The sequence below is a fragment of the Babylonia areolata genome, chromosome 29 (genome assembly GCF_041734735.1).
Source record: "Babylonia areolata isolate BAREFJ2019XMU chromosome 29, ASM4173473v1, whole genome shotgun sequence".
NCBI lineage: Eukaryota > Metazoa > Mollusca > Gastropoda > Neogastropoda > Buccinidae > Babylonia > Babylonia areolata.
Window position 1 is genome coordinate 10,058,516 of NC_134904.1, and position 127,500 is coordinate 10,186,015.

A 127,500-nucleotide genomic window follows, 5' to 3' on the forward strand; every position below is an offset into this window, starting at 1 on the left:
ATCATCACTGTCATCATCATCATCACCATCATCGTCATCACCATCATCACCATCGTTGTTGTCATCATCATCATCATCACCATCACCACGACCATCATCACCATTGTCGACACCATTATTGTCACCATCATCATCGCCATCCTCATCCTCATCTCCACCACCACCACCATCATCATTACCACCATCATCACCATCACCATTGTCATCACCATCACCATCACCATCATCATCACAATCGTCATCACCATCACCACCACCACCACCATCATCACCATCATCATCATCATAGTCATCACCATCACTATCATCATGACCATCATCATAAGAAGTTATTCAGGTAAGATAAACTATGGTACCGTGTGCAGCATGAACTTAGCACAAGTAAAAGAACCCACAAATCCAACTGGGTTGGCAAAATTCTGTAGAAACATCAACTTTTACAGGAAAACAAACACACTCGCAGGTGGAAAAAACAGGTGGGAGAGTAGCCCTGATTTCACACAGAGAAATCTGTTGTGAAAAAGAGCAATACAATACAATATGATACAATACAACACAACACAACACAATTCAATACAATACAATCTGAAAGACAGCAAGACATCATACTCACTCTGGAACTTCATCCATCTCCAAAGGACACCAAGCGTATATTTGGCAAACGTTTGTTCCCGGAGATATCTCTGAATCAGTGCAGTTACCCGTCATCACTCCTTCAAAAATAAAGAAATAGAAAAATCAGAATCATATCAAAGTAGCCAGGAAAAAAAATATATAAACGCACAAATAATTACATTAACAGCAATCATAAACTTACGACAACCAACCAAAAAAAAAAAAAAAAACCAGTAATAGAACCACCACAATAATAACAAACAAGATATCTAAGAAGATACAGATATATATTACACGTTGGTATTTACAACCCTTCATGTGCACCACACTGGCACATGCCTGTGCGTGCGCGCACACACACACACACACACAACAATACATTAATTTACATGCTTCAGATCCACCCCTTGAAAATCCTACAAAGATGCTATATAACTCGGTGCTCATTTCAACACAGTCAATTTTCATCATCACACCAAATGAAAACCAAATCACATAATGACACTGACTTCAAAGTGAACACTGCTGCTACAGGGCGAAAGGGGAGAAGCAAGGAGCTCACCGTTGCCTCCAGGTAAAAACTCCCCTGCACTGCAGTCAGCACTGGTGTTACACAGGGCACCGGTGACATTGGGGCTCTGAAACATTGACCCGTAACAACATGTTTCAACGACAGGCTGGACCATCATGCTCCACAAGAGATCCGAGCGATGTCACACACCCTCATTCACAAAACATGCGCACACACACACAAACACAAACACACACACACACACATACGCGCGCGTGCGTGCGGCATGTGTGTTTTGGTCATGTCTTCTTTCAGACTGAAGGTACACATACTGCAACTTGGCTGATGTCCCCATTTCTACCTAAATTTTGGCAAAGTTGTCAATGAATACTAAAATTACTAGTCAATAAACAGGTTCAGGTGTATACTACCAGTACCACATCACAACACACACACACACACACACACACTTATGCATGCGCACAAACACACACACACTCACACACATGCACATACACAAAAACGCACACACACACACACACACACACACTAACTCACTCGTTCCTTATCTCTCTCTTTTCTTCCTGAATTAAGTTAATGATGTAAGAATGTCACACTGCATGTTGTAATCGTGTCAGTATCATATGTAAATTTATTGCTATTTACGCTTGTATTATTTCTGTTGTTGTTGTTCTCGGTAGAATTTTTGTGTGTTTCTTGTAATTGTTTATTTCCATATTATCCTTTCCAGACACCCACTTCCCCCATTTCTTCCTTTTTTAATTTTTTAAAAATTAATTTTCTTCTCTTTTTTTTATGAGGGCAGGATGTGGAAAAGCTGTATAAGCTTATTCTTTTACCCTCAATAAAGATCATTTTGACTTGACTTGACTCACTCTCTCTCTCTCTCTCTCACACACACACACACACACACACACACCAAAAAAGAAAAAGAAAAAGGTGCACAGATCTTTAGGGGGAGGGGCGGATAAGGCCAAACAATGAATACATAAAAAAAAGAAGAAAAAAAAAAGAATACATATGTGTAAGTATACATGCAGAAAGACAACTGAACATGAATATAAATGTCAACAATGACATGTGAATGAACTACTTCTTTGTTCATGGGCTGCATCTTCTACGTTCACTTCTATGTGTACATGAGGGCTTTTACATGAATGACCATTTTTACCCTGCCATGTAGGCAGCCATACTCCATTTTCGGGGGTGTGCATGCTGGGTATGTTCTTGTTTCCACTGCCCACTGAACAATGACAGGGATTACAGGATCTTTAACATGCGCATTTGATCTTCTGCTTGCGTTTACACACGTAAGGGTTCAGGCACAAGCAGGTCTGCACATACCTTGACCTGGGAGATCGGAAAAATCTCCAGCCTTTACCCACCAGACGCCGTTACCTAGATTCAAACCCTGGACCCTCAGATTGAAAGTCCAATGCTTTAACTACTCAGCTATTGCGCCAGTCTGTGAATGAACAAAAACAGAGAACAAGCAAAATCAGTGAACAGAGTGATATGATACTCACTTCCCCACAGGCACCCTGTCTCTGTTCCGGAGTGACTACCACGTTGGTCATCACGAAAAAGGCGTTGTTTTCCTGGAAACAGCGTGCACAGCTTTGTATTGTGTTGTGTTGAGTTGTGTTGCATTTTGTTTTGTGTTGTGTTGTGTTGTATTGTGTTTGTGTTGTGTTGTTTTTGTGCTTGTTGTTGTTGTTGCATTGGGTTTGTCGCTGCACTGCATTGTGCTGGAATGGATTGGATGGCATGGCATGGCATTGCATTGTACTGAATGTATTATATTGTAATGTATTGTATTGTATTGCATTCTGTTGGGCTGCATTGTGTTGTATTGTTGCATTTTATTGTATTGTATAATAGTATTGCAGTGTAAAGATGTTAAGGGCCAAAACACTTGACTGAGGGGGGCTTCTTCTCTGAAGATCTTGTGCTGTCCAGCCCTCCCTAGAGTTTCTTATCACAGTGCAGTGTAGTGTATTCTAGTTTACTGTAGTGTGTTCCATTGTGCTGTGCTGTGCTGTGCTGTGCTGTGCTGTCTCAATACATGAAGATAGAAGCAGCCGCTCACCACACAGAAAAAGAAACAGAGTGGCAGCTGAGTGGTAATGCGTCCACACAGGAAGCAACAAATTCTGAAGGTGCTGAATCAAATCCCACAGAATTTTTTCACCCTCCACTAGTCCCTGAGTGGTGGTCAGGACGCTAGTCGTTTAGAGGAGGCCCTGTGAGCAGCATGCATGCACTTAGCACACATACAAGAACCTCGTGTGACAAAAGAGTTGTCCCTGGCAAAATTTTGCAGAAAAATCCACTTTGATAGTAAAACAAATGCAGGCAGAAAAAAAGATATAAAAAGGGTTGCGCTGCAATGTGGCAGAATGGTTAAGACGCTCATGTGCAAATACAAACTCTGTGAGGGTCTGAGTTCAAATCCTGCTCTCACCCTGCTCCCAAGTTTTGACTGGAAAATCTAACTGAGTGTCTAGTCATTTGGATAAGACGATAAACCGAGGTCCCGTGTGCAGCACGCACTTGGCACACTGAAAAAGAAACCACGGCAACAAGAGTGTTGTCCGCTGCCAAAATTCTGTCGAAGAAATCCACTCTGATAGGTACACAAATATATATCCATGCACTCAAAGCCTGACTAAGCACATTGGGTTATGCTGCTAGTCAGGCATCTGCCTAGCAGATGTGGTGTAGCGTATGTGGATTTGTCCAAACACAGTGACGCCTGCTCGAGAAACAAACTGGAAACTGTGGCGACATGCTCTTCATGGCGAGAGCAGCGTGAATCTCACACAGAGGAATCAGTTGTGACAAAAAGTAACAGAATACAATTCAATACAATACAATACAATACAGTACAGTACAATACAACGTAACAACGTACCAGAGGGGGCACCACATAGTCAGCCACGTCCCAAATGCGGCCATCAATCCCTGGAATGGCCGAGTCATTGGTGTAGACCGTGCCCTTCAGCTTGGTGGTCACTGCACTCTGCACCTCGTCAACTTCCTGGTAGCCTTTCTTCCACACAATGACATACCTTGGACACACATGGAAATCATGTGGTAATTCAGTAAACTATATCATCAACCTCCTGGTAGCCTTTCTCCCACACAATGACATACCTTGGACACACATGGACATCATGTGGTAATTCAGTAAACTATATCATCAACCTCCTGGTAGCCTTTCTTCCACACAATGACATACCTTGGACACACATGGAAATCATGTGGTAATTCAGTAAACTATATCATCAACCTCCTGGTAGCCTTTCTCCTACACGATGACATACCTTGGACACACATGGAAATCATGTGGTAATTCAGTAAACTATATCATCAACCTCCTGGTAGCCTTTCTCCTACACGATGACATACCTTGGACACACATGGAAATCGTGTGGTAATTCAGTAAACTATATCATCAACCTCCAGGTAGCCTTTCTTCCACACAATGACATACCTTAGACACACATGGAAATCATGTGGTAATTCAGTAAACTATATCATCAACCTCCTGGTAGCCTTTCTCCTACACGATGACATACCTTGGACACACATGGAAATCATGTGGTAATTCAGTAAACTATATCATCAACCTCCTGGTAGCCTTTCTCCTACACGATGACATACCTTGGACACACATGGAAATCATGTGGTAATTCAGTAAACTATATCATCAACCTCCTGGTAGCCTTTCTCCTACACGATGACATACCTTGGACACACATGGAAATCATGTGGTAATTCAGTAAACTATATCATCAACCTCCTGGTAGCCTTTCTCCCACACAATGACATACCTTGGACACACATGGAAATCATGTGGTAATTCAGTAAACTATATCATCAACCTCCTGGTAGCCTTTCTCCCACACAATGACATACCTTGGACACACATGGAAATCATGTGGTAATTCAGTAAACTATATCATCAACCACCTGGTAGCCTTTCTCCTACACGATGACATACCTTGGACACATATGGAAATCATGTGGTAATTCAGTAAACTATATCATCAACCTCCTGGTAGCCTTTCTCCTACATGATGACATACCTTGGACACATATGGAAATCATGTGGTAATTCAGTAAACTATATCATCAACCTCCTGGTAGCCTTTCTCCTACACGATGACATACCTTGGACACACATGGAAATCATGTGGTAATTCAGTAAACTATATCATCAACCTCCTGGTAGCCTTTCTCCCACACGATGACATACCTTGGACACACATGGAAATCATGTGGTAATTCAGTAAACTATATCATCAACCTCCTGGTAGCCTTTCTCCTACACGATGACATACCTTGGACACATGGAAATCATGTGGTAATTCAGTAAACTATATCATCAACTCCCTGATAGCTTCTCTTCCACATGACAACATACCTAGGACACACATGGAAATCATGTGGTAATTCAATAAACTAAATCATTAAACTTGTAGTAGCCTTTCTTATATTCAATGAAATGCCTAGGACAAATATATAAATAATGTGTTAATGCCTTAAACACAAACACACACTCTTGCACGTGCGTACACACACACACACACACACACACATGCGCGCGTGCGCGCTCACGCACACACACTCACCCGCATACGCACACGCACACACGCTGATCCACATAAAACAAACCAAAAAAAGACTTCAGGTGGTTTGTTTGGTTTTTTTGTTTTGTTTTGTTTTGTTTTTAAAAAGAATAAATAAACTGAACAAAAATAAAAAGCCATTTTAAGCAAATATGTTTTTAATTTCATTTACTGGCAAATCAAATGATAAAACTGTCTTTGTTTTTGGTTGTTTTTTGTTTTTGTTGTTGTGGAACTTTTTTGCTTGGTTGCTTTGTTTTGCTGCTTTTTTTTCAGAAGCAAGTAGCAAACCTTAAGAATGTCGAACAACTGTTGCTTGTAGTGCATACTAACCTCCCTCTAGGAGGACCAATATGACCAACAAGAGCATTTTAATGAGAGATTTTTTTTTTTTTAAACCAACACTCCATCCTACCCCAAGTGCAAATTCAATTTTAAAAGTTCAAATTCAAACCGAGACTTTAAAAGAATTTTTTTTCCTCTTCTTCATGAAAAAACAAAGACATCTGGGTTTGGATTTTTTCCCTCTCTCTCTCTCTCTCTCTCTCTCTCTCTCTTTCTCTCTTTCACTCATACACATAGATTAATAGACAGATATGCTTAATGACTAATAGCTCCTGAACAGACAATGCAATTTGATAAAACTCTTTCTTGACATTTTGGGGCAATCATGATAACTCTATCAGTAATAGTAATACAATACTGCAGTGATAATGTGATCATATATCAAAGGTCACTTTCTATCAATGATGTATCTGATCCAAATATTTGGTGCTAACAGGGGTTTTTTTAAGCAAAGCAAATCAACTGACTCAAAGACCACTATGAGGTATTAATCCAGCTGAACTGCTGGAATAATATGCTTTCATAATAGAATAAATATTATATTCTTACCAACAGGAGATACAGTTTCTGCCATGAGAGAATGTATATTGTTTCTGTTCTGAAAAATTTGTTCATTTACCCATGGCTATTTTGTGAAATATCCTATTTTTGTCAATAAACAAAATTAACAGTAATTTAACATAATTTAAGACAGAGGAGGAATCAATATAGAATCAAATTACACAAAAAACATTCTATTTTCTAAGAAGTTCTGAATACTTGTCAAACAAAACATTCACTTTATATACGTCTCTAGTGCATATTTATAGGTGTGTGTTATAGAAAAACACTTTGGTGTGTGTTATAGTATATGTATGTAGCAAAATGACTTCATTCAGATCAATTTTACATCAATTATATTTACAAAGTGTATACTGTTAGTATCACAGATCAGTGACTGAGAGAAATGGCTTCACTGCTGAGTATCATTCACGTATCACAAATGAAAGAACTGGGGACCCCAAAGCAAACAGTTATTCATTTCACACACAGCTACAGGTGTGTTTTCACATTTGAGATCATTTCTCAGATGTCCTGACCCACACTGCAGGTATCTGATTTTCTTGGGTCTGGTTGATGCCATGATGCATTTTGAAATTAACTAAGCAATGTATATTGATGATACTGCTTAGTCACTGAAGGCCAAAGTCAGAATAATATATGCCCAGTTATAATACTAATAATCATAATCATAATAATTATTATTATATCATTATTATTGTCATTATCATTATTATCATCATCAGCATTATCATTATCATCATATCTATTCTCATCAGTGAACAAACATGGAAAAATTGTTCAAAAAGTTTGGTGACCTTTCAGTACAAAGATACAGGTGCCTAGCATGGGCGCGCGCGTGCACACACACACACACACACACACACCGTTTAGACAAGTTGATCCAAAAGTTGATTCATGAGCATTATCATTATGCATTTTTACTGGAAATATACCCCACCCCCACCTCCACTGGGCACAACAATCCCAAATCATCTCGATTAGAATATTTCCATGGAAACAAAGTAAAAATAAAATGAAAGTAGGAAGTTGCAACTAAACAGCCATGTGTATTTCTCAGTGAAAACAATGTGTAATTTGAAACATTGATTCCATAAACCAACCATCTGTAAGTATGCGATCTACAATTAATTCACTGTAATGATCTTCAATCCAAAAAATCATACTCCCACAACACTTCGAACAAACTGACCAAAACGGAATTAACTTTGGCCTATCAGATCCGTTCAACGACACCTACCCAACGATGTATCCGATAATTGTCAGCTGTACCAGCCTATTCAAAACGCCAACTTTTTTGCTGCGAATATGCACAATTCTTGGAGTGTCATACTCGAAAAACATCGAGAAAGCAGATCTCACAACACGGGGAGGTGCCATTTTCACTGCGGCAGCACAGATCCTTGTCAGTAAGAAAGCCTCACGTGAGTGGTAGGTCATATGACATGCAAACGATCATATATGTCTATTTACCATCACCAAAGCGAAATGATTTACACACGTGATTTTTTTTTTTTTTAATTTTTTTCCCGTCCGGGTTGTACATCTCATGGTTGCAAGGCACACATATATAGGTTTCCTTTGTTCTGAGCGAGACGGTCAAATCCACATCAGTGAGTCTACAGAATCTTCACAATGATGAAGGCGGTAGTCAAGGGAAAAAAAGAAGGAAGAAGAGTCAAACCCTATTGAAATGATTTTTTTTTTTTTTCAAAAAAACGGGCGGGGAAAACGGTCATACACGTAAAAGCCCACTCGTGTACATACGAGATGTAGATGTTGCCCACGAACGAAAAAGAAGGGGAAAAAAACGAACTCCAAGCCTATTGAAACTAAAATCAAACGAACTCAAACCGTATTGAAACTACGGCTTAAAACAAACGAACAACTGAATCACAGTACACTAAACAAGGGGGGTGGGGGTATGGGGGGTCGTTTACTATTGAAAAGACACCACAAAATGCAGTTTCAGTTTGAAGACTAGGGTTCAAGGCCATCTTTCGAAGGCCATTTTACACGAGGTTTGTCTGGGGTTTTTTGTGTTTGTTTGTTGTTTTTGTTTTTCCGGGGGTGGGTGGAGGGTGGGAGGGGGAGGAAGGGGCATAGTCTGAACTGCACTCAAAACCAACGCATTATTGTTCAGCCGGCCTGTAGATATCAGTGTTGGGCAATGAGATTCCTCTTCGATTGGGTTGCGAGGGAGTGGGGAGGGGGGGTCAGCCCGATACTCCCCCGAGTCGATAATCCCCCGTGTCGATTCTCCCCCGGCTCGTAAATCCATCTCAAAAAGATCCAAAAACAAGCAAATACACATGTAGTTATACAGTTGTGACTGATAATATGTTTTCTGCTTGATGAAAGATGTGTTGTGGAATGATCAGTGTGTTATGTGTTCTCTTCTTACAACCGTCCGCCTTCAGAGTTGAGCAGCAGTGTGCGACGTGTGTTGGGGTCCGCTATTGTGTGGGCTCGCTACTGCCTTGCCGTTCTGCAGTTGTAGTTTCACGGGCCGTATTACACGGACTTAGACGCTCTCCGTCATCGTGATTCAGTGCATATACGGGGGAACGCTCTCTCTCTCTCTCTCTCTCTCTCTCTCTCTCTCAAACTTACTCATTTCTTGGGGTCTTCGTCATACCTTTTCTTTAGACATGTTTCCCTTTCGAGGGCTGGAGAAAGCAATTGTTTGCTTACTCTCATGCTATCGGAAATATAATTCCTTCCTTTCTTCATTCATTCATTTATTCCTTCATTCATTCATTCTCTCTCTCTCTCTCTCTCTCTCTCTCTCTCTCTCTCTCTCAGTCACTCTCTCATTACTTTATTCACATACATTATTGTTATGAATGCAGGTATCATGATTATGTACTCAGTGTAAATGCTTACTGTGCATTTGAGTGTATTTGAATGTCACGTATGTTTTTCTATAACCTTTTGTTATCTTGTGAACAATGATTGAATTTCTCTTTGCCCTGAGGGCTGGATGTAAAAAAGCATAATGCATGCTTATTCCACTTCCCTCAGTCATTAAAAAGATTCGTTCGTTCGTTCGTTTGTTCTCTCTCTCTCTCTCTCTCTCTCTCTCTCTCTCTCTCTCTCTCTCTCTGTGTGTGTGTGTGTGTGTGTGTGTGTGTGTGTGTGTGTGTGTGTGTCTGTCTGTCTCTCTCTCTCTCAGATTCTCTCTCCCCGTCTCTCTCTCTTTCTCTCTCCCCGTCTCTCTCTCTCTCTCTCTCTCTCTCTCTCTCTCTCATTTTTGGTCTGTCTGTCTCTCTCCCCTCCTCTGTCAGATTCTCTCTCTCTCTCTCTCTCTCTCTCTCTCTCTCTCTCTCTCGTTCGCTCGCTCGCTCGCTCTCACTCTCTCTCAGTCCCTCTCGTTTTCTATTGTTTTGTTTTACCCCTATCCGATTTTGTGTTTCATTGTTTTCACCATTATTGTTCTGATTTGTACCCCCATGTCATCTAGTACAGCCAATGACATTAGATATTTCAGTATTCATCTCTCTCTCTCTCTCTCTCTCTCTCTCTCTCTCTCTCTCTCTCTCTCTCTCTCTCTCTCTTATATTAGTGTGTGTGTTAGTGCGTGTGGGACAGGAACCGGCTGTTGGACAGCTGGGTGTTATTCTGTTATTAACGTTATTAGCTCGGACTTCGCCTCGAGTCGTGCTGTCCACCTTGATTTTCTTGTGATGCCTGTGTTGATGTCCATCTACCACTCTGAGTGTCTTCAATGCCGCTGAATCAGTGGACAAAAGATTTTTTTCCCTTCCTGAAAAAATAGATACCATCATTCAAACAATTTTCATTATTTCATCCGTTCAGTCTATCTCTCATCCACTCCTTTCGAGTCTCTCTTAATACAATATTCAACAGCCCATCTCCCTGTGTCTCTTTCTCTGTCTTTCTGCGTGTGTGTGTGTTTGTGTTCGATCGGTCCATCGTATTTATTAATTCCGTGCATACACACGCAGACACACACATACGCACACACATTCTCTCTCTCTCTCTCTCTCTCTCTCTCTGTCTGTCTGTCTGTCTCTCTCTTTCCAATGCACATGCACGAGCACACACACAGACAGATATGCACACACTCACTCAGTAACTCTCTCTTTTTCTCTATCTATCTATCTATCTTGTTCACGCACACACAAGCGTACACCCACCTACTCTCAAACACACACGAACTCATACACGAGGCTACAACCACACGCACACACAGACACACAGACACACACACACAGACACAGACACACACACAGACACACAGACACACACACACACACACACACACACACACACACACCTGGTTTTAGTGACTCCAAACATTAGCAACACCTGTGATCGATACGCAGCACTACACAGGTGCCAGACTGCTGGACATAAGGCCTGAAGCACCAAATGGCCAGCTGTTTGGGATGGGAAGCACGTGCTGCCTGTCGTCAGTGCATCTCTCCAGTCCTGCTTTCTCTATGTCTCTCCTCTCTCTGTCTCTCAGTCTCTCAGTATCTGTGTGTGTGTGTGTGCGTGCGTGCGCGCGCGTACGATGGTATGTGTGTATATGTGTGAGTGTGTGTGTACACGTGCGTGTGCGTAAGAGGTTTTTGACAGCGAGTGCATGTTTTTACCTCAGTAAAAATAAAAAATAAAAAATAAAATAAAAAAACACCACCACCACCACCAACAACAACAACAACTACAAAAACAACAACCAAATAACAAAAGGTCACAGAGCGATCTGTAAAAATCTAAATCTGCATCTGTCAAATTTGTATCAAAATGTCGGGAAACTGATAAGGGGAAGGGAGGGGTCTGAAGGGGGAGGGGGGGGGGAATGGGAGAGCAGGACAGGGTGGAGATAGGGAGGGAGAGTAGGAAATGGGGGGCACTAGGGGAAGGGAAACTAAGATAGGGGGAGATGGGGATTGGAGAGACGGGCGCAATAGCCGAGTGGTTAAAGCGTTGGACTGTCAATCTGAGGGTCCCGGGTTCGAATCACGGTGACGGCGCCTGGTGGGTAAAGGGTGGAGATTTTTCCGATCTCCCAGGTCAACATATGTGCAGACCTGCTAGTGCCTGAACCCCCTTCGTGTGTATACACAAGCAGAAGATCAAATACGCACGTTAAAGATCCTGTAATCCATGTCAGCGTTCGGTGTGTTATGGAAACAAGAACATACCCAGTATGCACACCCCCGAAAACGGAGTATGGCTGCCTACATGGCGGGATAAAAACGGTCATACACGTAAAAGCCCACTCGTGTGCATACGAGTGAACGCAGAAGAAGAAGAAGAAGAGGGGATTGGAGAGTAGGACGGGGGCAGGGGGGGAGATGGGGGGAGGGAGAGTGGGACAGGGGGAGATAGGGGTGGGGTGGGGGGGGTACGAAGAGTAGGAAAGGGGTGGATATGAGGAGTGGGGAGGGAGTGTGTGTGTGTGTTTAAGTCACTGATTATATATTCAATCCAGCTTCGCTCCTGTAGTGCCACTGAGTTATATATACGGAATTTGATATCTCTAATTAAAAAAACATGGGTTAAAAAAAACATGCACACATGAGCAAATAAACATAAATCTGTCCTATTCTCCCTCCCACTACCCCCCCCCCCCCCATCTTACTCTCCCTCCCACTATCCCCTCCTCCACCTTGTCTTACTCCCCCTCCCAGAACCCCCTCCCCCCACGTCTTACTCTCCCTCCCACTTGTCCTACTTTCACCCTTTACCTATTTGCCCTTACACTATGCTTCCCCCCATCCCTACTTCCACCCCCTTCTACTCTTCCTTACCTACCTGACATCTTACATCTGACCTAGCAGACACTGCTCACAGAAAAAAAAAAAAAAAAAGGGAAGAAAGACCACACATTTTCCTCTAAAGAACAGAGGAGTAGAGTTATAGGGTGCGATCCCCACACAGATCGCCCTAACTCAAAGCTAGTTTTTGCAGACGTTTTCCCGCTACAATGCCACCCATCCAAACTAAGATACCCATAATGTCCTGGTGTATCCACTTTAGCAAATTTTAGCGTATTTTATATTTCAATTTTTTTCATTTCCCGATATTTTACTGCCTTACCAGTGATACTAAAGCCCTATATTCATTTCATACAATGTTCTTGCATAATTTGATACAGCATGATTACCATATTTTCTTGGTTTTTCACTCTTTTACAAAAGTAAATCTTACATAATTATCTTACATAATTCTACTAACATAAGACGTTACATGACAAAAAGATAAGGTGTGATACATCACAAAAGTTACTCAGCTGCTCTTAACGTGTATACATTTTAGCAAAAAAAGCTTTACCATCGTGTCAAACTGCATGTGAAGTGGAGAAATCAAAGGATTATGTCGTTTGGGTAAAAAAGCCAATGGGTTTAGCTGGAAATTACTGCCCTTTGATTAACAGAGGGAACATCCACCTTCACTACCCTTTGTGCCAATATTCAACAATCGACTGAGTCATATCCGTCCCTCACCACCCCACCTTCCTGTCTTTCTCTGTCTTATTCATCATCAAGATCAAAATGTAATCTGCTCAGTCTTTAAGATAGCGTCTTATCATGCACGGAATTGAACATATCTAATCATCAGTGGCTTAAAAAGACGTACACACATAAATAAACAAATATAAATCTATCTCCATGCCTCCCTCACCCCTCTCTTGGGGGGGGGGTGTGTGTGTGCGCGCGCGCGCGCGCCGAGAGAGAGAGAGACGGAGGAATGGAGAGAGACATCTATGTATTTATTTGGTGCACACGGGTGCGCGCACGCGTGTGTGTGTGTGTGTATGTGTGTGTGCGTGTATGTGTTGAAGTCACTTATTATTCAATCCAGTGCATGACAGGATTTTATCCTTAAGACTGAACACATTACACTTTGATCATGATGAAGAATTAGACAGAGATATTAGGGTGGTGTGGAGAGGGACAGAATTAACTCAGTCAGTTGTCGAATATTGGCAGTAAGGGGAGTGAAGGTGGATGTTCCTTCTGTTAGGTAAAGGGCAGTAATTTCCGACCAAATCATTAGTTGTTTTTTTGTTTGTTTGTTTTTCCATAACGACATCATCCTTTGTTTCTCCTCTTTACATGCAGTTTAACACAATGCAAAAGCACTGTTTGCTAATCAGTATACACGCTGAGAGCAACTGAGTAACTTTACTGATGCATCACACCTTATTTTTTTGTCATGTAACTTCTCATCAAATTTTATAAATACGATAATTATGCAAGATTCCCCCCCCCCTTTTTTTTATGATAAAAGGGGAGAAAATCGGACAAAATATGGTAATCATGGCAAATAAAATTATGCAAGAACATTATATGAATTAAATATAGAGCTTTAATATCATTGATAAAGCAGTAAAGGTGGGGAAGTTAAAAGGAATCCAAGAAGAAAATATGCTAAAAGTGGATACACCAGGACATTATGGGTATTTTAGTTTGGTTGGGTGGCATTGTAGCAGGAAAATATTGGGCAAATTTAGTTCTGAGTTAGGGCGATCTCTGCGGGGATCACACCCTATAATTCTACTCCTCCATTCTTTGGAGGAAAATGTGTGGTCTTTCTTCCCTTTTTTTAAAATTTTATTTTTGTGTGTGTGTGTGTGTGTGGATAAATAGGTCAGATGGAAGGTAAACCATGGGAGGGAGCGTAGTACAAGGACAGGGAGGATATAAGGGTGGAAGAGAGTAGGACAGGGAGAACATAGGGGTGGGGGGATATAGGGGTGGGGGAGTAGAGGGTAGGGAGCATATAAGGGGTTGGGTGGGGGAGGACTTGGGGGGACATAGGGGGTGGGGAGGATATAAGGGTGGAGGCTGGGAGAGTAGGACAGGGAGGATATAGGGGTGGGGGAGTAGAGGGTAGGGAGCATATAAGGGTGGGGGAGAAGGACTTGGGGGGACATAGGGGTGGAGGAGAGTAAAACAGGGGTGGGGGGGGCCATTGAGGGAAAGTAGGACAGGGTCACACTCAATACTTCTACTTCCCATGCTTTATTGTTTTAAAGAAGTGTCTGCAGGTGATTAGGGTTACTGTGGGGGGTAGTGGAGGGGGAAGTCAGATTGGGGGAGTAGGAGCGTGTGTGAAGAGGATAGCAGGGGGGAAGATTGGGGGGGGGGGAGAGTAAGACAGGGGGGTATGAGGGGTGGGGGACAGAGAGGGAGAGGGAGGCATGGGAGGGGGGAGAGTGGTAGAGGGGAGACATGTGGAGGAGGAGGGAGAGTGGGGGAGGGAGAGTAAGACGGGTGGATGGGGGAATGGAGAGTGGGATGATGGGGGAAGGGGGGGAGTGTGAGACAGAGTTGAATATATCATTGGACTGATGTGGATTTTAGTGAAGAAATTGAAAGAGAGAACTAACGAGCTATGGACTACAATTCAAAACCAGGGGACTGGGCGGTGGCACGGGAAGGGGTATTATGATACTTGAACAGCATCACACAATTTTATTCTGTTCATGGACGTGACATTTTACTAAATTATGTCTGAGTAGATTGTTTCTCCTTTTGATCACGTGGAAAATAAATTTTGATACTTGACAATTTATCTGCTTGTTGTTTGATCGGAAAAATGTCCTTGGAGACATATTTAAACAGTCTTGAAGAAATTCATCCGCAAATCAATGTACATATAACAAACAGTAAATGATATTCAGGTTCAGTTCATCCTCGCAAAAAGGACACAGAAAGAGAGGGGGGAGGGAGAGAGAGAGATGGATGGATAAACAGGCAGACAGATGGTGATGCTGGCATAGAGTTTCCAATGAATACTGCAACTGTATATAATGTACACTGATTGTATTTCCATTTTATTGTGTTTAATTTACAATATTCCTGACACAGCGCTTTCAGATTAAAAGTATTCATAAATCACTTCAAACACCCAATAATCAAGCTTCTAGAGTGTACACATGTGTAGGCATTAGTCTATGATATAGTCCAACAGATATTCAACACACACACACACACACACACACACACACACACACACACACACACACACACACACACACACACACACACACACACACACACACACACACACACACACACACACACACACACATTCAAAGAAAAAAAAAGCATTGCCCTTGTCTTGATTTTCGAAAGAAATTGAAAGAAAACAGGCATTATAGCTTTGGATCTATTTCTGTAAAAAGATGTTGTTTTGAAGATAAGGTAATTTATTGGACAGAGTTAAACATTTCGTTGATTTCAGATAATTTTCTGTTATAGTAGACAACACAATCTCTGAATTTGATGTTTTGGCCACCGAAAATGAAGAACAGATAGGTAAAACTGTTATATTTGAGCGTTAGCTTTAGTTCGAGCAGCCATTTTGTTGACATTCGCGACGAAAAAGGAATGTTTGCACACAAGATGAAACCGATACGCATGTGAACACGGAGTGTTTCTGTTTCAGGGATCAAGTTTTGTTAGCGACTGCATCGCTGACATTCACGTAAGCTTTAAACCGATTTCAAAGGAGACGGCATATGTAATTTAAAACCAAAAATCACTTGTTTTGTTCCCAGTCACGGTATTTGTTCATGCCGAAGTGAACGGTAGGTCTAGTCTGTGACAAGCAGTGACAAGAATCGCATCTCTCTCTCTCTCTCTCTCTCTGCCTGTCTACAGGAATGGAGACAGTTACATATAACAACGAGCACATAAAATACACCACCAGTTTGTTCAAAAGAATAACCTGGTATCCTGCACATATCGGTGTTCCTTTGTTGTTATTTTTAATCGTTGAACAGACCAAAGCTAGACACTAGACAACAAATGAAATGTAGTCAAAGAACTAATATAAGAAAATTTACTTAATCCAGTGGTTTGAGGTGGAGGAGTTTAAATATGATGGGGGCAGGAATATCAAGGAAACAGAAAAGGTAATTTGGTAATCATAACAGCCTGACCTCGTGCACGCAATATATATTTTTGATGAGCAAGTTTTTATGGTAATTGAAGAGAAATCCAAGACTAGAAGCTAATATACACCCAATACAGTAGTATTGATTTTTTTTTATTACTATTTTCTAACGCCACTGAATAGCAAACTGTCAGGGTTACACATGGAGTGGGAAGGGGAGCATGGAAGTGTTCAGCAATAAAGTTGCCAAGTGACATTGACTCAATGTCACTCTCTCCTGATTTCTGTTACTTCTTCTATGTGCCATGAAGCGGAATTTTAATGGCATGTTGACAAAAAGTCCTTTAACTCCTTTTAAGGCCAAGTTGTTTAGGGCACGGGTCATGGACTATCCTATTTGGCTGTTTCTGGATTTATGCTTTACAGGAGTCAATGATAGTTATTGTCACAAAACAGATGAGGGGAGTACAGTAAAACAAAACAAACAAAAACAAATTGTACAGGTATTTTGAAATTTATTTACCTATCTTTTCAGGCAAGCAGATGTGGTACATGGAATGTTTGGATCTGTCTGAACGCAGTGAAGCTTTCTTGAGAAACTGAAAACTGAAACTGATCTCACATAGAATTATCTTCTTCTTCAACATTCATGGGCTGCAGCTCCCATGTTCACTTGTATGCACATGAGTGGGCTTTTACGTGCAAGCCATGTAGGCAGCCATATTCTGTTTTCGGGGGTACACAGCATTATCAGACATGCAGCTTTCACATGAGTTCCAGCAACTTGAGGAGTGATGCTGGCTGGGATTTTTTGTGCTGGTTTGGGTCAAAGCATGCTGCTTTACACTGGACAATGTCCTGCCTCTTTGTTTGCTGCAGGAGTTGTTCTTGTTTTGTGCTTAATGTGCAAATGATTTTGTATAAGGTGGGAAAGCTTGACAATCTGGTGTGCATAGATAAAAAGAAACATCTGCAGTGAATTTGTAATTGTGTAAACAGCTTCCAGCATTTAAAGTTCTGTCTCTAGAGCTTGTAAACTGATCCATGTTCTGTAAAAGTTGTGGAGTATTGCAACATTTAGAGGAATTTAGTTTATACTTTCAAACAGTTGATATTTCTTTGATACACCATGTTTTTTATTCTTTTTTTTTCCTCAAGAATTCCATTCCCAGCTGGGAGTCTGTGCTCATATATGAAGAATACTTTCTGCAGTATTATGATAATGGAATTCAGATTTTCACCACACTCCTTTAAAAAAGTTATATATATCATGTTTAGATTCAAGAAAGTAGATGTTTATTCAGATAATTGGAATACTTTTTTTTTCTTTTTTTTTCAGATGATTGCCATTCTCAGTCACACTCTCAGTCATGGCTCTCCCAACAATGCCAGGCTACTGGACCAGTAGGAAAGGACAGTATGAACAAGCAATTGTACGGCAACGCAACCACGAATCAGATTTTCGACAGAGGTGGACAGAGACATCAGACTATTTCCACAAAAACAATGTGGTGGCAGCAAAGCAAACAGAATGGGGCTCTGGAAAGGCCTATCAAAACAGATGGTAAATATTACAGAGCGTAGCATTCCCTAGTATTTGGCACACCAACATGTCTCCATCTGGGTAAATGCGTCTTCAAACAGAAAGCGGTCATTGTCAGGATCATAAATTGTTAGTTGTTCATAATGTGAGTGGTTTCTTTTCAGGTTCTTCTCTCTCTGTCTCAGTCATCTTTGAGTATCATGTGTCAAGAGCTAATCAAACACATGATCAGGATTGAATTTGGAATCCTGTCTCCTGTATATGGTTGCACTTTGATTATCTCTGTCTGTCTGTCTTCTCTCTCTCTGTCTGTCTGTCTCTCCTCTCTCTCTCTCTGCCTCTCCTCTCTCCTTCCTCTCTCTCTCTCTCTCTCTCTCTCACTCTCCTCCCTCTCTCTCTCTCTTACACACACACACACACACACACACACACACACACACACACACACACACACACACACACACACACATACATATATATGTATCTGGTGTCCAAGCTCAGTTTCATTGATCTAAATGTTTGATCTTGGTGTCAGTGGTTTTAGTAGTTCTCTTCATGCATATTCCATGGAACATTTGGTTATAGGAAAGGTTATGTTAAAATGTGCTATGTTAGAGGTTTTGTTTGGGATTCATAGAGCTTGACACTTATTTCCGCATGCCACCATTGCAACGTGTCTGCCACAAATAGGCACTCAGTAAGTCAGTGAATGAAAGATGTGATACACCATTTGATTGCAATATACAAGAATGCTTGATTTGGAATGGATGTTCTCAGTCATTTCAGACATGTGGGTATGGTGACACGTGAACTGAATGAGATACTGTTGGGCTTGTTGTACATTAACTCAACCATTGAAACAGCTTCTGTATCAGTGCCTTAAATGACAATTAACCTATTTTTTTATGTTTTGGAATATTTCACCTTTGTTTCATGTTTTGTTTAACATTGATGATAACAATTAACATTGACAACATAGGACTGTTGTGATTATTAGAATGATTGGCAGGTCAGTATTTTGGGTTGTTTTTTGTTGTTGTTGTTGTTGTTGTTTGTTTTTTGACAAATTGCAAAACGATGCATGCACATGCACGGACACACACGCAACACACACACAGTTTTTACACTCTGAATCATAATGTAATAGTATCTTACCCACGTGTTTTTCTTTTTACATAATAATTGATGTGTGCATGGGTGAAGGATGTGTCAGTAGTTTCTTTGATTTTTGCTGACGGGCATTTTATTTTATTTTAAGTGAGCCTAAAGAAAATTTTCTGTTTTTGGTTGAAGCAGATAATAAAGTATTTTGAATTGAATTGAATTGAATAAGATAAACGTTTTGTGTTTGTTTTGTTCAGTATCGACACATTCCACAAATCATGTGAAAGAGACTTGAAGGCAATGAACCTGAGGAGACGGCAAGAAAAACTGAAATCCCTATTGATGGATGAGTCCAGACAGTATGAGGTAACGTGTGTGTGTGTGTGTGTGTGTGAGTCTGACTTTGTGTGTGTGTGTGTGTGTGTGTGTTTGTGTGTTGTGTGCATGTGTTCTTTTGATATACATGTTCATATTATTGAGAGAGCTCTGTGAAATTGGTGATGAATAGAAAATGGAATCTATAATTGGGAGTGAATAAATATACCATCAAAAATAGCATTGTCACTTGTTTCTTTTTGGTGTACAGGACAATTTTGACTTATACCGTGCTTGAGACAGTTGGCACATTTCTTACAGAATATTTAGTTATACATAAATACCATGCCTCATTTCCTACAGATGGAGATAGATATTTAGCCAGACAAGAAGACCACACACACACACACAGCACGCACGCACACACGCACGTACGCAAACAACAACACATGCACACACACACACACACACATGCACACACACACACATATGCACATGCACACAAATGACACATGCACACACACACACACACACACACACACACACACACATGGTCTGTTGAAATAATTTCAAGGTACCACGGTTCTACAAAACGCTGTTATCATATGCATGTAAAATAGAACACATATCTCAGTTACATATCCATGTTCTGCTGTTCCATTTATATATTCATGCTTTTGACCAACCTGTGTCTTGAAACAATTGGTCAACAGGCCGAATTGAAAGGCATGTCCAGGATGAACTATGACCGCATCGAAGACATGAAGGATCGAGCTGAAGGTCTCCGAAGTGCCAGGGAAGAGAAACGGAAGCAGGTAAGACACAGCCATTCAGTTCACAGTATCACACATGCCCACTGTCCAGATTTGTCCATATTCATTCCAGAAAATCCTCTAAAAATGTCAACACTAAATGTGTGACTTTTCAAACAAAATTGCGCAGTTGATTTCCTCAGTCAGTCACAATGGGAGCTTAGACGTGCATGTGCCAATATTCTGTCAGAACCAGAAATTTTAGAAAAGCAGCAAAATGAATCTGTAAACCAACATGGCAATGAAGAGGAGTGTGTGTGATAAAGGTCTACACCGAAAAGACTGAGCAGTGATGAAGTGGATGTGTGCGGAAAACCACCAAAGGCAAAATCGATCTACAGCTGTGTGAGCTCAAAGCACCAAGAAAAAGTATTCCCATCTGTGTAATTGTGACGTAGCGTTAATGATCATTTTGGTTTGTTTCAGATTTTTAGAGGCTGTAGTATGGATAGTCAGAATGTGGTGTAGGCAGGTCTGCTTTTCTTCTTCTTCTTCTTCTGCGTTCACTCGTATGCACACAAGTGGGCTTTTTACGTGTATGACTGTTTTTACCCCGCCATGTAGGCAGCCATACTCCGTTTTCGGGGGTTAGGCAGGTCTGCAATATTCACAGTCTGATTTGATTCTTTCAGGTGTCCTCCCTAATACAGTGCATCAGTAGTCTTCCATTGTGAATTGTGGTGGTGGTAGTGGTGAAGATTGGACTGGCTCTTAGTGCTGCAGCCTTGGGGGCTAGTTGACCTGTAGGGACCTTCCCGACACTGACTGTCCTAAAGGCCTCCTGGCTGAGAGAGTGGGGATGTAACTTGGGCACAACATTCCACTCACCACAAATTCCAGCCCAGATAGTCAGGACAACAGCTGCCTCTGTTCTGATGGTCATAGTCCGACACAAGTGTCAACCCCCCCACCCCCCCCCCCCCCCACGCCCCCACCCCCCCCGAAAAAAAAAAAAAATCAGTAGTCTGGCATGAGATTGCCACCAGTTCAGGTACATTTTTTTTTTTTATAGAACTTTGTAACATTCTTTCTTCTAAATCATTTCCCAAAGTCACCTTACAGTTGTGACAGCAAGTCATTTATGCCATAATTCCTTCTGCTTTTACAAATGTTGTGACTGCATTTTTTAATCTTTGGCTGATTTTTTAACAGGTTGTCTTGCATTATGGCGTGGATTAGGGAATTCTTCAGACTAATCATTGTTTTCATTCTTTATAATGATTGTATTTCTTTCATGTTTCATTTTGTAATTCCTTTCCAGTTCATGCCTCCAACACCTTTCCTCACCGGTTCAAAGTTGGGATCTTTTTGTCTGTCACCAGGTTGCTGAAGAAAAATTGTATGAGCATTGGCAGAAAAACAACCCTGATATTAGACAGGTAAGGAAAGGAAGTGTGTGTGTGTGTGTGTGTGTGTGTGTGTGTGTGTGTGTGTGTGTGTGTGTGTGTGTGTGTGTGTTGAAAGCATAAGTGTATGTAGATAAATGAAGTTTGCATGTGCACATGTGTGTGTATGTGATTTAGCCCATGTCCATGCATACTTTTACTTTTCACAAACTTGTATAAATCTTTTCCAAGTATGCTGCTTTCCTGTACAATATTAGAAATGTAATAATGGTACATACAGGCTGGGATTGCAATGGATGAACCTGGGTGTAGCTGTGTATCAGAATGAGCAGCATGGGAGTAATGCGACTGAACCGGTGCAGATGATGGGGCAGCAAAAATAAATAAATAAATAAAGGGAGAGAGAGAGAGAAGGATAGAGAGTGAAGCAGACGGACAGACAGACAAATAGACAGTCAAACAGACAGAGACTGAGAGAATAACACACACACACACACACACACGCACGCACAGCACGCACGCACGCCACAGCACGCAAACAACAACACATGCACACACACACACACACATGCACGTGCATACAAACAACACATGCACACACACACACATGCACATCCACACAAAACAGAGGTGAGTATGGGATTCAAACTTGTGTGGTCAGATTCTTATGCTTTCTTGGTGGATATGTTACCACGAGCCACATAAAGAATAAAATAGAAAATAAAAATCACACACACACACACACACACATAACACACACACACACACACACACACACACACACACACACACACACACACACACACACACAGAGAGAGAGAGAGGAAACATAAAGATAGAGGCTGGAACAGAGGTAAAATGGAACTGATGTTGTGGGACAACTGTGTTGCAGGTCCAGTCGGAGCTGATGAAGGACCATGTGGTGGGCCACTGGTCACATCAGCAGGAAGAGGCCAGACTGGTGAGCGTGCCGACACTTTTCAGTTTCAGTTTCAGTTTCTCAAGGAGGCGTCTCTGCGTTCAGACCAATCCATATCTTCGCAAAACCACATCTGCTAGACAGATGCCTGACCAGCAGCATAACCCAACGCTCATAGTCAGGCCTCGAGTTCATGCACATATATTCATGTACCTATCAGAGTGGATTTCTTCTACATAATTTTGCCAGAGGACAGCACTCTCGTTGCCATGGGTTCTTTTCCAGTGCGCAAAGTGCATGCTGCACACTGGACCTCGGTTTATCATCTCATCTTCTGAATGACCAGACGCTCAGTTTGATTTTCCAGTCAAACTTCAGAGAAAGGGCGAGAGCGCGATTCGAACCCGGACCCTCGCGGACTCTGTATTGGCAGATGAGCGTCTTAACCATTCTGCCACCTTCCTCCCTTCACGACAGCACAGCGCCGTCTTTTCTTCTTTCTGGCCTCTGTTTCCTTCAGCTCATTGGCCGCAGTTTTATTTTCCTTCTTTTAAAAAAAAAAAAAAAATGTGTGTGTTGTGTGTGTTGTGTGTGTGTGTGTGTGTGTGTGTGTGTGTGTGTGTGCTTCACATGAATTTCTTCATTGGCCAAAAAAGAAAAAAAAGAGAGAGAGAGAGAATGTTAACAAATATATGTACAGTCTCTTCATATTTTTTAAAGATATTTGATATGTGGATATATTTATGTGGGGTTTTGTTTGCTTGTGTGTGTGTGTGTGTGTGTGTGTGTGTGTGTGTGGTCATTGTGGCAGCGAAGCATACATGGTTGCACTGAGGAGTTATTTCTTGATACAGGCAGCCCAGAGGTAACTGCAGTGTGGTTGATGGTGGTTCAGCATTGTGCAGTGCACTGCACAGCATTCTTGGCCAACACAGTGCAGTGCTGTGCCAACCAGCAGCGCCTTTCAGTGCAGTGCAGTTCAGTTGTAGGTTCGGAAAGGACTTCACATGGCGCGTACCTGCTCTCACTCATGTTTTTGCACATGCACATGCATGTGCGCACCCACCTCACCCCCCTCCACACACACACACACACACCACACACCACACACACACACAAACAAAACACACACTCACATATCACACACACACACACACACACACTCAAAACACACACACACACACATACACACACACATGTGCGCAACCTCCCCTCCCCCCAATCCCACCCCCACACACACCCACCACACCCACACACACATGTCCGCAACCCCCCCACCCCCTCTTCCCCACCACCCCTCTTCCCCCACACACACACCACACCACACACACACATGTGCGCAACCCCCCCCCCACACACACACACACACACACCACACCACACACATGTGCACAACCCCCCACACACACCCCCACCCACACACATACACACACACACACTAAAAACACATGTGCTCAACCCCACCCCCACTCCCCACCCCCCCACCCACGCACGCATGCACACACACACACACACACTAAAAACACATGTGCTCAACCCCCCCACCCCCACCCCCCCAGCCCCACCCCCACACACCACACGCTACACACCACACCACACACACATGTGCACACACCCCACCCCCCACACACACACTGTTACAACAATCATCATGACACTCTTATCACACACACCAACCTGTGTGTCCCCAGAGAGCGGAGGAGGAGTGCAGAGCGAGAGAGGAGCTGGAGAGACAGATGGAGGAGGAAAGGCTGGCAGCACTGGAGTCGGACCGACAGAAAGAAGAAGAAAAACTGAGGGAAGAGTTTGAGCTGAGAGACCACCTGAAGCGGCAGATGATGGAACTGAAGGCCAGAGAGACCGAGGTGAGCAGGACCACAGTCGTCATGGTCATGAGCAGGACCGCAGTCGTCAACATCATCATCATCATAACAATAATAATAATATTAAGAATAACAACAATGATAATAGTAACAACAACAACAGTAATAATAATGATAATGATGATAATACAGGCAGGGGAAAAAAAAGTGAAAAAAAAAAAGAGGAAGGCAATCTCAGTGTAGCAACGCGCTCTCCCTGGGGAGAGCAGCCCAGATTTCACACAGAGAAATCTGTTGTGACAAAAAAGAGTGATACAATACAATACAATACAATACAATACAATACAGTACAGTACAGTACAATACAGTACAATACAATACAATGATAATATTGGTAATAAATGATGATAATGTTGATGATGATAATAGTGATGATTAAATAATAATGATAATAATGATGATGATGATAACAATAATGACAACACTAACCATAATCATGATATCAGTTGTAGTAATAATATTGATAATGATGATGATAGTAATGATAATTATTATTATGATAATGAGAAGGGTATTTGTAAGTGAGTAGGTTACTACTGTTGTTTTTTTATGAAAGGAGTTGAAGGGTGGTGTTTACTATGGAGAAAGAAAAGGGTTCATTTATGAATATCCATTTTTACTATTTCAGGGATGTTTTTTTTTCGTGTGTGTGCTGGGTTGTGGAAACTGAAAAAGAATGCCAAAGTTTTCCATTTATTTTTTTTATTATTGTAAAAGTACAGACTAACTTAAATATTGTATTGTTGTCAAGTATTGAAGTTCTTCCCTCATCACATGTTACTTCATAAATTCTGTTGTCATGGGGTGAATGTAACGAGCGCTGACTGTTGATAAATTCATTTGTCATGGGATAAACTCCAACAAGTGTAGACTGTTTACAGTTTCTGTTGTCATGAGATGACGATGAGAAGTTCTGACTGTTCTTGGATATTGTTGCTAGAGATAACTGCAATAAGTTTTGTTGTCATGAGATAACTGCCATAAGTTTGTTGTCATGAGATAACTGCCATAAGTTTGTTGTCATGAGATAACTGCCATAAGTTTTGTTGTCATGAGATAACTGCCATAAGTTTGTTGTCATGAGATAACTGCCATAAGTTTTGTTGTCATGAGATAACTGCAGGAAGTTCTGACTGATCGTAAGTTCTGTTGTCATGAAATAACTGCCATAAGTTCTGTTGTCATAAGATAACTGCCATATGTTTTGTTGTCATAAGATAACTGCCATACGTTTTGTTGTCATAAGATAACTGCCATAAGTTTTGTTGTCATGAGATAACTGCCATAAGTTCATTGTAATGAGATAACTGCCATAAGTTTTGTTGTCATGGGATGAGATAACTGCCATAAGTTTGTTGTCATGAGATAACTGCAGGACGTTCTGACTGATCGTAAGTTCCGTTGTCATGAAATAACTACCATAAGTTCTGTTGTCATGAGATAACTGCCATGAGTTCTGTTGTCATAAGATAACTGCCATAAGTTTTGTTGTCATGAGATAACTGCCATAAGTTTTGTTGTCATGAGATAACTACCCTAGGTTTTGTTGTCATGAGATAGCTGTAAGAAATTCAGACTGATCTTTGGTTCTGTTGTCATGAGATATCTGTAAGAAATTCTGACTGATCTTTAGTTCTGTTGTCATGAGATAGCTGTTAGAAATTCTGACTGATCTTTGGTTCTGTTGTCATGAGATAGCTGTTAGAAATTCTGACTGATCTTTAGTTCTTTGCCTTGAGATAGCTGTGAGAAATTCTGACTGATCTTTGGTTCTGTTGTCATGAGATAGCTTGAGAAATTTTGACTGATCTTTGGTTCTGTTGTCATGAGATAGCTGTTAGAAATTCTGACTGATCTTTGGTTCTGTTGTCATGAGATATCTGTAAGAAATTCTGACTGATCTTTAGTTCTGTTGTCATGAGATAGCTGTTAGAAATTCTGACTGATCTTTGGTTCTGTTGTCATGAGATAGCTGTTAGAAATTCTGACTGATCTTTAGTTCTGTTGTCATGAGATAGCTGTGAGAAGTTTTGATTGATCTTTGGTTCTGTTGTCATGAGATAGCTGTTAGAAATTCTGACTGATCTTTAGTTTTGTTGTCATGAGATAGCTGTGAGAAATTCTGACTGATCTTTAGTTCTGTTGTCATGAGATAGCTGTGAGAAATTCTGACTGATCTTTGGTTCTGTTGTCATGAGATAGCTGTAAGAAATTCTGACTGATCTTTGGTTCTGTTGTCATGAGATAGCTTGAGAAATTTTGACTGATCTTTGGTTCTGTTGTCATGAGATAGCTGTTAGAAATTCTGACTGATCTTTAGTTCTGTTGTCATGAGATAGCTGTGAGAAATTCTGACTGATCTTTAGTTCTGTTGTCATGAGATAGCTGTGAGAAATTCTGACTGATCTTTGGTTCTGTTGTCATGAGATAGCTGTGAGAAATTCTGACTGATCTTTAGTTCTGTTGTCATGAGATAGCTGTGAGAAATTCGGACTGATCTTTAGTTCTGTTGTCATGAGACAAGTGTAAACAACACTTAGTGTCAAGTGCTGACAGTGACCTGACAGTGGGTGGCTGCTGTTGCATGCAGTCAGCTGCTGGGAGCCACCAGTGAGAGCCGGGTGCTGGTGGGGGGGGCCAGGAGAGGATGAGCCACTCCGGTGAGTGCAGCAGCCCACCCTTGCGGAGGTACTGCCCCTCCCATACCTCCCTAGAGAACGTCAGCAGACTTCCAGCTCCCCACTTTGCAAATCCAGACTGGTCTGCAGAACTCAGTCCTGCGTGTGTGGATGTCTGCACAGTCACGTCTTCCTTGAGACGGAGGGACGGCCGTTGTTATCACTCTTGTCTGTTTCCCCTGTGCACCAGGCCCAGGAGCTGAAGCGGCAGCACGACCTCCTGATGCGGGAGCAGTGGGAGATGGACAGGGTGGAGGCACAGCGCCGGCACAAGGAGGAGCAGCGCAAGAAGATGGCCTTGGGGTGAGTGGTGGGGGGGTGGTGGTGGGAGTGGGGTGGTTGGGGGCGTGTCCCTGCTGATGTGGGTGGGGAGATGGGTTGGGTGTGTGTGTGTGGGGGGGGGGGGTGAGGGGGGGGGTAGAGATGGGTAGGGTGTGTGTGGCGGGGGGCGGGGGGGGGGGGGGGGCAGGGGTGCAAGGGGGGGGGGGGGTAGAGATGGGTAGGGTGTGTGTGTGTGTGTGTGTGAGGGGGGGGGGGGCAGGGGTGCGCAGGGGAGGGGAGGGGGAGATGGGTAGGGTGTGTCTGTGGGCGAGGGGGGGGGGGGGTAGAGATGGGTGGTGTATGTGTGGGCAGGGGTGCTGGGGGGGGGGATAGAGATGGGGGGGGGGCAATAGAGATGGGTAGGGTGTGTGTGTGTGGGCAGGGGTGTGGGGGAAGGGTAGATGGGTAGGGTGTGTGAGTGGGGGGGGGGGTTTGGGGGGGTAGATGGGTAGGGTGTGTGTGTACATGTGAGGGTAGATGGGTGGGTTGTGTGTGTATGTGCTGCAGTACATCGGTATGGTGAGTGTGGGGGCGTCCCTGCTTGTGTGGGTGAGTAGAATGGGTAGACAAGACAAGACAAGACAAGACAAAATCTTTATAAAGTTTATTGGTAGGGAGTGTCGCCTGGGAATGCTGATGAAGAAAAAAAGAAGGAAGGGAGTGTGTGTATGTGTGAGGATAGATTGTTAGGGTGTGTGTGTACATGAGAGGTTAGATGAGTAGGTTGTGTGTGTATGTGTGTAGGTAGATGGGTAGGGTGGGTGTGTGTGTGAGCATATGGGAAGATAGTGTGTGTGTGTATAGGGATGGGAGTAGGGGATGTCAAATGGATAGGTTTTGTGTGTGTATATGTGTGGGTATATGAGTAGGTTGTGTGTGTATGTATGGGGATGGGGGTAGAGGATGTCAAATGGATAGGTTGTGTGTGTGGACATGTGTGGGTATATGAGTAGGTTGTGTGTGTATGTATGGGGATTGGGGTAGATGATATCAAATGGATAGGTTGTGTGTGTGTGGACATGTGTGGGTATATGAGTAGGTTGTGTGTGTATGTATGGGGATTGGGGTAGAGGATGTCAAATGGATAGGTTGTGTGTGTGGACATGTGTGGGTAGATGAGAAGGGTCTGTGTGGAAAGGATTGATGGAGGGGGTGGATAGATGTGTGGATGGTGTGTGTGGGGTTGGGAGGGGTAGAAGTTTTTCGGGGTGGGGGATAGATGGATAGGGTATGTGTGTGTGTGTGTGTGTGTGTGTGTTTGTGTATCAAAGACAAACAATTTAAAATTCTATTTGATTTTCTTTTTGCTCATAGATGCATGCAAACATAATCATGTGCACACATGTATGCACAAAAACTACACATACACATTCAGCTGTGTGTACGCACACACACACACACACACACACACACACACACACACACACACACACACACACACACACACACACACAAACACACACACACACACACACACAGACACAGACACACAGACAACCACACAGACACACACAGATACACACAGACAGCCACACACAGACAGATACAGACACACATACACACACACGCATGCACGCATGCACACACGCATGTATGCGCACACACACACACACACACACACACACACACACACACACACACACACACACACACACACACACACACACACACACACACACACACACACACACTCAGCAAATGTTGTACGACCACCAGAATGACCTGTGTCCTGTTCTAAACTCGTCATGATGTCTACAGACGAGCACTGCTGCGACAGCACAAGACACAGATGATGCACAAGTCCAAACTGATCCAGGAAGAACTTGTGAGTAAAACAATCAGTCAAGTTAGTCAAGATTCATAGTGCGTGTGTGTGTCTGTGTCTGTGTCTCTGTGTGTGTCTGTGTGTGTGTGTGTCTGTGTCTGTGTGTGCACTGGATTGAAAACCAGATGAATGTTGTGGCCTTGTTTGTTTGAGGAACTTTGTCTGTGTTCTGTTGTTATATTTTGATTTCTTCACTCATCCATCATCCAGTATGATAACTAGAATTGTGCAATCAACAACCATCTACCTGAAGATCTAGCCCCACCCACATGTAATATGCGGCTTCTGTTCAAACGTGTGTGTATGTGTGTGAGAGAGAGAGAGTGTTTGTGTGTATGTGTGTGTGTGTGTGTGTGTGTGCATGTGTGTGTGAGAGAGAGTGTGCATGTGTGTGTGTGTGTTTGTTTGTACTATCCCCCCCAATATTCCTTGTGACCCCAGTACACTTGGTAATAAAGACATATTCTGTTCTATATTCTATTATTTTGGCCTTTGATTTCATTTTGGTTTAATGTTTCACGTATACCGGTGGCAGACTGCCAAGGCCTATCCAGTGTGTTATGTTTTGTGCCAAGGTCAGGCATCCACTCTCTACATCATCCTTCTGTTTTGTTTTTCTCTTCGGCAGAGGTGGTATGACTTACTGGTATCAGTCTGCTCTCTTTGGTACCTTCTCGAAACTGAAACTGTGTGTGTGTTGGCCTGAATGTGAAGAGTGCCTCTGCCAGTGTCTGGGCAATGTGTGGTGTGAGAAGGCGTTGTGGATAAAGGTGTGTGCGTGAGTGTGCATGTGTGTGTTTGTGTGTTTGTTTGTGTGTGGTCTGTGTGTTTGTGTGTGTGTGTGTGCATGAGTGTATATGTGTTTGTGTGTGTGTGTGTGTGTGTGTGCTTGTGTGTGCATGAGTGTGTATGTGTTTTTGTGTGTATGTGTGTGTGTGTGTGTGTGTGTACAAATGTCTGTGTGCAGTACACATGTGGTTTTTGTTTTGGTTTGTTTGTTGTTGTTTTTTTGTTGTTGTTTTTTTTTGGGTTTTGTGTGTGTGTGTGTGTGTGTGTACTTAATGTGCATGTGCTTAGGGCCAAGTATAAGTTATAGTCTGAGTGCATTCTTGTTACGTGATTATTGTCTTGTTGTTTGTTTTTGTGCAGGAGCTGGACAGGCGTTTACTGGAAGACATGATAGAGAAGGAGCAGGAGGAGATTTCCCTGAACACCGCCCGTCGAGAGAAGGCCAAGGCAGACGCACAGTGGATGAAACAGGTACTGTCCAAACCGTGCTGAGTGTGTGCATGGAAAGATTTATTTGCTTTTGAGTGGGAAAATTCTTTATTATTCAAACGCCTTGTTTGAATGTTTCCAATTTTCTGGATTCACTTCTTTTTTTTTTAAATCTGGTCATTTTAACGGATGGTTGCATGAGAGTAATGATGTGCGTGTGTTTGTTTGTTTTTTAAGGAGAAAACTGCAAATATGTTTTTGAAAAAAAAACAACAACAGCCTTTTCTTGAAAAGAGAAAGAAAGGAGTCAAAAAAAAGAATGAAAAAGAAGACAGATATATCGAAAGCTGCTCTGGGTAATGCTGTAAAAATCTGTGCGGAGAAGTTTTTGTTGTTCTAGTGATCCTGTCTGTGTCGTGTGTTTTATGAAGGTAATGAAGTGTTGAAGATTGGGAAAATTATTTTCTTGACACGGCTATATTGAAAAAAAAAAAAGCAAAAAAAAAAAAAAAAAGCAACAACAGTAATTTGTTCCTGTGACAGGTGATCGAAGACCAGCTAAAACTAGAGAAGGCCAGAGAGGCAGAAATGGAGACGCTGTTCCAGTGAGTACTGGCTTATTTATTTTATTTTATTTTATTTTATTCTATTTTCCCCTCATGCTTGCTTGCAGGATAGATGTTATAGAAATATACCTCATTGTTAGTATGTGTGAGGCAGAGAAATTTACCTCATCATTATCATTATGTGTGTTGGGATGAAGCAAAAATATACCTCATCGTTACCATTATGTATATAGGGATGAAGAAGAGAAATCTACCTCATCGTTATCATAATGTGTGTAGGGATGAGGCAGAGAATATACCTCATCGTTATCATCATGTGTGAAGGGATGAGGCAGAGAAATATACCTTATCGTTGTCATTATGTATATAGTGATGAGGAAGAGAAATATACCTCATCATTATGTGTGTAGGGATGAGGCAGAGAAATATACCTTATCATTATGATCATGTGTGTAGGGATGAGGCAGAGAAATATACCTCATCGTTGTCATTATGTGTGTAGGGATGAGGCAGAGAATATACCTCATCATTATTATGTGTGTAGGGATGAGGCATAGAAGTATACCTCATCGTTATCATTATGTGTGTAGGGATAAGGCAGAGAAATATACCTCATCGTTATCATTATGGTTGTAGGGATGAGGCAGAGAATATACCTCATCGTTATCATTATGTGTTTAGGGATGAGGCAGAGAAATATACCTCATCGTTATCATTATGGTTGTAGGGATGAGGCAGAGAATATACCTCATCATTATGGTTGTAGGGATGAGGCAGAGAAATATACCTCATCGTTATCATTATGTGTGTAGGGATAAGGCAGAGAAATATACCTCATCGTTATCATTATGGTTGTAGGGATGAGGCAGAGAATATACCTCATCGTTATCATGTGTGTAGGGATGAGGCAGAGAAGTATACCTCATCGTTATCATTATGTGTTTAGGGATGAGGCAGAGAAATATACCTCATCGTTATCATTATGGTTGTAGGGATGAGGCAGAGAATATACCTCATCATTATGGTTGTAGGGATGAGGCAGAGAAATATACCTCATCGTTATCATTATGTGTTTAGGGATGAGGCAGCTCGCATGTGGCAGAAACGGGAAGGAGAGTGGGAGAGAGAACGACAGGCTCGTCAGCGACTCATGGATGAGGTGAGGTTGACTCCATGGCTGTATTCTACACAGATGAGCTGTCTGCTGTATATCAGAGCTGTATTGTGAGGTTGTATCAGAGCTGTATTGTACACAGATGAGCTGTCTGCTGTATATCAGAGCTGTATTGTGAGGTTGTATCAGAGCTGTATTCTAAACAGATGAGCTGTCTGCTGTATATCACAGCTGTATCATGACATTGACTCCATAGCTGTATTCTAAACAGATGAGCTGACTGCTGTATATCACAGCTGTATCGTGATATTGACTCTATGGCTGTATTCTAAACAGATGAGCTGTTTGCTGTGTATCAGAGCTGTATCATGACATTGACTCCATAGCTGTATTTTACACAGATGAGCTGTCTGCTGTATATGAAAGCTGTATCAGTATCAGTGGCGTAATCAAACCAGAGTTTGGAGTCAGACTGTGAAAGAAAGAACTACTCATGCAGAAACACACATGACACACAGTCAAGCACACATTGGTGTCAGATACAACAAGACAGAGCTAGTCATACAAAGGTTCACAAAAAACAGCACAACTCAAAACAACACAACACAACACATCACACAATACAACTTCTCTTCTTCTTCTCCGTTTGTGGGCTACAACTCACATGTTCACTCATATGTACACGAGTGGGCTTTTACATGTATGACCCTTTTTTTTTTACCCCGCCATGTAGGCAGCCATACTCAGTTTTCAGGGGTGTGCATGCAGGGTATGTTCTTGTTTCCATAACCCACCGAACGCTGACATGGATTACAGGATCTTTAACATGCGTGTTTGATCTTCTGCTTGCACATTCACATGAAGGGGGTTTAGGTACAAGCGGGTCTGCAATGTGTGTTGACCTGGGAGATGGGAAAAATCTCCACCATTTACTCACCTGAGAATCGAACCTGGGACCCTCAGATTGAAAGTCCAGTGCTTTAACCACTCGGCTATTGCACCTGTCTCACCGAGATTCAAACCTGGGACCCTCAGGTTGAAAGTCCAGTGCTTTAACCACTCGGCTATTGCACCTGTCTCACCGAGATTCAAACCTGGGACCCTCAGGTTGAAAGTCCAGCTCTTAACCACACGGCTATTGAGCCCACAACACAACACAACACAACACAATACAGCACAACTCAAAACACAACGCAGCACAACTCAAAACAGCACAGCACAACACAACACAACACCGCGCAATTCAAAACACAGCACAACTCAAAACACAACACAACACAACTCAGAACAACACAGCACAGCACAATACAACATAGCACAGCACACCAAACCAAACCACACCACACCACACAACTCAAAACAACACAGCACAGCACAACACAACTCAGAACAACACAGCACAGCACAGCACAGCACAGCACCACACAGCACAGTTTCGGTGCAGGTGTTGGAAGGACGGCAGGAGCAGATAGCAGACAAGCTGGAGGAGGTGAAGCGGAGGCAGCAGGAGTCGCTGGAGCGCCGGGAAGAACTGCTGAGGGAGCTGGAGGTCGCCAACCAGCTGACCCAGCGGGAACAGGAGAGGGCGCAGGAGGAGCAGGAGGCCTTCAAACAGGAGCTGAAGGAACAGGTGTGTGTGAGTGTGTGTGTGTGTGTGTGTGTGTGTGTGTGTGTGTGTGTGTGTGTTTCTCTTCTCTTCTCTTGTCACAACGGATTTCTCTGTGTGAAATTTGGGCTGCTCTCGCCAGGGAGAGCATGTCATTACACTGAGAGCACCACCCTTTTTTTTTTTTTTCATTTTTTCCTGTGTGCAGTTTTATTTGTTTTTCCTATCGAAGTGGATTTCTCTACAGAATTTTGCTAGGGACAACCGTTTTGTTGCCGTGGGATCTTTTACGTGCGCTAAGTGTATGCTGCACACGGGACCTCAGATTATAGTCTCATCCAAATGACTAGCGTCTAGACCACCACTCAAGGCCTAGTGGAGGGGGAGAAAATATTGGCGACTGTACCGTGATTCGAACCAGTGTGTTCAGATTCTCTCGCTTCCTAGGCGGACGTGTTACCTCTAGGCCATCTTCCACGTGTGTGTGTGTGTGTGTTTGTGTGTGTGTGTGTGTGTGTGTGTGTAAGAAACAGGTGTGTGTGAGTGTGTGTGTGTGTGTAAGGAACAGGTGTGTGTGTTTGTGTGTGTGTGTATAGTAAATATTTGGACTTCCTGATTATCAGAGAAATGTGTAGGTAAAGTTTCTGCTGTTAACTTACAGACAGAGGAATCACAGCACATTGAGAACAAGTATTTTAAATGCCTAATTGATGATGATGATGATATGGATACTTATATAGCATCGTTCCTAGGTCAGAGACCAAGGTCTAAGCGCTTTACAAACACGGAGTCATTTGCACAACAGGCTGCCTACCTGGGTAGAGCTGACTGACAGCTGCCATTTAGGCACTTGTCATTCGTTTCCTATGTCATTCAAATAGGTTTCAATCATGCACACAGATATTTATACAGACACGCAACATTTTACATGTATGACCGTTTTGTTTACTTACCCCTCCATGTAGGCAGCCATACTCTGTTTTTGGGGGTGTGCATGCTGGGTATATTCTTTTTTCCATAACCCACAGATTACAGGATCTTTAATGTGAGTATTTGATCTTCTGCGTGTGTATACACACGAAGGGGGTTCAGGCACTAACAGGTCTGCACATATGTTGACCTGGGAGATTGGAAAAATCTCCACCCTTTACCCACCAGCCCATTTACCAAGATTTGAACCTAGGACCCTCAGATTGAAAGTCCAGTGCTTTAACTATTTGGCTGTTGCACCTAATTATCATAAAAGATCTTTAGGTAAAGTTGAGAGAAATGTTTAGGTGAAGTTTTTGTTGTTAACTTACAGACAGAAGAATGTTAGCATATGGACTGCCTAATTATCAGAGAAATTTTTAGGTAAAGTTTCTGCTGCAAACTACCTAATCGTCAGAGGAATATGAATGTAAAGTTTCTGCTGTCAAGTAAAGTTTCTGCTGTCAAGTAAAGTTTCTGCTGTCAAGTAAAGTTTCAGCTGTTGGGTAAAGATTCTGCTGTTGGGTAAAGTATCTGTAGGTAAAATTTCTGCTGTTGGATAAAGTATCTGTAGGTAAAGTTTCTGCTGTTGGGTAAAGTATCTGTAGGTAAAGATTCTGCTGTAGGGTAAAGTATCTGTAGGTAAAATTTCTGCTGTTGGGTAAAGTATCTGTAGGTAAAATTTCTGCTGTTGGGTAAAGTATCTGTAGGTAAAATTTCTGCTGTTGGATAAAGTATCTGTAGGTAAAGTTTCTGCTGTTGGGTAAAGTATCTGTAGGTAAAATTTCTGCTGTTGGATAAAGTATCTGTAGGTAAAGTTTCTGCTGTTGGGTAAAGTATCTGTAGGTAAAATTTCTGCTGTTGGGTAAAGTATCTGTAGGTAAAATTTCTGCTGTTGGATAAAGTATCTGTAGGTAAAGTTTCTGCTGTTGGGTAAAGTATCTGTAGGTAAAATTTCTGCTGTTGGATAAAGTATCTGTAGGTAAAGTTTCTGCTGTTGGGTAAAGTTTCTGTAGGTAAAGTTTCTGCTGTTGGGTAAAGTTTCTGTAGGTAAAGCTGTTGGGTAAAGTATCTGTAGGTAAAGTTTCTGCTGTCAAGTAAAGTTTCTGTAAGTAAAGTTTCTGCTGTCAAGTAAAGTTTCTGCTGTCAAAGTTTCTGTAAGTAAAGTTTCTGCTGTCAAGTAAAGTTTCTGCAGTCAGGTTAAATATCTGCTGTTGGGTAAAGTTTCTGCTGTCGGGTAAAGTTTCTGCTGTTGGGTAAAGTATCTGCTGTTGGGTGAAGTTTCTGCAGTTAGATGAAGTTTCTGCTGTCAGGTAAAGTACACTGATCTAAAAATAGGTGGATAGCGCATTACTTCTTTGAGCCCCTTTGCAAACTGAAGCCAGCGGAAGTGTTCAACCAGCCATTTTGCTACTCGTGTTAGTACAGTGCAAAGCGGTAACTTCATATCTGTAGCCGAGTGCTTAGCTGGCTACGATGACTGCTTCACGGCAAGCTTTTACTTGCTCGTGGCATTAGTTAAGCTGACATTCCTGTGTGTGCCTCCACAGCAAGTTTGCGCAACATGTCACTGCACTGTTTTCCTGTAATAACTTTGGTAAATAAACCATTGGCAGATATCAGTCAAGACACAACATTTGGCATATCGTGGGGGCAAACATAAAGCAGTTTCATCGAAGATACACGGTTACAGTTCAGAAACTACCACCAGTTAGCAAACAACGTCTCAACAGACTGACAGCCGGATACGAGCCTTAGTATGGCAATTAGTTGGCTTAGCTTTTCTGGCCAATGAGCTATCCATCTACTCTTAGACCAGTGGGTAAAGTATCTGCTGTTGGGTGAAGTTCCTGCTGTTAGATGAAGTTTCTGGCTGTCACCACACAGATGGAGGAGCGACAGCACATGGAGAAGCTGGCGCGACTCAACCTGCAGCAAGAGGACGACGAGGAGCTGGAGGCAGACAGAGAGTACCAGGACTTCCTGCGACAGGAGACGGACCGCATGAGGCAGCGCGGATACACGCCCACGGTAAGTGCGTTAGTGCATCAGGCAGCGCAGATACACGCCCACCGTAAGTGTGTTTGTGCATGAGGCAGCGGGGATACATGCGCACCATAAGTGTTTGTGCATGAGGCAGGGTACACACCCATGGTAAGTGTGTTAGTGCATGAGGCAGCGGGCATACACGCCCACCATAAGTGTGTTAGTGCATGAGGCAGCAACGGTACACACCCATGGTAAGTGTATTAGTGCATGAGGCAGCAGGGGTACACGCCCACCATAAGTGTGTTAGAGCATGAGGCAGTGCAGATACACACCCACGGTTAGTGTGTTAGTGCATGAGGCAGAGTACACACCTACGCTAAGTGTGTTAGTGCATGAGGCAGCAAGGGTACACACCCATGGTAAGTGTATTAGTGCATGAGGCAGTGCAGATACACACCCACCGTAAGTGTGTTAGTGCATGAGTAAGCAGGGGTACACACCCATGGAAAGTGTGTTATTGCATAAGGCAGGGTACACACCTACGCTAAGTGTGTTAGTGCATGATGCAGAGGGGATACACACCAACAGTAAGTGTGTTAGTGCATGAGGCAAGGGGGGGTATACACCCATGGTAAGTGTGTCAGTGCATGAGGCAGGGGCTACACACCCACTGTAAGTTTGTTAGTGCATGAGGCAGGGGGTACACACCCACGCTAAGCGTGTCAGTGCATGAGGCAGGGGGTACACACCCACGCTAAGCGTGTCAGTGCATGAGGCAGGGTACACACCCACGCTAAGTGTGTCAGTGCATGAGGCAGGGTACACACCCACGCTAAGTGTGTCAGAGCATGAGGAAGGGGATACACACCCAAGGTATGAGAGTCTACCAAGCTTCATTTCTGTAGAATGGCTGATGAAATATTGTCAGCAATGGTAGGAATATTTCTGTATTATACAGATTTCTGTGGAGCATCTGATGAAAAACTGTTAGCATTGGCAGGGGTATTTCTGTATTATATGTATTTGCATGTAGACAATATATATATATATATATATATATATATATATATATATATATATATAGGGAGAGAGAGAGAGAGTGGGTGAATGAGTGAGTGATAGATTTTGAGAAATAGCTATTACACTTTTTTTTCTTTATTCTACTTTATTTCAGTATGAAGACACACTCTTTCTGTCAAATGGCCCCTGTATCCTGGCCGTCGAAGTTTCAGTTAAAAAAGAAAAAAAAAGTGTTACTTTTGTTTTAGTTATTTTGGACTGCCGAGAAGAAAGAAAAACAAGAGAGGCAAGGCCTTCAAGACTCACTTGTGATACATGTAAAAGGAATTTTTTTAAATAGATTTATTCATTAAAATGTGTTCTGTATTTGTTATTATAAAGCTTTGGGTGAAAGAAAGAAAAGAAAAAAGAAAAGAAAAAAGGCCTGAGCGCAGATTCGATCCTGACATGTTCAGGTGGGAAGAAATTGTCTTACTCACTGCACTATTGCAGATCCATGAATGACATTCAAAAATCAGCATTTAAGCATGCAATAAAAGGGCAATAAATCGATTGCAGTATTCAAAGTGATATCGCTTTCTAAATCATATTATTTTGGTGTATCTCGGGCATTTAAGAATTCTTTAAGGGCATTTAAGAATTCTTTAAAGTCTGCAGTAAAGGAGACATGGCCATCACCGCAATCACACTGCAACATTTAGCCATTTTTCTCTGGATCCAGATAGATGTACAAGTTTAGTTACACCCGCCGGGAAAGTATGCCATGGTGTTCATTCTAGTTAATAGAGTATCCACTTTAAAAGATTCATATGCAGTAAACACGTTGATGATGTAGTCTGTGTCACTGTATGTGTTCTGTCCAGAATTTGTATTTCACAGGATCGACTCAGAGGTAGAAAAATACGAACGAATCGAGGGAGCCGAGTCGAAACGAGTACACAGAATGTAAGAAAAATATACAGACAAGCCGCATACAACAAAATAAGGCCAAATGAACACGCTTAATAGCCAAAAAAAGCGTAAGACGAGACAGAGCGAAAACCTGACAAGATGGCGTGGAGAGCCTTGGCCAAAGGAATGATTCAGCGCTTATAGCTTTTAGAGGCGTTTGATTGGCTAAGAGCGGACCAGGCAAAGAGGGGCGTCTTTTCACTGTTAGCCGCGCAAAATTTGGCCAAGCAGAGCAAACCGATAGGCCTAGTTTGCATCAGTTTGACATGGTACAGTATATGTATCACCAAACATGGAGTATAATACAAACTCCTCCTTTTCATCCATTTAATTGCGAACAAGAAAAATGAGGTCATGCCATCATCTCACAAAGCATCGCCAACTCTACTGCAACTGGAATGCGGTAATTATGGTGTTTTTGGAACCATTAATGAAACGGGAAACACGGCTTAGTTCAGGAGACTTACAAACTTTCATTGGTGTGACTGTGAAGATTTCTTTCCCTACTATTCTTAAGCCAGATTTGGTATTGACAGACAAAGTATTTCCAGAGAAAATGGCAATGTTAAAGTTTACCAAGGACACACATGCATACATACAGACACACACACAGAGACAACCGAATACCGTTTTATAACATAGACTCACTTTGCTTACACAAGTGAGTCAAAAATGGAGTACTTGTTGTTGTTGTGTATATCAAGTTTGGAGTGCTGTATAAATAAGGAAAATGTCATTTTTTAAGTTCACTCATTATTGTGTTTTCTATCTCTCACAAGGGGAAGCAATGAACAAATCATTTTTCTTTTTTTTAAGAATGTTTGCAGACTCCAGAATACTTGATTGACTGTTGTCATAAACTGAAGGCAGATGTTTACAGTGAAATGTCCATGTCATGTGTGCAGTTTGCTGGCAAAAAGCAGGCATGGTCTTAGCCATTGCACACAGACTGGGTCCTTCGTCACCAGGCATCAGCTGCCGGTTTTGTGCACATTGCGCATGGTCCAGTCTCTGTGGATGTTCACATGTTGGACGGGGACCAAGATGGGGTGTTGTGGGTTTTTTTTGCTTTTGCTGTTTTGTATGTTGAAGGGAGTTGTTCATTTGTGACACTGACACAGCCTGTTTTTGCATAGAATGGGAACGTTCATTTGTGACATAGGCACATTGCTGCAGTTGAAGATTGTTTGTCATGCTGTGGCTTAAAGGTAGCAGATGTGATATGTTTTTTTGTTGTTGTTTTTGTTGCTCTTTTGTGTGCATGTAGAAGGGGAATGGTCATTTGTGACATCAGCACAACCCACTGTTGCTGAAGATTGCCATGCAGCGATTTAAACTGAGGGTGTCTGCTGTATGATTTCAATCTGGAGCATAAAGCATTGTATGTACACATTCAGTCTGTTTGACCAATTTCAAGGGCTCAGTAATTCAGCAGATCTTGACTGCACTTCTCATGCAGAATACATCTTTGTAGTCATGGCAAGCTTATGGTGGTTACTTTTTGTTGTTGTTTGTTTACACTTGTGATAAGTTGAAAAATTTTGGATAAGCTTTTTGACTGTTTAGCTGTCATTTTAAATATCACATTGTCATGTCTGTCAGTTAACGAAAGATGCATGGGGTGGTTGAGTGGCAAGACACATTTCACTGTCTCAAAATATGCATGATTTTGTTCGTTTGTTTGTTTTTAAAGAACTGCATGCATGTATAACTCATCAGTACATAGGAATGTGTGTTGGTTTCAGTTGCCTGACAGTGTTTATATGCATAGCAATATTACGTTACGGTCACTCTTCTTTTCGTGACAAAAAATGCATTGAAAATCCCGGAATGTTTGAATATCTACATTCATTATTACAGGATGTCTTGTTTTTAGCAGTGCATTTGATTGATGGGTATTTTTGTAAATTTAGCTTTATGTTGAAGTATGAATGTTGGATTATTATTTCAAGTCTCCTATTCGGATGACACAGTAAGTTTGGCTGAATATTTTCTATCATCTATACATCTTAATAGCATACCTTTATCTTGATTGAAATTCATTATTAAGGTGTGTGCCACTACTTTGCATGGTCTGTTTAGTTGGGACATTGCTCTCATGTACATCAAGGAAAAAAGATTTGTTATAACTTTGAAACATTGTATTAAGTCCAACCTTTCACTTTAATGCAACTTCATGGTTCAAAATAGAATGATTTGTCTTTTGTTGTTCCTTACTGGTTAACTATTTCTGTGGTGATTTTGTTAATGTTGCATTGATATGTTACAAAAGATTCAGCATTTCACATTGTCTGCATTTACACTCACAACTGCCTCAACTGTATTTGATAGTGTCATATTTGCTTCAGATTCATTTTTAGGAATGTTTGCCCACCCCTGCCCCCACACACATTTCAAAAGCCAGGAATAAAGTATGAACTTGTTCAACATTATGGCCTTTTTATGCTTAAACCTGAAATTGACTTTCCAGAGAAGCACAGGATGAACGCATTATTTCAGAATATAGTAAAACCAGGTAACCTAACCTAATCATTATTTGTTGATGATGACAGCTAAAAGTCACATGACTGATGAAATGTGCATGTGGACTCACTGTGCCAAAGAGTGCAAACTGCTTCCTGTTCTTTGCGAACTTTAAGGTTTTAAATTGAATTATTATGGAGTGAGCTGAATCTCAAACATGGGCATGACCAGTTTTTTCAGGCCACACAGCTGACAAAAATTAATACCATACAAAGTGGCTACATCAATACATCATTATGATTCAAAATGGTATCATTTCCTGATAATACCACTCAGCACATCAAAATATGGTAAAAAAGAAGAAAGTAAAAAACGGGAATAGAGAGTCATGTAGTTTTGGCAAATATATGTTCCTGCACGCACACAAAACCATTTAATTTTGCATGCACTCTTACATTCAGAGATAATTTTAATCAAGCTGCATTTGTCTTTGGACTGGGAAATTTTCAGTTTGAAAAACATTGTTTCCAATCTTTGCATATTAAAAAAACCTTTGAAAACAGTTTTTGATTTTCATCTTCATATTTTGTTCCCTGTGCTTGTAAGCATCGTATCATTACATGCTTTAACCAAAGTACAATAAATCATTTTAGAACTGGTGGTATACATGCTGTGGTTGTAGATTTGGACAGATGGGGGATTCCTTTTTGTTGATTTTTTATTTTGAGGTCATATAATTAATCACACTGCAAATATTTTGATCATGTTTTGAGCATCAGTGTTGCACTTGACCCAAGATGTTGTCGAAAAGAGGGACAGGAGCAAGAACACTAAGCACCAGTTTAATAAGAATATATCTTTTAATATGAATAACATAATTATTTTTGTTTCTGTAAATTGTTTAATTGCGTCTTATTTGCAGCCAAACAAATATTCCGTAATGTTTCATCAAAGTTAAAATCATCTTAAGATGATTAAGAATATTTTCTGTAATTTTGATAAAATATGGCTTTGGATTTGATGCCAATGTGGATTCAGAGGTCAAGGTTACAATTCGAGTTTACAACCTAATTGATATTGAATTGTCTGTCAGCATGTCCATGTTTGTGAACACATTGGCGTAACTTTGTCAAAATCAACCCATTCAGGTGTCTGAAAGATCAGGTGACTTTGTTAAAAGATAAAATTCTGATAGTCTGGTTATTCAAGGTCCATCGACAGACAACTGCTGAAACACTTTTGATGTTCTTTTTGTGTTCACTCACTTTAGATTTTACATTTGGTATCCTGTTTCTGTAGTGCATTCCCTATCACCTCCCAGCTTTGAAAAATGACAGCAAAGAAAGGATTAAAATGCATAGAACTGATCTGTTTCTGTGAATACCTTTCCTGCACAACTCTTTTATGTAACTATGTTTTTGTATTATGTAAGTTTCATGGGACCGTGTGGGATTGGGTTATTGCATGTATGTATACACCGTATGCATGTGTGAACAGTTTGTTAGTGCTGAAAAGGTGTTGGGTTAGCATTTTATATAAGAATGATGCATGAAAGTGACAGTTAACAGTTTGTGCCTTTTTCATTTTGAAAGCTTTTCTTTTTCTTTTTTGGAACTTATTTCCAGTATTCTCATGTTCATGAATAATAAACTGTAAATATAGCCTTTGATAAACAGGTGGTGGTATGGGAAGAAAGATCTTAACACAGCACTCCCCAATATCATTATCAAAACAAAAACATAGCCTTGAACAGAAAAGGAAGTGGATGGTGCTTTTCCTTATTGATTTCTTTGCAATGTTGCTTCAAGCACAGCTACATTGTATTGCAGTTGTTTCTCTCATTAAAGGAAAACTTGATTCAGGCCCAAGCAAGGTCAAATCACTTTCAAATCATCAGTTATCACATTCAACAGGTAGTAACTGTGTGGTTGGAACACTGAACTTTCAATATGATGGTCTTGGTCCTCCCATCCTTTACTTCCGCAGTTCCTTTCAGCTGATATTATGTGATCAAAGTTTACTTGGGTGAATATGGATATGCCGTCTACATCAAACACCAAACTCAAACTGATCAGGTTTGTCAAGTCTGTTAATGTGAATACGCCCTCAATCCAAACACCATCAAACTAAGTTGTGAGATAGTGCTTTTGGACACTACAATGAACATTCAATGTTTCCTCTAGAATGTGACGTTTCTGAATGAAATCATGTTTGTGGTGCCTTTTTGTTCAGAAATAACATCTTTTTAAAATGTCACTCACTTGTCCAAACTGTACAGCTTGGTATTTGTGAAATAAAACAAGAGCACAAATCTTTTCAAAAGAAATGTATGAATGTGTTGGATTTCTTTATTTACTTTTGTATTTCAAAGCAATGTTTTCTTCAAATTCTTACTCTTTCTCTGTTTGTGAGATTATTTCAAGTTAATTTTGGGATAATCTTGTCACGTATCTTTAATCACTGAACTGAAATATTAACTGTTAATCCAGAATGTGTTTGTGTGTGCGCACGCACTCTTATGTTTATTTGATTAAGTGCAAGGCAGTTTCGGAAATCTGAAGTATAAAACCAACCACAGCCATGGTATTTACAAGTTTAAAAGGTGGACCTGGTTGAAGACATAACTGGACAAACAAGGACGCCAAAGAATCGATGGACAGATAGAAAATACGAGAGAAAAAAACTTAGCTGTATGCAGAGCACAGGAACAGAAGTCGAGATGGCTGCAGGAAAAAGAGGGCGCTAGCCACGGGGGGCCCAGGGGAGGTTACCTACTTCCGGGAGGTTATTGGCCGTAGCTACTTTCGTTTTCTCCACATAGGCGGATAGTAGTTTGCACAGGACAGGAATGTCAGACCCCTGCCGGAGTCTGCACTAGTGGGTCACGGTTAAATATGTGTAATTAAAGGTCAGTCATCAAGATATGTTCAGCCGGGATAATGACATGGCTTTTTTGACTCACTTGTGTAAACAAAGTGAGTATGTTTTAACCCGGTGTTCGGTTGTCTGTGTGTGTGTGTGTGTCCGTGGTAAACTTTAACATTGACATTTTCTCTGCAACTACTTTGTCAGTTGACACCAAATTTGGCATAAAAATAGGAAAAATTCAGTTCTTTCCAGTCATCTTGTTTAAAACAATATTGCGCCTCTGGGATGGGCACAAAAAAAATAAAGAATGAAGCTTAATTATATGCAAACTGCATTTACTGTTATATTTATATTTTTTGTATTCTCTAAACTTGGCACTTTGATCTGATATTCTGACCCAACAGCTAGAGCAGTCATTATTATCATTTTTTGTTCAAACAGGAACTTCTTTTGCTAAGTATGGAAGTTTTATTTATTTTGCAAACGTTTTGGTGCAGATAGTAAAAAGGGAAATTACTCTGTAATTAATGCTAGGGGAGTTAATTTGCTTTAAACTGATCTTTCTCATCTTAAACATTACATTTTGAAATTATACTCAATACATAAAAAGCTTGGATTTTTTTTTAAAAAGTGTATCACAAGTGAGTCTTGAAGGCCTTGTTCTTTCTGATCAACTGCTGATCAAGGTCTGCACATCAAAGATCCAGGATCCAAAGTCTACATTTCTGGGTTATGGAAACGTGATATTTCCTATGCACCATCCCTGAACACAACAATATGACTGCCAACAATGTGGGGGGTGGAAACATGTAAAACACAATAATGGACTCCTGTCAATGTTGTAAGAAGAGTATATTTGGTTCATGACTGGTTTCTGTTGAATGCATATCCTTCGATGACTAGGTGAATTAAAGATGACAAATTTGTATATCAAGGATCACAGCAATAGTAAACTGGAGAGAAAAAAACACATACACACCATCTCTACACACTTATGTTTGTTTACAATGTAAATGAAAAGCAAGAAAAGAGAGGGAGGTGAGATATGAATTATTAGGCAGACATACCAACAGCATTAGTAGTATGGTACAATAATTTATTCATCAGTCATAAACAGTCAATTCTCCCATAAAAAAAATGAACTTCCTCTATTTCAACCAGTGCACACTTTTACTTACTCTCGTCTTTAATTTGGTCACTGTTCCCAAACCGGCCATGAAATAGTGCAACCTTTGTAACGACAGGAGACGATTCATGCCAACAAAGTGTTTGTTCATAGCTGCCACGCTGTGTCAAACTAATAAAACAGAAGTCCAACAAACACTTTTCCTTTTAATGAGAATGTACAAGAAACGATACAAATAAAATTGGGCTGTCTGGCGTTTATAACTTTTTAAAATGAAACTAAAATTCACTGTGTCACCATCAAGATGATCTAAAGGTCCACCAAGCAAACAAGGCAAAACAGCATAGTTTGCAATTCAGAAAAATAAACAAGATCTGGTATCTAAAAAAGGCAATAAACAAACCAACATGTAAAACTGAAATTCCGCAGACCAGAAAAACTGATGTGAAATTCCAAAGCCAAATTCGCATTGAAAGAAAAAAATTACATCGGCCTTTAAGTCACTGCATAAATTCATTTTCCTGATTTCTCATTTTGCATGAACTTCACTGCAAAACTTTTCTTTTGCACAAGGGAGTGAAACTTGACTTAGTGTACAAAAGTGAACAACTAGGTGTACAAAATTTAACAATCTTTGGGCAGATCCCATCTCAGCTGAGGTAGTAATTCACAAGATCCCTGAGCAAACTGCTCCCTTGCTAGCCACATGTATATCTTAAAAAGAGATCCATCAACACCAAGCTTTTTATCGTGTTGTTGTATACACCCAGCTGCTGCCTGAGCTTCAAAAGGTTCATCCAAAATCAATGCTTCCTCTTTGCTTCACATCTCTTCTTCTGCTTCACATCTCTTCTTCCACAGCAACAGGACAGCAATCAAAATTCTCTTATTTTCGACAAAGACTGCTTGCTTTTAATTGTACTGGCAGCATAATTCCAGTAAAAACTGGCGAGTACATTTCATGTTTGTGGGTGGATGGCTCTTTTTTCTTTGCATTCGAATTTTGCATTAATTCCCACATGCAAAATTTGCATCATGTTTTTCAGGTCTATGGAATATCACCTTAATAAAGTAATGATTGGTAAGACAATAAGTAGTATGATAAATAAATCAGTTAAAATAAAGCCAGTGAATGCTGATTGGTATCAATGGCCTTTCAGGTTTGTTGTAGAGACCACAATTAACCCAGACGAGTGGACAGAAATGAGAGGAGCAACAGAAAATGAGGGCAAGGTGGACTGAACTCAGGAACCTTGGATCTCTTCAACACAGCGCTTCCTTCCTCTTTTCCATTTTGGCCTGACAGCAGACATGCTGATGAACAAGTCAACATTCAATCCTATGACAACGCACGCACACACACCAAATACAAATGTTTTAGAAGCACATCTGCATGTGCTAGGCTTCAGGCTTCACTAAGTTTTTTTTGTACACTCACATACTTCAAAGTCAATGAATCCAATGTTATGACGACAATTGTGCAAATGATCAATACAGAAACACTTTTTCTGATCAAAACTCACAAGAACCAGTCATTTAGTTTATTTCTTAATGAAATTTCTTGAAATCAAACTTTGATTTTTTTTGTTTGTTTTGTTTTCAATGACTGCAACTCAAAGAACACTTATATAGTTTACTTCTGTAAGAAATCTGCCAAACATCTGCACACAACCTCTCAGAATCTGCACTATACCATGCATGGCATTACGGCCCACAGGAAAACAATTACTGGCTGGAGTAGAGCAGATTCTGAAGTGGCACTGGGTACAGACTCTTCCATCTTCTGAGCAAGACGGTGGTGGGTACAGAAAGCAGTGTTTGAGCTTCTTGTGATGTGTGTCTCATGGTCTGCTGGTTCAATGTACTGACACTCCATCACCCACACCACTTCCCACAGCTGCTGCATCAGTTGCCTCATTACAGGAAGTAGTCAGGCTGTGGCTTCTTCGACGGGATTCCTCGTGCCTCCTGGGAACACACATCATGGCACACAACCACTGTCAACCCTGTTGGTTCCTTGCCTAAATCTGCTACAGACCGCTTCTTATTTCAGGACTTTTGTTTTTAACATGGTATCTAGTGTGCTGGTCAGTGTAATTCACAAACACTCCATTCTGCTGTTCATTATGTGTTTAGTATAATCTAATTATTCTGAAAAGAACAGGAAAGGAAAAAGACCAACACTAAATTCAAAAAAAGAAATTTGACCACATCTGTAATGTTCAAAACGTTAATAGTTCTTTTCAACTATTCTTTTTCTTAATGTCAGCAAATTTCTTTTTGAACAATGTCAGGATACCTAAACATTTAAGTATTCCACAATATTTACACTTACGACAACAAAATGGGGAAGAAAAAGAAAAGGAGTAAAAAAATGAACTTCTGTATTTCTTTAAATTTGCACTGGTCCACACCCTAACCATCTCCCACCCCTCTCATCACCCACTGGTCATATTACAAAAGATTTAAAAAATGCGCTGGACAATTAGTTAACAACATAATTCTTAACCTTTCAGACATAAAATATTGATAAATTATCACTTATCACTCACCTGTGGAGCTGCCTCAAAAATTGTGAAGTCTCTCTGAAGATGCTCATCTAGTTCTAATATTGCAGCAACGTTTCCACATCTGAAAAAAACATTCCAACAGTACAGTTAAACATGCAACACTGCAGAAATAATACCCACCTCTTCCCTTTACTCTTGAAACACCACAGAGTTTAGAAAATAAAAAGGCGCAAAATCAAACCTAAAATGTTCCAAAGTCTAGCCCACTGATTGCTGATCTAAATGCTTCTCCAGGCAGCCAGAAATGAGTATGCACTACCTAATTCAGTGAGCAAGTCCAAAGCCTTTCATTCAATCCTTTGATCTTCTGACACAGATGTCAACACTGATGTTTGGAAATTCAGAAATTTTATGTACTTGCACAGGTGGAAACCATTACCAGTTTCATACTTAACCACACAGACATGTACAACTGAATCATGATTTCATACACACACAAGAAACAATCTTCACAGAAGCTAATGGCAATTTATATATTCTTTGATAATCTTGTTTCTACTTACTCTATGTCAACTCTCATTAACATTTTGATTTTTTTTAACTCCTAGGCTGCCTATATGACGAGATAACTCGTCAGCGTAAGCATGTACGCTTCACTGCCACAATGACGAGATAACTCATCATCGAAATATTCAGACTTTTCCCTGGTTTGCATTCAGTTCACTGACAAAAATACTGGTAGCTTTAGCATGGGGGAATCTTTCTAGATATTTTTCACAACTAGAAACCCCATCTATGTCATGAGGCAGTCCTTTATTTGAACATTTTGGATGGATTACTGTCACAGTGTTTGTCTGGCTCTTCTCCTCACTCGCTCAACAAATTGTCAGACTGATGCCATGCTCATGACACGCAATCAAGGCGCACTAAATCAACCAAGATTGCTTTCTTTAGCTGATGCTCAGGAAGAATTGTGTAAATTCAATGAAGTCAGTGATGAACATTTATAGGATGATTTGGTAGAAAATAAAGTAAGCAATCAAGAGAGTGGCCAAGATACAACTATTAGTAATTGATGCCGGCTGTACAGCTGTAGCAAACGACAGAAAGTGACCGAATTATTAGCAGGACACAGTGTGAGTGATTTTCTTGGCACTCAGCCAACGCAGTCTGATAAGAACTGGACAAAGTGACTGTGTAAGATGGGTGAAGAGGAAAGGGGTGGAGACTGAGGGGGCGTGAGCTCACATCCATATTATCATTTGGAGAAGTCACAATCATTGTGTATCTGTCTTTTTTTTTTTCCACTGTGGTTGTTCTAGTATAATTTCTGAGTGCAGATATTATCCATTTGTCCAGAAAATATGATAGTTTAGTGCAAATTACCTAATGTTTGTAATGAACAAGTTGAAAATGTGACAAAAAACAAAACACTGATTTCAAAACAACAGCACGTCACTGAAAATATATAAAATGGGAAAACATCATGTGTTTTGTATTCTTTATTCGTTTACCTTTTAGAAAATATACACTTTTATGGGTCTTTCTCCAATAACAAAGAGCACAGAATTTTTGAAAATTTATACCCGTTTTTTGTGAGAAAACCGTGGCAAATAGATTTCACTTAAATCTTATTTTCCTGGCAGCGAAAGGTTTAAAAGTTAAACAACAAAACAAAACAAGAAGAAGAAACCACTGCAGAAATTGAAAGCAAACCATACTGAAGAAGAAAACGCACACACACACATATCCAGTTGCAATCAACTCCAGCTGGAATCGAGAGCGGAGTTGACTGACTGAAGATTCAACATACACTGCTCCAATGTTGAGTTACAACCCCTGACAGGTGGACAGTGGAGCTCCAAGCCCTACATAACAACCTAGTCCCATTCACAGCCCAGAGCGACATACCTGTAGCAGTAGTTGGGAGCTGACCAGACGGTGAGGACGGTTTCATTGAAGTGCCACTTGTAGCCCTCCATGACCAGCTGGTGGGCGCGGCAGATCAGGTCAATGTCATTGGCTGCGTTGAACTGGGACACCACGTCGCTGCCAAACAGGTAGCCTGCGCCTCGCGGGCTGACGCCCCAACCCTGCATGTCTGTACACAGCCAGGTGACAGGTTAGCACAACAGACTGACACCCCAACCCTGCATATCTGTACACAGCCAGGTGACAAGTTAACAGACTGACACCCCAACCCTGCATATCTGTACACAACCAGGTGACAAGTTAACAAACTGACACCCCAACCCTGCATATCTGTACACAGCCAGGTGACAGGTTAACAACAGAGTGACACCCTAACCCTAGAAATCTGTACACAGCCAGGTGACAGGTTAGAAGAACAGACACATAAACCTATCTTGCATATCTACATACGTACATGATCAGATGGAGTTGTTTTAATGATAACACTAAACCATAATAGTTCTTTAATGACGAATTCATACTTCCCATGCTAAGACTAACTTCTTATAAAGTAGAATACAAGTGAAGTACCACAGCTTATGCAAGGGTCATTCAAAGAAAGTTTAACTGCATATGCCAAAACTTTTGGATCCATTTCCAAGACACTTTATTACTTGTACTCAAGCAAGCAAAATAGCCAAACTAAATGATGGCATTAGCCTAATCAAGTCAAGAGAATCAATATGATGATTTTCAAAAGTTATGTTCAAAGGCCTGTAACAATAAGGGCAGTGAATCTATGTTCATTGTCCAAGACTCAGCACAGGAAAATGGCGCTCAATCCTCTCCTTTCGGCCATTTTAATCTGCCCTGCCCCAACCTGGAACCTTGATCACTGGTGAACACTGGATCAGTAGTCCAATGCCTAAACGCTTCTGTCAAACTGCCCCCACAAGATAATACAGTGTTACAATGACAATGGCATGAGCGGCACCATTTCACCCTAAATGTTTTGGGGTGCAACTGTACAGTCCAATATTCCCATTCATACACATCACAATATTAATGGGCCAAAAGCACTAGACAGAAGACTTCTTTGAAATGAGATCAGGACATGCACAAACTACTGATTACAATCCTGTGCTGCTGATAAAAAAAAAATCTGATAAATAAGCCAGCCAAATTTTAGTCCTTTCTTGTACAACATCAATTCAGAGAAAACTGTAACAATCCTCATTCATCATGATGTTAGGGACTGAAAAACACACCTTCTGGATCGGACCACAGCAGGTCACACATGGGCCCATCATGGGGAACCTCCTGTTTGCGGTCAATGGAGCGGATTTGGTCCAGTGTCTGGATGGAGGGGGACAAACCTCCATGCACACAAAATATCTAGACGAAAAGAAAAAATGCCAAATTTTATTTTACTACTATCAAGTAAGCACTTGTGCTCTCCTGAGTTCTGCCCCCTTCTCAAAATTAAGTACACAACTATTCCCCTGAGATTAAAATGCTTTACGTTCCCAGTTGATGTTATGCATTTTCACTAAAACAAAAAAAATTCTTTTTAATCACCCAACATAATGTATACATAGCTGCCAACCTTCCAAACCCAAAATTAGGAATCTAGTTGGGGAGTGGGTTCGGGAGGGGGGCATGGTGTGAATTGAAAAATGAAAACTGTTCCTTATACTGTGAAGTAAAGCGCTGATAAACCCTTTATTTCGCTGATGTGCTGCCGACATCACTTCAACTTTCACTGCTCGAAACCATACTGATAAAACAGTATTGGTGCCTTGCACATGCGCTGTAACTTTATTCCATTTGAAAAACATGCATCAGTGTACGGACCCAGCAAGTGGGTTCAGTTTCTCAAGGTAGTTTTGTTTTTTGTTGTTTTTTTTTGGGGGGGGGGGGGGGGTTGAAATTTCAAAATTCAGAAGAAAAAAATGCAGGAAAACATAATTATGGAATCAGTGATAAAATGCGGAAAAATTCCTAAAAATGAGGAATGGTTGGCATCTATGTGTATAAATATATCTTTCTCAAATTTCATAGACACAGCTATCCAAATCAACCTGCACTTGTGTGCACACGTGCAGTTAAACACTGTGGACCATTTTAAACCTAGTTTCTACAGGAACTTCAAACATTATTATTTTGATTTAAACAAATTTTATTTGTTACATGACAATATGACTGATAATGTTCACAACTCAATCTAAGACCAAATGGCTAATTAGTACAATTGGTTTACAACAGAACTGAATGCCTTTGTATCATCACACACACACACACACACACACACACAGAGTATTCACCTTGCCATCTATGATTGCTGAAAGGCTGAGGTAGTCAAAGATCTCTGTGCAGTAACGCCACACTGTGATGGAACCATACTTTCTGAGACACTCATCATAAAATCCATACACCTGAGTTATCTGTCGACTCTCATGGTTTCCACGAATTAATGTGATTCTGTCTGGGTACCTGACCTGCAACCAAAATAACAAAAAGTTTATCAGCAGGATAAAAAATTTTTATTTTTTAATGAAAGGAGCAGTTTGAAAGAACTACATGGAAAGTGCCCTGCTGTTTCCCAACCCCTGTCCTGTTAAATCAATCAGTTTTCAACATATATAATCTTTTCACAGATAACTGAATCACATTACCTAAGTAACACAAAATAGAAATGAAAAAAACCAAAACAAAACAAAAAAAACCCCCCAGCTTTCACTGCATAAGTATTCCATCATATTTCATATCAATGCAAAAAATTCGGCCGTAGCTACTTTCGTTTTCTCCGCATAGGCGGATAGTAGTTTGCACAGGACAGGAATGTCAGATCCCTGCCAGAGTCTGCACTAGTTGGGTCACGGTTAAGTATAAGTAATTAAAAATGCATTGTCACAACTGTGCCAGACTAGCAAAGTATTACCTGGAAAGTTTTTAGTTTCCAAACAAAGTTTCCCTCAGGACAGACAACACAAATACATGTTTCCAAATGATATCTATAATATTGGAATTAAATCCAATGGCTGCAATCAGATTTCCTTGGCATAAGTTTCAGTATCAAGGTGGTGTCAAAGCATGCAGCCTGATCCAATGATATATACAACACTGACACTTGTGACAGCACCATTTGAAAATTTTTTTTTTTAAATAATATATATATGGACTCAGCATGCCTGTCAGTCCTTTTTTCACATTAATGGTGAGCAAAATCTCGCCATTTATCCTTCTCCTAAAATGCTTCAAACTTGTTGCCAAAAATGTTGAATGGGCAATTTATAAATATAAGATGTATTACATGAGGCCTGCAAAACACACTTTTTTTTCTCTCCAGGAATAAAGAGTACAATGTGACTGAATTTCAGGTGTGTTTAGGAAGCACTTTGCTGCGTTGAAGTTACCACAAGCATATAAACACACACATCAATAAAACATGAAAGAAAGACAAATAACTGAGTGACCTTAAGTTCACTGTATAGAAATGACAGGCACTGGACATGTCAGGCCATCTGTTATCAGAACACTAACCACTTACTATGAAACACAAGGCCTTGATGTTTATAGACTTATGATACAAATGATTCACAGATCAAAAGAATGATCCTGTGGCCCATAGCAACAACCCAACAGCAATCAGCTGCTCAGATTACAATGAACAGACAAGATGTCAATAAAAAAAAAATCTCACTTTCAAAGCTAAAAGTAGAAGGAAGGTTTCCACGCTGTAGAATCCTCTGTCGACAAAGTCTCCCATGAAGAGATAGTTTGTGTCTGGAACATCTCCCCCCACCTTGAACAGCTCTTTCAGATCATAAAACTGGCCATGGATATCACCACAAACCTGTAATCACAACATGGATTATTGTATATATATATATATATACATATGTAACCACACACTTACAATCACAACGACATCATCACCACACACCTGCAATCACAACATGTAATGATCTATATTGCACATAAACTGTTACATGCATGCATTTGTTTGTCTGCGTTATGTCACTTGATTGCATGTCAGTTACTCACCGTGACAGGGGAGTCAACCCTCTGTACATTGCTCTCCTCTACCAAAATCTCCCTTGCCTTCGCACACAGAGCTTTCACTTCACTTTCTTTTATCACTTCACAGCGCCGTAACTGTTCAATTTGCCTGCACAAACAAACAATATCAACATAAAGGGGTAGTTGTCTTACTGACTTTAACTCTGTTTACAGTCAACTTGTATATAATATGGCCATCATCAAAGTTCATGAAGTTCACAGCAAACATTTTTGAGGTCATCATTTTTTCAGAGATCTTGAACACAGTATTTTATACCATATGTCCACTGTTTGATTCTTGCATTTTTCATTTCTTTTTTAAAATTCAAACAGTAATTTCTTAAATATCAATACATTACAAAACCTTCAAATGAATCTGAACACTAACTGCATAAAGTAATTATAGTGATATATATTCCGTTTATGACAAATGTGAATGACAAAATCACATTTTAAATGTTTACAGTCCAGCAACATGTAATGTTCACTGCCATCTTTGAGAAGTTCATGATATAATGCCTTAATTAATAAGGTTTGTCATTCCATTTTTTTGTAATACCCATCTTAACAAAAACAAAGATTAATATTATCATGCAAATCAATAACAAAAACTAAAAAAGTAAGAAATCAAAACAGAACAACCTAATAATCCACTGCAGTCACATGTGCTGCATTTACATTACACTGCTTGTACCACCATCAGTATCATTCCCCACCCCCCTTTCCCCTGCCTAAAAGTCCGACAATAACTATTAACTTAAAATTCCTATCCACACACCAAATTCACTGGGTTCAGAGTTGGTTACATACCTGTCCAAGTCACTTATATCAGTCATCTTGCTTTAGCCTCCACCTGAAACAAATCACTGAATCAGCACACACAAAAATTTGACAAAGATATGAAAAAAAAAAAAGAAGAAGAAAAAAAGGGTGTATCGAATATTCATTTCTAATACCTACAAAAATAGATGTGGTATACTCTCAAACTATTTATACAAGTTTATTAAAAAGAGGAGAATGAAAACAAGAAGTTAGTAATACAAATAGGATGCCATAATTTACGTATTTTTTTATATCAATATACCCGAGTTCAGATTTTTATATTCAATTCAATCTTATTGTTAAAACTCTTATCTATCTTTTTACCCACAAATTTTCATTATTTGAGGAGGACTCATGGAGACATACTGAATGAGTTTTAGAAACCAAGATGCAAAAAGACAAAAGGACGACTCAGAAAGCTAGGTCACTTAGTGGCAACCAACTGAGATCACAAGTACTTGAAATAGTCAAGATGCCATTGCTATGACTGCTTTAGCACAAATGCAGTTTTCTCTCTTTTGCTACTTTGAAATTCTGGACATTAGTCATAACAGACTTCTAAATAGTGAAAATTTCAAAGAAGTGAAATTAAAAATCAAATTAAAAAAAAAGTAACGAACTTTTTGTCCAGTGGCATAAATAAGAGAAATGTTTGTTTTGTTTTATTCGATTAGTGCCAGTATATATTTCAAGAACTTTCTGACCTAGGTTTCGTGTTGATTAAAATGCATTTTCCCACAAATATTATTTGACAGTGATGACTGCTACAGATTACTATGATAATATGGACTAATGTAGTTTTTTTTCTTTTTCTTTTCTTTTCTTTTTTTTTTTTTTTTTTTTTTTGCTGCCCCATCATCTGCACCATTTCAGTGGCATTACTCCCACACCGCTCATTTAGATTCCCCCATACATGACCACACCCGGGTTCATCTGTCAGTTCCATCGTCGGTAGTCCGCAGGGAACCATTGATGTTAGGTCGCCAGGAGGCCACACACCAGAGGAGACCCTGCACTGCTGCTGAGTCACTTCAGTGGTGTTCAGTGGTGCCTGTTCTGATTCAACTACTTAGGACACCACCTACTAAGCCCCCTGCTAACGACAATAATAGCTTAGTCGCGGAGCCAGACTGAGTGAGTGTCACTACCAGAGTGGAGACCGCCACCACGTCCCTCAAACAACAGCACCCCCATGAATCTGCCGACATTGAAGACATTGACAGGACTCGCCCCAAGCACAGAAGTGGAGGAGTATCAAAACTGAGGTCACCACAAGAGCAGGGCATTAAAGGCCACAGATTTTGTGATTGTTTTGTTTATATTGATGATGATGGAGGAGGAGGATGACGATGACGATGTTGCTATGGAGGTCCATTTTAGTTTGGGACTGCATGACAAGGCTTTACTCTACGCTTCCTGTCATAATGATATCCCGGCATTAACCAGGCCGGAGAGATACAGACACTTGTAGCGTTGGTCAGGTAATTTGAGCAACACACCCAAAAACGCATCCTTGAAGTGGATGACACTCAACTGTGTGGTCCCAGTCTCCCCATTTAAGCCCACAGCACACTCAACTCTGGGTAGGAGCCGGCCACGGGCCGAAAAACCCACCTCCGCTGGGATTCAAACCCGTGTCCTCCAAGCTGTCAGTACACGACGCAAACCACTTCGCCACGGCGGCTGGCTGGACTAACGTAGTTTACCTCTTGAAATAACAGGGAACACAAGATGCTCTTTGGAGAAAAAAAATATGAAGATTGCCAATCACTAAAGAAATAGATAGCTTTTCATTCTGTTTTGTTCTCCCTGTCTGTCTTCCAGATCCATGTTTATTTCCATCAAATACTACAGATGATTTAATACAGATACTCCCACTTAATTTTTGATAATTGCTGTGCATTACTTCTTGATTATTATTGATTAATAACATTATGTATCTACCCTGATCTCTGAAATTGAGTGAAAATAAGATAGGAAAACAAAAAAAACAACCCTGTTGTTATATGAGTGGATGAGGGGTAGAAATATGTATCCATTTCCCACCTTGACAACACAGACTCACTAAAAATCAAAGTCTCCAACACTGGTTGGTAAGTGAAATCAAACTCCTAGATCCTCTAGGAAAGAGTGACTATGATATTCTGGTTTTCCAGTTCCATATTTCAAGGGTGAAGTTAAAAGCAGAAATTAAGTATAAATCTGACCTAAAAAAAGGGAAATTATAATAAAATAAGAGAAACATTAAATAAAATGGATTGGACCTACATGGATGAACAAGATGTTAACAAGTGCTGGAATGATTTAAAGACACTAATACTTAAATCTATGGATAAATTTATACCTGATTTAAAGGTAGACAAGAAAAAAACAAAACCCTTATAGATGAACAGAAAAATAATGAGAAACATCAAAAATAAATATAAACAAAATAAGCGTTTCTTAAGAACAAAAACAGGTTACCCCTATTTATGTTATTAACAGAAAGGAATAAGTGCTGTAAGTTCATTAAAAAAAAGCTAAAATAAATTAAATTAAAAAAAAAAAGTATGAAAGAAACATAGCAAAAAAACTGTAAATATAGCCCATGAATGTTTCGGAAGTATGTACAGGAAAGAACAAAGCTAAGAACAGGAATAGGAGTACTGAAAAAAAGATGGTAGTTTAGCAGAAACAGACAGGGAAAAAGTAGAAACTTTAAATAATTTCTTTGCAAGTGTTTTCACAAAAGAGACTGTTACAAATTTACCTCACCTTGCAGAAAGCTCCAGATCAGGAAATATTAATGTATGTGATCAAAGGGTCACCCCTATGGTAGTGGAAAATAAATTAAAAGCTTTAGACCCATATAAAGCACAAGGACCAGACCAAATACCTTCAAAGCTCCTAAAAGAATTGAGCAAAGAGTTGGCTATTCCACTGAGCATCATCTAACAAGTCATTTGAAAGTGCTTCCATGCCAAACGACTGGAAGATGGTTGAGGTAACAGCTATTTACAAGAAAGGGTCAAAACAAGAACCAGGAAATTATAGACCAGTGAGCCTAACATGTATAGTGTGTAGGATTTTAGAATCTTTTTATTAGAGATGCAATGATTTCGCATATGAAAGTGAATAACCTTTATCAGTTTATGTAGAATGTCAGCATGGCTTTAGACAGAATAGATCATGCATAATGCAACTATCAGAAGTAATCGAAGATCTGACTAAAATGATAGCGGTAAACCTACTGACATAATTTAATTAGACTTCAAAAAAGCATTCGATTCTGTCCCACACGAAAGACTTATTAAAATCAGCCTCGTATGGTATTACCAGTAACTTACTGAACTGGACAAGAAGCTTAACAGGTAGAACACAGTTAATATAAGAGAAGAAAAGTCAACTTGTGCAAACGTAATCAGTGGTATTCCACAGGGCAGTATTCTTGGACCAGTACTTTTCACAATATATATAAACAACCTTCCTGATTGTATACAAAGTATGTGTAAAATTTTTGCAGATGACACTAAAATTTATGATGATGCACACAACATTCTCACATTACAAACTGATTTATATATACAAGAATGGTCTGACAAATGGAAAGGAGATTTTAATGTTTCAAAGTGTAAAGTAATGCACATAGGGAAAAAATCCAAATAACAATTACCATATGACAATATAAAACACAACACAGAATACTGAGAAATGCCATAGTGAGAAAGACCTAGAAATAATGTTTGACAATAAACTATCCTTTGACACACATATTATTATAAATAAAGCCAATCAAATGATTGGTGTAATTAAGAGAACCTTCAATTACTTAAAGATATATTTCTCAATCTATATAAAGCATTAGTTAGATCGCATGTAGAATATGTACTAATAATGTGTGGCACCCATACCATAAGAGAATTTATAGCAATAGAAAGGGTCCAAATTAAAAAGAATGCAAGAATATGAGTTATCAACAAAGACTTACATACTTAAATCTACACAGTACACTCACTAAAAGGTAGAAGAGGAGATTTGATTGAAACTTATATAAAATATTAAATAACAAATGATGTAAATGCAAGATGTATCTTTAGAATGTCGGACTGTGATAGTACAAGGAACTCAGTAAAGAAAATTTGTTTAGAAGAATAGAACACTGCAACACCAACAATAGAAAAAAATTCATTGGCTAACCGAATTGCATAAACATGGAATGCACTACCAACTGAAGTTAAACTTGCACAAAATACTAACACGTTAAAAAATCTCCTTGACATTAACACCATCTTAAAAGAAAAATTTTTTGATTATGATGAATAAAAATTTTTTTTTCTTGCAGAAATGTAATTGTGTACCCCGCCTAACAACAAACAAAAGAAGAAATAAATAAAATAAAATGGAAGAAGTGAAGATGAAGATTCGATGGGGACATAAAAAGGCTGAGAGGTCTAGGCAGATGACTTGCCAGTCCCCATACTACTATTACTACTACTACTACTGATAAACTGCAACTAAATGAGCAAACATCCTGACATCACTAAATCCATTGTAATAATATATCACTGTTTTATGGCTTTTAAGCCATATTTTTTTAAGTGGAGTTTCTTCTTCTTCATTTGACTAATTTTAAATCATCTATGAATATTATATATCATATACGAAAGGCAAAGTCAGAATCTTTACACAAACAAAAAACATGATCAAAGTTAACAGCCCGCCTAGTCATTACCGATGTGCAACAGTCTGACCCTAAAATTGAAAATTTGCATTGGAACCTCGTGTGGGATGTAGGTCAAGCAAAGATCAAACAAAAGAGGAAACGCATATTCAATCTAAAACAACAGTGTGCACCAACCCAAGAAAAGTCGTGTGCAAACTAGTGTGGACAGGAAGATTTTTTATTGTTTTCCAAGGGGAATGAACTTTATGTTAAAACTTCCGTTCAGTTCCAGTGTTGGGAATTTAACAGTAACGAAGGCTTTGTCCTGTTAAAATACTAACAATACCGTTCATACTAAGGAAATAAATCAAAATTTCATCTCCTCTCAAGCACTCAATTCAGTCGTCTATCTGGAGATCTGTCTCCAATCAATCATCAAGGCAATCATGTTCATGCTAGCAAAGAACAAGCTTCACCACACACGACAGAAAATAACTTCAACAAAATATCATTAGAAATTCATGACCAGATGAATATTATTGATACGTGAAACGATGATAAAAGATATACTTAAAAAACGACTTGATAGAAAGAATACACGTCTGACTTAATACCCACTATCTCAATAATTTTTGTTGAAGTTCCAGTTCCCGTCTTGGGACTTGTTGGTGAGCTCAGTCTGACGTCACAGGAAATCTCATTGGTATCCACGAAGTATCGCGAACAAAATATAAAACCTAATATAAGAAATTAATATTTTAAACACGAGTTGATCTTCGTTTTTAATACTTTGATATGTTACATGTGTGCATACACAAAAATATCAAATTTAGCTTTATCTCATTATGAACGAGATTTTGTGTATTGAGCAAGAGCTTTCCTGGCGATTGTGAGAAACGCAACCACTCGGTTGTTTTTGCATTTCAACACAGCGATCGCTTGGGTGTGCACATCTGTTCTATACTGCATTAGCAATGGGGAACATTCATACCGTTGGACCTAATGAAGCGCTTGTAATTTCAGGTGAGCTGTTGTTTTATATACGATCACTTATGAAGTAGCGTGCCAGAGATAGTTTCCATTCTTGTTAGAAAAGCAGAAAAAATGCGAGAGAAGACCAAACATCCGTGAAGTGGAGGATAACGTCCTTCACCTTCCAGGAACTATGTCAACTGTGCATACCTTTCATGCATATTGAAAGTGTAAATTATGTGCAATTTTATATTAATGGCTGATTAATTGTAGTTATTTGGCTTGTCTACTGCACGTATAGGCTGTAGTTTTTAAGTTCAACGTCAACTCGGAGCATTTTGACCGAGTCAAAGATCTCACGAACATGATAATGATTGCGAAATATTTGCAAATGTCCAGCAGGATACTAAAGCGTGCGGGCTACTAAAGGCATAGATCCTGGCAAGTTTACCTGTTTCAGGCATCTTATAACTTTGTGCAAGTCACAGATAATGAGATATTAAGTCTACTTTTTAAAAACATTAGAATTTTCAAATTAGGCCCAGGCCTCTTCACCAACATCTCCCACTAACTGATCGCCTCCATCACCACCTTGTACCACACCCCCTCCCCACACACACACTGAGAATGAAAGCCTGTATATTCACATGACAAAGGGTAGAGCTGCAAATTTGTTGCTGACTGCTACCATTAGTCATTACACTTCCAGGGTTTCACTTTTTATTTGTTTTGTACCTTTTTCACTTTATTCATAATGTATGAATACCTGGTAAATAGGTATTGCCCTGTTTAAGCATCCTAAATTGAGGCACCTATTTAAATGAAATTTTTATTATACATACTTAACCGTGACCCACTAATGCAGACTCTGGCAGGGGTCTGACATTCCTGCTGGAAAAAGAGGAAATTTTTTGCATGTGTAATTGTTTTGCAGTGGAGGAACATGTGAAATAACATGTTGCATGTAATCAACCCGAACAAAAAATACTCAAATAGGCAGAATACAACATGAAATTACCCATAACATGAATCCGAACTGACACTTTTCAAGCCATCATGTTTTTTGTTTACATTTTCATGGTTTGCAGGACCAAAAACAGAAAGAGCAAGATGTTGGCACATTAGTGACTGAATCTGTGTCAAAATTTAGTAAAATATTATATGATAGTTTTGATATTCAAAATATAGTTGAAAACCACAGAAAATGGGTAACAACAGCTTCTGATGGTAAAATCGTTTCATCTGTGCACAAAAATTGCAGGTAAAATAGGTCCCTAAATTTAATATGCTAAAATAAGACTTTACCAAAATACTGTGTCCTTTCATCTTTCCTTTTTTTTCTTTTAAAAGCTTTCTCTTTTTTTTCTCTTTTTTTTTTTTTTTTTTTTACCATGCATTGATGTATCTTTTTGGTTGCTTTCTAGTATTTCCTATTGGTATTACCATAGACCGACTAATTTATATAGATTTTTTGTATTCATGAGGGTAGGATGAAAATAGGCCAGTGATTGCTTTTTTTCTTATTTTCACATTTAAAAAGTTTCAGTTTCATTGTCTGTCTCTTGCTGTCTTTCTGTCTGTCTGTCTCTGTGTGTGTGTTTGGGAGGGGTTGAGGGGTGGGGGGGGGGGTGTCTCTCTCTCATATTCATAGAATGCTGTTGGACCAAATGAAGTGCTTGTAATTTTAGGTGAGCTGTTTTCATTTTCTATGGGAACACAATGTAGCATGCCAGAAAGTTTTGATTTTATTTCTGAATAGAATTTGATGATAGACATAGAGACTAGTGGTTATTATTTTTATTTGCTTGTTTTGTCTGAAGCTGGTAGACTATAGTAGTACAAGTACATTCAGTTCAACGTCAACAAGGAGCATTTCAACACTCAAGGAAGTCACGATGAATATGATTGCGAAATTTTGCAACTATGTTCAGGATACTGTTTGCAATAGCATGGCTCTTTCAGGGATCTTAGATTAGTTAGAATATTGTGTACATAGTTTAGTACTATAGTATAGAGGTTACAGACTTTTTTTCTTTTTCTTTTTTTCAAGTTTTCTATACTCAAGACCCATACCGTCTCTTTAACAGTGGCAGCATCTCATTCTTTGACACTTGATCTGCTCACCTTAAGATCAGTATGATCACACACTGGAGTACATTAAGATTTAAGATTTGCAGTTTGCAGTAAGTTTTTAAAACTATTTGACTTTGAGTATATTTGAATATATCTTCTTTGTTATACTTGCCTACTAGATGGATACATATATATACATCATTACATGTACTCTCTCTCTCTCTCTCTCTCGCCCTCTCCCTCTCCCTCTCTCTCCCTCTCACTCACTCACTCACTCCCTCTCCCTCTCTCACTTTGCACCAGCATTTCTGCTTATACTATTCATTACACCCCTGCACTTCCCAACTTCTCAGTCCCACTTTCTTCTTCTGAGTTCTTTTTCTTTTTCTTTTTATATTTTTTTAAGTTTGATACCACTGAGTGAAACTGAAAGACGCAAAATTGATGAACATTCACTGTCAGACATAATCAAAAGAGTGCAGTGGTGTTCCCTCCAACACCAAAGAATGGTGATAAGGCTGACATCACTGTGGCAGCTGACACCTTAGACTTTCCTTACAACTAAAGATGCCAACACTGCAGTTATGCGGAGACAAATTTTTTGGTTTTTCATTTCTTTTGGTTCCAGTTTTGCACTGGAGTGTTCCAGAATCAGCAAGTCCTTCAGTGTGAAAAGTAGAACTTTGCTGATAAAACCCATGGCCAATAATTTTTGGAATCACAGTGTTGTTGCTCAATCTTTTCAGTAAATCACTAAATGGCTGTCTTAGGCAACACTGTTTTATGTATTTTCTTATTTGTAGCTGTCTTACGCAATCTCACGGAACAGCAGAGTAAACTTGTAGTTGATTGTGGTTGTGAACTGGATGAAGAAATCTCTTTAGATAGGTCTTTGTAAGGAGTGGTCTCTTCATAAGGAGTGGGTCCATTACTCCATATTTAAATTCTAAAAAAGAGGTGGGATGCTGTTGTGTTCATGCTGTTATATTGTGTGCTTTATTGCTTGTTGTTGTTGTTTTACTTGCTTTAGGCATTTTCTCCTGTCTTCAATCTTTGTAACAAATTTCTTCATCTGTATGATAAATTTGATTTAGGTACTAATCACACCTAAGCTACTATCAATATCATAACGCTCATTATTACATATTACTGATGGCAAACACAGTTTAACCTTTCCCATTACAATTTACATTCTATAACTTTGAATTTGTCTTTTCCTATAGATGTTAAAAAATGTTGGATCCGCAACACATCATCTTGAGTACACTATCAGAAATTATAGGGTTTTTTGTTGTTGTTTTTGTTGTTGTTGTTTTTTGTTGTTGTTTTTTTTATCTTGCTACTTGACATGATTCATGTGAACTTGAATTTGATGCATACATGTAATTGTAAATCGTAAAAACGGTTGCTTTCCAAAGGAGATTACCTCTAAAAATTATCCAAATTCAGTACAGTTTTGCAGGAAAGTACAGCTTTTCTTCATTTCTGTCTCAAAGTATTATATCAGATTTCACAACATATATGTACACAAAAAGGGATGATGTAGTGCAGTGACTGGAATTTATTTTATATATATATATATATATATATATATATATATATATATATAATATAAACAAGCAAAATAGGAAAGTAGTTCTGTGAAAATCAATTTTATTTTAGAGTATTAAGATTGGTGGTTTTGACTTGTTCAATCCATTGGGTTTGTTTTTTGTTTTTTTTGTTTTTAATAATCTTTAATAAGTATACTATAGACACAGTAGAAAGATTACACGATTGCTATAATGTTATTAAATATTTGTCTTTTGTTTATCCTTACAGGTGGTTGTTGTGGCAATGAAGGCCGGAAGTACATCATTGGTGGCTGGGGATGGGCCTGGTGTCTTGTTACTGACACACAGAGGTAACCTTTCTTACTATTCTTTTTTTTTCTTCTAATTTTAGTAGTACAGTTCCTCTTAGAGTACTAGTAGCATTGTACTTGTAGTAAAGATCCCTCTCTTCTGATGGCAGATTAATAGGTGGGACTAATGTGGGAGAGAGAGAGAAAAAAGGCACATTTATTAGCACACTGGAGGTAAATTTTACTTTGGAAAGAACATCTGTGAATTTGCCATAACAGTTGTCTGTTGAGGTTTATCACACTTTTTTTTGGTGGTAAGGTAGTATAAGGGATTGAAAGGATGGAAAGAACAACACACTGCTCTCACTTCTGCTCTGAGGTTGTGGCTGCCCTTTCAGTGGCATCATTATCCTTGCTTATCAGGGCTTTGGCTCTTGACTCTCTTGTCTTAGTCTGGCTGGCTGCCAGAAGGAGGAGCTCAAAACAACCCAGCCCTTCCTGTCTGTGTTTCGCTTATATTATGAAATAGAATATCATTGTGGTAAATGCAAAAGATACCAGTCTCTGTCTCAGTCTTTTAATTTCAGTCTTTACAGAAACACGCCACACACATATGCTGCACGCATGCACACACACTTTCTCTCTCTCTCACACACATGTGTATGTGTACACACAATGCACTCTCGTTATCTCTCCCTCTTTCCATATCCCCCCCCCCCCTCTCTCTCTCTCTCTCTCTCTCATGGATACACACACACTCTTTTCTCCTTTATCACACAATGCATGTGCACACTTTCTCTCTCTCTCTCTCTCTCTCTCTCTCTCTCTCTCTCTCTCTCTCTTTCTCTCTCCTCTGTCTCTTTCTCTCACTCTCTCTCTCATGCACACATGCACTTTCTCTCTCACTTTGCAAATATCACTCTCTTTGCTGAAGTCAAAATGTAAACCTCAGTTTTAGGGAATATGCAGGAAATTCGAAATATGCTGTTTCAAGTTCAAAGAAGAGCAGTCAACACCCACTAAATGTTGACAATTATGATAGTAATACTGATCAGCCATGAGGAAGGATCCCAGTGTACGTCATCTGCCAGGGCTTGCCACCATTTTCGTAACCCCTCTTTTCTTGCATGGTGTTTCTGAAGAGGTATGAATCTAAACCAACTTATGGCTTTGCTATCCCGGTGCATTATGTCATGTGTTGTCTCTTTAACTCACTTAGTACGGCCAGTCCTCTCTTCTCCTCTACACAGACCCCTCGGATGTCCAGTGGGTGTCCGAATGACCCAACCTTTAGCTTCCGTCGTCAGAATTGTGGTATTATTTGTCAGCATTCACCTCTTCAGTATAAGAGCCTTCCACTTGCATTATAGTTGCAATATTTTGATGGTGGTAATTGGAGTGAAACGCTGTTAACGTCATCTCTTTCACCGTTCGTATGGAGAGAGTTAACCATCCATCTAAAGCCTTTTGTGGATCTAGTACAAAATGCCAGTTTAATTAAATAACAAATTATCAGAAAATTGTGAAGCATATTTGTCTGGAGGAAAATTTGCCATTTGGGAGAGGAGCGAGCAGAGAGAAGATAGAGGTATGGAAGGGATTTAGAAGAAAAGAAAAAAAAAACACAAACAACTACAGTCAACACCCACTAAATGTTGACAATTATGATAGTAATACTGATCAGCCATGAGGAAGGATCCCAGTGTACGTCATCTGCCAGGGCTTGCCACCATTTTCGTAACCCCTCTTTTCTTGCATGGTGTTTCTGAAGAGGTATGAATCTAAACCAACTTATGGCTTTGCTATCCCGGTGCATTATGTCATGTGTTGTCTCTTTAACTCACTTAGTACGGCCAGTCCTCTCTTCTCCTCTACACAGACCCCTCGGATGTCCAGTGGGTGTCCGAATGACCCAACCTTTAGCTTCCGTCGTCAGAATTGTGGTATTATTTGTCAGCATTCACCTCTTCAGTATAAGAGCCTTCCACTTGCATTATAGTTGCAATATTTTGATGGTGGTAATTGGAGTGAAACGCTGTTAACGTCATCTCTTTCACCGTTCGTATGGAGAGAGTTAACCATCCATCTAAAGCCTTTTGTGGATCTAGTACAAAATGCCAGTTTAATTAAATAACAAATTATCAGAAAATTGTGAAGCATATTTGTCTGGAGGAAAATTTGCCATTTGGGAGAGGAGCGAGCAGAGAGAAGATAGAGGTATGGAAGGGATTTAGAAGAAAAGAAAAAAAAAACACAAACAACTACAGTCAACACCCACTAAATGTTGACAATTATGATAGTAATACTGATCAGCCATGAGGAAGGATCCCAGTGTACGTCATCTGCCAGGGCTTGCCACCATTTTCGTAACCCCTCTTTTCTTGCATGGTGTTTCTGAAGAGGTATGAATCTAAACCAACTTATGGCTTTGCTATCCCGGTGCATTATGTCATGTGTTGTCTCTTTAACTCACTTAGTACGGCCAGTCCTCTCTTCTCCTCTACACAGACCCCTCGGATGTCCAGTGGGTGTCCGAATGACCCAACCTTTAGCTTCCGTCGTCAGAATTGTGGTATTATTTGTCAGCATTCACCTCTTCAGTATAAGAGCCTTCCACTTGCATTATAGTTGCAATATTTTGATGGTGGTAATTGGAGTGAAACGCTGTTAACGTCATCTCTTTCACCGTTCGTATGGAGAGAGTTAACCATCCATCTAAAGCCTTTTGTGGATCTAGTACAAAATGCCAGTTTAATTAAATAACAAATTATCAGAAAATTGTGAAGCATATTTGTCTGGAGGAAAATTTGCCATTTGGGAGAGGAGCGAGCAGAGAGAAGATAGAGGTATGGAAGGGATTTAGAAGAAAAGAAAAAAAAAACACAAACAACTACAGTCAACACCCACTAAATGTTGACAATTATGATAGTAATACTGATCAGCCATGAGGAAGGATCCCAGTGTACGTCATCTGCCAGGGCTTGCCACCATTTTCGTAACCCCTCTTTTCTTGCATGGTGTTTCTGAAGAGGTATGAATCTAAACCAACTTATGGCTTTGCTATCCCGGTGCATTATGTCATGTGTTGTCTCTTTAACTCACTTAGTACGGCCAGTCCTCTCTTCTCTACACAGACCCCTCGGATGTCCAGTGGGTGTCCGAATGACCCAACCTTTAGCTTCCGTCGTCAGAATTGTGGTATTATTTGTCAGCATTCACCTCTTCAGTATAAGAGCCTTCCACTTGCATTATAGTTGCAATATTTTGATGGTGGTAATTGGAGTGAAACGCTGTTAACGTCATCTCTTTCACCGTTCGTATGAAGAGAGTTAACCATCCATCTAAAGCCTTTTGTGGATCTAGTACAAAATGCCAGTTTAATTAAATAACAAATTATCAGAAAATTGTGAAGCATATTTGTCTGGAGGAAAATTTGCCATTTGGGAGAGGAGCGAGCAGAGAGAAGATAGAGGTATGGAAGGGATTTAGAAGAAAAGAAAAAAAAAACACAAACAACTACAGATCAAGAATTCATACTTATCACGCTCATATCCTTCATTGATTTATCATGTCTATTTTACCCCGCTTTGCATGTCTCCTTGTGGATGGGTTGTTTTTTTTGTTTTGTTTTGTTTTTTTTCTGAAGGAAATCATAGCCTTTATTTCTCTGCAGTCTGTTTTCAAGCAGCTTGGCAGGTGACTGACTTACCAGTGAGATTAAACTAAACTTGCAATCATTGCTGATCCTAATTCCAGTATGGGGAAAAAAAAACTTCATGTGAAGGTGTTTGTGTGCAAACAATTAGCCATCAAAGCAAATATCTGTTGGATCTCTCAGAAATGTTTGTTGTCATCTTGGTCTTTATGGTTTACTACTGAACAGTACATCATATCTTGGTTTGCCTGGTTAGAATTTTCATATTTAAACATTGTTGGTATAATGGAGTCTTTACGTCTTTATCATTTATTTTTCTAACTCTGTGTGAGGTGACTTGTGAAAATAAAAAACTGAAAAGATCAAGGAAGTTGAATACCTTGCTGTTTAAGTTATTGAAACACACCCCATACCTCCCTCCCTCCAAAATGTCTAAATGGTTTACAAAGGTAGCGCTTGAAGGGAAATATAGTTTTTGTCAAGTTTTGGCTGATGTTTTTATCACCTGAAAGTGAAACTGAGAAAGTTCTACAGTGAATCAAAAATCTTCCATCAAAATTTAAAATGAAATTGACTTGCCCAGTCGCTTATATTGAAGTATGAATTAATTTAACACAAATCTAGATGTATATATTTTATTTTTGGTATTAACTCCCCATTATTTCACTTTGTGTTTTCTGATATGCTGATAATTGTTTGAGATTTGCTTTTTCACTAAAATAGTCAGAATCAGGATGTCATATCATATGTTATTTTCTATAGTTTGTAAGAGATACAGTGCTGTTCGAAGTTTCCTTATCATTATATCATAGGAATAGGTTCATCAGACTATTTTTAGTTCAGTTGACGTTCTTTAACTTCCTTCACATGTAACTGAAGGAAATTTCTATTAATTATTATTGCTTGATTCAAATTTAGCCTTCAACCAAGTACAAAATAGTATTAGGTGTTCAGACCTAAGTGGCATTTACAGCATGGAAATCGGCCATATGGCTAAAGATGTCATATAAAAACACTTGTTAGAAATTGTGCTTTTATGTTAGTGAAGCACAGCCTTCCACTGTCAGTGACACTGTTTAAGCAATAAAGACACGCACACACGCACGCTCTGTGTGTGTGTGTGTGTGTGTATAAAACCACCTGCAGCACTGAGTTGAATTAAAATTTCAAATGTGTTGAAAAAGAACAGCAGGCACATCCTGTTAATGGTTTTTTTTTTGTTTGTTTGTTTTTTCAGTGACAAATAAGAAATATGTCATACTCATATTGAAAGCTAGTAATGAAAATGGTATAAATATTAGGTTTATACTTATAGGATTGTTTTCACACACACGCGCACACACGCACACAGACACACACACACACGCACGCACACACACACACACACACACACACACACAGAAAGTAGATAATTATATTGAAAACATGATCTTGTTTTCAGCGGTCGATATATTCATACCAAGTTAAAAGTTTGGTTGGGCCAGTAAAATCCAGTTGGTAACCAGTGCTATTTTGGAAATGAATAGGAAATTTGTTGAGCATGTAATGATATATATGATATAATTAAACCACTAAGAAAAACGATTCCAAAGGCATTAAGAACCACAGTTCTCAGAATGATACTCTGTGTTCTCTTTCCATTGTTGCAGTATTTCTCTGGAAGTGATGACTCTGAACCCAGTGTGTGAGAGTGTGGAGACTTCAGAGGGTGTTCCTGTGACGGTGACGGGCGTGGCTCAGTGCAAGATCATGCGTGACCCAGATATCCTGAAGAACGCCTGTGAGCAGTTTCTGGGCAAGTCCCCTGAACACATTGAGCACGTCATCCTGCAGACGTTGGAAGGTCACCTGCGCGCCATTTTGGGTAAGTAAAAAGAACCGCTTATGGCTTCTTTTTTTTAACCGCCCCCAGCAGTTACAAAGTGTACACACATGCACAGGTGCTCCCACATATGAGAAGCTTTAATTGTTTGCTGTATACAAAGGTGTTGATTGTGTTCTTCCATGCTTTAAAAAAATTAACACAATAAATTGAATAATAAATAAAAGATGAATAATGAATGTTTATATCACTTGGATATTTTTTCACAAAATACAATCAAGTGTGAGAAAATGCTTATCAAACTGTGTCATTATTTAGGGGCTAATAGGTTTCCTGGCAACAGCGATAACACAAACAGGCTACCACTACCTATATTAGATGATAAATCAAGGTCCCATGTGCAGCACACACTTGGCGCACTGTGAAAGAACCAGTGGCAACACAAGTGTTGTCCTCTGGCAAAATTCAATGAAAGAAATTCACTCTGATAAGTACACAAATATTGATTTGTGTACTGAAGGCCTAAGCATGTTGGGTGATGCTGATGATCAGGCATTTCTTTAGCAGATGTGGTATAGTGTGGATTTATTTGAATGCAGTGACTCCTCCTTGAGAAACTGACAGTGTACCTTACTTTTCAGGCACTCTGAGCGTTGAAGCAATTTACCAGGATCGTGATCAGTTTGCTCAGCTGGTGCGAGAGGTCGCCTCTCCTGATGTGGGCAAGATGGGCATCGAGATTCTCAGCTTCACCATCAAAGACATCTACGACAACGTCCAATACCTGTCCTCTCTGGGTCGTGCCCAGACCGCCAACGTCAAGAGAGACGCTGACATTGGTGTGGCAGAGGCCAACAGGGATGCTGGAATCAGAGTATGCACTTGAGAAATTGTTGCTGTGGTGATATATTTGGTAGCCTTTCCCCCACCTCCCCACACCCCCATAATTGACAGTCACACAGAAGTGTCAGTAGTACTGATAACAACAACAGCAGATCTGATTCAGTACGTAGTCGTTCAAAAGTTGATGCACACAAACTAAGTTTGATGATCAAGAAACATTCATTTCATATATAGATGTAAATTTTGTTGTTTTCCACGTATTTTTCTCATATCTTCTCATCACGTTTTCACCACCTTTGGCATGCTTCAGTCATACAATATCAGAAATCTTATCTTCCACACTTTAGACATTCTAGAACAAAAATCTATCTCCTCTTTCTTTTCAGAGCATGTGTTTTAAAAATGTATAATGAAATTAGCAGCTAACTGAAAGAGACCAACAAATCAATAATCAGTTTTGTTGTAAACTATCCATCGTTGTTGATGTAGCGTGACTAGTCTCTGCATCTGCCTGTGCAACAGCAGGTCACAGAATGCTGATGTGATTGCAGGAGGCTGAGTGTGAAAAAGCCAGGATGGACACCAAGTACAAGGCTGATGCCTCCATCGCTGACTCCTCCAGAGAGTACAAGATGCAGAAAGCTCACTTTGACAGTGAAGTCAACACCAAGGTAAGTGGCTTGCTCACACAAAATGATGCAGACCAGAAGATCTGGATACTGGCAATTAAAAAAGATAATAAAACCTGTCGGCTTCAGCTTTTGATTCTGTCTCATTTCACAGGTACTGTAGTTGGATAATCTTGATAACATACTAGTGCTACATATACTGTGAAATGCAAAGTACACATTGATTTTGAAAAGTTGCAAAAAAGTATATATATTTGGAATGAAACTGGGCAATGTGACAGATTTTAATTGTTACAGAATTAGCTTGTCTTTTTTGTGCATGCTCATGAATAAATGTGTGCATGTGAAGCAGCGCACATCACTTTTTTTTGTGTGAAAGTTCAAAATACATGGGTTTCCCTTTCTCTCTGTGCAGAGGGCAGAAGCTGAGCTGGCCTATGAACTGCAGGGGGCCAAAGAGAAGCAGCGCATCAGGAGTGAGGAGATGGAGATTGAGGTGGTGGAGAGACGCAAGCAGATCGACGTGGAAGAGAAGGAGATCCTGCGTAAGGAGAAGGAGCTGATCGCCACGGTGAAGAGACCTGCCGAGGCTGCCGCTTACAAGATGACCCAGATTGCCGAGGGTCAGAGGTGAGAAGAGGGCTTATTGTCCTGAGGCCCCCGTGCTCTTATGGGAAGTACTTGTACTGGTTTTGAAGTTGGCATTTGCTTTGAGAAGGAATTCATTGTGTCTGTGTGTTTAGGCGTATGTCTGCATCTCTGAGGAACACAGAAGCAACTTTTAAGCCAGTGTAATCTGAGAAGGGGGGTGGGGGTTGCAGTCTCAGCACAAATGAAGGAAGAGGAGTTGGAATTTTTTTTTTTAAGCTGTGATATTTTTGCACTTCAGAACCAGAATACCCAGCTCATTGGCAGTTACTGGCCAGCCTTATGGAACTGTGAGAGATGAAGCCCTGCATGAGTTGATAGGCTTTTCTGTGCGTGCTGTACAGAAGGTATTAACATCTACCTGTGATTTGAAAAAGAAAAAAAGTTGATGCCATCAAAAGTAATCCTTTTTTTCATCATTTGAATTGACTTGATCCACAAACCAACAGTTGGATTCAGTAGCTATTGCAAGAAAAGAAACGGGACAGTGTCCACATCTGGGTTGCTGGGTTTGATATTCCATGCTGTCTCAAGCCTTCAAAGGGAACACCAGCATTGTTTGTATATATGCTGTAATATTAGCTTCCTTCAGTACCTATACCCAGATGCGCCATTCCACAGAGAGAGAAGACAAGACACATTATCTGCTATTGCCTGCCCACAGTGCGGCCACTTTTGAGCTTCGTTACCATCTCTGGAGTCAAAGACATCTTCATCGTTAGCAATGGGCTTCCATGGTGATGATGAGGAAGGTGACAGAGTGCTTAAGACACTTATCTACCAATACAGTGTCCATAGGGATCTGGGTTCAAATCCAGGTCTTGCCCTTTCTCCCATGTTTGACAGGAAAATCAAATTGAACATCTAGTCATTCAGAAGTCCCATGAGCAGCACACACTTGGCACGCTGAAAAAGAACCCATGGCAAGACAACTGTTGTCCTTTGGCAAAATTCTGCAAAAAGAATCCACTCTGATAGGTACACAAATATATATATATATATATAGAGAGAGAGAGAGAGAGAGATGCATGCATACAAGGCCTAAGTACCGTTGATTATGCTGGTAGTCCGGCATCTGCCTTGCAAATGTGGTGTAGCATATTTGGATTTACCCAAATCCTCCTTGAGAAACTGAAAGAGAAGAAACATGACAATGGGTAGCACTTAAATAAGGCACGCTTAACGTCCTTCCCATGCGTTTTGTGTGTCTGTGCTCATGCTGTGTTTCTTTGAATGAAAAAAAATTGTGTAAACCAAAGAAAATGATTTTCCTGTCCACCAGATTCCAAACAGTGGAGGTAGCCAGGGCAGAAGCCGAGAAGATCAAGCTCATTGGAGGGTCAGAGGCCGCGGCCATTGAGGCGGTGGGCAAGGCGGAGGCTGAGCGCATGAGGCTGAAGGCTGCTGCCTACAAGCAGTATGGAGAGGCTGCCATGCTCAACCTGGTGTTGGAGACTCTGCCCAAGGTGACAGTCCACTCTCGTGCCGTTTTTGTGCATTGATGCGTGTCACGAGATGATGATAATAAAAGTGAACCCTTATTCAGTGTTTCTTCTCCAATAGAGTTGAAAGCGTTTTATATGCACAAAAACTCATTAACTGTAAGTGATGAAATATACAGTAAATCAGTTTACAAAGACATGATGACACGACGAGATCACCAAGACATTACTGAAGGATAGGATGGTTCTTTTCTTTGTCCCTTTTTTTTTTTCAATCTGTCTCTCCCTACGGCCATCACACAATTATTCCTGTACTGAATGTCTTATGTTGTGATAGCTGAGTCAGTATTCCTGTACTGATTTACTGGCACTGGATGTTGTGTGTTGTGATAGCTGAGTCAGTATACCAGTACTGATTAATTGGCACTGGATGTTTTGTGTTGTGATTGCTGAGACACTGTACAGAATGTGACACTGGATGTTTTGTGTTGTGACAGCTGAGACACTGTACAGAATGTGACACTAGATGTTTTGTGTTGTGAAAGCTGAGTCACTGTACTGAATGTGACACTGTACAGAATGTGACACTGGATGTTTTGTGTTGTGATAGTGACAGCTGAGACACTGTACAGAATGTGACACTAGATGTTTTGTGTTGTGATAGCTGAGTCACTGTACTGAATGTGACACTGTACAGAATGTGACACTGGATGTTTTTTGTTGTGATAGCTGAGTCACTGTACAGAATGTGACACTGGATGTTTTGTGTTGTGATAGCTGAGTCACTGTACAGAATGTGACACTGGATGTTTTTGTGTTGTGACAGCTGAGTCACTGTACAGAATGTGACACTGGATGTTTTGTGTTGTGATAGCTGAGTCACTGTACAGAATGTGACACTGGATGTTTTGTGTTGTGATAGCTGAGTCACTGTACAGAATGTGACACTGGATGTTTTTTGTTGTGATAGCTGGAGACACTGTACAGGATGTGACACTGGATGTTTTGTATTGTGATAGCTGAGTCACTGTACAGAATGTGACACTGGATGTTTTGTGTAATAGCTGAGACACCCTACAAAATTTGACACTGGATGTTTCATGTTGTGACAGGTGGCGGCAGAGGTAGCCGCTCCGCTGGCCAAGACTGACGAGATTGTCCTGGTGGGGGATGACCGCACTACCAGTGAAGTGTCCCGACTGGTCAGCCAGCTGCCTCCCGCCGTCCAGGCCCTCACAGGCGTCGATGTGTCCAAGGTGAGGAGGGACGGGGAGGGGGGAGCGGTGTGGTTGTGGAGACTGTAGTGTCTGGAAGTCCATGAGGAATTATCGGTGTTAGGTCATGTGGAGGTCACACATCAGAGCAAACCCTGCACTGCTGCTGTCTCTTAGGTGTTTTTTTTTTCAGTAGTGCATATTCTGATTCAAGGTAGCTAGGATGCCTCCTGCTAAGTCCCCCCCCTACTGCTGACAATAATAATGTCCTTGTCACGGAGCCAGACTGAGTGAGTGTCCCGGCTGTGGACCTGGTCACGGGTGTGGAATGGTGACCCAGTGGTCTGCCTAATAAGCCAGAGAATCTGGCCGCACGGCATTGAATCCCACACTGGGTGGTATTTTCTCCCCCTCCGTTAGACCTTGACTGGTGGTGGTCTCCATGTTAGTCGTTCTTATGAGTTGATAAACACATTAAAAGAACCCATGGCAACAAAAAGGTTGTCTTTGGCATAAAAAATGATGAGATAGATACCTAGTGAGAATCACTACAACATACTTTGCTTGAAATCAGGTTCTCTCATTTCAAGATGGTTGTGGGAGCAAGATTTTTTTTTTTTTTTAGGTTAAGTCCTTTTTTTCCCTTCCAGAGCAGAATTGAAAGCAACTACTGGCTTACTGAGGAGGTAGTATAAATTAGGTTGGTTAGTTGATTTGTTATAGCATATTGTGTTCATGTTTGTTTTGTTTTTCTTTCACAGGTTCTGGGCAACATTCCTGGAGCAAAGACTGGCCACTGAAGTTGTCAAGTCTTGAGTGGAACATTGCTGCATTTGCATGCAGGCTCTTTCCTGTTTTGAGTCATACTTCGTCCCATCTTAACACTGCGTACAACGGTGTACTTACATGCATATTCCATATGCATGTGTCCACTTTGTGTACTGGAATGCATAGGGGTGTGTAAATCTCCTTGTGTTGTTGTCAATGTGTGTCCTGCATTCAGTCAGTATGAACTGCTGTCATCAGCTTGAAATGGTTCTACATACTATTTCTACTGTGCATGTGCTTATTTGTTTTGGTTTGTTTGTTTTTTGTCATCTTTATATACTTTCTTTGAACAAAATTCTAATGTTAAGCTCATGTCTTGCCTGTGGTAAGCTTTTCTTTTATTCCATGAAACAGGATTCATTTGTTGCTACTTGAAATTTTTGGGGAAGTGTGGTGCTAATGCTAGAGTGATAAGGTAGGGGAGAGAACCTAATGGGGGTCAGTTAATCATTGAGATCACTTTTTTTTCTTTTTTTCTTTTTTTTTTTTTTCTTTTTTTTTTTTTTTTTTTTTTTGACACTTCAAGTCATTTGTAAACAGCATAATTATATTTAACAGTGTATGGTATGTTCTTAAGTGTGTACACGGTGTAAGTTTTTTTCAAAGGCCTTGCAGAATAGATAATTGGAGGAGATAGAAAAAAATCTTTCCAGTGATTGACGACATGATACGTGTTTACACTGAATTATCAAGTGAAAGAAAGTCAAAACGGATGAATTAGATTCTGTTAGAAATTTGAACTGGATCTGAAACCTTCCAGAAACTAGCTATGGAAACAAAAGAAAAATAAATGCAGAAAAAGAATTTGAAGCAAGCTCACAGTTGATTAGGCAAATAGGATATGCAGACATGTTCTCTCTCAATCTAATGTCATTTTGTTTTATGCTGGGTTTTTTTGTTTGTTTTTTGTTTTTGTATTTTTCCCTTCATTTTTATTTTTCATTTTTACATTTTATGTTATGTCCTTTCTGTCATTAGATGACTTGTTTTCATGTCAACAAATCATTTATGCAACAGGTTGCGTTGCTAAGTCTTTTTTTTTTCTTCTTTTCTTTTTTTTGACATTGCTAAGAATATGTTGTGCGCTGTTGGTTTCATTTAAAAAAAAAAAAAAAATCATAAAATAAAAGAACTCACCCACACGCACTAAAAGATATAGTCTTTGTGGGCTTTGACATTAGGTACTGTATGATTTCTGTTGGCAATGAACAGGATCAGTTTGCCTTACATGTGCTGAACTCAGGGAGGGAGGAGGGATGGGTGAGGTTGAAAAGAGTACAGACAAACATGATGAAAGTTTTAACAGGAAAAAAAAACATCCACTTGACTTCTTTTTAGATTGATCGAGTCTGCCCTGTTGTGATTCCCCTGAGAGATATTTCTTTGCTTTTGATTTTTTTTTTGTTGTTCGGTTTTTTAATTGAGTGTACGGCATTATTTCATTATTTGAGACATTGTGTGTAGAGCTCTCGGCAACTTTGCTACTGTTCAGAAGGAATTCACAGTGTAATGTCCTGCCACTCATATTGGTGGTTGTAGATTGTTACTGACCCTCTCTTCTCCAACCCTTGTTTTTTTTTTCTCACTCCACTCACAACTGGGGTTTTGTTTGTTTTATTAGCTTCGTGTTTGAGGAATGAATGCGAGTATGTGTAGGTCTTTTTTTTTTCTTCTTCTTCTTCTTCTTTGTTCTTTGATAGTTGTTACTCTGCATTGCCTGGTAATACTGACTTATCTCACTTTTGCAATAAAAAGTATTACCTGGAGTGAGTTCAGCGAGTTTAACTTCAGTAAGTAAATGATCAAATAAGACCCAGTGAGAAGATCGCTCAAATTTTGACAGTTGAAGCTCAGGTCTTTCGATACTGGCACCAATTCCCATGGTGCAGAAGACCAACCGGTTATGCACAAGAAAGTCAGCATATTCTTGAGAGGTCTTGTGTAGAACTTTTTCTTCTTCTTCGTCTTCTTTTTTGATGTTTGGCTGACAACAAGGCTGCGTTGTAGGTCTACATCTTTATACTTTGAATCCAGTTGAAAGATTTCACCATCACCTGGGGTCCAAGAGTAGAGACACTGCCAGTGTCAGGAATAGTGAGGTGCAGACTGCTGCATGGTCAGACTTCCTATTCAGCATGCTGCTGACCCAGCTGTAGATTGGAGCCAGTTGGGGCTGAGAAATCACAATGCGATATGTACACCACTGATGTTGATTGAAACTCACAACTCCAGTTTGCCAGTTTGTGGCTTTGGCCACTGTAGGGAAGCAGTTGGTTAGGGTTTGTGTCATCAGAGACCCGTCTGTCCATTCACTTTGTTTGAATATGATCTGTTGAGCACGATGAAAAGCACATTTGGTGAGTAAATTTTGAAAAGCATGTTGGCAAGGGATATTTGTAACTGAGAAAAACACATTGTCAAGGGATATTCGTAATGAACTGTTAGATGTGAATTGTGAGGCTTAATATATGATTATAAATCTTCGCTAACACAGCTCATCATGTATTGTGAAGCCGGTTATTGGAATTTGTGACAAATTTACTCTTACTCTATCATTTCCCGTTTGATGTACATACATATATATTTAAAACTTGTTACAGAGATGATCATGATGATGATCATGTTAGCTGTTTTATTTACAGTATGGAGATCATGTGTATTTTTTACTTTAGTTGTACATATGATTGCGCTGAGTGTTATGTCTCTGGTTCATTTTTTATTATTAACGTTTTCCCCCTGTTTTTGTGTGTGAATTGATATGTTGTATTTCATTGTCCTAATTGGCAGCAATGTCCGCTCAGTTGTGATTTTTGCTTTTGTTAGAGAACTGTTTTGGAGAGTGGAAATCAAACAGTTGGGATGGGAGGGGGTGGATTTGGGGATGGTAAGTGTACTTTTGTTGTTGTTTTTCACTTGAATAAGCATAGACAAGTACTTTTTTTCTTAATTGACACCACACTCCCCTTCCCCATTCCCTTTTCTCTGTTTGTAATAAAATCTTTCATTTTTGATATTATATTTGTAAATAAAGTATAGTTAAGATACTCTTGTTGAGTTGTCAGACAAGTTTATGTTGTTACATTGTCTGTGCTGTTACTTTTGGGTGATAGATTATTATTTACATGAACACATTTCTTTTAGCTGCAGTCTGGATGATTTTTAGTATTGAGAGAAGCAGTTGTGATTGTTTTGCCATTGCCGTGTTGCAGATGTACAATTTGCATGCTGAGCAGTCATTTTATCTTTTTCCTCCATCCCCATCTCTCTCTCTCTCTTTTTGAGACTTCAAACAGTCATTTAGATGTTTTCTTTTGAATTGATAGCTCAGATATACACTACACATATTGATATGTATACTCTGTCATTAGTTCTCACATAACAGAACCACAAGTTCCCATTCTCTTCCAAATTTGGGTCTTGTTCTGGAGAACTGGAAAAAGATGATTTAATTAAGGTAGCAACACAGGGAACAGTTTGACATGCATCATGTGTTCGTCTTTTTGAAAGCTATTTATAGCGGACCGCTGGATTGCTTTCAGTGTGCCCAGGACCAGTATGCTCATTGTACAATTTTATGTTAACATAATGTCCTTTTGACAGAGCAGTTTAGAAGAGACAAATAACAATGGATGGAGGAATGGGAGAGACCAGACATTGAAGAGTGATACACAAGTCTGCCTCACTTTTCTTGTGACCCAGCATGTCAGTGATTGAAGTCATTGTGGAAGTTCACGTTTCAAGAGAGTGTTGAAAATAAGAGACATATACTATTCCTAACCTTTGTTACTTAAAGGATGGCATTCGGGAGAATAGTGCGTTGTTTGCACACATGCATAAATGGCAAAAACCAGTGATTGTGCTTGACCATACTCTTGTTATTGAGTTTACGACTTTGGAGCTGTTGGTGGAGATGGTTATCTCACCAAGTGCAGTACCGTCAATTCAGTCAGGGTCAGCTTTGACACTTACACACACAGCTCCTTACACTTAACACAAGGCATTGCTTGTGAAAACCATCAGACATAGGTAAATTAAGGCTGGATGGGAGGATAAGATAGTTGCACCAGCTTTCCATGTTGTTCATTGGCATTCAAAGTAATTGATGTTTGTGCACATGTAACGCTGTTGGTTGAGCTGTTCTGTTTCTAAACACATATCCTTGGCAGAATCAGACTTACAACCTTTGACGCATTGGACTTCTACATTTCAGGGTAAATGCCCAGAAATCTTTTGGTTTGTTGGATTTATAGGAGGAGATGCATTGGTTTGCAAGGTTAAATTAAGAAATTTTATTAACTCTGTGATTTTCTTGTGTGGTTCTTGAGTGTGTGTAAGTTTGTGTGTACACAGATGTGCGCACATGAACACACATACACAAACAGTAAAACTCAAGTTGGATTCTTCAGTTCCATGAACAGTTCTTTAGTAAATCACACCAAACCTGGATTTTGAGCAAATGAACGTTGATTTATTCATATGCTATTGCATACACGCAGAATGCTCTCCAAAGAGGTTGAGTGTCACAGCAAAGGAAATGAAAATCCACTGACAAATTCTTTTCCAAATTCTTTCATAGTATTACTTTTTTTTCTTCATTAATCAGGTGATGCAGTTTTATAGCAGACTTATAATTGTCATTTGGATTATGTTTACATCACTTTATTAATATTTGCTCAGTGCGTACCATGTATTGGACAAAAAAAATTGCCTTTACATCATTGTGTGGATGATGTGTAACCATTTGTTGTTTATTTTAGACATTTTTCAAGTAGACATGCATGTTTTGGATAGTGTTTGTATTGATTAATAATCCTGCATGATTCAACACTTGGACGTTTTGTACGATCGGTCAGGTGTGCTCCTCTTTATACATCTTTGTAATTAAATGTAAGTCATTCAAGACTTTTTTTTTCTTCTGTTGAATCTTGTGTGTGTGTGTACTTTCTCTTTCTCTCTCTCTCTCTCTGCCACTCTGTTTCTCTCTCAGCCTGTTACACACACACTCACATACACGTGCACACATGGCGTGCACGCACACACACACACACACACAGGTAAAGATTACTAAACTGAACTGTTTGTATTTCAATTAACAGAATGAGGAAGGACAAAAGAAAAGACTCACAGCCAAAAATCCCTGAGTTATCCGCCCATTTAAGCTGCCATGTCAGTGTTATCACTTTCCCCACCACAAACCAAATACCAGGTTCCCAAAAAGTTGAGGACCACATGGAAACAAATGGTTTACTACTTGGGGGGCATGGTGAAATGATGCTGAATGTTGGGAAATAGTGATGTATGCAGCCTGTGTAATGAGCATCACTCATTACCAGAGGTGCTTTCTTGCATGTGCTCTTCCCTTTTTTTTTTCTTTTTTTTTTTACAATGGAAAACCACTGCTGTTGTTTATATACCCCAGAATAACTGTAAATGTTCAGCTCAGACGTCATTTTTCAAAAGCATTTTTGAGTTGTTTGCGGTGCGCAAGTTCCTTAAACAGCTGTTTGTGAATTAAGTGATAGGCCAGTGGTGGACGAAATGTAGCCTACAATAATATAAATCATCTCTGGCCTTAGGGTTTTGTTGTTTGTTTTCTTTTCTTTTTATAATTACCTCTCCTCTCTCTGTTTTGATGCATACTGAATTCATCTTTAGATTAAGAATGTAATCTGTTCTCTGTTGGGTTTTGTTCATTCATAAAAGAATCCGACCATTCATAGAATCGAATGAGTTTAATAAACAGTAGATGTTTGTAAACTTTTTTTTCATAAACTAACATCGGTTAAGAAGGGCATCTTGCACACCAGTTCACACCTGCCCCCTCCTCCATCCTCCTCTCTCTCTCTCTCTCTCTCTCTCTCTCTCTCTCTCTCTCTCTCTCTCTCTCTCTGTCAATAATACATAACTTTTCCATTGCACACTATCCTGTTCTAATGCTGCTCAAAGCACCTATCATGATCCAGTTAAATGTAAACATGACATAAAAACAGTGTAACAGCTCTCTGTCAACAAAAAAACATCCAGTGCGCTCACAAGTGCAAATAAAACTCAAATACATATATGCAGCTGAAAAAGCATTTCAAAATTCATTATACAATAGAAATTGTCAGGTACATAATGCTTGCACTTAAAAGACACTATATATATATTTTTTTTTTTTTTTTTTTTTTTTTTTTAATGCACTTATACACACACATGCACACAAACATACACATACATATACACAGTGCATTCAGTTTGATTCATTCCAACAAAGGAGAGCTGGAAACTGTAAGATACAGTTTTGAAGAAGAACATGAATGCTGTCTTGCCTTTCTTTATCACTCTCCCTACATACTTTGTATTTTATACCATTAGATACCATTAATACATTATCCTCTCGCCTTCTTAATAACTGCGCCGTAGAATGGTTTGAGAACACACACACACACACACACACACACACTCACAGACACACTCGCACGCACACACTGCCAACCCACCCACCCCTTCTCTTTACACTCACCCAATAGCCTACATCTCCACCACCTGCCAAGTACCCATGAAGCAGAAAGTGGCTTTGTTCTACCCCATGAGAATCATGGTTTGAGTGTGTGTGCTAGCTATCTGAGCAAATCAGTTCGTGTTTAACTCGTCTGGGCGTTGGCTTAGTTCTGAAAAACTGGACATTTGACAGTGTTTATTTCCAATGGTACGTGTTTGAAGCTTTGAGCAACGCCGTCAAAATCCAATATACAAAACCTGTAGACTGGTGCTGCAGTGACCTCAGCTCACAGAGCTGAATGCAGACTTCCAGACAACTGATGAGTCCTCTTGCTGTCCTTGGTATCCTGTGACGTTGCTCTCCGTGACCTTGCTTCCACATTCCATAAAGCAGCCGCGCAGAACCCGCTTTGAGAGTCCAGATGACGGGCCCAGTAGCCAGGTGGTTGAAGCGTTGGACTTTCAATCTGAGGGCCCCGGGTTCGAATCTTAGTAACAGCGGCTGGTGGGTAAAGGGTGGAGGTTTTACCCATCTCCCAAGTCAACATGTGCAGACCTGCTTGTGCCTGAACACTCTTCGTGTGTATATGCAAGCAGAAGATCAAATACGTTAAAAATCTTGTAATCCATATCACCGGTTGGTGGGTTATGGAAACAAGAACATACCCAGCATGCACACCCCCGAAAACAGAGTATGGTTGCCTACACAGCAGGATAAAAACGGTCATACACGTAAAAGCCCACTCGTGTACAAACAAGTGAACGCCACGGTGGGAGTTGCAGCCCACAAACAGAGAAGAAGGAGAAGAGTCCAGATGCTTCCATGTGGACATCTTCGACAGAACGTAAAAGCATGTTGCAGCTCAAGGGAGATTCCTTGCCAAAAGTGACATAACCATAAACTGCAAAGCAAAGTATACGACTCTGAGGACTTTCAGAGCAATTAATGCCAGCTTGGACTTGTGGTCAAGAAAAGTAATTGTATTTCACCCCTGAACGTATTCCTCATTAAGGCGTGACAAAAAAATAATATTCGATTTCCAAGAAAATCGAACGCTCTGCACGTGGCACTCAGTTAAACATATTCGTATCTGTGTTCGCATGGAACAGAGGGGTACCTGTTCTGAAGGATGCTACAAGTTTCGCCGACGCGCGTATCGGCCTATGCCGTTGTTCCTCTCTGTAGGAATCCGGCCCCCGCCTTGACCATCGTCTTCTTCTTCTTCTTCTTTCGTATCTGCCCACCTTCGTCAAGTTGAAGATCATGATCAGTGTCAGCAGGGTCGTTTCGTCTACAGACTTTTATCCGTTTCGCCAACACACTTATATCCGTTTCGCCTACACAGCCTCATATTTTATTGGTTTTGCCAACAGGTGAAGTCATTGTTCATACTGATAAAAATTTAATGACAGAAACTTTTTCCACCTTCAATTCAGTTCCAAAACAGAATCAGGCCATGCATTTTTCATCATTGAATTCATTTTTTTATTCATCCGACTGGAAATTAATTACTGATTGTAAGACTGAATTTACAACGATTATGATTATACGCTTCATTGATACCACGATATAAAGTGAAAACGAATCTGGGTCTTCTCACGATCCCCGAAGCTGCTGATAAACATGAAGAGCACTGTGAACAACCACTGATTCACAGCACGCCTGAAAAGGATTAAAACGTGCAAAAGACTCAGTGGTGGAAGTGCTGGACTCATGATCGTGCAAAAGACTCATTGGTGGAAGTGCTGGACTCATGATCGTGCAAAAGACTGGTGGAAGTGCTGGACTCATGATCGTGCAAAAGACTCAGTGGTGGAAGTGCTGGACTCATGATCGTGCAAAAGACTCAGTGGTGGAAGTGCTGGACTCATGATCGTGCAAAAGACTGGTGGAAGTGCTGGACTCATGATCGTGCAAAAGACTCAGTGGTGGAAGTGCTGGACTCATGATCGTGCAAAAGACTCAGTGGTGGAAGTGCTGGACTCATGATCGTGCAAAAGACTCAGTGGTGGAAGTGCTGGACTCATGATCGTGCAAAAGACTCAGTGGTGGAAGTGCTGGACTCATGATCGTGCAAAAGACTCAGTGGTGGAAGTGCTGGACTCATGATCATGATTTTATTATATGAGTCTCGTTTACGGAATGCACATTTTAACGGGTGTGTTAATGGCATCAGTAAAGTCAATCAAAATGTATTTGGATGTTTTCTGAACAGTAGTCTGGTTCACAATTAAGGCGTAGGTGAAAGGAACGTGGGTATACTTAAAACTGAGGCGAAACATACGAAGATGAAACGTGGTCCACTGGTTTTGAAAGGGCGATATCCCCTCTCTCCCCCTCTCTTTAATAATAATAATGGTACTTATATAGCGCTGAATCTTGTGCATAGACAAATCTAAGCGCTTTCGCACCAGTCATTCTCACGCACGCGTAACTCTATAACTGGAGAAACTAACGACAAGGAAGAGGCAGGGAAGAGAAACTATTTTGGGAAGAGGTGGGTTTCATCATTGCTTTCCCTCTTTCTCACTCCCTCTCTCTCTCTCTCTCTCTCTGCGTGTGTGTGTGGGGTGTGCGGGTTGGGGGTTGGAAGGTGAACTGCTGATCAGTACTGAAATGACAAAGACTGTATATTGCCGACACATAAAGAGACAGTGAAGAATCAACAAGTCAGTGAGTGAAAGAGAGGGGCAGACCGACGGAAAGAACCTCAGTGCACAGTGACCGTCTGCCCATTATGCCATCTCGCATGTAGGGCAGCAACGAAGAACAGCCACCCATGTCTGTTTTGGGTCAGTCTCTGAATGCGCAGTACCCCAGGTGTACTTCAGGGTCTTGAGTTCCCCTTCCACTGTTCTGCGCCAGTAGAGAGAAAAATGAAATGAAATTATGTTTATTCAGAAGACATTTGGCCCATTCTGAAGGGATCTGAACAAAATGTTACAAATCGTAATCACTGAACACAGCTGTATGTAAATTTCCAAACAGTAGGTCTATATTTCTCACCTTGCAACACCTGCGGGAAGTGCTGCGCATCCAGAATCGGCCTCTTCTCCATATGAGGACACACACCGACAGATAAACCTGCCTACCTACTCATCCGTCGGTCCGACGGGAGACTCCATCACATTTCTCACCAGCAAGTAGCAGTCACACAAGCTTGATACAGATAAAGACAAACTCCATGTTATCTCTTTGTTGGACGGTGAAAACAAAAGGCCTAACCGAAATACACGTGGATCACCGTAGTATTTTCTTTGAATAAATTCTTCCCTGAAAGCAACACGAGAAGGATACGGAAACTCAAGAGAGAGAGAGAGAGGGGGGGGGAGGGAGAGAGAGAGAGAGAGGAGAGAGAGAGAGAGAGAGAGAGAGAGAATAGGACAGTTTCACAATCAAAATCACAATCATTGAAAAGACAGATGTACAAAAGCCATGTGTATACCATAAGGACTCAGAGTGTAAGGTAGGCTATTATAGCACATTGGTATACAATAATGAATAATAATACACAATACAAAATTAAGGATAATCCTCCTCCATATTTGACAGCTTCCAGATCACCTTCTTTGAAGTGTGTGTGTGTGTGTGTGTGTGTGTGTGTGTGTGTGTGTGTTCGGGATGGTATAGTGTATGTCAGTGTGTGTGTGTGTGTGTGTGTTCCGTCAGAATGTGTGTGGGTGTCAGGGCCGTGAGTGCCAGTGTGTGTCTATACCGCGGCGTGCGTATGTGTGTATGTTTGTGTCATTGTCGAAATCAGTTTTGAAGGATTGTGATGCGGTCAGCATTTATGTAATTTAAAAAAAACCCACTTTATTACATCTGTTCGTGGCACATACTAGTTTTATCAGTGTACTAAAAAGACCGAATATACAATCATATTTTGATTCTGATACTGCTATGATTCTGCGTACAAAGTTATTAACTTTGGTTGACAGAGCGGAGAAAGATAGAAAGGAGAGATCGATAGTTTTGAATCAGTCAATCATTTTTTTTTTATCTATTCGATTTCATGAATGACGGGGTATTTTGGATTCAACTGAGTTAATCACTGATGAATTTTGTGTGTATTAATTTTGGTTGACTGACTGACAGAGAGAGAGAGAGAGAGAGAGAGAGAGAGAGAGAGAGAGACAGACAGACAGACAGACAGACAGACAGACAGACAGACAGACAGAGGGGCAGGGGCGGGGGGATGAGATAACTTTGAATCAGTTTACAGTTGTTGGATATTAGCACTACTGTGTAAGAGGTTGAAGTCCTGTGCCATAAACTAAAGCCGTCTCAACTCGGAATTTGTTCTTGCTCGTTCAGTTGTTGATGATGTTGTTGCTGTCAGTTCAGTTGTAAACGACTTTGGGAGATGGTGGGGTTAAGGGAGTCAGTCAGTGTAAAATTGTTGGTACTGAGGGGGTGAACTGAGTAAGATTGGTAGTGAGTGCTGGCCGGTAAGTAAAGTAACGATTTTGAGATAAGTTGGCTGGGGGACTACAGTAATTAAAGTGGGTATACACACGTGCGCTCTTCCTCACTGAGTTGTATATATGGGCCTCCTTGCACACTGAGTACCGGCTGTGACAGCTGCACTGGATGCACACACTTGTCACCACCATGGACTGATTTATGGAAAGCTTTGTAGTCAGTGAAAGATAACAGTGCAAACCATGCCGAGAAAACTGGTTGGTTAAGTTACACTTCGAAGTCACCCGGCCTACGAACGCTGTGTTACGAACATATGCACATTATGTGCCGGATTAGACGAGCTAAGTTCGGCAATACACGCATGCGTGCATGTGGCATCCTCACCACACACACACACACACACACACACACACACACACACACCGTGACAAACGGACGCCGGTACACTGACACACACACACACCGTCAGTGACACACACACAGACAGAGACAGACACTCTGAGACACACACACACACACACACACACACACACACACACACAGACACACACACACACACAGACACACACACACACAGCACACACTGACACACACACACACACACACACACACACACACACACACACACACACCGTGACTGATACACACACATACGGCACCGTGACACACACCGTGACTCACCGGCACACACACACACACACACACACACACACACACACACACACACACACTGACACACACACTGACACTGTGACACACACACACACACACACACACACACACACACACACACACACACACACACACACACACACACACTGTGAATGTATTTTTGACAATTTCAAGATGTTATCTGCTATTGCAGAAGGTTTGCTGCACGAAGTCAAACAGTTGGACATTTGTTATAGTTGTTACAGTTGTTTGATGTTAGCGTTTCCTTCTATATTATGCCTATGTCTCCCCTTTTAATGTTTTTTCCCCCAATGCTCTGTGTCTTTCCCCACCACACACACACATGCGCACACACGCGCACACATACATACACATACACCATTTTTCACCCTCTGCCCAATATTGTTCCCACCACCAAGCCCCGCCCTCCGTCCACTGACCCCTCACCCACCTTTTTTTCCGTCTAATATCATTTAAAGTGGAAGACGTTAAACTGAAGACAACTACTACTACTACTACACACACTGACACACACAAACACACACAGACCCACTGACACACACAGAGCCACACAGACACACAGACGCAGACACACACACACACACACACACACACACACACACACACACCGTGACACATATCTTCAGTGTGAAATACCATCGCAAACGCGCGTACGCCCGTTCATCAGCGCACTGATACTGCCTGTTCGTATACATTAGGGTTTATGACAGCTATAACAAATACGACTTGTGATGGCAAAAGAAAACGATAATCCATGATTTTGACTGCACGGAACACACGCACCTGCGCGCGCGCACACACACACACGTCCGTTAAGGGTGCATACGCACTTAGATTCTCACTCCTTTGAAGAAACGAACTTCACTTTCGTTGAAAACTTATTTTGTCTTGTCAATGATCTAAACTCTCTATTCATTTCTCAGTTTTAAATCACGACGAGCTTTGACAAATGTGCTTTCTGATAAGTCAGAAATGATCGCAATACAAGCTCGTTCGTTCTCGGTCACTTTTCGAGGAGAGTAGAGCTTGTTTATGAATGAAACATTGTCTTCCGCTGTCATTGGTTGAGGCAGTAATGTATGCATGCATGGAAATGTTCTTCTGCTTCGTAAATGTGTTATGTTCTTGTTTCTGCACAAGTGAAAATATTTTGGGCGTATTTTAACAGGTATGAGGCAAATGTATACACGCTAAAGACATGTTAAACAACAGCTTGTTATTTAGTCCATAACCAATAATTATTTTATGAGAAATCAGAGGTTGTCTTCTCCGAATCTTCTCCACTTTCTGGCATGGGAATTACTTGGAAAACCCGGTCCAACATTTGCAACCACCTTGTGTGTGCGAAACGTCTGCCTCGTGCGAGCGGATGTTAAGGTTAAAAAAAGAAAATGGAAAAATAAAAAACAAAATGATTCTGCGATCCAAGAGAACTTTATGATAACCAGTTGGGCACATTAAGGACTGGGTACGTAGAGTGCTTGTTTCTGAGCAAAACGATTTCTGATTATGCGTTTTATTTCATGTGTATGTTGATTTATGTGTGTTCTTGAACAACTCGTTGGGGGGCTGCACCCCCAAAGCGGTGTTTTCGGTCGTATCCGCGGCATCTGCTCAGCCTGCCGATGACGATGTGTGTGTTCTGGTTTGATTTGCTGCTCGTCTTGCGTGAAAAGACATCATCGGAAGAAAAGGATTGGCTCTCCGAAGCATGCCATTTTCAGAAATCGAAAGGTTTAGAAGTCTTCTTCACGGAAATGTCGTGTAGCGATGTGCTAAAAGTCAAGCTGCAAGCAAAACGAACTGACCCATACTGATCCCATTTCTGCCTTGGTGCTGTTTCGAATGTGATCTTCATGTGTCGTGAGTTACTGATCCTTGAATTATTAATTGTTCAGATAGTTATGCACATATCCATGGTATCACACACGTGATTGTTGGTTGATTGTACCAGTCACCCCCCTAAAATGCCAGTATCATTAGAGTCTACTATCAAGTAGTTACTGGTCTGGCCTGATTTTATAATTTGAGCCTCCAGTTTGAGATAGCAGATCACATTTTTATTATTGTCAACCCATCATGGCATAGAATGGTCTTAGGGAATTCACAGTCAGTTGAACTGAATATATACTTTGGATTGCAAAAGAAAATGTGTAACCTAATGAGTCAATGACAATAGATAAACTATAGTTTATTTGTTACAAATATTAGACATAAACAATAATGGTAGTGTTTGTTTTCACATATTTTAGGGATGGGAGAGGATGGTACAGGGGGTAGTCCCATCTTCATGATGATCCATATAATTTTTGGTATTTTAAATCAGAAATAAAATGACCATTGATGATAGTGATGATGATTTTGGTTTGACATTACAAGACATTTTATAATCACTTCCTATCACATCGTGGCAGCAAACAGACTTGAGTCCAGAGATCCAGATTGCACAGAAACCTGCTGTGTCTGTCAGAAATTGTGATGCTTATAGTAGTTGTAAAGATGCATTAGAGAAACAGCTTAGAGTCCACTGTGTGGTACTAGTTCAAGTAGTTGTCTGGTTTGATTCCATGCCACAACAGGGTAGGAGGTTGTGGGGTTTGGATTTATTGGGAAACAAAAAATCCATAATGATGCTAAAATCAAAATTTGGCTGCTGAGTAGTGTTAAACCTTGTATGTCTGTCAGTTTCTGCTACATAACACTGTGCTGTGACAAAGGTTGATCTTGTGTATTCTGTGTGGGTGTGGATTTATCATAATGAAGTTTGTGATAATGAATGATGTGTTTATTTTCTGATACAGATATGGAGTGGCAAATGGAATAAATCATTGGTGTTGCAGGATTTAGCTAGTGCATCCAGCATAATTTTAATTCTGAAGAAAATGTTTCACCAATACTGCGATAGAGACAGACATGAAATATGAAGGGATGACTTTCCGAAACAGGTTTCCAACAGACTTGCAGTTTAAGTATATGTGGTAGAAAAATAGCACAGCTGAAGAGACTTGTTATTGCCAGTTAGTCCAACTAAATCATTGAATATCATATCACTATCATAGACTGAAAAAACAAACAAAAAAACTGTTCACAGAACCTTACAGTAGTACTTCCTTGCATTGTTGCAGGACAGAAAAAATGACTTACCTTACTTATTTGTGAACAAGGTGTATTTCATATGTAGAAATTGAAACTGAAAGTGAGAGCATTATGATTATGGAACCATTTCCATTGTTGGTATTTATTTTTTTTATTGTTTCATGGAAACTGTCTGTGAATTGTGTTAAGTACTATTTCATTTGAAACTTTGTTTTATTAAAGCTGATTAAGCCTCTCTGCAGTTTCATATATTGTAAGGCTTGCAAAGATAGTAGTATTCTTTTTGTATGTGTTTTTTTCCCCAAAAATTCTTAAATGATAAACAACAGTGGCTGCTTTTGATCATGTGTGTATGCATTTTATTTGTAGCTTATGGGTTACATTTTTCAAAGCAATGAATTTGTTCAAAAAGTGTGATACTGCAATAGTTCTTTTTTTTTTTTTTTTTGGTTTGTTTGTGTTTGCTTGTTTTTTTTCTGCAGTAGTACTAACATGACTTTGTATCATTACTGACATTAGTTCTAATATGTCAGCTACAGACTTGATTCACTTGTGCAAAGATTTTTATTATTTGGGGGATAGTCATTGTGACTGAGAGATCCTGGGCAGTAAAGGGACTGCCGCTGTATTTGGTTTTGTAACTTGTGAAGTGAAGGTGGGATTGAACCTGAGGAATTTCTTCTTTTTTTTTCTTTTTTTTTTATACTGACCTGTACATGAAAATTCTGGAGAGGAGAAAGCACTTTCATTATGTTTGTTCTTATGATTATTATTATTGTCACTATATTGTATGTTGTAAATGCTGGTGTTGTTGTTATCACTGCTGTCATTCATTAGGAGCTTTATCAATTGCTTCAGGAGTCACTGACATTATCATAGCCATTTGTGTTGTATTTTGGCAAATTAACATTATAGTTCATTATCATTGTCACTGTGATTATTTCAGGAAAGAGTTTGTGACACATTGATGAAGTGTAGCACAAACTGCACCCATTTCTAATTGTTTGCAAACAGTGTGTAATTGTAAATGTGTGTAGTTAAAGGACTTATGATAGCGGAGTGGGAATTAGGGGAATGATTGCTGGGGGCTTGGCCAGGGGTGGGCCAGGATGCACTGGCTGACTGCACTGACTCATGAGAACACTGAGGCTGATCAAGTGACAAGGGGCACAGCTACACCAACACACATGTACATAAGTACACAGGCACTCACTAATGACTTATTCAGTCACTGACAGTGATTGTGACGCATGACAGTTTCAGTTTTCAGTTTCACAGACTAGAGGCATCAGAGCATGTGGACTGGTCCAAAATGCTGTATACTACATCTACGAACTGAACAGAAAGAAAGCCTAAAAGTGAAAAAACAAACATACTCATCAGGCCTCAAGAGCATACACAATGTTTTGTATTCCTATTTCAATGCTTTCAATTCATATTTGAATGTAAGTTGTAACTTTGTCTTATCAGCTTATGTGATCCCATTGATTAACTTGCTTTGAAAAGAAAAGGCTGTACCTTTCTTTTAGAATGAGCAATAATTGTATTAAACATTATATTTGTGGACTTTTTGTTTCCTCAGTTCCAAAGAGACTTCTTACCCACACCCAAAAGTTTCTATTAGCATGTTAGTGCATTCACATACTCAAGCACACGCATAGATGCATACATGTATGAAAGTATACACACACACACACACACACACACACACACACACACACACACACACATGTATGCATACACATGCATACACATACAGATATGATGTATGTCATGGTTTGCATTGATTATGAACACAAACCAAATAAAGTATATATATATAACTGTCAAGTGATCAGGTTTGTGATACACCCACACAGAATACTCCTAGTCCTACACATTCATAAATGTGAGCATGTGTTGAGTAACAGTAAAAGTGGATTCACAAGACTCTGGACATGTTGTGCTTATTTGCAGGCGCATAGTGTGTGCTTATCCCTGTACAGACAGGATGCATACAACGCATTGTATGGTATTGAAAGAAAAAAAGATTGTGCACTGAATGTAATTTGGATGATCTTGGTGATGAGTTCCATCATGTATTTCAATGTTCTTTTCTCAAGCATAGAAAACATTTGTTAAACTTAAAGCCACAGAAACTCAAATTCTGTGAAGTTCTCACATTTGTTTATGACAAAGAATATGGCAGTTTTGTTGAAACTATCAAAATCTATATAAATTGATATCAAATTGCAAAATGTTTGAAATATTACAACTCTGCTTGATTAAAAAAAAAAACCCACAAAAAAACACAAAAACAAAAAAAAAACCAACAAAAAATCAAACAAAAAAACAAGAGAAGATGTTTGTGCATTTGTGTTCAGAAAATATTTCAAACTCAGTGTTATTTCATTTACTGACAAGTTTGTTAAGTACTGTGTAACCTAGCCACACAAATTATCACCATTTGATGTATGGTTTTACCTTTCGTCACTTTTGTTTTGTGCTTTCCATGTGTCCTGGGGGTCTTTTGGGAATAAACCTTGACTGGCCATTTTCCTCAGGGATTTTTGTTTTTAGAAAGTTGGGCGTTTTTATTTTCCTGAGCAAAGTGAAGATGCAAGGTGTGAAATGGGGTTCATGATTTTGCCATTGGCTGAAATAGTATATTGCATACAGACACTTTGCAAAACCATTTTGAATCAGAATTAGAATTCACAAACTTTCAGTCCCATCTGAAAGTTTCTTCATGTTTGCTCTTTAAAGATTATAGACAGGAGAGAGGGGCTTTCATCCCATGAATGTGAGTGCAGTGTGGTATTTGAGCTCCTGCTGGTAGGAGAGGTGTACACAGTTTGTATTCAAAAACGGGGCCCTGATTTGTAAAGCTTGTGATTTTCTGTCCTGATAAGCGGAAGTGTTCTGCCGGGTTTCTGTGGCCTTGAGTTTTATGTTTTGCATTGAGATTTTCTGTCATGCATCGTTATGAAGTTGCTGATATCTTCTGTTTTGGTACCTTTAAAAACAGATTGATGGTTTTTGTTTGATGAATAATTTGCAATAAAAATGTTGTTTGCAGTGTGCTTGCTAGGACAATAGAAAATCCTGAATTTGATTTCTTTTTCCCCCCTTTTTTATGAGTGGAGTGGGTGTGTCATGATGAGGGCAGGGTCTTTATCTTCATGTTGCTGTATCACACATATACACTCATGCACATGCACGTGCACACACACACCACACACACACACACACACACACACTGTGACACACACACACACTCTCAAAATGATACAAAGTTCAGGGTCTGCACAGCTCTTGCCCAAGGACACAGCAAACTCCTTGGCTGTATTGGAAGTCTGCTTTCTTATTTTGTGTGTCATGTCCCATCCCTGCTTACACATGTAGGGTAGTATCTGTGGCAGACAAGAGGGGGTCAAGGTTTGCACCACTGTCTGCTGCTGCCTCTTGTGTGGAAACCCCAAGCAGACCATTGTCAGGCATACTGGTAGCTGTTGTGTCTTGATCCACTTGGGAAGTAAACTTTGGTCATGTCAGAAGTGCTGGCACTTGGCGTCAGGTTCTAAGGGGGGCTGGTGAAACCATTTGGCACAAACACTCCTGAGACTTGCCCGAGTTTTCTTTTCTCTTTAGGGTTTTTTTTTTCCATTGAGGAAAAGATTCCAGAAAGGTTTGGTTTGCAGCTTTTTCATTAATGGTGTTTGTGTTGTGTGTGTGTGTGTGTGTGTGTGTGTGTGTGTCCACATGCATTTTTTTGGTTAAAACTTACATACAGTGATAACCTTTATTCATAAAATACAACAGATTTTGTTCTGTCTATTAAATGATTTGAAATTTGCTTTTCTGGTTTTGCTCTTTTTTTTCCCCCATCAGGCTTTGTCTTAGTGGTACATCAAGACTGAAAATGTTCATACTATAAAGAAAAAAACATAGGTTTAACATATAAACTGCAGCATAGTGCAGACGAAATATTACCATGATTTGATGGCGGATTGTAAGTGGTCTGTGTTGTCTTTGGAATGTTTAGACAACCAGAACTCAGCTTTCTGTATGTGTGCCAATGTGAAATAGCTTTTGTGTGTATGTGTGTGTGTGTGTGTGTGTGTGTGTGTGTGTGTGTGTGCGTGTGTGTGTGTGTGTGTTTTAAGGCAAAAACATCAGTATTTTGTAAGGTCCAGATAAAAGGTGGCTTTGTCTTGATACATGAATTGAATACATTTCAGATGGAAATGTAAACATGGAAATGATGTGATAAGATTTGGTATAAATAATATGAGATAAAAATTATGTAACTGTTATTTATAAATGACAAATGAAAACTCAGGAAAGGTTGGTTTGTGTAATGTCAGAAAGGTTGATTTGCGCAACACTGAAAAAAAAAATCATTATACGTGCACAGGAAAAACACATTGAGAAATGATTGTTTCAGAGTTGAGCACAATTGACATTTTGCAGTCCTACCTTCCAAACTGAAGATCCTAGGTTTGAATCCAGGATGTGCCAGGTGGGTTAAGGATGGAGATTTTTTTCGGCCTCCCAGGTCAGCAAATGTGCAGAGAGGTCTGCTAGTGCTTGAACCCCCTTCAAGTGTATGTCTTTGCAGAACATTAAATTTGCTTGTTAAATATCCTATAATCCATGTCAGTGTCTGTTAGGGTTCATAAAGACACCTCAAAATCCAAAAAGTATGGCTACCTATATCCGCAAATGGCAGAATAAAACTGCCATACACATCAAAGCACACTTAAAGATAGAGTGAACATTGGATTGTGGCCGACATGGGGAAAACAAACACAATCCCCCCCCCCCCCCACCTCCTCTCTCTCTCTCTCATTCTGTCTTTCTCTCTCTCTGTCTCCCCTCCCCCCTCTCTCTCTCACTCACTAACACACACGCACACACACATGGAAATAGAATAATTGCCAATTCAACCAAAAAAACCCAGTAAATATCGGAGGTGGTTCTTTTCCTAGGTTTTCTTCTATTCTTCTTCGTTTTCTTTCTGTCTTTCACCCTTTCTTTCTTCTTATGTAACTGAGTGTTTAAGCCATGCATGTTTGTCTTTTGAAAACTGGAGAACGACAAAATCAGTATAACTAAAGTCTGAAGTTTTGATTTTTTTTTTTTCTTTTTCCAGAAACCCAAGAATGACGGTGACAATGGTTGGCAAGAAGCGACGCAGAAAACTTCATTCCAATTCCTTAGGAACCACAGATCATGAACCCAAGCACTGTGTTTGACAGAGATTCTTGGCATAACGACAACAACAAAAACCCCAACACGTCAATACATTACGCCATTCCAGTGTACTGGAATGACAGTGTCAATATCATACAGTGATGTAGATAATCAGGTTACATGGAATTTAAAGACTACCGTCTGCACTCAGAAGTGATTGACATTTGTTGAATTGGATTGTGTGTAGAAAACACCACTGCATCAAAAACACATTTTGTCTCACAAATATTGAAGAAGAAAAAACTGAATTTTTTTTTTTTTTTTTTTTTTTTAATCCTTGAACAATGGCAGACACAGAGTGGATGGACACCCCAGGACACAGGGAAGGGGGAGGAGGGAGACAGGGAGGTGGGCAGCGAAGAGGGGCAGGTGGAGGAGGGGGAGGAGGAGGAGGAGGGGAGACGGCCTCATCAGGTTCCACGCCCACAAGACAACCCACGGTGGCGCAGGGAAGCTCCTCCCCCCAGGCCAACTCGGCATCCCAGACATCCCCCTCCTCCTCCAACTCCTCCTCCTCCACTGTGCCCATGCGACAGCTGGAGTTCACGCAGGCCATGAACGATTTTCACCACATGTTCCCGTCCATGGACCGAGAGGTGATAGAGGCTGTGCTGAGAGCCAACCACGGGATTGTGGATGCCACCATTGACCAGTTGTTGACCATGAGCATTGACAACAATGAGGACGAGGACGACTTGCCCGAGCACATTCTGATGTCTGTTCAGAGGGACGTGGCCTTGGAATCTGTAAATGAAAATACAAATACTCATACTCACAGCCATAAGGTGAGTTTCTTTTTTTTCTTTTTTTTTTAATGTCCATATATGTTTGTTGCTTTCACAGTATGTGTTTTATTTTATTTTATTCATTTCATGAAGAACACTTCATGCCTTATTCAGTTATTGAAGTCATATTGCTTTTATACTGCATCCACGTCCACTACTGCTACCACTGATAATGATGATTTTTTTTATACATCTGAAATGATTGGTTCTGATTGTTTGGTATGTTTGACCTTTCACAGCACCTCATTGGCATTTGCTGGGCTTAACCAGAATGCGCAGTCCGTATGATGCACATCAGTCATGATCTGAGTGTATCTGTGCATGTACTCGATATTATGAAGGGAAAGAAAAAGCAGTTCTGATGAGTAACTCAGTGACTGAGAGTGAATTTCACAAACACCATACCAAGGGTAAAATTGAAAGTCAGTCAACAAACAAAATCCATGTACCTGAGCTCAAACTGGCCTTTCATGGCCAAGCACATGACCAGTGGCTCCGTGGTCACTGTAGTCCTGGGAAGAGTGTAATTTCTGATTCCTAGACTAGAGGAAGGAGAGATTTTCTTTAATCATTTCAATGAACAGTCATTGTTGGAAGAGTTAACCTTGGGTTTTGTTGACCATGAAGGTTTAAGTCATTCTACCCCACAGCTGCATGCCGGCTACAGCTCCCTTGGACCATCACTACATGAGACCACTGCAGAATTAACCAGTGTGGTTTGCTAAAATGGCGAAAACTGATGGAGAATTGTTGATTTAATCGGTTGAACAAAGCTTCATTTTCATGCATCTGGGATCCATAAACGGTTTAGTTTAGAATGCCATCTGTACCAAGCAAGAATAAACAAAATCAGAATGAATAGTGTGTTGGTACAAGAATACTCATACCTAGTCCACAGGGGAAGCGAGTAGAATGAGTTAACTACATTGTAATTTTTGTCATTTTGTAGATGAAAAAACATAATGATACATAATATATATGTATGTGTGCCAAAGTGGAAAGAAAAGAATTTTATCTGTCTGTTGCACAGTCGTCCAGCAGTTCTCGGTCGCTGAAACAGGAGGACCCTTCTATGGAGGAGTCCCCGCCTTCCTACACAGAGGCGATCAAGTCCCCCCAGATCATGACCACCACCCCTCACCGCCACCACCACCACCATCACCATGGCAACCACCGGTCCTCCCCACCCACCTCGCAGCGGCGGGGTAGCCCCCGACACCATCCCCACCACCACCAGCACCCCTCCCCGCCCACTGCCACCCTCCTGGACCTGGAAGGGGACCAGACAGAGGGCAAAACTCCACTGGCCTCCCTGGAATCGGCGGCCATGTCATCGTCCTTCCACTCAAGTGGCGCTCATGACTCGCCCTCCAGGTGGGGGTGGGGGGAGACAGGCACCTCGCAGTCGAAGCGCAGCGCTCTGAAGACGTCCAGCCGGCACCGGACCCACTTCAGCCAGGACACGGAGGATGTCACGCTGTCCCACAAGTCCCAGCATCAGCGCAAAGTGTCCTGGGACACAGGCTCCCTGCCTGTCAGGTCCAAGTCCTTCGGGGCTGCAGACAGCAAGCGCGCCCATTCGCATCACCACAGACTGACCTCTGGCGGGGGCGGAGGCGGGGGTGGGGGGGGAAGCCCCCGTAAGTTACCGCCGTACCGCAACTGGAACCCTCCGTTGCTGGGGACGTTGCCAGAGGATTTCCTTCGCCTGAAACCAAAGGTTCCACAGCGTGTGCCGTTGATGACGCAGAAGTCCGATCCTGGTCATCGAAGGACTACTACCTCATCTGCACTGCACAGGTATGATCTCAGGTTTATTTTCCTGTGTTTAATGCTTGGTATATTTTTTGATAAAAATGTTTGTTTTTTAAAAATTTTGTTAGAATTTGCATGTGTATTGGTATACCTGTGAATGTAAGGTCAAAATTTTGTTTCATGATGTTTGATTTAATAAACAACAACTGCTTTTTAACATCAAGCCAGCTATGAAAAAGAGAGAGAGAAAGAAAGAAAGAAAGAGAGAAACGAAATGCAAATATATATATAAAAAGAATAGTGCAAAAATTATATGCACTGTTGCATATCTGTTTTTCACACATGTACACACACACACGCACGCACACACGTGTTCAAGCACAAATACACCACCCCCACCCCCATTCACATATATACATATTCCCTTATATATAATACAAATTCACTGCCAGTATACTTATACAAAACATTTCACAATCAATAAAAGGAGCATTAGACAAATAGATCAAGACTTGTATTGCTGTTAATCGTTTGGACAGTCAAACTCAAAGAGATGATTCTTCAGATTTTTCTTAAACATGTTTTTGATTATATCTTTTAAAGTGGGGGAAGATTATTCCATAAATACCCACCAGACTTCCAGAGTGTAGAAAGCTGGATTTGTCAGGTTATTTTGTGGTCTGGGTGCGCACAGAAAAACAAGGCTTTCATTGATGGACATTAATGATCTCTTTTATTTTTGCTGATTGAAGATATTTTGTTGGAGAGATGTTTACCTATAGGCTATACATTACTTTGTATGAGCAGTCCAACACAGATCTTTGTCAAGAAAGACACCCAAAATTTCAAGTGAATCTACCACTTCTGTTAATGCCTAAGAATATTTGTTTGAAGTTATGTTTTATCCTATGTCTTTTTTGTTGTGCACATACATAACTGCACTTTGTTTTCTGTGCATCTGAAGACGTGTGATTTAACTGTGTCCAATCTTTAGTCTCAGAATATCATCTTTTAGTTCATCAGTTTGTTTACAATTACAGGCATCTGAATTGCTTGAATGTATGGATGTGTCATCTGCAAACATTTTGGATTTACATTACGGTACATTTCTGTATACATACATGTCTGTGCTTCGGAAGTATATCAAGTCTGGAGGTTATGCTTTTCAAAGCATGTGATAAATATTGATCAGAATTAAATGTCAGTGCCACAGAAGTGTGTCAAGGTTATGCTTGTTAAATAGTGGGATAAATATTGATCAGATGTGAATGTCAGTGGCCCAGAAGCATGTCAAAGTTATGCTTTTCACTATATTCGGATAATGTGATGAATATTAAATTATTAATCAAATTTCAGTGTCAGTGCCTGAGAAGCATGTCAAGGCTATGTTTTCAAGGAATGTGATAAATATTGATCAGACGTGAATGTCAATACCTCAGAAGTGTGTCAAGGTTATGCTTTTCATGGACTGTGATGAATATTGATCAGACTTGTATGTCAGTGTCTCAGAAGTGTGTTGAGGTTATGCATTTCAAATGTTTGACAGGAGCATTAGCCAAGTGGTTAAAGTGTTGGACTTTTAGTCTGAGGGTCCCAGGTTTGAATCTCGGTGATGGCGCCTGGTAGGTAAAGGGTGGAGGTTTTTCCAGTCTCCCAGGTCAAAATGTGTAGACCTGCTAGTGCCTGAACCCCCTTCATGTGTACAAATATGTGCACAGAAGATCAAATATGCATGTTAAAGATCCTGTAATCCATGTCAGCATTCAGTGGGTTATGGAAACAAGAACATACCCAGCATGCACACACTGGAAAATGGAGTATGGCTGCCTACATGGCGGGGTAAATAAATAAAATGGTCATACACGTAAAATGTTACCTGTCTGTATGAGTATGTGTGTGTGTGACTGGAACCTGATTTAATGACACAGGAAACGAATGATAAGCGCCGAATGGCAGCTGTCAGTCAGCTCTACCCAGGAGGGCAGCCTGTTGTGCAAATGACTCTATATTTGTAAAGTGCTTAGAGCTTGGTCTCTGACCAAGGATAGGTGCTGTATAAGTATCCACAATATCATCATCATCGTCATCATGTGATGAATGTTGATCAGACCTGAATGTGACTGCCTCAGAAGCGTGTCCAGTCGGGAAGAGCCAGCAGAAAGTGCCGGCCACCATCAGCGCAGCCACACACACCATGTTCCTCTGAGGTCCATGTCCTTTGCTGCTTCCTCATCACGCTCTGGGATGCCACAGCGGGTATGTCCTGACTCTGTCTGTCTGTCACAGTACCAGTCTGTGTGTTTTTATGCACACGTAATGATGTATGTGATTATTTGTGCGTGTGTGTGTGTGTGCATGTGTGTGTGTGTTGTGTGTGTGTTTTCGACATTGTAATGGGTCGGAAGGCTTTACCCAATAAAACATATTTTAGCTCTGAGTTCTGATCTCTCTCTCTCTCTCTCTCTTTCTCTCGAACAGCAGAGTATGAAAGAGGCAGGTTTGTTCTTTTATGTGCATAGATAATCACCTAAGACATCAGCAAAGATTACACACAGTTCTTTGTGTGCATAGATAATCACCAGTCTTCAGCACAGGTTACAACATACAGCTCTCTCTGTGCACAGATTGTCACCCAAGACATCAGCACGGCTTACATACAGCTATTTATTTGCACAGATAATTACCCAAGACATCAGTACAGATTGCATCCAGCTCTTTGTGTGCACAGATAACCACCCAAGACATCAGTACAGATTGCATCCAGCTCTTTGTGTGCACAGATAATCACCCAAGACATCAGTACAGATTGCATCCAGCTCTTTGTGTGCACAGATAATCACCCAAGACATCAGTACAGATTGCATCCAGCTCTTTGTGTGCACAGATAATCAACCAAGACATCAGTACAGATTGCATCCTGCTCTTTGAGGGCACAGATAATCACCCAAGACATCAGTACAGATTGCATCCAGCTCTTTGTGTGCACAGATAATCAACCAAGACATCAGTACAGATTGCATCCAGCTCTTTGTGTGCACAGATAATCACCCAAGACATCAGCACAGATTGCATCCAGCTCTTTGTGTGCACAGATAATCACCCAAGACATCAGCACAGATTACAGCATAGGCTCTTTGTGTGCACAGATAATCACCCAGACATCAGTACAGATTGCATCCAGCTCTTTGTGTGTGCACAGATAATCAACCAAAACATCAGCACAGATTACAACATAGGCTCTTTGTGTGCACAGATAATCACACAAGATGTCAACATGGATTACACACAGAGGCTGTTTTGCTCTTTGTGTGCACAGATAATCACTCAAGACATCAGCACAGAATACATAAGCTCTGTGTGCGCAGATAATTACCCAAGACATCAGCACAGATTACATGCAGAGGCTGTTTTGCTCTTTGTATGCACAGATAATCACTCAAGACATCAGCACAGAATACATAAGCTCTGTGTGCGCAGATAATTACCCAAGACATCAGCACGGATTACATACAGAGGCTGTTTTGCTCTTTGTATGCACAGATTATCACTCAAGACATCAGCACAGAATACATAAGCTCTGTGTGCGCAGATAATTACCCAAGACATCAGCACAGATTACATGCAGAGGCTGTTTTGCTCTCTGAGTGTACAGATAATCACTCATGATATCAGCACAGATTACGTCCAGCTCTCTCCGTTCACTGATAGTCACTAATGACATCAACCTGGATTACATACGGAGGCTGTTTTGCTCTGTGTGTGCACAGATGATTACTCAAGACATCAGCACAGAATACATATGCTTTTTGTGTGCACAGATAACCACCCAAGACATCAGCACGGATTACATCCAGCTTTCTCTGTTCACAGATAATCACTAGTGACATTAGCATGGATTACATACAGAGACTAGTTTGCTCTGTGTGCACAGATAATCACCCAAGATACCAACACAGAATGCATACAGCTGTCTGTGTGCACAGATAATCACCCAAGACATCAGCATGTTACACACAGAGCTGTTTTTGTGCACAGATAATCACCCATGACATAAGCACATAACACGCAGAGCTGTTTTTGTGCACAGATAATCACCCAGGACATCAGCACGGACTACATCCAGCGGCGGATGAGGGAGAACGAGCGGCGGAGGAGGCAGGCGTCGATGGACCTGGACCCAGAGCTGGCCCAATACCTGGAGGACGAACGCCTGGCCCTGATCCTTCAGAACTCTGAGTTCCTGCAGGAGCTGAGAGATGATGAAACCTTCATGAAAACACTGGAGCGAGGTAGGCTGAGCTGTGATTGGCTGATTGTGTTTGTGTGTGTGTGTGTGTTTTGTGTGTGTGTGTTTGTGTGTGATATTTTGTGTGTTGTGTGTGTGTTGTGTGGGTGTTTTTTTTGTTTGTTTTTGTTTGTTTGTTTGTGTGTGTGTGTGTGTGTCTTTGTTTTTGTCAATGTATGTACACGTGTGTATTTATGTATGTGTATAACTGATTTGACTGTATTCGTTTGATTGTATTCATTTGATTGTTCAAGGGCTAGGCTCACGCAACCACACCACACCACACCATACATTTGCTGCAGGACATTAGTTCACAGTGCAGTGAAATGATCTGTTCGCAGTGTCAGCTTACAGCTTGATATGTGGGGTCCTTTTAGCACTGCTGGGTTTTTGTACTGTATTTCATTACTTGATCTTATTATTATTTCTTTTCTTTAAAAAAAAAAAAGAAAAAAAGAAGAAGTTATATTGCACTATCTTCAGTTAGAGAACAGACTCAAGTGCTCTATTTGCACAGCAGACTGTCTACCAAGGAAGAGCTGACTGACAGTTGTGTTTGGGTGCTTATCATTTATTTCCTGTGTCATTCAGTCAGGTTCCATTTATGTGCATGCATGCACATGTATACTAGAGTAGACTATTTTCTTCAGAATTTTGCCAGGGACAGCTGTGTCAGTTAAGAAGTTAAGTGCATGCTGCACAGGGGACCTCGGTTTATGGTCTCATAGGAATGACTGCAGACTGTGACGTAGGTTGTGGCTGAAGGCTGTGTTTGATATGTGAACCAACACCATGTCTTGCTGCTCTTCATGTCGGTGGATGTAATGTGTGGACAGTCAGTCAGCAACCAACACTGTGTGTGCAGACCGCCAGTTTGCAGCGGAGGAATATGCCTCGGCCCAGGAGCTGAAGAGGCAGAAAGCCATGCTGTCGGCCACGGCCTCTGCGGCAGAACCAGAATCGCCAACACCTGCACAGGTGTCTCCGCCGGTACTGGGCCCTGATGACCAAGGTGAGCCACTGTGGGCACTGCATGGATATCAGTGGTGATGATGATGATGATGATGATGATGATAACAACAGTGACATTGATAATGATGATGATAATAATAATCATAATGATAATAATGATGATAATAATAATAATAATGATAATTATGATAGCAAAAACAATAATAATAATTGATAGCTTTTGTATAGCATATTCTTTAAGCAGATTTAAACTGAATGCAGTAGCAGTTGCTCATTAACACATGAAAATGACTGATCACGATCAATAGTACACACACACACTTATGAGCAGAAAACAGCTCATATTGATAGTGGAGAAGATAAATGACATGAATTATGAACTTATGGAACAGATGAAGTTTTTAGCTTGAATTTGAACAAAGGGAGTATTTGTTGCTGCGGGAGACTGGCAGGCTGTAAATTGCAGACAGTGGGAGGACAATAACCAAAACCACAGTGGCCAGATGACTGTTTTTGGGGATTTTTAAGATATTTCCCTGAGGACCAGAGGGAATGCACAGGCTTGTGTTTGAGGAGTGCTTTAGACAGGTAAGGTGGAGGCGTCCCATCAAAATGGTGGTTCTTACCATCCTCTATCAAATCTTTCCAAAAATCAAATCAGATTGTATTGTTTATTGGTCAGGGAAAGGCAGAACTGCTATTTCAGAGATGAATACCTGACAAAATGATTGTTGGGCTTGAAACAAAAAAAAAAGAAAGAAAAAAAAAGAGAGAGAGAAAAAGACCAGCCGCAGTGGTGAAGTGATTAGCGTTGTGGACAGACGGCTGGGAGGACACAGGATTGAATCCCAGCAGAGATGGGGGTTTTCAGAAGAAATATACAGATAGATTACTGAATGGACTGAGTTGATGGTGTTGCAGAAGGGAATGGAGACGACCGACAGGAAGATATACAAAGATAGATTGCTGAATGGACTGTGTTGATGGTGTTGTACTGAATGGACCGTGTTGTTGGTGTTGTAGGACTTGTACTGAATGGACTGTGTTGATGGTGTTGTACTGAATGGACCGTGTTGTTGGTGTTGTAGGACTTGTACTGAATGGACCATGTTGATGGTGTTGTAGGACTTGTACTGAATGGACTGTGTTGATGGTGTTGTACTGAATGGACCGTGTTGTTGGTGTTGTACTGAATGGACCATGTTGATAGTGTTGTACTGAACGGACTGTGTTGATGGTGTTTTACTGAACAGACCGTGTTGTTGGTGTTGTACTGAATGGACCGTGTTGTTGGTGTTGTAGAACTTGTACTGAGTGGACTGTGTTGATGGTGGTGTACTGAATGGACCGTGTTGATGGTGTTGTACTGAACGGACTGTGTTGATGGTGTTGTACTGAATGGACTGTGTTGATGGTGTTGTAGAACTTGTACTGAATGGAGTGTGTTGATGGTGTTGTACTGAATGGACCGTGTTGTTGTTGTTGTAGAACTTGTACTGAATGGACTGTGTTGATGGTGTTGTACTGAATGGACTGTGTTGATGGTGTTGTACTGAATGGACCGTGTTGATGGTGTTGTAGGACTTGTACTGAATGGACTGTGTTGATGGTGTTGTACTGAATGGACCGTGTTGATGGTGTTGTAGGACTTGTACTGAATGGACTGTGTTGATGGTGTTGTACTGAATGGACCGTGTTGTTGGTGTTGTAGAACTTGTACTGTACTGAATGGACCGTGTTGATGGTGTTGTAGAACTTGTACTGAATGGACTGTGTTGATGGTGTTGTACTGAATGGACTGTGTTGATGGTGTTGTACTGAATGGACCGTGTTGATGGTGTTGTACTGAATGGACCGTGTTGTTGGTGTTGTAGAACTTGTACTGAGTGGACTGTGTTGATGGTGGTTTACTGAATGGACCGTGTTGATGGTGTTGAACTTGTACTGAATGGACTGCGTTGATGGTGTTGTAGAACTTGTACTGAATGGACTGTGTTGATGGTGTTGTACTGAATGGACTGTGTTGATGGTGTTGTACTGAATGGACCGTGTTGATGGTGTTGTACTGAATGGACCGTGTTGATGGTGTTGTAGAACTTGTACTGAATGGACTGTGTTGATGGTGTTGTACTGAATGGACTGTGTTGATGGTGTTGTACTGAATGGACCGTGTTGTTGGTGTTGTAGAACTTGTACTGAGTGGACTGTGTTGATGGTGTTGTACTGAATGGACCGTGTTTATGGTGTTGAACTTGTACTGAATGGACTGCGTTGATGGTGTTGTACTGAATGAACCATGTTGATAGTGTTGTACTGAACGGACTGTGTTAATGGTGTTTTACTGAACAGACCGTGTTGTTGGTGTTGTACTGAATGGACCCTGTTGATGGTGTTTTACTGAATGGACAGTGTTGTTGGTATTGTAGAACTTGTACTGAATGGACCATGTTGATGGTGTTGTACTGAACGGACCATGTTGACGATGTTGCAGAAGGGTATGGAGATGACCGACAGGACACTCTGGAGGCCTTTCCCTTCAGCCAACAGCTGCCCAAAACCACGGAGGAGGATGCCGAGTTCCTGCAGAAACTGAGGCACATGGGAAAAGGTAGGTCAGAAACTGGGTCACTTGGGAAAGGGAAAGTCATGCAGAGTTTTAAGTAAGAGTGTGGGTGTAGAGAGGAGTATGTTTTTCTTACTCTGCCAGTTCTATTTATTTGAATGTGCTGATGGCACAAATGAAAATATTGTATTGTATTACTCTTTATCACAACAGATTTCTCTGTGTGAAATTCAGGCTGCTTTCCCCAGGGAGAGTGTATTGCCACAGTGCAGCACTGTCTGCAAGTGTATTTGTTTTCCTTTGAAAGTGGAATTTCCTTCAGAATTTTGGCAGGGATTGTTGCCATGGGTTCTTTTTATAATGGGTTCTTCTGTGCCAGTTAACTGCATGCTACACACGAGCTCTCAATTTATTGTCACAACCGAATAACTAGCATCCAAACCTCCTCTAGTTTAGGTCTAGCGCAGGGGGAGAAAATACTGGTGAGTATGATTTGATCACACACCCTCAGATTCCCTGGCTTCCATGGTGGACATGTCAGTACTATGTCACCCTCAAGTGACCACTCTGTTGAAATTATCCACTTTGTGTGATAGCATGTGTCTGAGATCACTTACAGTATTTCATTGATGGTGGAATGCATTTGTAGAAGAAGTTATGTAATACTTTTTTTTGATATCTGAAATTGGGCCTCAGTGCAAAATAAATCTCTTTATCATCATCACCAGCATCTTCATGATCATCAGCCCTAAACAGAATAGTTCAGTGCGTCACATTTTGTACATAACTGGTCATGCTGTGCGGTGACACTGACCTTAGTTCCACTGTTTGTGTGTGTGTGTGTGTGTGTGTGTGTGCATGTGCATGTGCATGTGTGCATATGTGTGCGCTTTGTGTGTGTGTGTGTGTGTGGGGGGGGGGTGGTGTTAGTGTGTGTGTGCATGTGCAGTGTGTGTTTGTTGGAACTGATTTTTCTAATCATAATTTGTTCCAGCTTCAAAAAAGCAGTTTGCAGCTCTTGCCAGGAGATTTTTCTCCAGAAAGAGGAAGAAGTCGCCTCGTCATTTGTATCCTTTTCACATGTACTGGGTGTGGTTTGCCAAGTACACCATGTGCATTCAGTGAACCATATTTGTACTGGCATCTTTGAGTGACTCTTCTGCATACAAAAGATTTTATTTCCTGTGGTCAACCACTTCCTGTATTCAGTATATGTATATTTTAATCTGTTATTATTTTTTTCCCTTTCCAATAAATAACTAGAATAACATTGCTCTTTTGAAATTAACTTTTAACAGCTTTGTAAAATTGGTATGGTCATGTAGGAAGATAGGAAAGTTGATATTTGTTCTATATATTCTTATATATGTATATACTGACATTGCTTTGCGGTACATTATGGGAGATCGCAGTGAAAGAAATCTGAGCGGACAATGATATACTTGTGAGTATCTAAAGTCAGTTAAATTTTCTCTGATAGGATCAAAGACTAAGATGATCCTTAAAACTTTCAGCCTACACTTCACTTTAAAACAACTTTACAAGTCTCCATTCAGCCAGTGTTGGCGTGTGATGCTAACGTGGCTGAATGGAGTTTGCCAGTGTTGTTGCACTTGGATGAATAAAACACCCACAGACGTCCGTTGAGTTTCTCTCTTCATTGCTTTCTCTTTCAGTGTTCTGCCTCTCTCACAGTATTGCTCTCTCTCAGATTCTTGTGTATGCGCATTGTTCACATTTGTATCTGAGCAATTTGTTCACTCTTTCACATACACACCCCTATGTTTGAAACAGCGTACCGACATTTAACAATACCAAAGAAAAAGAAAATCTTTTTTTTTCCCCTCCATCATCTATGAAGCAAAAACCATTAATTTTTGCTTTCCATTTGTTAGCAAGTGCCTGCATTAAAAAAAAATTTTCACAGTGCAAAAAAATATTCCAGCATGGTTGAAACTCTCATACATTGCAAAAAAACAAACAAACAAAAACCACCATGACAGTGCTCGTGATAATCAGAAAGGTAAAGCTAGATGCTTGTCATCTGTCATTTTAATAGTTATGTCACATGCAAAAAGAACTAGTTTACAACAAGCGTTCTGATGACAAAGCCCACAATCATCTGAAAGGTAAATATATACATACATGTCACCAGTCATCCAAAATATGCCAAGCAAAAAAAAGAAAAGATATATATAAATGCTGACATTGCTTTGCCATAGAATTATGGGAGATTTGTATCTGATGAGAGAATGCTGGCCATTAAGGAGAAGTGTGAGCGAAGGAAGCAGGGCTCAACTTCTGGAGGCGTTTTCCCTTGCAACACCTGTGGGAAGTGCTGCGCATCCAGAATCGGCCTCTTCTCCCATATGAGGACACACACCGACAGATAAGCCTGCCTGCCTACTCCTCCGTCGGACCGACGGGAGACTCCATCATGGGAGATTGCAGTGAAAGAAATTTGAGAGGACAATGATATACTTGTGAGAGTATCTAAAGTCTTTTAAATTTTCTCTGAAAGGGTCAAAGACTAAGATGTTCCTTAAAACTGTCGGCCCACACTTCACTTTTATACAACTTACAAATCTGTGCTAGCAACCAGCACTCAATGCACTACATGTGCATGAAACACAAGCAAAGGGAAGTAACTTCTACAGTATTGCCAGCTGTGTCCACACATTTTCAGAAAAGAACCGTTGATGACATTGTGTATTTTCTGCGTTTTTCTACGTCGGTGCAACAGGGAAGGCAGCTGAGGCTGTAAACTCCCTTGGGTTGAATGGATGAATACCACCGGCTTGCTCTTGTAGCGTTTGTATCATAATCAGATGAAAATGATAAGGCATGGTGGTTATCCAAGAAAAGTGCTTCCTTGACGCTACTCAGATTACGTGAATCTCCGACGCCATCGATGATCAATTTACTGGATGAGGAGGAAGTTGAAGATTATGACGATGGATCACTTGGATCATCACCTTCAGTAAGTATTGTGTCTTGTTCGTCTTTGGTTATGAAAAAGACTCTATGAAGGTTTTATTTACTTATTTATTTTTGTATTTGTTTATTTAAGATTGTTGATTTGTGTGCAGTATAATTATGGTGTGTGTCTGTATATGTAAGCAAGAGAGATATTGTATTGATGTATTGATTAGTGTGTGTGTTTTGTGGGTTGTGTGTGTGTGTGTGTGTGTGTGTGTGCGTGTGTGTGTGTGTGTGTGTGTGTGTGTGTGTGTGTGTGACTCTGTGTGTGTGACTCTGTGTGTGTGTGTGACTCTGTGTGTGTGTGTGTGTGTGTGTGTGTGTGCGTGCGTGCGTGTGAGATGATAGAGTATTGATGTACCTAGTGTCACAGACTAGAGACAATAGAATACCTGTGTACCTTGTGTCAAAGGCTACAGATGATAAAGTACTGCTGTACCTTGTGTCAAAGGCTAGAGATGAGATGATAAAGTACTGCTGTACCTTGTGTCAAAGGCTAGAGATGAGATGATAAAGTACTGCTGTACCTTGTGTCAAAGGCTAGAGATGAGATGATAAAGTACTGCTGTACCTTGTGTCAAAGGCTAGAGATGAGATGATAAAGTACTGCTGTACATTGTGTCAAAGGCTAGAGATGATAAAGTACTGCTGTACCTTGTGTCAAAGGCTAGAGATGAGATAATAAAGTACTGCTGTCCCTTGTATCAAAGGCTAGAGATGAGATGATAAAGTACTGCTGTACCTTGTGTCAAAGGCTAGAGATGAGATGATAAAGTACTGCTGTACCTTGTATCAAAGGTTAGAGATGAGATGATAAAGTACTGCTGTACCTTGTGTCAAAGGCTAGAGATGAGATGATAAAGTACTGCTGTACCTTGTGTCAAAGGCTAGAGATGAGATGATAAAGTACTGCTGTCCCTTGTATCAAAGGCTAGAGATGATAAAGTACTGCTGTACCTTGTGTCAAAGGCTAGAGATGATAAAGTACTGCTGTACCTTGTGTCAAGGGCTAGAGATGATAAAGTACTGCTGTACCTTGTGTCAAAGGCTAGAGATGAGATGATACTGCTGTACCTTGTATCAAAGGCTAGAGATGATAAAGTACTGCTGTATCTTGTGTCAAAGGCTAGAGATGATAAAGTACTGCTGTACCTTGTGTCAAAGGCTAGAGATGATAAAGTACTGCTGTACCTTGTGTCAAAGTCTAGAGATGATAAAGTACTGCTGTACCTTGTGTCAAAGGCTAGAGATGATAAAGTACTGCTGTACCTTGTGTCAAAGGCTAGAGATGATAAAGTACTGCTGTACCTTGTGTCAAAGGCTAGAGATTATAAAGTACTGCTGTACCTTGTGTCAAAGGCTAGAGATGAGATGATAAAGTACTGCTGTACCTTGTGTCAAAGGCTAGAGATGAGATGATAAAGTACTGCTGTACCTTGTGTCAAAGACTAGAGATGATAAAGTACTGCTGTACCATGTGTCACAGGCCAACACGGCCAGCTCAGGGACTGGGCGGTCAGGGTTCAGGGTGGACGGCTTGCCACCCAGTAACACCACAGACATGGTATAACACCCCCCTGCAGTCCTGTCACAGTGCCGTCAGCTTGGTTCTCCGTGTTCACGGTTCTGCTCCTTTCACCCCCGGTCATGGCCGCCAGTGTGTCTGCACCATCGTGGCCGCCACTGTGTCTGGGTGTGGAGGTGAAAAGAGTGTTGCCATCATGTTGCGTCTACTCCATACTGGCATGAATTACATGTTCTTTTCTTTGGCATCAACGCTGTATTGGCATACCGAATTTGTTATTTTCTAGGCATCAGCACTGTATTAGCGTAAAGAGCTTGTTCTTTTCTAGGCATCAGCACTATATTAGCAAAGATTGTGTCATTTTCTATGCATCAACACCATATTAACATAACGAACATGCTCTTTCTTAGGCATCAACACAATATTAGCAGAAAGAACTTCTTGCTTTCTAGGCATCAACACTATGATAGCATAAAGAACTAGTTAATGGACTGTCTTTGCATTGTAATTGTGGTGTTACAGGTCGACAGCATTTTTGTCATGTTGGTGGTATAGGTTGATAACATCTTGTGGTGGTCACGTGCTCCTGTCGGTATGACAGGTTGAAATTGTCCTTGTGATTCTGGTGTTACAGGTTTTCCTCTTGCAGTGTCAGCATGGCACTGTTTTTGTGACTAAACATGACACATCAGCATCATTCTGTGAAGTAGCATCAAAGACTGGCAGTTATTAGAATGCTGGCATTGCAGACTGATACCCTTTCTCTCTCTGGTGGTTTTTTTTTTTTTTCTCCTCACTACAGATTGGCATCATTTTGTAATGTCAGATTACAGGTTGCCAGCATTTTGAAATGTGATCACAGAATGGAGCTACCCTGAGGTGATGTCACAGAGGTCTCTGAGTGATTTACGTTGTGGAAGTAGGCTGCACTGGACCAGTTTCAGTCTGTCTCTATCATCTATTTGTGCAAGGCAAAGGCTGGCCAGTGTTCACATAAATGGTATAAGTGACAGTCATGGTGCAATATATTTAGTAACGGGAAATTCCCAAAGAGAGACTTTGGGGTCAAAATCAAAGTGAGGCAGAACCAGCAATCCTGATACTACTACATGTGCTGTTGGTTTGAAAATTAAGAACTGGTTTCTTGTTATTTTATCTTCCATCCCATTAAGCAAGGGAAATGGCTCAAGAAGTAACACGTAAAAAAAATACAGATAGAGTGCATATAAAATAGTAAAAAAAGAAAAGAAAAGAAAAGCACTATCGGTATAGATAAAAAACACATTCTCTTCTTGAGCCTGAAAAGCAAAAATCTGAACGTATTGAAAATCACTCTGCTTATAATGTTATGTGGTATTTTTATGCATATACAGAGCTTAAAGCATTTGGATGAAATATATTTCCTTTGACATTTTTTTAAATGTTTGTTTTATGATGCTCTGATTAATTGGTTTCATTCTCAGCTTTGTTGCCTTGCTGTCATGGAAAATCCTCAGGCCCGAAGTGTGAAATCATTCACTTTAGGTTTTGTATGCATTATCACACCTTATCAATAAAGTGACGAAAGAGAAAATTTATCTTCATTATTAAAACCTAAAACGGATTGTTAATCACCTAAATTTCCTTTGAAATGTGGCTACATGATTGTGTCAGAAGAAAGAAAAGGCAGTGAGTGATGCACTGCAGTAGACCTCATGTTCACGGTGAAGTGGTAGAAGACAAGTGTGAGAAATCTCGAAAGAAGCGACATCTGTATGTATAGTCCTCAGTAAACTGTTCTCCGTACCATGCAATGAAATGCCGATATTTAAACTGTAGATTGGAAAATGGCGTGGTGATTGGTTTGTCATGTGGTTTGCATCAGTCATTTCTGATGTGAAAATATGGAGGAAGGTGGCAGAATGGTTAAGACGCTCAGCTGCCAATATAGAGAGTCCGTGAGAGTGTGGGTTCGAATACCGCTCTCAACCTTTCTCCAAAGTTTGACTGGAAAATCAAACTGAGCGTCTAGTTATTCGGATGAGACAATAAACGGAGGTCCCATGTGCAGCACGCACTTGGCGCACTGAAAAAGAACCCATGGCAACGAGAGTGTTGTCCTCTGGCAAAATTCTGTAGAAGAAATCCACTAAGATAGGAACACAAATATAATTGTGAGCATGCATTTATGGCCTGACTAAGCACGTTGGGTTATGCTGCTGGTCAGGCATCTGCCTAGCAGATGTGGAGTAGGGTAAATGGATTTTTCAGAATGCAGTGATGCCACCTTGGGAAACTGAAACTGATAGGATGAGATTTGAGACATGGAAACAGAGAAGGTGACACTGCATCAAGGGCATGGATCAGGCAGAGATCAGCTCTGACAGAGAAGGTGACACTGCATCAAGGGTGTGGATCAGCCAGAGATCAGCTCTGACAGAGAAGGTGACATGGCATCAAGGGTGTGGATCAGGCAGAGATCAGCTCTGACAGAGAAGGTGACACTGCATCAAGGGTGTGGATCAGCCAGAGATCAGCTCTGACAGAGAAGGTGACACTGCATCAAGGGTGTGGATCAGCCAGAGATCAGCTCTGACAGAGAAGGTGACACTGCATCAAGGGTGTGGATCAGCCAGAGATCAGCTGTGACAGCTCTGACAGGAATGTGCATGGAGAACCTCCAGCTGGGTGTGTGGTACACTTCTTGGATGCAGTAGCCTCTCCTCTTTCTTGTTCTGCTTTTGTGAACTCGGCACTTTCAAATGGACCGGCTTGCATGAGCTGGCATTTCTCTGTGTAGCTTTTTTCTCCACTGCTGTTTAGTGATACAGGCAGCCACCCTCAGCTTCCAAGGGTGGTGAATCTTTTTCTCCCTCAACTCTGTGAGGATTCATCGGGGCGCCGCAGAGAAAAATAACATTTACCAGATTCCGCCAGGTCTGTTGGTTGTGTGTCAAGCCTGGGTCTGTGCAAATGGTTGTCCTGTCCATTCTTCAGTATTGTCAGACCATCATTTTTTTATTTTTTTATGTCTTCCCCTCTGTCTCTCTCCCAAAAAGTTCCTTGGAGGATTGTTACAGCAAGGCCATTGGATCTTGTTACATGACCATACCAGCATACCTTTTTTTTCTGGACTGATGCCAGCAGATCTATTAGGTCCAGTGTGCTGCCTGGTGTTTTAGCATACTTGTTCATTGATGATAGGATCAGTGTACCTGATGTTTAGCATCTTGTAATGACACCTCATTTCCATTCACAGGGTGATGAATACTGGGTAGATTTTCCTGTGTCCATTACCCACAGGGCTTAATCTCCAGTGTGTATGCAGGCTTGAAAAGGATTCAGGCATGAGGATATATGTACATCCATTGGTTGTGAGATAACACATTTGCACTGTTACCCCACCTAGGTGCTGTGTGGATATGAATCCAACACTTGAACAAGGAAAGTCCGACTCCCGTAAACATTTGGCTTTTGTTTAGCTTCAAGAACTGTTTCTGCCATCACTGCTCAATACGCATGTAGTCCTGCACAGTATTCATATATTAAAAGAGATAATCAGACTTGTGTGATGGAAAGAACAAAATGAGAAGAGGACATGGAGGGAGCAGGTATTATCGCCACTGCTTTGCTTTGGTCTGTTGATATGTTCTCATGTAAAGTAGTGGTTCGTTTTCAGGGAGGAAGAGTGAGTGGTGTGAAGGTTGTGTATAATACCTCCTCTTCTTTTTAATGATCACAACATGAATTCAGGTTTCTTTCTTTTTCAGGGGGAGGGGGTGGGATGGAGGCAGAAGTTACTTCAGTGGGCATTTGTTTTATGTTACAATTTATGTCAGAATGATCACATTTATCAGCACTGAATAGTACAGTTTTGCTTCCTTATTTGAGGAGGATTTATTTTATTGATTTCGTTTTTCATTTCAAGTGATCAACAAGGGATGGATACAGACTGCGCACCATGATTTTTCCCATATAATTGTATTTCAGCACAGGCACTTTGAGGCATGTAAGGGCACGCACACACACACACACACACACACACACACACACACACACACACACTGTGTGATTTTTCCCACATAATTGTATTTCAGCACAGGCACTTAGAGGATGTAATCGCATGCACACACACACACACACACACACACACAATGCAATGCCAAGGGAAACAAACCAAGCCCATGTCCTCATTTCTTCATCCCAAACAGTCCCCCCGTCCGTACCCTAAAACAGTGGGGTGGAACAGTGAGACCGACGGACTGACAGCACAAACTATGTCAAGCTGTGGCTGTGGTTGTGACTTGTTCCAGCTGAAACGTTTTTATTAGAGGAGGGGGTTGGGGAGAGAGAGTGGTCATTAGTGACTCATATAATTTACTTTTTCTTTCATGTAAAATGCCCTGAGCTCTTAGATAATGAGAAACATGAATTATCCTGGGGATGAAGGCTGGTGAAATGAAACCTTTGAAAAATACACACAAAAATAGGTATTTTAGTGTGCAGGTATTTGAATCATGTTAAAATTTGATCCATTGTGTTTGTATCTTGCTTATGATGATGTTAAGATTCATTCCAGTTTCTGTGTTCTTTTCGGTCAAAGCTCTGTAAATTTTTTATTTTTTTTATTTTTTTAAAATTCATTTTGTTTTGAGCTCTTAGCTGTATTTTGTTTTGCTGTGATTGATTATCAGTCCATTGCAAGCAGTGTTGAACTTTATACAAATTGCAAACAATAGCATCTTGCAGGATGTTTTGTTTTGTTTTGTTACTTAGGAAACACTGCTGGCACCCAGTTAATAAAATGAATGAATGAATAGATAAATGGTGCACATAAAAAGAAGGGTTTTTGCTGGTAAAATTCTGTGGGGAAAAAACCCACTTTGATAATAAAAAAAATACACTTACAGTCACAGAGAGAAAAAGGTAAAAGATGAATACATGGGTGGTGCTGTTGTAATAAAAAATAGTAATAAGATCGAAATTCAATTGTTGAAGCTATTTTATAAAGAAATCTGTGAGTTCTTATTTATTCTGTACATTTTTCACTGCAGATTTTAAAGAGACCTCAAGCAGCACAGACGCAATTTTTGTTGTGGTTATCACCCTTTTTCCTGTCATGACCTACATTTCTGGAATTCTCTACCACTGTGAGAAAATTGTGTAACCTGTCCCCAGCATTTGGAAAGTCTCTTTGGAAATTCATGTCTTGGGCAGTAACTTTGTCCTCTGTTATTCTTGATGCTGTCTAAGCATCTGTGAGTGCATGTGGGTGTGTGCGTGAGTGTGTGTAGGTAGAATTTGTTTTTGTGTGAGTAGGAAATATGGTATGCATTATGTACACAGACCTGGAACTGACTTACATTTACTTACCTATGAAAACAGACACTGTTGTTTTTTCACGCATCTGTATTTGCAGTCAGTTTATTCTGTTGTTTTTGTGTTGGGGAAAGAGAGGGGATGGAAGCACTGTGACAAAATCAGTCAGGTGTTGGATATCTGATCCAGTGTTCACCAGTGATCAGGGTTCGAGGCCCTGTTTCTTGGCATGGTGCTGCGTCGTGAGGGAAGGCACTTTACTCCAGTTTTCCTCACCTCACCCAGGTGTGAGTGAGTACCTGACAACGGTTGGGGAAGTTAAAACAGGTGGAAGGGGATGACTTGGGCCCCACCTGCCTGTGTGGAGCCCTGGACACAGTGGGTGTGAATTCACTGCCCTGTTGGCTGTGAAAGGCTGTGGGACCTTTAACCCTTTTAACCATACAGAAAAGGGCAGTGGTATGTGTGGGTGTTGCTTCTCACCTGTCCTTCATCCATTTATACAGAATGTGTACATACCTGTCCTCAATTCTTTTACCCATGGAGCTGTTTAGATGGCAAGTACCCTGTGCAGATTCCCTGGAATGGCTGTATGAATAAGATTGGGTGGGTGCAAGTTTGTGTGCTTGCAGATGTGCTTTTAGCTTGCTAGGTAGAATCATTAACTCTGCTTGTAATCACCTTTTATTTTCTGAAGTTCACGGCCATACCTGCCATACTTTATCATACATGACTGGAATGGAATTTTGGAAACACAGTTTTGAGACAAGTGAAAATAAAACGAGACTGCAGTTTGTTAGGTTCATGGATCGTCATCAAGACAGTGCTCTTTTCTGGGTATTGTAATAAGAGAAAACCACACTTGTGTAAATATACCTCTCTGTTCTTGCAGCAGCAAATAAACAGACCCATTTGATTGCTGTGGATACACTTTCAGAGATCAAGTGCAAAAAGCAAGGAGAAAAGTGTTGAAGGTTTGGAAGAGTGATAAAATAGCTAATGTTCAGATACTGTCATACTGTTAAATGTACTCAAACAAGCACAGTGAGAAGGCCCATTTTTTTGCACTCTTTCTTTCAGTTAACCCACAATTTTATGGGTCACATATGGGTAACTCAGAAAGGTTGTGAAGTAAATGATGTACACAAATCAATTCAGAATTGTGATCACTTGATACTAGTCAGCATGAAACACACTTTCTACATCACATGGAAGCCATAAAACATGTTATCAATGCGGCAAATGTTGCAGTTTTTACACAGATAGAAAATAAGTGTCATCTAAATTGAAAGACACAAGGATGAAATCCACACTTCCATCATCTTCATATTCTCTGATTGGACGATCACGACCTTCATTTTCTCTCTGATTGGATGATCGTGACCTCCATGTTCTCTCTGATTGGGTAGGCAGCTGTGCAGTTTCTGTTGACTTCCTTGAAAGTGGACATTTTCCCAATGGAGTCTGAGAGCCAGCAGTTGTTAAAGGAGAGCATGAGACACACTGCTTTCTAAATATCAAGGACAAGGACTAGCTCATCAGACAGTCTGATGTGTGGAGGCACCATAGCAGAATCAGGAGATTTGAATCAGCATTCATCAGTGATCAGGGTTTGAGGCCAGGTTTCAGCATGTTTCGACAGTTGCCCCCTAAATTAAGTATACTTTAGAGTGGTTGTGTGACAAGATAGAAGACATCAGATTGGTTAGATGTTGCACTTCTGATCCATTGATCAGAGTTCAGGGCCTTGTTTTCCACATGGCGTTGTGTCCTCGGGAAGGGCACTTTACTTCCATTTTCCCCACTCCATGCAGTTGTGAATGGGTTCCTGGCTTCAGTTTGGGGAAGGTTAAGATGGTGGAAGGAGATTACTGGATCTCACCTTCCTGTGCCGAGAGCCCTAGAGATATAGGATATGACTTGACTGCCGCATTGGTTGTAAAAGGCTGTGAGACTTTTAACCTTTTAACCCTGTCTGACATACGGTTTTGTATGGTCGACCTGGTGCCTGATATTACCCAGTGTGTATCGTGAAAACAGGTTTCAGGTTTTTGTTGTTGTTGTTTTTTTTTCCCCAACCAGAATACGCAAGACTTTTTAGTCAGTCGTATCTCACAGATATTTCGCTTTTTCAGTAAGCACTAGTAGCTTGTTTACCAGTGGTGGTCTTGTTGTCTTACGCAAGGAATGCTTCTTTTCTTCAGTTGCTGCCTTGTGTTTCAAAGCACATATTTGCTAGATGCTGGTTTTTAGGCATTCTTAGTTTGATGATTATTATTCTTCATAAATCCCAGTTCTTTTGTAAATTGTAAGAATTGTACAGTGGTTTACATCCCCATCCATCTACAGGAACATTTATTACTGTGTGCTTGATGTACATATTATATGCTGGTGTATACTAATTTTACTAAAGGAGAAAAATGGCACCAATTTTTGTTACCGGTAATTTGTCTTTACCTTACGTGTGTTTTGTGGGTGTTTGCGTGAGTGATATTTTCCCCCCTGCAGTCTTTGCAATCCCTGTTTTTATGCCAAACTTGACAATATTCAGGTATGTGGCGGCATGTATTATTACTTTTCTGTTGTATGGTTTATGATTATAATCTGTATGCTGTTTAAAAGGTAACAGTTGAAGAAAAGGCATAAGGAATAGGTATGTATTGGTAATGTGCATCAAGTTATAACACAGTAACTTGGTTGAGACAGATGGAGAAAAAGCTTTATTGCCTTTGAACATTTGTTGTTATTTCTTTTATGTAAATATTGTACATGGATCACTACTCCTATCTGCTTTTGGTTATTTATTGGACTCAGTAAATCTGTCAGTGACAGTTGTGTATATCGGTATTTAAACGATGGCGTCAGTTCGTGACTTGATGATATGCATGTTATGTATTTTCATTTTTGTCTGACGTGTGTTGACAAAGTGAGTCTTATGTAATTCACCACGTTTTGGTTGTGAATGTTTCTGTGCACATGCTCACGCTTTGAGTGATGTGTGTTTGTGTGTGTGTGTTTGTTTGTGTGTGTGTGTGTGTGTGAGTGTGTTGAATAACTTTAGCGTTGGTGTTTTGTCAGCAACTACAAGTGCAAGAAGAAGGCAGATGTGCAGGGTGATGAGTACTGAGGAGATCTTTCTGCCCTTCCTGTTGTGAAGACGGTGCTTGAGCTTGAAGGCCATAAACCCTTGATAAGTATTTCAGCAATATATATATATTTTTTAGTTCCAGAAAATTTACATTTGTTTGCAAAAAACAATCTTTGTTGTCTGTTAATGACTTACACAGTGATGAGTACATATAAAGTGATCTTTTTCAACTGTAAAGTACACAGGATCACATTCGTCATGCTGGTTCACATGTCAGCATTTCTACCAGTGCCAAATGCAGAACAAAGATACCATGGGAATTGATTCAAGCATAATTTCTGTTGTTGTCTCAGCTGGATCATGAAAACACTGAAAATGACATCAAGAAAAATGAATTCATGTTGATGTTAGTTAAGTTTTCAAAAGATAACTGTTTATTTTATTTGGTTGTGTATTTCTTTTTTTTACTTTTCATTTACAGAGGTTGATCATTTTAACAAGTTCAGTGGGAATTAACTCCACTCGGGTTAAGCGGCATTATTGGAACATACAGAACATTTTAGAACCGTTTTAGACATGACGTTGAAGAACATCTGATGAGATGGAATTGTTTATAAGCAATATGAAAGTTTTCATCAGTTTTGATGGTACCAAGAATATGTTGCACGTTGTACTCATATGTGAACAACAACCAATGGTGTGGTTTTGTTTCTTTTTCAATGGTGATTGTCAGTATTTTGTTAGAAGAAACTGTAACATGAGGCCAGGGTAATTTGTGTTATTGTCTTGTCTGAGATAGTGTGTGTGTGTGTGTGTGTGCTGCTCACATAAGCAGGTATGTGAAAGTGCGGAAGTGTGTATGGTCATTGTAATGAAATGCAGTGTTTCACAGTACTCATAATTCTGAAGTTGTACATTTTCCCCTTCCTGAAGTTAGATTTCTTCTTTGTTTGTTTGATTAAAAAAAAAAAATTTTTTTTGATTAGCAATTTATCTGATGTAACTTCAGCTTAAGATATTATGCAGAAGGCGACATTGTTTTTTTAAAAACTTACTTCTGATTGCCAGTATGTTTCATGTGTACATAATAATAGTGTGGTGTGTTTCACCTTCTGCGGACATGCTGTCACCTCGCCTTTTTTTCAAAAAAAAGAGAAGTAAACGTGCACTCCCCATGAGCACACTGTTATGTACATGTCATGCACTTCAAACTTCTCAACTGTAACTGTGCCTCTCCGAAAGCAGTTCTGAAAAATGAAATGAAAAGAGAACAAACCTCACTTCCCCTTCTTTGCCATCAAGTTTGGCATTACATTGGACAACAAATAAAAAAAAAAACAAAAAAAAACCACCTTAAAACCCATCCCTCTTTTTGAAGAATGATTCACACGCTTTTTCCCTTTCCAGCTGTTTCAGCTATATGTATGTGTGTGTTTCTCTCTGTGTGTTTGTATGTGTGTTTGTTTGCAAGCATATGCCTGTGCATGTGTGCTTGTATGTATGTATATATTCATGTATGTATGTACGCGCATGCATGCATGTGTGTGTGTGTGTGTGTGTGTGTGCGCGCATGCATGTGTGTGTATGTACACGTGTACAGCACCGCCAGTAAATGCCATGTTGTTTGAATATGTGACTTTGAGCATGCAGTTGTGTGTTGAAGAAGAAAAGATACAACAACAAAAAATGTTGGTGTACAACATAATAAAACTGTGTACTTATTTGTTGATATGAGTTCAGAATTATTCTGGTACAGTGTTGTGTGTGGCATGTTCCTCTTACCTTGTATTTCCATGTGTACCCCTTGCCCATCTTACAGAAGGAAGTGTCTGTTCAGATAACTTTTGGGGTTGTGGGAGGGATGGGAGGGAGAGGAGACACTCTTTCCCTCTTCCTCCCCATTTCCGTTTCGTGTGAAATCAAGCTGTGAAAATGGTTCAAATGGTATTCTGTGAATAAGGGGGGGGGGGGGGGGGGGAGAAAGAAAAAACAAGACGACTGTATAGTTGATGAGTTTCACAAAGTTGATACTGAAATCAGATTGCTGGAAAATTTGGTTTTGTGATGTTTATGTCGTGAGAAGTTGAGTTTGTACCCTTTTGCTCACATGCATGCATGCTCTGGAGCTCACACACACACATATGCACGCATGCATGCGCATGTGCTCACATGCACGCGGGCACACACATACACACACACACACAAGACACGGAAAGAAAGGAAATGTTAGAAAAAAAGAGCAGAAGCAACCACCAAAGCACACAGTCACACAGTGCCCACATATACATCCACACCTTCCCCTTCCTCTCTCACTTCCCCCCACACCTGCACACACAAAGTCACACATATGGACACTTAGCCCACACACACATTCACGTGACTTTTTTCTGTTGATATTATTGTTATTATTCTGATACAGACACTGAGTCACATGATACAGTAGTGATGCATATCTTCATAAAGGGTAGAATGTTGACATTTGGCTTGCTTGAACTTTTTATTAAACATTTCCTGTCAGTTCATGTTGTGGTAATGACTGTTTTACCGCACTTCTGTGCAGTTTTGATTGAAAAAGATATTTCACAGAACAAAAGAGATGTGATCAAAAGAAAACGGACAGAAGAGCTGTCAGCTCTGGGCAAGTTGTCCCCAGTAGCTTCTTGAATTCTGACAGAAACAACAGATTATTGCATGCCCGTTTTCACACACATGCGCATGTGTATTCATGTGATATGTGAGTAGCCTGTTCTTTGTGAAAGAAAGGGTTGGAAATAAAGACAGTGTCCAAATTTGAAAGTTTCGATGTTAAATGTGAGCAAGCTGGAAATTTTTCACCTTATTCCAAACTAGGCTCGGCTCATGCATCTTCGGTGATTGTGTGACCTTGGTCTTGAGAAATCAGAATGAAAACAAGATTAAATTCATGGACACATGTCAAACACAAATGGAAAGATGTCGATGAGCACAATGTTGTGTTTTTTTTTTTTTTTTTTTTTTTTTGTGTTTGTGTGTGTGTGTGTGTGTGTGTGTGTGTGTGTGTTTTAATAAAGAACTGAGCATTTATTTACTTTCATTGTATGTGTGGCATGCTCCTTCAATACATATGTCTCAGATACATTTTGCTGTTTTTACATGGTGTATGTGAGTGAAAGTGTGTGAATTCTTGGAATCATTGAATGTGTTTCGATGACCTACTTTACTATTTTGTGACACATTGTACAGGCACCGGCTGAGATACTATGTACACAAGTTGTATTCATGTTGTTGGCTTTTGTTGTACAAAAGAAAAAAAAAGGAAAAAAAAGAAAAGAATTAACACTGTTTTGTTTCTTCTACGGGTTTTCTTCTTTTTTTTTCATGTAATTTTTTTTATGTTTGTGTTTGTAATATGCTTTAAATGGATTTGTGTGATACAGTCATAATCATGTCAGCTTGTTGAAAATGGTATACTTCTTGTTACTTATGTAGTGTCAGTGATAATGTTTTTATCTCCATCGTACGCTTAAACAAATAATATTACAATGCACGGATGTAATAATCATTTATATTTACGCTGAGTACACGGTAATAGAAGTGGACTTTCCTTTTTTTCTTTTTTAAAAAAATTTGTTTTAAATGACATATTGAATCATTTTTCAACTCAGTGACATGATGATGTGTATTCCTCCTTTCCTCCCACCCTCTTATTTCTTCAAAAAGAAAAAAAAATCCCCTTCTTTGATTCAGGACAGTCCTCAGAGAGCAGTGTCAGTTTAGGGTGACCCTGGTATTACATTGAGGGAATTGGCATCACTTTGTTAATGGAGGGTGACTCAGATATTACATGGTGGCAACAAGCAGCAGTTTGATAGTGTAGGCTGACCCTGATATTACATTGTGGCAACTGGCATCACTTTGATAGTGTAGGCTGACCCAGATATTACATGTGGCAACAAGCATCACATTGATAGTGTAGGCTGTCCCAGATATTACATTGTGGCAACAAGCACCACTTTGTTAATGTAGGGTGACCCAGAAATTACATTGTGGCAACAAGCATCACTTTGATAGTTTAGGGTGACCCAGATATTACATGTGGCAACAAGCATCACTTTGTTAATGTACGATGAACAGATGTTACATGTGGCAACAAGTATCACTTTGATAGTATAGGGTGACCCAGATATTACATGTTGCAACAAGTATCACTTTGATAGTATAGGGTGACCCAGATATTACATGTTGCAACAAGCATCACTTTATTCATGTAGGGTGATCCAGATATTACATTGTGGGAACAAGTGTTAATACAGGGTGGCCCAGATACTACATTGTGGCAACAAGTGTTAATGTAGGGTGACCCAGATATTACTTTGTGGCAACAAGTGTTAGTGTAGGGTCACCTGAATGTGAGAGATCCCAGCTTTGTGAGCGTAAGACAAGCAAAATTAAGGTGCAGTTTTATTCTGTGATATCACACGAACTTCCACAGTATTCAACATCATTCCTAGTTCTCCTTGACTCTGGCATACTCAACAAGAAGATTGTTGGACTTGATGTCTTGTCACTCACATGAAAGAAAAGTGTCAACCCTTTTGCAGTATTACCTTTGTCTTGAATTTTTTCCCCCCTTCTTTTTAATTATTCTTTTTAATGTCTGTTGATGAGTGGAGATTTCTGTGTTTAGCTCTTGGCTTCACACAGAGACAAAGGTGCAAAAAGTGGGGGGTGGGGGAGATTTCTGTGTTTAGCTCATGGCTTCTCACAGAGACAAAGGTGCAAAAAGTGGGGCGTGGGGGAGATTTCTGTGTTTAGCTCATGGCTTCTCACAGAGACAAAGGTGCAAAAAGCGGGGCGTGGGGGAGATTTCTGTGTTTAGCTCATGGCTTCACACAGAGACAAAGGTGCAAAAAGTGGGGCGTGGGGGAGATTTCTGTGTTTAGCTCATGTCTTCACATGGACAAAGACGCAAAAAGCGGGGCGTGGGGGAGAAAGTGAAGAACTGACAGAAGATGAGATCAGAACTGACAGAAGATGAGATCAGAAGTGAGGTTAGGCAGTCTGTACATGTGGGCACTCCAGTACTGTGGTTGGTCAATGAAAATTATCCATCTTACTTCCCAGAGTTCATTGCACAGCCACAGACAAAGGATGATATCTGAAACTTGATGTTCAACCATGTCCCTTTGTACCAAAATGCATGTGCCTCTTCTAGAGTAGTAAGTGTACAAACTATCAATTGCAACCTGTACCTCTAAAGTCAGAGCCACTTTTCCTGTATTTCATTGTTCACTTTGCCTACTCATTTCACTGCTGGGCAGTACCCCATTCACCCCACTTTGCCCCCACCCCCCCAACCCCCACCCACCCCCGCCCCCTTCAACCCCTCCCCCACCCTGCCCCCCACCAAACCCTCTCCCAAAACAGAGTATGACTGTCTACATGTCAGGTGTAAAAATGGTCATACATGCTAAAGCCCACTTGTGTTTTCGAATGAATGTGGGAGTCGAAGAAGAATGGGCAATACCAATGTAACCTCTCATGCTGCCAGTTTTGATATTCATCTTTAAAACTATTGTAAAGCCATGGGAATGATCCAAAAACCAGTCAGATTAAATGTGGAATGAAAATTTGTCCCAGGTGGGGAAAAAAAGTGGTGGAAACAGAACAACAGGTTTCCGATACAGATGATCAGAAAGTTTATGTCTGACATCACCGTGGTTCTGCTCCCCAGTCAGTCAGAAATTCCTTCCCAGCTCCCTGGTTTTATGGTCAGTGCAGATGTCCACCTCAGGCTTCTGATGCTATTGTGGTGATAGCCTTGAGATGGCTTTGGTGGTTGGCGAGGCTCTAAGCACCATAATTTGATTTGATTTGAACTGCAAAGTATGTGTATTGCTTAACCCTTTCACCACCAAGCTCGCATATATGCACAGGTGTGGTAGAGGACACATGCCACTGAAAGGTGACCATTCATTAGTCTGTTATCCATGAACCTACTGCTCTTAGGTGGTAGGATAGGCCATATTTTCTATACATTGCAGGGGGAATTCCCAGATATTCTTAGCCACTGTCTTTTCTGTGTTTATACCACAACGGAATTTTGTACTCTAAATTGACTGGCGGTGAAAGGGTTAAAGAAGCCTTGGTGGATGAAAAAGATGAGTTGGGATGGTTAATTCAGAGTTACATGTTACTCAGTTGTTAGGTGAGTCACATACTCTTAGACAAGTCAGGACCACTAATTCAAAGCCACATATTACTCAGCTGCTAGGTGATTCATACTCATAGTCAGGACAATTGGTATTGGAGCCACATACTCAACCATTCCTGATTAGGTGAGTCATACTCTTAGATGAGTCAGGACAGTTATCTCAGAGCCACATGTTACTCAGCAATTACTAGATAAGGTGAGTCATACTCATAAATAAGTCAGGATGGTTAATTCCAGTGTTACTTGGCTGTGAGTTAGGATGGGTAACTCAGAGCCACATGTTACCAAGTCATTAGGTGAGTTATACTCATAAATGAGTCAGGGCAGTTAATTCTGAGCCACATGTTACTCAGCTGTTTGGTGAGTCATACTTGTAGATGAGTAAGGATGGGTAACTCAGAGCCACATGTTAGGTGAATCATACTTGTTCACAAATCAGTAGCTGCTGACTGGGGTGTATGTGTGTTGTTGCTGTTGTGAGGAAAAAGGGGGATGGTTAGTTTGTCAGGGCCATGTCTGGTGTGACTCTGTATCGTGCTCTGCTTGTGGATATTGCTGGTGTTCCTTTTCATCCTGTCCTGTTCATGTGATCAGCAAGTAAGTGTTGTTTCTCCATCATGCTGCTCTTTTTACTGCATATTATCATTATTATATTTTGTTATTGATAAATCACAGTGTTGACATGAATATTTTTCATTCTGCTGGTGGTATTTGTTTGTCCTTTTTTTGTTTTGTCCAGGGGTCTGTTTTCTTTGGGTATGACAGTTTGTGTTGTGTTGATGATGTTGAATTTTTTTCCCATTCTTTTTTCAGTAGATGATAGTGAAGAATTACAAATGATGTTTTGTTTTCAATGTTCTTTGTGTTATAATTCATTTTTACTTTATTTTTCTCTCTCAAAGAATTGTTTTGTGTTGAATGAATGATAATTTCTTGTCTGTTTTGAAGTTGACAGTCCAGCAAAGGAAAGCTCACTCCCTGTTAGTGATCAGGTACTCTCCCTTAGCCTGTGTCTGTGTGTCAGTTAACACACACACACACACACACACACACACACACACACTGTATGTTCCTCTCTCAAATGTTTCATTGAGCGATTGAAAAAAAAAAGATATTAAAAAAAGCATAGATGGTATCTCACAATCAAACATGATAATACGAGGTGTAAAAGAATCAACAGGAGAGTTGTCCCTTGTAAAATTATGTAGCAAAATCCACTTTGATAGAAAAATGAATACTTAATACACTTACAGCACTTTTGTGACATGCTTTCCCCAGGGAGAACAGCAGGAATTTCACACAGAGAAATCTGTTGTGACAAAGAGTAATACAATACAATACAACACAACACAACACAATACAGTACAATGCAATGCAATGCAGTACAATACAATACAATATAATACAATACAATACAAAGGTTTAATTAAAAGTAGCAAAAGACAGCTAGCAAATTTAGTCTTTGAATTCAAAATGCTGCATGTGCATAACCCCCCCCCTCTCCCTTAAGGTATTTTGTTTGTTTCAAGTTGAAAATGGGGAAAAGCTTTTGTGGTTTTATCCAAACCTGCACAATTGTCATGTTTATTTTCTCAGTGGAATAGTTTTCAGATTATGCCATGTTTACAAAAAAAAAAGAAGCTTGGAGAATCAAATTTTATCTTTATGGATTCTGTTTTTGTTACACTAAAGAATTAGGTCTTTATTTGTGTTAGTTGTATGTAATGAAGGTTTGATGAACAAAGTCTAATTCTGATGTATTTTTAGTATCTTTATTATTTTATGGGATCAGCTCAGATCACATTGGGAACTTATTGTCTGTTTTTTTTTGGGTTTTTTTTTTTACAGCATTGTTTTTCTGTCTGATGCTGTAACAAATTTGGAAATATTACTATTCGGTGTTTTGGAAAAGCCTTTGAAAATGGATTATTTTGTCAGAATATGTCTTCTGTTACAATATTTTTGTTTGTGATAAATGCAAGGAAATTTAGCGATGTTTATTTAACAGGCAGTGTACTTTAATGATGGAACTCATTTGGGTTATTTTCCTTTTCTTGATTTGTTGTTGTTGTTGTTGTTTTAAATACTCATTTCTCTGATCATTATTACTTTCTTCTCCAGTCCTCCAGGAATTGTGAGTGAAAAGGCCTTCAGTTATAGAAGTGAAGGACAATTGTCTTAACAGTTGTACTCTTACAGTATTCTTACAGTATTTTGCTATTTTGTTATACTGGCAGCAGTAACATTCATACTCAGTGAATTAGTTCAGCTGAAAAATGAGCAGAACCCTTTTAAATGCACGTGGATGACCAACTGATCATTTAGCAACATGCATATTCCTTTAAAAAAAAAATTATTTGTTGATTTGTCTTCCCCCCCCCCCCCCCCCCCCCCCCCCCCGATATATATATGTGTGTGTGTGTGTGTGTGCCAACGCAGACATGCTATAGTGTTGTTGGTAAGTTCACAGATTTTTTTTTTGGTAGACCAAGAGACAAATTAAGAACAATGATTATGTTTATTAAGATCACAAAATAAACCACATAGTGACTATAGGTAAAATGTGTGTGTGTGTGTGTGTTGCTGACAACCAAAATGATATGCGTCCATTAAAAAAATCGAGAATGACGAAGGTTTTTTGTTTTTTTTCTGTTTTTTGTTTAAGCCACAAGCATTTCAAGATTCGCCGAAAAATTCAATCAGCGGTTTTTTGCTCGCAGGGAGCGAGGGATTTCCTTTGCTTTTTTCCCCTTTCTCTCTCCCCTCTCACATTGTGTGCTGTTGACCATTGTTTTGTGGGCCACTTTGTTTGCTATTTTTGAAACGTTGACTTTTATGAAACATTTTTCATTTCACTGAATGATTCACTAGATAATTTAACCGTTTCTTTACTAGGTATAGATGTATATGTGTATCCGTTTTAGTGTGTATACTGGTCAAACATACCTACATTGAATAAACTTTGTTGCATTTTCAACGCTTGCTCTGTATATTAATTAATGCCTGCTT

The 127,500-nt window shown here is 40.3% G+C and overlaps 5 protein-coding genes across 10 annotated transcripts in view; 3 read left to right on the plus strand and 2 right to left on the minus strand.

Moving 5' to 3' along the window:
- Positions 1-8,111, minus strand: part of LOC143274962 (P2X purinoceptor 4-like) — a 45,725-nt gene extending 37,614 nt beyond the window's left edge. For all 3 annotated transcript variants that reach the window (XM_076578976.1, XM_076578978.1, XM_076578977.1), the window contains exons 1-5: positions 7,928-8,111; positions 4,062-4,218; positions 2,674-2,745; positions 1,178-1,253; positions 614-713 (exon numbers count right to left, since the gene is read on the minus strand). In XM_076578976.1, the coding sequence (XP_076435091.1) occupies positions 614-713; positions 1,178-1,253; positions 2,674-2,745; positions 4,062-4,218; positions 7,928-8,067 (545 nt within the window). In that variant the 5' untranslated portion in view covers positions 8,068-8,111. The remainder of the gene's footprint in view (positions 1-613; positions 714-1,177; positions 1,254-2,673; positions 2,746-4,061; positions 4,219-7,927) is intronic.
- Positions 8,112-15,907: 7,796 nt separating this feature from the next.
- LOC143302352 (trichoplein keratin filament-binding protein-like) lies at positions 15,908-43,528 on the plus strand. 2 transcript variants are annotated; one of them, XM_076616993.1, is made up of 15 exons: positions 15,908-15,986; positions 17,906-18,130; positions 19,471-19,579; positions 20,242-20,343; positions 21,663-21,719; positions 22,579-22,647; positions 24,297-24,470; positions 27,357-27,469; positions 29,246-29,312; positions 30,462-30,572; positions 31,074-31,135; positions 32,174-32,255; positions 33,655-33,840; positions 36,673-36,816; positions 39,651-43,528. In XM_076616993.1, exons 2-15 carry the CDS (start codon positions 17,937-17,939, stop codon positions 39,678-39,680), a joined length of 1,500 nt encoding a protein of 499 aa, XP_076473108.1. In that variant the 5' UTR covers positions 15,908-15,986; positions 17,906-17,936; the 3' UTR covers positions 39,681-43,528. The 2 variants fall into 2 exon arrangements, with proteins under 2 accessions (XP_076473108.1, XP_076473107.1); XM_076616992.1 differs by lacking the exon at positions 15,908-15,986 and adding an exon at positions 16,003-16,155.
- A 1,867-nt stretch (positions 43,529-45,395) lies between these two features.
- On the minus strand, positions 45,396-59,876 carry LOC143274695 (serine/threonine-protein phosphatase 4 catalytic subunit). Its single transcript, XM_076578585.1, has 9 exons — positions 59,768-59,876; positions 54,496-54,538; positions 53,671-53,794; positions 53,327-53,479; positions 51,948-52,121; positions 50,892-51,018; positions 49,624-49,813; positions 47,755-47,833; positions 45,396-47,170 (listed from the first exon to the last, which is right to left on the minus strand). The coding sequence occupies exons 2-9, from the start codon at positions 54,519-54,521 to the stop codon at positions 47,120-47,122; spliced, it is 924 nt and encodes a 307-aa protein (XP_076434700.1). The 5' UTR covers positions 54,522-54,538; positions 59,768-59,876; the 3' UTR covers positions 45,396-47,119.
- A 138-nt stretch (positions 59,877-60,014) lies between these two features.
- LOC143274694 (flotillin-2-like) lies at positions 60,015-80,023 on the plus strand. The gene is made up of 9 exons (XM_076578583.1): positions 60,015-60,172; positions 64,016-64,097; positions 69,342-69,556; positions 70,156-70,388; positions 70,909-71,028; positions 71,402-71,616; positions 72,917-73,100; positions 74,189-74,332; positions 75,052-80,023. The coding sequence occupies exons 1-9, from the start codon at positions 60,124-60,126 to the stop codon at positions 75,088-75,090; spliced, it is 1,281 nt and encodes a 426-aa protein (XP_076434698.1). The 5' UTR covers positions 60,015-60,123; the 3' UTR covers positions 75,091-80,023.
- An 8,043-nt stretch (positions 80,024-88,066) lies between these two features.
- LOC143274972 (uncharacterized) lies at positions 88,067-119,646 on the plus strand. 3 transcript variants are annotated; one of them, XM_076578997.1, is made up of 10 exons: positions 88,067-88,185; positions 94,948-95,833; positions 96,864-97,633; positions 99,718-99,844; positions 101,676-101,877; positions 102,739-102,885; positions 105,337-105,453; positions 106,403-106,475; positions 108,295-108,388; positions 109,874-119,646. In XM_076578997.1, the coding sequence occupies exons 2-10, from the start codon at positions 95,333-95,335 to the stop codon at positions 109,955-109,957; spliced, it is 2,115 nt and encodes a 704-aa protein (XP_076435112.1). In that variant the 5' UTR covers positions 88,067-88,185; positions 94,948-95,332; the 3' UTR covers positions 109,958-119,646. The 3 variants fall into 3 exon arrangements, with proteins under 3 accessions (XP_076435112.1, XP_076435114.1, XP_076435113.1); XM_076578999.1 differs by having other exon boundaries at positions 99,721-99,844; XM_076578998.1 differs by lacking the exon at positions 88,067-88,185 and adding an exon at positions 88,198-88,580.
- The last annotated feature ends 7,854 nt before the right edge of the window (positions 119,647-127,500 follow it).

Coding starts and splice junctions, on each gene's coding strand:
- LOC143274695 (XM_076578585.1), bottom strand. CDS start 54,521: ATGACTGATATAAGTGACTTGGACAG. Junction 49,814..50,891: donor GCTGTGGTCCGATCCAGAAG/GTGTGTTTTTCA, acceptor GGCTGTGTACAG/ACATGCAGGGTTGGGGCGTC. Junction 47,171..47,754: donor TTTTTGAGGCAGCTCCACAG/GTGAGTGATAAG, acceptor GTGTGTTCCCAG/GAGGCACGAGGAATCCCGTC.
- LOC143274694 (XM_076578583.1), top strand. CDS start 60,124: ATGGGGAACATTCATACCGTTGGACCTAATGAAGCGCTTGTAATTTCA. Junction 69,557..70,155: donor TCACCTGCGCGCCATTTTGG/GTAAGTAAAAAG, acceptor CTTACTTTTCAG/GCACTCTGAGCGTTGAAGCA. Junction 74,333..75,051: donor CAGGCGTCGATGTGTCCAAG/GTGAGGAGGGAC, acceptor TTTCTTTCACAG/GTTCTGGGCAACATTCCTGG.
- LOC143302352 (XM_076616993.1), top strand. CDS start 17,937: ATGGCTCTCCCAACAATGCCAGGCTACTGGACCAGTAGGAAAGGACAG. Junction 27,470..29,245: donor CGCAAGAAGATGGCCTTGGG/GTGAGTGGTGGG, acceptor TGATGTCTACAG/ACGAGCACTGCTGCGACAGC. Junction 30,573..31,073: donor ACGCACAGTGGATGAAACAG/GTACTGTCCAAA, acceptor TTCCTGTGACAG/GTGATCGAAGACCAGCTAAA.
- LOC143274972 (XM_076578997.1), top strand. CDS start 95,333: ATGGCAGACACAGAGTGGATGGACACCCCAGGACACAGGGAAGGGGGA. Junction 95,834..96,863: donor CTCATACTCACAGCCATAAG/GTGAGTTTCTTT, acceptor TCTGTTGCACAG/TCGTCCAGCAGTTCTCGGTC. Junction 108,389..109,873: donor CACTTGGATCATCACCTTCA/GTAAGTATTGTG, acceptor CATGTGTCACAG/GCCAACACGGCCAGCTCAGG.